Source organism: Furipterus horrens, unplaced genomic scaffold, assembly GCF_987537825.1.
Source record: "Furipterus horrens unplaced genomic scaffold, mFurHor1.1.pri manual_scaffold_7, whole genome shotgun sequence".
Taxonomy (NCBI): Eukaryota; Metazoa; Chordata; class Mammalia; order Chiroptera; family Furipteridae; genus Furipterus; species Furipterus horrens.
In genome coordinates this window covers 66,571,905-66,716,083 of record NW_028327177.1, presented here as the reverse complement: position 1 = coordinate 66,716,083, position 144,179 = coordinate 66,571,905, and the positions used below count along the sequence as shown (strand labels likewise).

The 144,179-nt window shown below is 39.3% G+C and overlaps 1 protein-coding gene and 2 pseudogenes across 5 annotated transcripts; 2 read left to right on the top strand and 1 right to left on the bottom strand.

Annotated features, from left to right (window-relative positions):
- The first annotated feature begins 18,235 nt into the window (after nucleotides 1–18,235).
- Nucleotides 18,236–23,726, top strand: LOC150004595 (ubiquitin-conjugating enzyme E2 K pseudogene; annotated as a pseudogene).
- Nucleotides 23,727–47,685: 23,959 nt separating this feature from the next.
- LOC150004594 (glucose-6-phosphate isomerase pseudogene) lies at nucleotides 47,686–49,722 on the bottom strand (annotated as a pseudogene).
- A 25,659-nt stretch (nucleotides 49,723–75,381) lies between these two features.
- SNX16 (sorting nexin 16) lies at nucleotides 75,382–114,783 on the top strand. Of its 5 annotated transcripts, XM_090283774.1 has the most exons (9): nucleotides 75,382–75,592; nucleotides 76,013–76,138; nucleotides 77,135–77,590; nucleotides 81,130–81,216; nucleotides 84,225–84,373; nucleotides 92,519–92,588; nucleotides 111,406–111,542; nucleotides 112,066–112,185; nucleotides 112,873–114,783. In XM_090283774.1, the coding sequence occupies exons 3-9, from the start codon at nucleotides 77,234–77,236 to the stop codon at nucleotides 112,967–112,969; spliced, it is 1,017 nt and encodes a 338-aa protein (XP_090139900.1). In that variant the 5' UTR covers nucleotides 75,382–75,592; nucleotides 76,013–76,138; nucleotides 77,135–77,233; the 3' UTR covers nucleotides 112,970–114,783. The 5 variants fall into 5 exon arrangements, with proteins under 5 accessions (XP_090139900.1, XP_090139903.1, XP_090139902.1 ...); XM_090283777.1 differs by lacking the exon at nucleotides 76,013–76,138; XM_090283776.1 differs by lacking the exon at nucleotides 76,013–76,138 and having other exon boundaries at nucleotides 77,083–77,590.
- The last annotated feature ends 29,396 nt before the right edge of the window (nucleotides 114,784–144,179 follow it).

The following is a 144,179-nucleotide window of genomic DNA, read 5'->3' as shown; positions in this document are numbered from 1 at the left end:
CTCCTTCCCCGGAGCTCTCTGCTGGTCTGGAGCTCTGCAGCAGCCTTTCCCTGTGGGCCCTTCTCCCCACCCTAAAACCGTCTCCCCTCCAGAACCTCCGCCTCCGCTCTCTTCCCTACTTACACACCCTGCACGTCCTATTTCTCTCTTAGCCCCAAACCTGCCTTTTGTTCTGTGGGATTCTAGCGCGACTAAAGAGCAAACACTGATTTCAAGAACACAGTTCTCCCCCGGTCCGGAGTTCCGCAGCAGCTTTTCTGTGCGGCCCGTCTCTTTGCCCCAAAACTGCTCCTTTGTTCTGTAGGGCCCTAGCGCAAGTGCTGGGCGCGCCCGGGATGCCGAGCTTTCGGTCGGAGGTTGCAGCTGAGGATGTTTCTCTCTAGACTCAGATCACAGTTTCTCCCAGTCCTGGTTGTTCACTGTTCTCTCCCTCCTCTGTCTTTTTCGGCCAAATCCTCTCCCTAACTCCCTACAAGAATTCACTCCCGGCTAGTGAGCTCTCCGGCTTGATACTGCAAATGCACGGAGTCTCAGAATGACTCAGCCTGCAGTTTGTGATAAACCCCTCCACCCCCCTCCACGCTGCTCCCACGATCTCCTCCCCGTTCACGTTATCAGATATTCCCACTCACTCAGTCATTCCTCCCCGAGTTTGTTCCTCCTGGATTTTCTCCTTAACAGGATCGAGCTGAGAACACAGCTCTTACTCCGAGGCCATCTTGGTCTCCCCCCCCATCATCCATTTTAAAGGTGGGATAAATAACATGGGAACAATTTTTAACATAATTCCTGTTGAGTTAGATTTTTCAGCTGTTTTAGACTTAAATAGGCATGCTGATTTCAAAACTGCAGATAGTTTTCTTCTATCACGTCAAGCTTTTTCTGTGCAGCTTATCTTAACGTGACCACCTTACGCTGGATTGAGCCTGGATCGATGGACACACTAGTGCTCTTCTATTGACTAAGAGCAAACCTCCCTCAAGTGGGGAGAGGTAGGGGATGACCTTGGAGACCAGCGACAGGTTAATACTTGTGTAGGCTTTTCAGTGACACATGAGACAGTGTGGTGAGAGGTTGTGTGCCGCTCTATATAGTGAATCGTATTCCGAAGTGTAGTCCCAGTTCTTGTCTGTATACAAGGAGTTAGCAGAATTTATTTTTTATCTACATACGTACTTATTTCTTTTCCTTCAGATCATGTCTGCCTCTTCTATTTCTCATGGTAAGTGCCTAAGCAACCCTGATTCATTTTGTTACATCTGTGGCAGTTTCACCATTCCCAGTCTAAGGACAAACATCAGCGCATTTGTCAGGCAAGCCTATTTTGCATATTTTAAAGTAAAACTTGGTGATCAAGGTAAGTCTTGGGCCCCTCACAAGGTGTGCAAGCAGTGTCTCAAGAGTTTATGGGCATGAATGAAGGGAACACGTGATAAATTGCCATTTGGCATACTTATGGTTTGGCAAGACCCCAGAGATCATTCAAGTGATTGTTACTTTTGTACAGTGAAAATGTCAGGATATAACAAGAAAAATAAATGTAAAATGGAATATCCTAGTCTACCATCAGCTATATGCCCAGTACCTCATTCAGCTGAAACCCCAGTGCCAGTTTTCATTGAACTGCCCTCTTTTGAAAAACAGAAAAATGGTGAAGAACTAAGTGGCAGCAACGATGAAGATTTTGAAATTGAACAAGACTCAATTCATAAGGAATTTGATCAGCATGAGTTGAATGATTTGGCATGAGATTTGGGACTATCCAAAAAGGCTTCAGAACTCCTAGCATCAAGACTGCACAAGAAAAACTTGCTTGTAAAAGGAGCGAAGGTATCCTACTTTCGATCAAGAGATGGTGCATCTCTGTAGTACTTTCGAAGTGACGTGGCTTTGTGTATTGCCATAACATACATGGTTTAATGAAGGAATTGGGAATTCCAATCTATAACGCAACTGAATGGCGACTGTTCACCAGTAGCTCAAAGCGGAGCTTGAAGTGTGTCCTCCTCCACAATGGCAATTTATTTGGTCCAGTGCCAACTGACCACTCAGTTTGTTTTTGTGACAAATATGAAGACATAAAGAGAGTCATTGATCTGTTGGAATATCACAAGCACAGTTGGATCATCTGTGTTGATCTTAAAATGGTCTGCTTCCTTCTTAGTCAGTAACATGGATACACCAAGTATTCCTGTTTTCTATGTATGTGGGACAGCAGAGCTCATGAGAATCATTGGGTGGAGTCAAATTGGCCTCCAAGATCTGACCTCAAACCTGGTGATCCAAACATTCTACATGAGCTACTTGTTGACAGAAAGAACATTATATTCCCACCTCTTCACATACAACTAAGTCTCATAAGCAATTTGTTAAAGCTTTGCCAACTGAAGGAGACTGTTTCAAGTATCTCATTTTGGCATTTCCTAGCCCATCGTTTGAAAAGATAAAATACCTTAATATGTATGTTTGGTAGCAGAACTTTACTACTTGTACACAATTTGATTAAAGTAACAATATAGAGCCTTTATATGAATCAAATAACTCTAAATAAACAGTATATTCAGGTAATTTTTTCTTTATTTTCCTTTGTACATTTTGGGTGATTTGGGGGACAAAGGGAGGGTATCCTGTACCTTAAAAATTTGACATGATAGAGAAAAACAAGGTCATTTTTGGATTCAGATGCCAAAAGTTAGTAAAAAAGAAGTGTGAGATCTAACTCAACGAAAATTGTGTTCCCTAGTGAATTCATATTTTTGAATCAAGTTGCACCCTCTGCACAACACTTACAGCAATAGAAAAATGCTCTGTCCCCATTTTCAAGTTGTCTGGAAGACCATAGCCAATAATGTCAATCTAGAATTGAGCAGGAGTTGGTGTACAAAGTGAAATCTCTATGAGGTACTGTGATAATTAGAGTGCATATGCTTGACTGAACTCTACTCCATGTGTGATCAATATATTAACCAGGTTTCTACTGTTTAAAGTCAAGAGCCAATTACCACACAAAAACAGTCACAATATGTTTATACCAATTTAACCCTTAAAGCTTGTTTTCTGATTTTTTTTATTCTTCTTCCTTTTTTTAAAATAATTAATTAATTAGTTAAATATTTTAACAATAAAAAATAACAATCCCTCCCTCTCAGACTTAAGACCCTTTACAATCTTATAAAGGACAATGGACGAAGGTCTCGAGCTCCTCTAGCTGCTTCAAACTGGACATGGTCGTCGTCCTACCTACCGTTGGGTCAAGAAATCCCTAATAAGAGTGGGTGTGTGGAGGGGAGGGTGACCTTCCCACAAGGGGAAGGATCGTGCAGACTCCAGGTTGGTTGGCTGTCTCTGGACACCGGCATGCTTGGTTTAACAGACGGGCATCCTTGTTGTATTCCGGGGGCAACAGGGTTAAAGGACATCCTTCAATCCGTAACCACTAGATGACAAAAGACAGGTATTAATTTTTCAATGTCCCACATTAGGGAAAAGAAGGGTTTCTTTGGAGGAAGGTATGCCAGGTACACCTCACCTGTCCAAAACCCTTTTGCCCATTATACTTAGTTTGGACTGAGGGAAATATTTTACGTTTCCCCCCTCTCAGGCCTCTGGGCTCTTTCTGTTCAAGCCATTAGGATAGAAAAGAGAAACCAGTTTTAAAGTGAAGCCCACAGACCACCCCGTTCTTCACCAACCCAGCCACTTAGTTCAGCCAAACCATTGAGTCTCAGGAGGCAGCAATGCAGACAGGATTAAGTGAGGCCTATACGTACAGACAATCACTCAGGTAATGAGATCGTAGGCTTATGCCCTATGAAAACAGAAAACACATGTTAATTTATGTAGCATAACGCACAAACAAGTCTCTAAATCTGTAGGACTGTCTTATCGGAAAGACATCCAGTTGCAAGGCCTTTGACATTCTTCTTGCCTGTAAATTAAACATCTTTGATAATGCCACAGACATAGTTTAACCTTCAAATGAAAACAAACTTTAAATGAAAAGAAACTTTAAAGACGGTTAGCTGCACTGCTTTATAGTCTACCACTGGGCATTGTGATCTTCCTTGAATCTTGATTTTTCTCCCTGAGATTACCCTCCTTGTCATTAAAAGGACTGCATTAAGTTCATTTTTAATTTATCCAGTTCATTTGCATAAACACAACCAGAGCAGCAAACGATCACTTATGATCTTTAGTTCTGCTTTGCTGGAACTTACGCAAGGAACATTTAGGGTGACCTTCAGTCTGCCCTTCAGGGTACAGAAGCTGAGCCACATACCTGGCATTCAGCCTTGCCTGTAAACACCTGTCTTTTCCAGGTTCTCCTGGTTTTCCATTGTGCCTTAAGGTCCCTTCTAGCCATCTTTCAGGAAAACAACCTTCGTTCCTTCCCTGGAAAGATTGCTATGGACCGGTCATCCATCCAAGGTACCAGGCCTTTTATCTCGTGGACTTTTATTACCTTTGAAAGTCAGTCCCAGTTGCTCAGGGCTTTTTGGTAACAACCAAAGCCCAAGCATGTCTTCTTTAGGCATGACATTCCAGTCAAAGTCTTAGTCAAAAAAATCGTTATTAACAACTGTTCTTATTAGTTTTATGCAAAGAAACTTAGGTCATTACTTACTTCTTTAGAATGTCAAATTCTGGAGGGATCAGATAGGGAGAAAATATATACAGTGTGAAGGAAAATCCTTGTCCTTCTAATATTCACTGAACTTGCATTTCTATTCTTTATTTTTCTTTTTTCCCCCCACTAAAAAATTTTCTGTTTGTTTGTTTTTCCATTACAGTTGTCTCACTTTTTTCCCCCTCTTGCTTCTCTGCACCCTGTCCCTCCCTTCTCCCACATTCAGTCCCCACCCAGTTGTCCATGTCCATGGGTCATTTATACATGTTCTTTGACTAGACCCTTCCCCTTTTTACCACTTCTCTCCCTCCCATCTCCCCCTTTGTTACTGTTAGTTTATTCCTCGTTTACATACCTCTGGTTCAATTTTGCTCATTTGTTTGTGTTGTTCATTAGTTTCCCATAATAGGTGATAGCATAAGGTATTTTTCTTTCGTTGCCTGGCTTATTTCGCTAAGCATAATTCTCTCTAGTTCCAATCATGTTGTTGCAAATGGTAGAAGTTCCTTTTTTCTTTCAGTACTTATTCATTGTCATTTTCCCCCTTTGTACTCGTGTTCCTCTCTGTCTCTCTCTGTTTCTTCATCTTCTTAAAGCAGACCCTTTAGCATCTCTTGCAATACTGGTTTGGTGAATATGTATTCTTTTAAACTTCTTTTGTCTTGGAAACTCCTTATTTCACCTTCCATTTTGAATGAGAGCCTTGCTGGGTAGAGTATTCTTGGTTGTAGGCCTTTGTTTTTCATTACTTGGAATATATTTTGCCATTCCCTTCTGGCTTGTAGTGTTTCTGCTGAGAAATCTGATGATAGCCTTATTGGAGCTCCCTTCTATGTTATTAGTTGTTTCCCTCTTGCTGCTTTTAGGATTCTCTCTTTGTCTTTGAATCTTGCCATTTTAATTATGATGTGTCTTGAAGTGGGCCTGTTGGGGTTCATCTTCATTGGGACCCTCTGTGCTTCCTGGACTTGCATGATTCTTTCTCTCTTCATGTGAGGGAAGTTTTCTGTCATTAGTTTTTCAAAAAGGTTTTCTATTCCTTGCTTTTCTTCTTCTCCTTCTGGAATTCCTATGATACGGATATTATTACGTTTCATGTTGTCCTGCAGCTGTCTTAGAGCCTCTTCAGTCTTGTTCAGCCTTTTTTCATTTTGTTGCACTGTCTGTGAGTTTTTGTCTACATTGTCCTCCAGCTCGCTGATCCTATCTTCTGCTTCCTCTAGCCTGTTTTTAATTCCTTCTACTGTGTTCTTCAATTCAGAGATCGTATTCTTCATTTCCTCCTGGTTCTTATTGATAGCTTCCATGTCCTTTTTGATGCTGGTATAATTCTCAGTAAGTTCCTTATAGTTCTTCTGGAGTTCACTGTAGTTTTTCTGGAGTTCTTTGTAGTTTCCGCTGAGCTCATTGAGCTTCTCCATAATACATGCTTTCAATTCCATATCTGATAGTTGGCTCCCCTCTATTTCATTTAGCACTCTTTCTGGTGACTCTACGTTTCCTTTTGATGGGGGGTTGTTTCTCTGTCTCCCCATTTTTGTGACTCCTATTGTTTGTTGGTGCTTCTTAGAATGACCTGCACTTCCTGAATCTGCCCCTGGTGGTGTCAGATCCTGTACCAGTCTGGGCCTAGGCAGCCTGTTGGAGACTTTCAGGGATCTACTGCCTTTGTCTGGCTTCTTTAGTTGATAATCTATTCAATCTGTGATTAGCTGTCAGGCTTAAGGACCGTGGGTGTGGCAGCTTAATTCCTATAGGCAGGGCCTTTGCTTCCCCTCAGACTGACGCCACTTGGCTGGGAATGGTCTGCCTGCAGTGTGGGGATGAGTCAGCACTGGGACCCGTCCGGCTGCTTCCCCAGCTCTCCCCTCAAAGCCACCACACCAAACTCTCCCCAAGCATTTCCAGTCCTGTCTTCCCTCTGCTTGTGCCCAAGGTAAGTGGGGGCCAAAATATTTTTATATGTGATCCACTTAAGAGCTCTTTTTCTCCAGCTGTTTCTCTCTGGCTAGCAAGAAATCCTGTGGCTTTTCACTTTTCTCAGCTGGATACTATTTTACTTTCCACTCTGTTGCTGTAGGCTGGGAAGCTCAGCTGGGGGTTTAGACCCTGCCCTTCTCAGGGGGAATTCCCGGCTGCTGAGCTGTTTCTCAGTCCCTTCAACTGCCACCTGTGTGAGCCCAGCCAGCCCTTCCGCGTCTCCGCACTCCCTACCGGTCACGTTGTGATGTAGCAGCCTTCTTTGTCTCTCTGTGGTTAAAAGACTTCTCTCTAGCTGGTGTTCGGTTGGTTATTCCAGATGGTTTCTCCAAAATTACGTTGTAAATCCAGACTAGTTCTGGGAGGAAGTTAGTGTAACTTCCACTTACTCCTCTGCCATCTTGTTTCTCCTTGTTTTCTGATTTTGATGGCTGCCTGGTGAGGAGAGGTTAGGTGAAAAAGGTGAAGGGATTAAGTGCAAATTGTCAGTTATAAAAACAGTCACAGAACACACATGTTAATTTATGCAACATAACCCACAAACCGGTCTCTAAATCTGTAAAACTGTCTTATTGGAAACACATCCAGTTGCAAGGCATTTGACATTCTTCTTGCCTGTAAATTTAGCATCTTTGATGATGCCATAGACCTAGTTTGACTTTCAAAAGAAAACAAACTTTAAATGAAAAGAAACTTTAAAGACGGTTAGATGCACTACTTTATAGTCTACCACTGAGCATTGTGATTTTCCGTGAATAACGATTTTTCTCCTTAAGATTACCCTCCCTGTCATTAAAGGGACTGCATTAAGTCCACTTTTAGTTTATCCTGTTCATTTTCATAAACACAAAAAGAGCAGCAAATGATCACTTATGATATTTAGTTCTGCTTTGCTGGAACTTACACAAGGAACATTTAGGGTGAACTTCAGTCTGCCTTTCAGGGCACAGAAACTGAGCCACATACCTGGCATTCAGCCTTGCCTATAAGCACCTGTCTTTTCCAAGTCCTTCAGATTTTCCATTGTGCCTTAAGGTCCCTTCTAGCCATCTTTCAGGCATAAGCCTATGATCTCATTACCTGAGTGATTGCTTGTACGTATAGGCCTCTCTTAATCCTGTCTGCATCACTGCCTCCTGAGACTCAATGGTTTGGCTGAACTAAGTGGCTGGGTTGGTAAAGAATGGGTTGGTCTGTGGGCTTCACTTTAAAACTGGTTTCTCTTTTCTATCCTAAAGGCTTGGACAGAAAGGGCCCAGAGGTCTGAGAGGAGGGAAACCTAAAATATTTCCTCCGCCCAAATTAAGTATAATGGGCAAAAGGTTTTGGACAGGTAAGACGTGCCTGGCACACCTTCCTCCAAAGAAGCCCTTTTTTTCCCCTAATGTGGGACATTGAAAAATTAATCCCTGCCTTTTGTCATCTAGTGGTTATGGGTTGAATGATGCTTTTTTACCCTGTCGCCAAATCTGTTGCCCCCAGAATACAACAAGGATGCCAGCCTGTTAAACCAAGCACACCCTTGTCCAGGGACAGCCAACTGACCTGGAGTCTGCACGATCCTTCACCATGTGGAAAGGCCACTCTCCTCTCCACACTCCCATTCTTGTTAGGGATTTCTGGACCCAAGGGTAGGTAGGACGACAACCATGTCCAGCTTGAAGCATCTAGAGGAGCACAAGACCTTCGCCCATTGTCCTTTATAAGATTATAAAGGGTCTTAAGTCTGAAAGGGGGGGGATTGTTATCTTTTATTGTTAAAAAAATTAATTTTTTTTAAGGAATAACATAGGAAAGTGTGATGCCAGAGAACTTATATGTACAACCCCTGGACATGGGGCTGGGGGGGGAAGGCGGATTTCTGGGGAAGGCATGGTGTTGGGCAGAGGGGAGCAAAGGGGAAAAAATTGGAACTATTGTAACAATATAATCAATAAAATATACTTAAAAAAAGTCACAGAAATGTAAAGGACAACATAGGATATATAATCAATAATGTTATAACAACTATTTATGGTGTCAGATGAATACAAGATGTATCAGAGTGATCACTTTATAAATTACATAAATGTAAAATCACTATATTGTATACCTGAAACTAATATGTCAACTGTGAATGAAAAATAAATAAGCTTGTCTTCCAAAAACTTTAATCATATAAACATCAGTAAAATGTGCTTCTGAATTCAAAAGCAAATATGAAATAATGTTTCATTATCCATCTCATTTAATTTATACCATCATGTCATGTTTATAAGACCCTAGAGAGCAAAGAATTTTAAATGCACCCATGGGTCTTAAGTCTCTAAAAGACAGGGCTCTCTCTGTCTTGCTCATCTTTGTATTCCCAGCACTAGCATCTGACACAGAAGCATTCTGAACAAATGAATGAGCCTAGTCCAACACTTTTATTTTACAACTGAGGACACTGAGACTCAGAAAGGACATGTATCTTCTCCGTGCCTTCAGCAAGAACAACTAAGAAGTTGCTAAAATGAATCTGTACTCAATATGACTGTTCCCAAAATATGGCTTATAGTAGATGTCTATGGTTTTATAAGCTACAGACACATTTTTAGTATGCTCTAGTAATTTAATTCAAAATTGACAAGTACACTCAATTACATTTTGGTTTTCTTGGCTTATCAGCTGTATTGATTATTTTTGTTTCTGATTAAGAGAGTTGACAATAAATCAAAAGAGAACAAGAAGAAATCTACATAAACAATGTTCTAAGCACAAATATTAGAAATAATTCTTCCTGGGAAACCTTGGAAATCCTTTTTTTTCTTTTTAAATCCTCCCTTGTGAATATGTTTTTATTAATTTTAGTGAGAGAGGAATGAAGAGAAAGAGAGAAACATCAGTCAGTTGCCTCCCATACATGCCCCAACCAGGGATGGAACCCGCAAACTTTTGGTGCATGGGATGATGATGTTTCAACCATCTGAGCCACCCAGCCAGGGCTAGAAGCCCTTTTAGAAGAGATAATTCTGAGCCAGGCTCTAAAAAATATGAAGGAAGTTATTAGATGAAGGAAAGAGAAAAGAAGAAATAAAATGGAAGGGCCAAAAGAGAAACAATTACACAGAGAAGTGAAACAACTAGCAAGAATTAGAACTATCTAATGACTTTGGGTGACTAAAACAGGAGACATGGAGAAGGGGTGTTTTACTAATATAATTCTCAAAAGAGAGGTTGGGATCAGATTATGAAGAACTTTTTGCATTATGATAAGGAGTTTTAAATTTATAGGTAATGGAAAGTAATTTCCAACCAGGAGAGTAATATAATTTGGTTTGTAGATTAGAAAAAGAATCAATTGGAATAATGAAGAGATTGAAGACAGACTGTAACAAGACTACTTAAATGGGTCAAATTTTTTGGTGAGTAGTATCAGAAAGAATGGAATGGAGGCATAGATTCTGGATATCTTTGACTAGCATATTGTAAAGATGATTGATTAACTATGCACCATAGAGGAAAGAGATGAATCAAAATTTCTAGACTGGGCAATTGAATGAATGCTGATAATTTTAACCAAATAGAGAGAAATGCACTAAAAAGACTTGAAGGCCATACTATTTATAAGATACAATGGCAGTTACCTGAAATTTGAAATTTAAAAATTCAACAATTGACATTTAATTTTTACTGACTGGTTAATTCAATCAGCTGTATTTTCTCATCACAAGGAAAAGCTGTGAGAGGCCACAGCAAGGACCTGCTCAATACTGTGCTCCTGGTGACCACATGACAACACATTTGATGAAGACATATTTGAGGCAGAAAAAAGATTGGATATTCTCTGAAGCAGGAAAGAACAATGGGGGAAAAATGGGAGAACTGTAATAAAACAACAATAAAAAAGAAATTTAAAAAAAGATTGGGTATTCTCTTACTATCCTAACTTCTCATGATACAACCATGGGGGTGCTGCTTACTTCCCAGTCTTGATGTCATATTCCACACTGTCACCCTCTCCTTTACTCCCAATCCTAGGGGCAATGGAAAGAATCACCTAACAATTGGATCAGTTTAGAATGTGTGGGAGTTCAAGTTCTCTGAGAAGCAGGTGCAAGATGTGATTAGTCAAGCAAGAGGTCAACTGGAGGAAATGCCCAAGAGAGAATGGGAAGGAAGCCAAAGAAAGGGAAAAAAGAGTTCTCACAGTGTGATGCAGCTCTGACACCTACCTGCCAAGGAGAACTGGCAAGAACAGCCCTCTGACTCCTGTACCATTCCAAGAGAGGTTTGGCAAGGCTAACGGAGGACCTCAAGCTAAGGTCTCCATTGGAGGAGTCTGCCCTTACGACCAGCATAGTGCACAAGCTGAGTTCAGTCACTGACAGGGAGCAGCCCGCAGGTTGCTTCACAGCAACCGCAGATTTGGCTCGAGGCAGCTTGTGTTACCTGGTTCCTTCCTCTCTCCCTTTTCTTGGGTGCCAAACTCCCCTCCAAAGATTACTCTCCTATAGCTCTGGGTCAGGACATAGACCTATCCTATGCTGGGTATTGAGGCCTGCACTTATTTTTGAGGGAGAATATATCTGGTGCATGAAACCAGGATATTTGTAACAGAAAGAATTGAACCTTGTGCGCTGACAAACACCAGGAATGCCTGAGGCTTCTGGGGTAGCTATGATAGATACATAGCTTCCTTTTCTAAGACCGGTATATAAAAACTTTTATCAGGCTATTTTGAAGTTTACAATTATGCAATTAGTTTTTTCTTCCCTGGCTTGAAAGACTTTAAGCCTTAAGCCCAGGATGTTTTTCATTTAGCGGTGACCACAGCTGATGGAGGCTCTTTCTTTGGAGGCAGAGCAAAACACAACCAGGACTAGCCAGACAAAAGGCATAAAGAATGTGGGGCTGTGGGCTTTATCAAAGGTTTGATGGAAAAGTACCATATGATTTCACTCATATGTGGAGTCTAACAAACTGAAGTAACAAGCAAAATAGAGACAGACTCATAGATAAGAGAGCAGGCTGACAGCTCTGGGTGGGAGTGGGTTGGGAGAGTGGAGGGATAGAGCAAAAAAGAAAAAGAATTCATGAACATGGACAACAGTGTGGTGATTGCAGGGACAAGGGGGTAAGTGGAGGTGGAAGAGGGTATAAAGAGGATACATGGTAATGGAAAAAGTAAACTGTTAAAAAACTGTGGAGGAAAAGGTTTGATCTACAGTGACTGGGGCAGGCTTAGGATGAGGAATATGCTGCCTGACCTTGAACCACACAGGTGCAATATCCTTAGCTACAGAAAGCAGTCATTTTCTACACAGACCTTTTGGACAGCAGACATAACATTTGCTTCTACTATGCTGACAGCATTTGGTACAGGCCACACCGGAGTTTTACCTGTGCTACACCACACTACTAATGTTCTAGGTTTAAATTAGCAATGTCAAGACCAGATAAACAGCACAAAGGAGAAATGCTGGAATAAGCTTTGATGATGGGATAGGAAATTGGGGCTCCTCAAATACAATTTTCTGTCTGGAGCTTCCACTATTAAAAACTTCTAAACTTCGAAAAACAGCATCTGTATCTCAAATGCACAATCTAGAAAAAGAAACAGCACACAGAGGTAGACTTTTTTTCCCCATACAGTATATGCAGAATGGAAAAATTAACCTTTCACTGATTTCTTGTTTGAGTTTATGAATTCTGGGCCAACTGGCATCCTGAATGGCATGATAGCTAAATCAAGGATCGTCTAAGAACATTTCCTCCTTCTGAGCCCTTCACACAGAAACCACTGAGCTCACACTGTGGTCTTTGACAAACATTTGGTTAGATGAGGTCCTAGGTTCTGGACTTTGGGAATATCATTTTGTCTGGTATAACTGTTCTAGGAACTGTGGATTGGTTCATTTTGAAATCTGCAGCGTGTGTACCCAAAGCTGAGATAATCTAATGTGCCCTATTTATCTTTGGTCTCATTAGAAGTGAATTAAGCTAATACAACTTCTGAGGCCCAAAAGGATCTATACCCACTGCAAAACCAGACACCCCAGCCTGCAGCTTTTCAGAGAAACCCAGCTTTACCAAACACCAAGAAATTCCTCTGGCTGAGAGTAAGCAGAACATTAAGTTAAAAAGAATGAATGTTGCATAGACTTCTTTGCCTTTTTACAAGGGCAACAGAATTTTTTTTCTTTTACTTTTTATGCACTTTTTTTAGTGTATTTTTTTCCATTACCGTTTATAACCCTTATAGTCTCATCCACCTCCACCTACCTCCTTCCCCCTAGAATCACCATGTCTAAAAGTCCTTTTTCCTTTTTGCTCAAACCAACCCTCTACCTCCTAACCTTCCCCAGAGTTGTAAGAGTTGTCTATGAGTCTGTCTCTATCTTGCTTGTTAGTTCATTTTGTTTATTAGATTCCACATATGAGTGAAACAGTATGGTATTTGTCTTACTCTCACTGGCTAATTTCACATTGCATAATGTCCAGGTCCATCGATGCTATCACAAAGGGGAAATTTTTCTTCTTTTTATGGCCATGTAGTATTCCATTGTGTAAGTGTCCCATATTTGTTTTGGTGGAGATACTGTTAAAACATAAACACACAACCCAGGCAAGAAATCCACACCCTCAAAAATATCCCCGAACCACAATTACACTGAAGGCAGCAAATGAGCCAGTATTAATATAAATGTAAAGAGGTTAAGACTATTATACTATAGGAAAAAGCGATGAGTTGTTTTAACTGAAAGAAAGATGACTTTTGAGAGGGAAGATGGTAGAATAATAATAGTAGCAAGTAGAGTGAAAGCTATGTGAGACAGTAAGTAATATTTATATTGTATGTTGAAAAAAGGAGGGAAGAATGCAGAATGAAGTGAGAAAGTGGAAGTGTATAGTATTAGGTTTATATAGCAGTTATATGTTATATATTTAGTGTGAGAGGGAAGAAAGGCAAAACAGACAAACAAAAAACTTAAAGAAGGAGAATAGGAGGGAGAGAAAGTAGGAAACAGATTAAAGAAAGAGCTTTTCCCCAGTACAACCTTTGGGCGCTGTCTTCTTTTTCTAGATCCGCCCCTGGTCAAAATTCCCTGGGTTTCAAATCTTTTCTGGCTGGCTGGCTGTCTGGCTGTGAGATCTAGCTGGATTCTGAGGCTGCTGTCCCCTCTCTCGTGGGCTCTGCTGTGAGCCGCACTTAGTTGAGTCCCCTCCCCATGGTCTTGCAGCACTTTCCAGCCCTCCTCAGGCTTGTCTAGCAAAGCTGTTCTGCTGGTGAGCCAGTGCGCATAACAATAGTCCCTGCCCAACCTCAGGTCCTGTCTCTGCTGGTCCTCCAAAGAAGTCTGTGTTGCCTCCAAACTAGAGCACTGGCCTGCATCCCTGCCTGGTGGAGCCTTGTTGTACGCCTCCATATTTGTTTTATCCACTCATATATTGATGGACATTCAGACTGCTTTCAAATAGAGGCAATTTTAAGTAACACTGAAATGAACATAGGGGTCCTTATATTCTTTCAAATTAGTGTTTTAAATTTCTTTGGATAAATTCCCAGAAGTAGAATTGCTGAGTCATAAGGCAGATCCATTTTTAATTTTTTGAGAAAGCTCCATACTGCTTTGTACAGTTGACTGCATCAATCTGCATTCCCACCAATAATGCATGGGGGTTCCCTTTTGTCCACATCCTCGCCAAAACTTCTTGTTTGTTGATTTATTGACGATGGCCATTCTGAACAGTGTGAGGTGATACCTCATTGTGGTTTTAATTTGCATTTCTCTAATGATTAGTGATGTTGAGCATCTTTTCATGTCTATTGGCTATGTCTATGTCCTCTTTGGAGAAGTGTCTATTCAGTTCCTTTGCCCATGTTTTAATGGGATTGTTCGAGGGAGGGTGTTGGTGTTGAGTTTCATAAGTTCTCTATAAATTTTGGATATTAACTCCTTATCAGATGTATTGGTGAATATATTCTCCCATTCAGTGGGATGTCTTTTTATTTTGTTAATGGTTTCCTTTGCTGTGCAAAAACTTTTTATTTGATGTAGTCCCACTTGTTTATTTTTTTCCTTTTGTTCCCCTTGACTGAGGAAATATTTCCAAAAAAATATTGCTATGAGCAATGACTGAGATTTTACTGCCTATGTTTTCTTCTAGGATTTTTATGGTTTGGAATCTAACATTTAAGTCTTAAATCCATTTTGAATTTATTCTTATGTGTGGCATAAGAAGGTGGTTTAGTTTCATTTTTTTGCATGTAACTTGTCCAATTTTCTCAACACCATTTGTTAAATAAACTATCTTTAGCCCATTTCGTGTGCTTGCTTCCTCTGTCATAAATTAACTGACTATAAAAGTGTGGTTCATTTCTGGGCTCTAAATTCTGTTCCATTGCTCTATGTGTCTGTTTTTAGGGCAGTATCATGCTGTTTTGATTACTATGGCCCAATAGTATAGTTTGATATTAGATAGTGATTCCTCCAATTTTGTTCTTATTTGCAAGACTGTTGTGGCTATTCAGGGCCTTTTGTGATACCATACAAGTTTTTGAAATATTTTTTCTAGTGAAATACATCATTGATATCTTGATAGGAATTGCGTTAAATCTATAGATTACTTTTCATAGTATCGACATTTAAATCATGTTAATTCTTCCTATCATGAACACGGTCTGGACTTCCATTTATTTATAACTTCTTCAATTTCTCTTCAGTATCTTATAACTTTCTGAGTACAGGTCTTCTACTTCTTTGGTTAGATTTATTTCTAGGTATTATATTCTTTTTGAAGGAATTTAAATGGGATTGTTTTCTTAATTTCCCTTTCTGATAGTTCATTATTGGCATATAAAAATATACCTGATTTCTGGATATTAATTTTGTATCCTGCTACTTTACTGATTCACTTATCAATTCTAATAGTTTGTTGGTGGAATCTTTAGGTTTCTCTATGTAACGTATCATGTCATCTGCAGAGACAGTTTCACTTCTTCCTTTCCAATTTGGATGCCTTTATTTCTTCTTCTATGATTGTTTTGGCTAGGAGTTTCAGTACTATGTTGAATAAGAGTGGTGAAAATGGACATACCTGTGTTATTTCTGATCTTAAGGGGAACACTTGTAGTTTTGGCCCATTGAATATATTGCTGGCAATTGGTGTGTCATATATAGACTTTATTAAGTTTAGGTACGTTCACACTATTCCCACTTTGCTGAGAGATTTTATTATAAATGGGGGCTGGATTTTATCAAACGCTTTTTTTTTTTTTTTTTTTTTGCATCTGTTGATATGATCATGTGGTTTTTATCCTTTGTTTCATTTATGTGCTGTATCGCATTTATTAATTTGTACCAACCTTGTATTCCTATGCTAATTCCCACTTGATCATCGTATATGATCTTTCTGAAGTATTGCTATATTCAGTTTGCTAATTTTGTTGAGGATTTTGGCATCTATGTTCATCAAGTATCAGGGATATTGACCTTTGATTTTTTTTTTTTTTTTGTCTTTATCTGGTTTTGGAGTTAGCATAATACTGGCCTCATAAAATGAGCTGGGAGTCTTTCCTTCTTTTGATTGTTTGAAATAGTTTGAGAAGGAGAGGTGTTAGTTCTTTGTGGGATGTTTGGTAAAATTCAGCTGTGAAGCCATCCAGGTAGGGCTTCTGTTTGCTGGAAGGTTTTTGATTACTACCTCAATTTCACTAAGTGTAATCTGTCCTTTCAATTTCTCTGATTCTTACTGATTTAGTTTTGGAAGATTGTATGTTTCTAGGAATTTATCTCTTTTACCCAGTATATTGGCATATAGTTGTTCGTAATATACTCTTACAATCCTTTGTATTTCTTTGGTGTCAGTTGTTATTTCCCCTCTGTCATTTCTGATTTTATTTATTTGGGTCCTCTCTCTTTTTCTTGATGAGGCTGGTTAACAGTTTGTCAATCTACCTTTTCAAAGAACCAGCTCTTGGATTCATTGAGTTTTTGTATGACTTTTTAGACTCTATTTCACTTATTTCTTAAATCTGTATTAATATTTCCTTCCTTCTATGCACTCTAAGCCTTGCTGTTATTTTTCAATTTCCTTTAAGTGTAAAGTTAGACTGTCTATTTGAGCTTTTCTTGTTTCTTGAGATATCCCTGTAATGCTATGAATTTCCCTCTTAGGACTGCTTTCCCTGTGTCTCACGGATTTTGGGTTGTTTTCTTGTTTTCATTTGTTTCAAGGTATCTTGATTTCTTCCTTGCTCTCATTGTTGACCCATTCATTTTTTAATAACATGTTTTTTAGCTTCCACACCTTTGTGTATTTTTCCATTTTCTTCATGTGATTGATTTCTAGTGTGATAGAATTGTGCTCAGAAAAGATGCTTGATATGATTTCAGTCTTCTTATACTTATTGAGACTTGTTTTTTGTCCTAATATGTAGTCTATCCTAGAAATCATTTCATGTGCACTTGAAAAAATATATATTATGCTGCTTGGGATGAAATGCTCCATAAATATCAATTAAATCCACTTAATCTATTGTGTCATTTAAGGCTGCTGTATCCTTATTGATTTTCTGTCTGGAAGATCTATCCATTGAAGTCAATAGGCTGTTATAATCCCCTACTATGATTGTATTTCTGTCGATCTCTCCCTCTATGTCCACCCAGAATTGCCCTACGTATTTAGGTGGTGCTGTGTTGGATGCATAAGTATTTACTAGGGTTATATCTTCTTTTTGGATTGTTCCCTTTATCGTCATTTAGTGTCCTTTGTCTCTTACTATAGCCTTATTTTTAAAGTCTATCTTGCCAGATATAAGTATTGCTACCATTGCATAGGGAGTAACTCAGCACAGGACTCATGGTGGCTGACCCTTCAGCTTTCTCCCCAGAGCCACCGCTCCAAACTTTACTCTGCCTTCCCTCTGCCAGAGCTTAGGGTGTCTTCAAATGAAATTTTGTGCTAGCCATCTGTCCCTGGCAGACAGAAACCCTGATGTTTTTCACAGACAGATATTATTGTATTTGGGTTCCTTTCTCAGTTCTGGTGTTCTATCCTGGGGAACCCATCTTGGGGTTTAGAACCCACACTTCTCAGGGAGAACCCTCCTGGCTGCTGAAATATTTCTTTGTAATATCAGCTACTAAACATGAGAACCCAGCCGGCCTTCTCATGCCCTCTACCCCCTACCAATCTCATTGTGGTGAAATGGTTTCTTCTGTAAGCTCTTGGTTATAAGGCTTCTCTACATCTAGTATTCAGTTGGCTACTCAGGATAATTTTTCTATAATTTAGTTGTAATTCCAGTTTTAGTCCATCTTGAATATCAGGGCAACAGAATTTGATTTTGGACTTCATTTTTTCATGCTTTTTCTTAAACTTGAACTTATAGCTGGTGATTTTCTTCTTGCTCTTCCAGGTAAATCTTGATGCTCTCTGCCCCAGAGGCTCCTGCCCTCTGACTGCTCCCCAATGGGTCCAAGCACTGGAAAGCCCCCAACAGGACAGCAGGGAAAAAGCTCATGGGTTTAGTCCCTTGATTCCTTTCTTTCAGGTCACCACAACTTGGCTGTATCCCTCTTTATTAAGGTAGAACCTCCCCACAATTTCTTCCTCCAGATTCTGAGGCTCTTTCCCTCCTCATGCGTCTTCGGTCCTAGCATGGTCACAGCTACCCTCTTGATAACCCCAGAATATTGTCCACCTACGGTGATTTTCCTGTACCTGTCTGCACAGGTATGAACAACCCCTTTATTAAACTTTTCTCACTGATCAATCTGAGTGTGCATCTGCATACTGCTGCAACTTGATTTGGGGCTTCTTTTTATTTTTATTTTTTCTTTGGCATTTTACAACAGAAGCTTTGAATACAGGATGAAACTTGAAGGGGGAATTAAGCTGATAATTTTAATTCCTCCCTGGAAATCTGATAATCAGAAGTGGACTGCATTGATGACTTATAATTTGCTGTCTTAAGGACCTCTGGTAGTACCTTTTGAATATGTGCTTGGATACTTTTGGGATGTGAAGTCACATGGAAGTGAACTTCAGCCTTGCATTCAGAGTGGCCTTAGAGAAGTTAATTTAACTGGCTAATGACATTACCTATTTTAGAGCTTTCTGGGTATAAAATCTATACTGCCTGCCAGTGATCCCAGTTGGTACTCAATGTGGCAGTGACTAGTGCTTACACAGCAGCCTTAGAGAAGTAGGAGTGACTCACACTGAGACTGTTGCTCCCGTTTTTCAGTGATTTAGCTATAACTTTGGTTGACCAAAGAGTCAATAATTAAACCCAATGGGTTAAGAGTAAAAAGCCTTAGAAAATTTTAGTGGTGATAGATGTTTACTGCCCACTCCTGATGTTTCCTTTAACCTTGCTAGGAAAACACTCTTGGCTTCTCTTAACCCCTCATTCCCCAAATGACTTACATGATTGGTGAGTCTGGAAGCAGAAACTAAGATGAAAACCCTCACCTCTTCCCTTTCATTCTCTGAGGAAGGCCTAGCTTGTAGTGAGTGGGCAGTCTGCTCAGCTCCAGATACCTGCCCTTTGGTTTATAATGAGTATGCAGTGGGCTGCCTTTATCCAGACAGTTATGACTTGTTGAGAAAATTAGCCTATTTCCAGATTCAATAATAAGCATATTTATATACAAATATAGGCCACACATTTTGACATAGTAGCTTTATGTAGAATAAAAATAATATTTGGACTTCAATCACTTTGTTCCTTGGAGAAAAGAGATCGTTATTTATTTGACCCCTCAACAATCCCCAACAAATACTAATAGTTTCTCAGACCAAATTATTTATTTTGCCAATACAGTTTCCTAGAGTGTAATGCACACTGCATAAAGTATAAAATAATTAATATCATTAACCTACAATTAAAGACCAAGTTGTGGTTTCATTATTTGTTTCACAAGCCAGGTAGAAACTATAATGCCCAACAAAAATAAGAAGCATTAAAATCACTTAGGGAGAAAAAGAGATGGCAGTGGAGTATGTAGCAGTGCTGTCTGCTTCCTCCCATCACGGAAGGACTTGGAGTACAAAAATGGAGTGAAGTGAGTGACTGCAGATTTCAGATACGGCAAATAGGGACAGGAGTGTGGGAGCAGCATGAAAGAGGGCAGAAAGTTCAGCCCATGCTCTCCAAGCGGAGTCCCTGGGCTTCCCAGCCTGGCGCCTCTGCTGCACCGCACCTGAAAGGGGCAGCTGCTGACTGGCTCATTAGCTGGGATCTGCTTGGAAACTTCCCCCTGCCATAGGCACCCTGATGAGCAAAGTCCCAGAGGAAGTCAGCGAGGTTTGGTTGAAACAGCTGGAGGCGTGGGAAGACAGAAAACAGCCCAGACTGTGAGAAACTGTGTGAACTGAGTCTTGGTGGGGACCCCCTGGGGTGGCAACCCTGCGCCCAGGGACATTTGCATCGAGGCTCCACCAAACCAAAACACAGAACCGAGCCACAGAGAGGGGCCCACATGAGAAAGATGTGACAAAACCCCAGACTCAGTGGGGACCCCAGGATGGCAACACTGTACACGCAGGTGTGCAACAAGGCTCTGGGAGGCAGGGATGCAGGCTGGTGCTGCAACTTGAAGGCAACACAGAGACTTTTTTGGAGGACCAGCGGAGACAGGACCTGAGGCTGGGAAGGGACTACGGGCATGTGCACTGGCTTGCCAGCAGAGTAGCATTGCTAGACAAGCCTGAGGTGTGTGGGAGGGTGCCACAGGACCAGTGGAGGGGACTCAACTCAGTACGACTCACAGCAGAGAACTGTGGCAGGCCTACAAGTGAGAGAATAGCAGGCTCAGAATCCAGCTAGATCTCCTCACAGACAGAAGCCAGAAAAGAAGATTTGAAACCCAAGGGGCAGATCCAGAAAAAGAACACAGCACCTAAAGGTTGTACTGGAGAAAAGCTCTTTCTTTAATCTGTTTCCTACCTTCTCTCCCTCCTATTCTCCTTCTTTAAGTTTTTTGTTTGTCTGTTTTGCCTTTCTTCCCTCTCACACTAAATATATAACATATAACTGCTATATAAACCTAATACTATACACTTCCACTTTCTCACTTCATTCTGCATTCTTCCCTCCCTTTTCAACATACAATGTAAATATTACTTACTATCTCACATAGCTTTCACTCTACTTGCTACTATTATTATTCTACCATCTTCCCTCTCAAAAATCAAGCAACTCGTATCTGTTTTTCCTATAGTATAATAGTCTTAACCTCTTTACATCTATATTACTACTGGCTCATTTGCTGCTGATAGTGTAATTGTGGTTGGGGGATATTTTTGAGGGTGTGGGTTTCTTGCCTGGGTTCCGTGTTTATGTTTTAACAGCATCTCTAGCATCTCCTGCACAGAAGAACTCAAGATGTGGTGACAAGAGTGACTCTCAATCAATTATACAGAGTGAAGGTTTCACCAAAGAGTAACTGAAGTAGAACCAGAAAGCTTAAACAAATGGTATAAAGGGTGTCCCAAGAGCATCAAGAGCAGGAGATCAAAGAGACTGAACCGCTGAATCCCCTAGGTCTCCTATACAGAATCTCATAACACAAAGGTATAAAATCAAAGCAGACAAGTCTAAGAAACAAAAACAAACAAGAAGAAGAATTCAACATGGGGAGATACAGAAACAACCCTCCAATGAAAGAAAAAGAGGAATCCCCAGAAAGAGTGCTAGATGAAACAGAGATAAGCAAATTATCAGACATGGAATTCAAAAGAATGGATATCAGGAAGCTCAATGAACTTGGCAAACTCATAAAAAACTACGAACTCCAGGGCAACTACAAAGAACTCCAGGGAACTACAAAGAACTCCAGGGAAGCCACAAGAAACTTACAGAGAATGACATTAGCATAATAAAGGTCATACAAACTATCAATAAGAACCAGGAAGAAATGAACAATACAATTTCTGAACTGAAGAACGCAGTAGAAGCAATCAAAAGCAGGCTAAACAAAGCAGAGGATCGGGTCAGTGAGTTAGAGGACATCGTAGAAAAGAAATTCCCAGACAAGACAACAAAATGAAAAAAGATTGAAAAAGAATGAAGAGGGTTTACAGAACTGCAGGACAACATGAAACAAAAAATTATCCATATCATAGGGATATAAAAAGAAGAACAAGAGAAGCATGGAATAGAAAACCTGATTGAAAATGAAATGACAAAAAATTTTCATAACTTGATGAGAGAAAAAGTCATGCAAGTCCAGGAAGCACAGAGGGTCCCAATGAATATGAACTCGAAAAGGCCCACACCAAGGTACATCATAATTAAAATGGCAACATTCAAAGACAAATAGAGAATCCTAAAGGCAGCAAGAGATAAAGAGCAAATAACACACAAGGGAACTCTGATAAAACTATCAACTGATTTCTCAACAGAAACACTACAAGCAAGAAGGGAATGGCAAAAAATATGTCAAACAATGAAAAACAAAGGCCTGCAACCAAGGCTACTCTATCCAGCAAGACTCTCATTCAAAATGGACGGTGAAATAAGGAGTTTCCCAGACAAAGGAAGACTAAAAGAATAGATCTCCACCAAACCAGCATTGCAAGACAAGCTAAAGGAATTGCTTTAAAAAAAAAAAAAAAAGAAAGAAAAAGAGAGGGAGAGGAACACAGGTACGACGGGAAATGAATAAATATCTGTCAATAATAACCTTAATGTAACTGGATTAAATGCTCCAATAAAAAGACATAGGTAGTGGAATGGATATGAAAACATGACCGGCAGATATGATGTCTTCAAGAGACACACCTCAAAACAAGATTTACACAGGCTGAAAGTGAAGGGATGGAAAAAAGTATTCCAAGCAAATGGTCATGAAAAAAAAAAGCTGGGGTAGCAATACTTATATCAGACAAAACAGATTTCACAGCAACGGCCATAAAAAGAGACAAAGAAGGACATTTCATAATGCTTAAGGGAAAAATCCATCAAGAAGATATAACCCTGGTAAACATATGTGCACCCAACATAGGAGCACTCACATATATAAGATAAATCTTGGAAGACTACAGGAAGGATATTGACAGCAACATACTCATAGTAAGGGGACTTTAACACCCCATTGTCAACAATGGACAGATATTTGAAGCAAAGAAACACCTAGGATATTGAGGCATTAAACAATACTCTATATCAAATGGACTTAGTTGATATATATAGAACTTTTCACACCAAAGAAGCAAAATATACATTCTTTTCAAGTGCAAATGGAACATTTTCAAAGATAGACCACATGGTAGGACACAAAAGAAGCCTCAACAAATTTAAGAAAATTGAAATTATATCAAGCATCTTCTCAGACCACAATGCCTTAAAACTAGAAATCAACCTCAAGGAAAAAACTCAAAGACATTCAGATTTTGGTGGCCAGGCACAGAGGTGATTCCATACTGGAGAGAGCGTGGCGGCTGGGGGGGCAGTGGCAGTGTTCCTGTGCTCGGGTGTGAATCGTCGAGGGAGGAGGCGATGGAGGCAGAGGTGGTGGCGGTGGTCGTATTGGTGGTGGAGGAGGCGGGTACGATGCAGCTGCAGGCGGAATCTTGGCCAACATCGCGGTGCAGCGAATCAAGCAGGAGTTCACGGAGGTGCTGAAGAGCGAGGAGACGAGCAAAAATCAAGTTAAAGTAGATCTTGTAGATGAGAATTTTACAGAATTAAGAGGAGAAATAGAAGGACCTCCAGACTCACCATATGAAGGAGGAAGATACCAACTAGAGATAAAAATACCAGACACATATCCATTTAATCCCCCTAAGGTTCGGTTTATCACTAAGTATGGCATCCTAATATTAGTTCCGTCACAGGGGCTATTTGTTTGTATTGTTGTTGCAAGCACTGTTGGCAGCTGCAGAGCCAGACGACCCACAGGAGGCAGTAGTAGCAAATCAGTACAAGCAAAATCCTGAAATGTTCAAACAGACAGCTCGACTCTGGGCACATGTGTATGCCGGAGCACCAGTTTCTGGTCCAGAACACCAAAAAAAAAAAAAAAAAAAAAAAAAAGAAAATTTATGTGCTATTATGGGCTTTGATAGGAATGCAGTAATAGTGGCCTTGTCTTCAAAATCATGGGATGTAGAGACTGAAACAGAATTGCTTCTGCGTAACTGAGGGAGTGAAAGCACTGCTGATGTGATCAGGCTTGCCCTTCTCAAGGAGCATCGACATCTGTTACTTTTAGGATTTTGCATAAATTCCTTTTAAACTGGCATTCTTGCCTAATGTTGTTATCTAGGCATCATTAGAGACTGGAAAAAAAAAAGTCCCTGCTCTGTAAATAAAGCTAATTAAATGTCTGTGTAATTTTAAAAAGGGGAAATACTTTTTTTCTTACTTAGTAGTGTAAAAATTCTTTGAGCTAAGTGGAACCATGGAAAAAACATGCTACTTTAGTGTTTTACAGTGTACCAAGACTAGCAAGAGTTTGCTTCAGGATTTTGTTGTATAATTAAGATAATATTTTGAGTGTGTCAGGACCATTTAAATTGTTGGTGTTGCATCACAGCTACCTTAACTGTTTTTAACATGGATCCTCTGTGCCTGTGAATTTACTTGCATGCTTGTACTTGACCTCTTAGGATGGGTAGCTGAAAAGACCACCATTTTAAGCATTTGAGAATTCTTAAATACAAGACTTATCCAGAATTGAAGATGGTGACCTATTCAGAGCCTTTTGTCCTAGTCAGCAGTCTGGGACACCATGTTTATTTTTCCCTTCTCACCTGCACAGCTAATACCCTAACAGTGAATTCTTTGGGAAATGTGCCGACAGGCAGTACCCCTTGCTCCATTTTTAGGTCATCCATGTGGAATGTTTTGTCACAGTTCTCTACTCTTAAAAACATTCCTATGTTAAATAATAATGTAGAAATGGAGCTGCCAAGTTTGTTTCTCTTGCAAAACCAGTAAGTACTTGTTGCAGTATTCCCAAGATTTAATGAAAAAACCCAACTTAGTTTTTGAGCTGAATTTGACATCTTTCTATTTTTAAGCTGATGAAATTTTTGAGAACTGGAAAGGATAAAATCAGCTTTTCAGTTTTTTAGCCTTGTTTTGACTTTATAGAGACTGCTTTTTCAAATACATTAAAAGTCACTCTTGCTTGCATTTCCCCCGATTTACACATGAAAGCTGTGTTGGTGTTTTACTGCACATACTTCAGATGCACATAGGAGTAGAAGTGTGTTATAAATCTAGCTTTCTTTATGATGTTTCTGATAATATGAAAATTGAAACTTTACCTTCTCTTCTACATAGTCAGACTTTCTATATGTATAAAAGTTACATTTCATTCTAAGCTCTAAAGTTTTAAAATTATTAGTTTTGCAGCTCAAAGACTAATGTGACCATTTTGTGAAGGTAGAAATGGATTTATGCAGGCAGTTCTATACCTAGAAACACAGTGCTTATTAAATTTTCAGGACCAATGCAAATAATAAAAATGTAATAGAATCGGAATGAGTTAAAGTAAGGTTGTATATTGAATGAAAGTCCTATTATAAAAGGTTTGTTTTCTTCAAGTGTTATTTATCCTAAATTATAATTGTTAAGTGTTTGGAAAATTCTGAACCATAAATCTAGCATAATTTCAATTGACATCTCAATAATCTTAGAAGCAATAAAAGAAACCATTGTTAAAAAAAAAGAACCCAAAGACATTCAAACTCAAAGAGAATAAATAACATGCTATTAAATAATGAATGGGTTAACAATGACATCAAGGAAGAAATCAAAAGTTTCTGGAAACAAACGATAATGAACACACACAACAGCCCAAAACCTATGGGGCATGGCAAAGGCAGTCCTGAGACGGAACTTCATAGCAATACAGGCCTACCGAAAAAGGATAGAAGAATTTCAATTAAAAATCTAACCCTACAGCTACAAGAACTAGAACAACAATAACAAACATAGCCCAGAGTGAGTGGAAGGAAGGAAATCATCAAGATCAGGGCAGAATTAAATGACATAGAGTCTAAATAAACAATTCTTTGAAAAGATACACAAAATCGACAAGCTTTTAGCCAGGCTCTTCAAGAAAAAAAGAGAGGACTCAAATAAACAAAATCAGAAATGAAAGAGGAGAAATCATGACCGATATCATAGAAATATGAAGGATTGTAAGAAATTAATACAAACAACTGTATGGCAAAAAATGTGATAACCTAGATGAAATGGACAAATTTCTAGAAACATACAATCTTCCAAAACTGAATCAAGAAGAAGTAGAAATCCTGAACAGACCGATAACAAGTGAAAGTGAAATTGAAATTGTAATTTAAAAAAACGCCGGCACACAAAAGCCCAGGACCGAATGGCTTCACAGGCAAATTTTACAAAACATTTAGGGAAGAACTAACGCCAACTCTTCTCAAATTATTCCAAAAAATCCAAGAAGAGAGAAGACTCCCAAACTCTTTCTATGAAGCAAGTATTACTCTAGTTCCAAAACCAGGTAAAGAAAGAAAGAAAGAAAACTACAGGCCAATATCACTGATGAACATAGATGCTAAAATCCTCAACAAAACATTGGGAATCCAGAACCAGCAACACATTAGAAAGATCATACACCATGATCAAGTGGGATTCATCCCAGGGAAGCAAGGATGGTTTAATATTCGCAAATCAATAAACGTAATACACAACATAAATAAAATGAAAGACAAAAATCACATCATCATATCAATAGATGCAGAAAAAGCATTTGATAAAGTACAATACCCATTTTATGATGAAAACTCTCAGCAAAACCGGAACAGAGGAAGCATACCTCAACATAATAAAGGCTATATATGAGAAACCTGAAGCCAATATCATACTCAATGGACAAAAACTGAAAGCATTCCCCTTGAGATCAGGAACAAGACAAGGCTGTCCACTCTCTCCACTCCTACTAACCATAGTCCTGGAAGTTGTAGCCACAGCAATCAGACAAGAAAAAGAAATAAAAGGCGTCCAAATTGGAAAAGAGGAAGTAAAATTGTCATTACTTGCAGATGATATGATAGTATACATAGAAAATCCTATAGACTCCACCAAAACACTACTCAACCTAATAAGTGAATTTGGAAAAATAGCAGGGTACAAAGTCAATATTCAGAAATCAAAGACATTTCTGTACACCAACAATAAAATGTCACAGATAGAAATTAGAAAAAAAATTCCATTTACTATAGCAACAAGGAAAATAAAGTACCTGGGAATAACCTTAACCAAAGAGATAAAAGACCTGCACTCAGAAAACCACATAACACTGAATAAAGAAATTAAGGAACATACAAATTAGTGCAAGCATATGTTCAAGGGTGGGAAGAAGCAACATCATTAAAAGGTCCATAGTACCCAAAGCAATTTACAGATTCAATGCAATCCCTATTAAAATACCAGTGACATATTTCACAGACCTAGAACAAATGCTTCAAAAATTTATCGTCGTCGGCAGCCGTCCGTCTCGAGAGACGATGGTGTAGCTTCTTAAGAGTCTATCTGCACCGCCGAGAATGGCTGTGCAGTCCAACTCGGGAGTGACACGGTATCTGTCTCCTCCCGTGTTGAATCGACATCTTACGATGACGCTGGAGTGTCCTCTCCAGTGAAGCTGAAGCTACAGAGCCTGGGCAGGGTGATATGGAGGGTCTGCTGTTGCCCAAGCAGCAGACACCCCTCTCTTCGCAGCTGAAGGGTCCAAGGGAAAGACGGAGTCAATACAGCTTGGCTTCAGGTGCGCCGCAGGAGTTGCCGGTGTTGACTACAACGTCAAACCGCCTTAGGGAACCCGGCTCCGGATTTTCTGTCGGGGTTTACTCCCTTAGCCTTTCCCCTGAAGAGGTATGCCGCAAGGCAGCGGAGGTTTTTTGGAGTCAGAGTTTTCCTTCTCTGATGTGCCCTGACTGGAAGATAGAACCAGCGACACTTAGCTCGCAGGCCGACGCTCAATCCACTGAGCCAAACCAGCCAGGGCTATTATGATTATCTTAACAAGAGAATAGAACCAGACCATATCCTTGAGAATTGGGGTAGGGTTTCCCCAGACAGAAGATTTCCTATTGTCAATCATCATAAAAGACATTAAACCAGAGGGTGGGTGGTGAGAAACATGGGTTAGAGAAAGTCTGTGTTAAAAAAACAACAACTAAATTTATCTGAGTAAATCCAAAGATCTATTGTCTTTATTCAATGATTCATGAATCAAGCAGCAGCCCATCTAGCAAATAAAAAGAAGCTCCAAGGAGCTGTAGAAAATCAAATACCTCTAAAGATGGAAGGAGGTGGGAACAGGAGGCTATTCTAGCAGAGTGGATTCTTCAGACAAGGACACCTTCTTTTGGGAGAAGGCAGGGGTCTATCCAGCAGATTACCTCACCAGGTAATTCCAAACTGACTGAAGGTTACATTTCTGAGAGAGAATGAAACTATAATTAGTTTAGGTACTAAGTCTTCACTTACTAATGGGGGGCTTAGCACAGGTGACTCTAGTTGGGGCCTGTTTTGTTTTTAACACTTGTCTCTTTCTAGGCAGGGACATTTGATACATAAAAATGACTGAGAATCCTTCAGTGGCTCACATGGTGCGGTCTGAGTTGTCCCTGGTCAGAGGAGACAGGCTGAAATCAAGTTAAAGAATAAGCCTAAAAGTGACCATCAGTGTGGGTACAGGTTGGGGGAGTGGTTGTTAGGAATTCTGTGACTTAAAACCCTCTTCTTTGCATTAGTAAATCCTAAGCAATAATTATAGTGGTCTTAGTTGTGTTTTGGATCATTAAGAAAGGACCGGTGCATACATTTTGGAAAGAAATATTAGGTGACAGCAGTTTCTCCTTCCCAAAGCCTAGAGAGGGAGTCAGTGTGGGGATAAGGATGCGCAATGCAGGAGCACCAGGTGGAGTAGCTGTCTCATAAGGATCAGTGGTCAGGAAGGCAGAAGAAGCATGAGAATCACACACACAAAAAAACACTGAACAGAAGAAACTTAGGGTCTTGTGCCTGAAGAGATGAGAAGCGATACTTTGGGAATGGTCAGAAACAGCTAAGATTAATTTGATAAACCTCACTTTCTGACAAGCTGGTGGGAGATTTGCCATAACAACTTGCATTAAAAGTTTGCTTTGGTTTGATAATAACAGACTTGATAACTTAAGGCTCCACTATTCATAGGGTAACCTTCTGTCCCTTTGCCCAGGTCAATCCCCATTTATGCCAGTTGCCCCATGTAATTGTCAAAATTTTTCATTTTTACTTTCAGAAGAGTCGCAGCTTGAATAATAAATAACATGGTCACCCTAATCAAATACTATATTGATGGCAAAGAAAAAGAAACACACTTCAGAAGGATGGACAAGATTAGATCTATAATGTATCTTTAAGGAAGGGAAAACTTAAGTAAAGAGAGAAAAAGGGTAATGATTTGATTTTTGTTTTTTTTTAAAAAAGGAATGATGTAATAAACTCAATGGGGCATACCTGGCATTTTTTGCTGATATATATTTAACGCTTTCCAGGTGTCATACACAATTTCCTGTGATTTTATATATATATGAACACTTTTACTCCTCATAACCTTAAGGAGTAGATACTATATAACTAGTCCTTTTTTTGTGTGAGGCACAGAGAACTTAACTGATTTACCCAAGCTACACAGTGAAGAGGTGGCAGAGGAAGACCTGAACACACAGACTGGCCATCTTACCACACACTTCCCCCCAGAGAACAATGAGCAGATTTAGTTTGGTAAAGTTTTTGATGAGAAAATAGTTATAGACAAAGTTGGCAAGATGTATCGCAGTGCCTGATATACCATTTGCACTTCATTCTTTAAAAAGGATAAAGTAAGTGGGGGGCTTTGAGATACTCACTTGAGGAAGGCATGTTTTCAGAAGATTTATCTTTGAGAAGAGCATACAGAAGGAATCAGAATTAGGTTTACAAGGTTGTTTTATTCATGTTGGTTTATAATCTCAAATTTATTTCATTTATTTTCCTTACTCTGCACACTGGTGACATCTTTAAGAATTGTTTACCACTAAGATTTGTGGATAATCAGATTAATATTTAGAATTCAGAAAAAGAAAGCAACAGGGAGGGGGACACAGACATACGTTGTACATACGAGTTATTTCCTATTGAGGGATATGGATCTAAAATCAAGCCCTGAAGCTGAGTGTGAAAGCCTGTGAGAGGACTGAGTTGAAGATGAAAGGAAACAGAAACAGTAAGGCCATGAAATGAAACCAGTGTTTCGGGAAAGATTGGGCCTGCTGCTCATTGGTAAAGGTGAGCCCAATGGGCATAAATTTTAGTGCAAAACAAGAAAAAATTTTTGAACAGTTATAACTATCCAAGAGTAAACACAGGATATGATTTCTATGAACATTTAATCCCAAATGCCTCTATTTTAAAAGTCCAATCTATTGAATGTTGTTTAAAAAATTAGAAAGAAATGTAACTGACACTATAGGTAAAATGACGATAGACAAATAGATTGGCATAATAGATAGATACTAACTAGATAAAGATATACAGACAGGCAGATAGGAATTATTTCATTGTTTTACCAAATCTCCCAGCTTCCAAAATATGGAATCCAAACCAAGACAAGACTAAGAGTTTAATGGCTCTGCTTGGATAATGATTTTCATGGTCCATGTACCAGTAAATGGGAAAAGGAAAATGACTGAAAGCTTTAGTAATAATTTCTAACATCCAGATTTGGACAATTAGTATTTGTTCTTGAGCTTGAAATTTGTAAGTATTTCACATTATTAAGGATCTAGTGAATATTGAGGTTTGGGGAGACTTTCCCTAAAAGATAAAAAACACATACCTGAAAATATTCCTTCTCTCAGCATGTAAGGAAAATGAATGCATCACGTTTCCTTTATAAGCACCAACATTTGGTGCAACCTAGGTCCAATGACGTGTTTTCTCATTTAATGAGATTGTGTATGTGTCTGTGCGTACAAAATAAAAATGCAAATTATACTCTTAAAATTTTTAATTATATTCATCTCAAATAGTAAATTTAAAAAGGTAATTGCTTACAACTTCTATACAAGTAAAGAAATTAAAATCATAACACCTTATTTACTCTAACATATATACCATATCAGAGAAGGAAAACTCTGATTCCAAAAAACCTCCGCTGCCTTGCGGCATACCTCTTCAGGGGAAAGGCTAAGGGAGTAAACCCCGACAGAAAATCCGGAGCCGGAGTCCCTAAGGCGGTTTGACGTTGTAGTCAACACCGGCAACTCCTGCGGCGCACCTGAAGCCAAGCTGTATTGACTCCGTCTTTCCCTTGGACCCTTCAGCTGCAAAGAGAGGGGGGGTCTGCTGCATGGGCAACAGCAGACCCTCCATATCACCCTGCCCAGGCTCTGTAGCTTCAGCTTCACTGGAGAGGACACTCCAGCATCATCGCAAGATGTCGATTCAACACGGGAGGAGACAGATACCGTGTCACTCCCGAGTCGGACTGCACAGCCATTCTCGGCGGTGCAGATAGACTCTTAAGAGGCTACACCATCGTCTCTCGAGATGGACGGCTGCCGACGACGATATACCATATATATTAGATATGTGTATATATATGATATGTAGAGTTTCACTTCTTTTGCCTAGTTAGTTCATAGGTCATGGTGGCCCCAATGAACATTCCAGCAAAGAATGAGACACCTGTTTTCTAATGCTTATGTATTATTTTGAGGGGAAAAAATATATACAGATGAACAGTAAAAATATTTTCACTTTTAAATCACTTATTTCAGCAGGATGACAACTAAAAGATTTTTTAAAACTTATATTTCTTAAGTTATATAATGAAGTCATTATTTCCAGTAAATAATTCCCCTTTCCAATTGCTTGAAATCACTGTAATAGTAATTTGATTTAGATAGGAAAGAAACAATCATGGTCTCTTTTCAATTAAGAGATACACTTTATTTTTCCAATACCTCCATTCTCTTTATTTCTTCTAAAACTCATTACAAGTCAACTAATTTTATTCAGCCAAAGCAGCTTCTAGAAACACAATCAAGGGTTATAGTATAATTGTGAAGTTTTAATGTTGTTCTTTATCTTTTTCTTGGGAACATTTTATATTAAGAGGTAGAAACTCCAGCTTTTAAAAAATATATTTTCTTAAGGTAGTACATCTGCTATGAAAAGAAAACAGGAAAACTATAACTTTTGTCTAGGATTAGTGCAATATACTACTGTAAAAATATATTTTGTGAGGTGCAAGTCAAGAAACAATGATTGTTATTATATGGTCAAAGACAGTAATTAAAAAAGAGTATTTTAAAATTACATTACCAAGTACGTGGATTTTTTAATATAGTTTATTGATTATAGTATAAGAGTTGTACAAATTTTTCCCCCTTTGCCCTCCTCCACTCAGTATTTCCCTCTCTCCAGCAATCTCCCCATTTAGTTCATGTGCATGGGTCATGCAGATATGTTCTTTGGCTTCTCCATTTTCCTATACTGTTTTTAACATTCTCCTGTCTATTCTCTACCTACCAATTAGTTCTTCTTAATCCCTGCATCTTTTCCCTTATTCTCCCTCCCCCCTTCGCAGCTGATAACCCCCCAAATGATCTCCATATATATGATTCTGTTTCTATTCTGTTTGTTTGCTTAGTTTTTTCGATTCAGTTGTTGATAGTTGTGGGTTTATTGCCATTTTAATGTTCATAGTTTTTATGTTTTTCTTAAATAAGACCCTTTAACATTTTATATAATAATGATTTGGTGATGATGAACTCCTTTAGCTTTACCTCATCTGGGAAGCACTTTATCTACCCTTCCACTCTAAATAATAGCTTTGCTGGATAGAGTAAACTAGGTTATAGGAGGTCTTTGCTTTTCATCACTTTGATTACTTCTTGCCAATCCCTCCTAGCCTGCAAACTTTCTCTTGAGAAATCAGCTGACAATTCTATGGGAACTCCTTTGTAGGTAACTATCTGCTTTCCTTTTGCTGCTTTTAAGACTCTCTTTTTATCTTTAACCTTTGGCATTTTAATCATGATGTGTCTTGGTATGGTCCTCTTTGCATCCATCTTGTTTGGAACCCTCTGTGCTTTCTGGACTTGTATGTCTATTTAGTTCACTAAATTAGGGAATATTTTTCTTTTTCTTTTCAAATAAGTTTTCAATTTCTTGCTCTTCCTCTTCTCCTTCAGGCACCCCTATGATTTGAGTGTTGGTATGTTTGAAGTTGTCCCAGAGGATCCTTAGCCTATCCTCATATTTTTAATTCTTTTTCCTTCTTGCTGTTCTTACTGAATGTTTTTTTCTTCCTTATGTTCCAAATCATCGATTTGATTCTCAGTTCATCCACTCCACTGCTGATTCCCTTAATTTTTTCTTTATTTCATTTAGTGTAACCTTCATTTCTGCCTGGGTCTTTTTTATGTTGTTGAAGTATCCAATGTGTTCCTTGAGAATTCTGACAACCAGTGTTTTTATTTCTGCATCTTATAGATTGCTTATCTACATTTTGTTTAGTTCTTTTTCTGGGGTTCCATTCTGTTCTTTCGATTGGGCCCTATTTCTTTGTCTCCTCATTTTGGCTGCCTCCCTGTGTTTGTTTCTATGTATTAGGTAGAGCTACTTTGACTTCCTGTCTTAGTAGCATGACCTACTGTAGAGAAGCACACTGGTAAGTTGGATGGGGCAGAGCCTTAGGTAATCGCCTGGGCTGGGCAGCCAGTGTGAACCAGGTTAATGGAGTAACTAATATGGTGTTGCCACCCTGTGGCTCTATGTGGGGGAGGGCTGTGAGAGGGGAGAATGTCACTGGCCTCTGGAGTTTGTCCTGGAGGGAGCTGTCCTCTGGCACTCGCTTTGATGACAGAAACATAAATTTCTCCCTATATGCCACTGGTGCCCTTCCAGCTGCTGCCGCACTGCTGAAGCCCAGAGGAAGTGAGTCTGCATAAGTCCTAAGTCAATTGTGGGCCCTCTAAAAGAAGACTCCTGAGAACCCTGCAGTTTCTTCTGCCACCGCAACCTCCTCTGGTTTTTATAGCCAGAAGTTATAGGGACTTATCTTCCTGGGCTCGGTTGTCTGATGGGAGGATAGAATCCCTCACTCTTGAGGTATCCCTCCCAATTTTTATCCACCACATGAAGGTGTGTAACTACCTGTTTCACATCTCCATGCCTCTGCACCTCCACACCTCTCCACATCTCCTTGCCTCTGCACCTGCACACCTCTCCACATCTCCATGCCTCTGCACCTCCACGCCTCTCCACAACTCCATCCCTCCTACCCATCTGGATAAATGCTACTTCTTTAATTCCTTGGTTGTTGGACTTCCATACAGCTCATTTTTCTGTTGATTCTGGGTAATATGTTTTGTAGTCCAGTTGCATTTTTGCTATAGTTGTGCAAGGAAGTGAGCTGTGTTTACCTACGTCTCCATTTTGACCAGAAGTCTAGTACATAAATTTTTAAAATCAGCAAAATCAAAATGCATTCTTCCAAATATATGTTTTTGAAAGTTAAACTATAATCTCAGAAGAAAGGCTTTTCAGTATTTAAGCTGGGCTTTGTAACAAGATGACGAGAGGCCAAAATAAAGCTTATATTTTGAGGTAATATATTAAATAAAAATTTCATGAAAGAAAGGAAAAATAATTTAATTTAGTTCTAAGAATTCAAAAAGCACTTTACACATGTAGCTATCTCATTTACTCTTTTCAATAATCCAGAAAGGTTGGCTGTATTTTATGGATGAAGATACTGAGGCTGAAAAACAACAAGTAAATTACCCAAGATCACACAACTATTGAGTGGCCAAGTGAGAATTTTGAACCAGATGTCGATTTAAAAAAAAAAATTCCTTTATTAACATTAGGATTATTTAATCTACTATACAACAATGTCCCTAGGTTAATCATATCAAAGTCATAATTGAAAAGATGTAGAGAAATATTGGTGGGATTGTATCCACATAACCATTTTATTTTATTTTATATTTTTCTATTTAAATATATATTTTTTATTTTTTTGGATTTTCAATTACAGTTGTCCCATTTTTCCCCCATTTCTCTCCCCCACCCAGACCACCCCTTCTCCCACAATCATATCACTCCCCGTTGTCCATGTCCATGAGTCATTTATACACGTTCCTTGACTAAACCCTTCCTTTACTTATTCCCCTTCTCTCCTTGCCCCCTCCCCCCTATTGACTGCCATTCTGTTCTTTGTTCTATTTAGTTCCTTTGCTTGTGTTGTTCTTTAGTTCCTGTATTAGGTGATATCATATCGTATTTTTCTTTCTGTGCCTGGCTTATTTCACTAAGCATAATTCTCTCTAGTTCCATCCATGTTGTTGCAAATGGCAGGAGTTCCTTCTTTCTTTCTGCTACATAGTATTCCATTGTGTAAATGTACCAGTTTTTTAATCCACTCATCTACAGATGGGCATTTAGGCTGTTTCCAGCACTTAGCTATTGTAAACAGTGATGCTATGAACATAGGGGTGCATAAGTTCTTTTGAATTAGGGTTTTATAATTTTTCGGGTATAGTCCTAGCAGTGGAATTGCTGGTTCAAAAGGGAGTTCCATTTTTAGTTTTTTGAGGTAATTCCATACTGTTTTCCATAGTGGCTGCACCAGTCTGCATTCCCACCAACAGTGCAGTAGGGTTCCCGTTTGTCCACATCTTCGCCAGCACTTGTTGTTTGATGATTTGTTGATGATGGCCATTCTGACTGGTGTAAAATGGTATCTCATCGTAGTTTTTATTTACATTTCCCTGATGGCTAATGATGTTGAGCATTTTTTCATGTGTCTATGGATCTTCTGTATGTCCTCTTCGGAGAAGTGTTTGTTCAGGTCCTTCGCCCATTTTTTAATTGGGTTGTTTGTTTTCTTGATGTTGAGTCGTATAAGCTCTTTATATATTTTGGAGATCAGTCCCCTGTCTGTGATGTCATTGGCAAATATGTTTTCCCATATGGTCGGTTTCCTTTTCATCTTGCTCATGTTTTCTTTTGCTGAGCAGAAATTCTTTAGTTTGATGTAGTCCCATTTGTTTATTTTTTCCTTTATTGCTCTTGCCTTAGGAGATGTATCAGTGAAGATATTGTTACATTGGATATCTGAAATTTCCCTGCCTATGTTTTCCTCCAGGACTTTTATGGTGTCATGACTTACATTAAGTCTTTGATCCATCTTGAGTTATTCTCGTGTGTGGTGTAAGTTGGTGGTCTAGTTTCATTTTTTTTGAACGTCCCTGTCCAGTTCTCCCGGCACTATTTGTTAAAGAGGCTCTTCTCACTCCATTTTATGTTCCTTCCTCCTTTATCAAATATTAGTTGACCATATAGTCCTGGGTTTATTTCTGGGTTCTCTATTCTGTTCCACTGATCTATATGTCTGTTCTTATGCCAGTACCAGACTCCTTTGATCACAGTGGCTTTGTAGTAGTGTTTGATATCTGGTATTGTGATTCCTTCTGCTGTGCTCTTCTGTCTCAAGATTGCTTTTGCTAATTGGGGTCTTTTTTTGTTCCATATGAATTTTTGGAGTATTTGTTCTAGGTCTGTGAAATATGTCATTGGTATTTTAATAGGAATTGCATTGGATCTGTAAATTGCTTTGGGTTAGTATTGCCATTATGATGATGTTGATTCTTCCCATCCAAGAACGTGGTATTTGCTTCCATTTATTTGTATCTTCCTTAATTTCTTTCTTCAATGTTACATAATTCTCAGAGTACACGTGTTTTATCTCTTTGGTTAAGTTTACTCCTAGGTACTTTTATTTTTCTTGTTGCTATAGTAAATGGTATTTTCTTTATTGCCTCTGTCTCTGATATTTTATTGTTGGTGTACAGAAATGCCTTAGATTTCTGTATATTCATTTTGCAGCCAGCTATTTTGCCAAATTCACTTATTACATTGAGTAGTCTTTTAGTGGAGTTTATAGGGTTTTCTGGGTATACTATCATGTCATCTGCATATAATGATAGTTTTACTCCTTCTTTCCCAATTTGGATGCCTTTTACCTCTTTTTCTTGTCTGATTGCTGTGGCTAGGACTTCCAACACTATGTTGAATAGGAGTGGAGAGAGTGGGCAGCCTTGTCTAGTTCCTGATTTCAGGGGAATGCTTTCAGGTTTTGTCCATTGAGTATGATGTTGGCTTCAGGCTTCTCATATACAGCCTTAATTATGTTAAGGTATGTTCCTTCTATTCCCATTTTGCTGAGTGTTTTCATCATAAATGGGTGTTGTACTTTATCAAATACTTTTTCTGTATCTATTGATATGATCATGTGATATTTGTTTTTCATTCTGCTTAGGTGATGTATTATATTTATTGATTTGCAAATATTAAACCATCCTTGCATCCCTGGGATGAACCCCACTTGATCGTGGTGTACTGGTATATTTGATGTGTTGCTGGATCCTGTTTGCCAATATTTTCTTGAGGATTTTAGCATCTGTGTTCATCAGTGATATTGGCCTGTAGTTTTCTTTCTTTGTTGTGTCTTGACCTGGTTTTGGGATTAGGGTAATACTGGCTTCATAGAAAGAGTTTGGGATTTTTCCCTCTTCTTGGATTTTTTGGAATAGTTTGAGGAGGGCGGGAGTTAGTTCTTCCCTAAATGTTTTGTAAAATTCGCCTGTGAAGCCATCCTGTCCAGGGCTTTTGCTGCCAGGAGATTTTTGATTATTGTTTCAATATCCTTCTTTGTTATTGGTCTGTTGAGACTTTCTACTTCTTCTTGATTCAGTTTTGGAAGGTTATATGTTTCTAGAACTTTGTCCATCTCTTCTAGGTTGTCAAATTTCTTGCCATACAGTTGTTTGTAGTAATTTCTTACTATCGTTTGTATTTCTGTGGTATCAGTCGTGATTTCTCCTCTTTCATTTCTGTTTTTGTTTATTTGGGTCTTCTCTCTTTTTTTCTTGATGAGCCTGGCTAGAGGCTTGTCTATTCTGTTTATTTTTTCGAAGAACCAGCTCCTTTTTCTTTGATTTTTTGAATTGTTTATTAGGTCTCTATGTCCATTTAATTCTGCTCTGATCTTGATGATTTCTTTCCTTCTCTTGCCCTAGGCTTTCTTTGTCGTTGTTGTTCTAGTTCTTGTAGCATTGTGGTTAGATTTTTTTATTTGAGATTCTTCTATCCTTTTCAGATATGCCTGTATTGCTATGAACTTCCCTCTCAGGACTGCTTTTGCTGTGTCCCATAGATTTTGGGTTGTTGTGTGTTCATTCTCATTCGTTTTCAGAAATTTTTTGATTTCTTCTTTGATGTCATTGTTAACCCATTCATTATTTAATAGCATGTTATTCATTCTCCATGAGTTTGGTTGTCTTCGATTTTTTTCTCTGAGGTTGATTTTTAGTTTCAAGGCATTGTGGTCTGAAAAGATGCTTGATATGATTTCAATTTTCTTGAATTTGTTGAGGCCTGTTTTGTGTCCTATCATGTGGTCTATCTTTGAAAATGTCCAATGTGCATTTAAAAAGAATGTATATTTAGCTTCTTTGGGGTGGAAAGTTAAGTCCATGTGGTTTAGTGTCTAGTTCAATGCCTGTATATCCTTGGTGTTTCTTTGCTTCGATGATCTGTCTATGGGCGATAATGAAGTGTTAAAGTCCCCTACTATGAGTGTTGTTGTTATTTTTCCTTCTTGTGGTCTTCTAGTATTTTCTTTATATATTTGGGTGCTCCTATGTTGGGTGCATATATGTTTATCAGTGTTATATCTTCTTGATGGATTGTTCCTTTAAGTATTATGAAATGTCCTTCTTTGTCTCTTTTTATTGCCCTTGCTTTGAAATTCGTTTTGTCTGCTATGAGGACTGCTACCTCGGCTTTTTCTTCAGGTCCATTTGCTTGGAATATTTTTTTATATCCCTTTACTTTCAGTCTATGTAAATCTTTTGTTTTGAGGTGTGTTTCTTGTAGACAGCAAATATGTGGGTCCTGTTTTCTTATACATTCCGTTACCTATGTCTTCTAATTGGAGCACTTAATCCATTTACATTTAAGGTTATTATTGACATGTGTTTATTCATTTCCCTTTGTACCACTGTTCCTCTCCTCTTTTTTTTTTCCCCCTTCTTTTTTTCTTAGAACATTCCCTTTAGCATCTCTTGCAATGCTGGTTTGGTGGAGATATATTCTTTTATTCTTCCTTTGTCTGAGAAACTCCTTATTTCACCTTCCATTTTGAATGAGAGCCTTGCTGGGTAGAGTATTCTTGGTTGTAGGCCTTTCTTTTTCATTGCTTGAAATATTTTTGACCATTGCCTTCTGGCTTGTAGTGTTTCTGTTGAGAATTTGGTCAATAGTCTTATCGGAGCTCCCTTGTATGTTATTTGCTGTTTTTCTCTTGCTGCTTTCAGGATTCTCTCTTTTTCTTGAATGTTGCCATTGTAATTATGATGTGCCTTGAAGTGGGTTTTTTGGGATTCCTCTTCATTGGAACTCTCTGTGCCTCCTGTACTTGCATAACTTTTCCTCTCATCAGGTTGGGAAAATTTTCTGTCTCTATTTCTCCTATCAGTTTTTCTATTCCTTGTTCTTCTGATCCCTCTTAAATTCGAATTATTCTGATATTGTTTTTCCTTATGCTATCCTGTAATTCCCTGACATCTTCTTCGTACTTTTTCAGTCTTTTTTCATTTTTCTGTGTTGTGTGGGAATTTTTCTCTACATTATCTTCTAACTCACTAATCTGATCCTCTGCTTCGCTTAGTCTGCTTTTGACTGATTCTGTGTTTTTTAGTTCAGAGATTGAATTCTTCATTTCTTCCTGGTTCTTATTAATAGTTTCTATGTCTTTTTTTATGCTGGTGTAGTTCTGTGTAAGTTCCCTGTAATTTTCTTGGAATTGTTGGTAACTTCCTTGGAGGTTGTCATAGTTGTTTTTAAGGTTTTCGAGTATATTGAGCTTCTTCACCACCACTGTTTTGAATTCCGTGTCTGACATTTGGGCTATGTTTATTTCATCTACCTCTCTTTCTGGGGATTCCTCTTTTCTTTTCATTGAGAGGTTATTTCTGCATCTTACCATGTTGGATTCTTTTTGTTTGTCTGCTTTGACTTCCCACCTTTGTGGTATGAGATTCTTTATAGGAGATCTGGGGGTTTCAGTGGTGCAGTCTCCTTGATCTCCTGAGCCTGGTGTTCTTGGGTTACCCTTTATGTCATTTGTTTATGCTGTCTGGTTATATTTTAGATGCTCTTTGGTAGGATCTTCGTTCTGGCTAGTTGATTGAGAGTCATTCTATCCACTTTGTCTTGAGTTCTTTTGTGGAGATGCTGTTAAAAACATAAACACACAACCGAGGCAGGAGATCCGCATCCTCAAAAATATTCCCCACCCTCTATCCCGCTATTGTCAGCCAACGAGCCAGTATTAATATAAATGTAGAGAGATTAGAGCTTTTATACTATAGGAGGAACAGATAAGAGTTGTTTTTAGGGAAGAAAAATATGGTTTTTTAGAGAGGGGATGATAGATTAATAATAGTTGAGACTATGCAAGACAGTAGGTAATATTTACATTGTATGTTAATAACGATAGAAGAAAAGGAGGGAAGAATGCAGAATATAGTAAGAAAGTGGGATTGTATAGAATTGAATTTATATAGTAGTTATATTCTATTTATTTAGAGTGAAAGGGAGGCTAAACTAGACACACAAACAAATAAATAACAATTAAAGAGAAAGGATGAGAGGGAGAGATTGTATGAAATAGATTAGAGATATAGTTTTTTGTTTTTTTTTTTCTTCTTCTTTCTCCTCCCTCCCTTTAAGGAAGAAAAAAAAGAAATGAATGTTTTTACTCAGTTCAGCCTTTGTGTGTCGGCTTCTTCTTCTACGTCCACAGCTGGTCTATTGAGGTAGGTCAGAGGTACCTGTTCCTTGCAGCAGCAGTGTGCACCTGTGGTGGCCGGCACGGCGCATTCCTTTGGCACCTGTTGGAGCTAGCCGAGGTGCCTTTGTGCACGTGCCTGTGCGCGCGCAAGGGAGCCTGAGAGTTTGCCTCAGGCCTGTCGAGCCACGGGAGTTGGTCTCTCACCTCTTAGGGTGGGGCCCCAGACACCTGGACACAGTGGAAGTGAGAGATTGGCGCTTATTGAAGCCGGCCGAGGTGCTTTTGCACTCCCGCGCCCGTGTGCACACAAGGCGGCCTGAGAGCTAGCCTCAATCCTGCCGAGCCGAGCTCCGGGAGTTGGTCGCTAGCCTCTTAGGGTAGGGCCCCAGACACTTGTGCTCAGTGGAAGTGAGCGTCTGTGAGTCGCAGCCACCCGCCGTTCCAGCACCCACCTGGGCGGGCATGAGCAGAGCCTGAGCAAGTGGTCTGTTCTTCGGCCTGCCACCCACTGGAGCTGGCCGGGGTGTCTGTGCATGGTCTTCTGCATGTCCAGTGGGCCCTCCCTGTGCCCATTGGGGCACTAATCTTATGTCTGTTGGGGCGTGTCTGAGGGGCACCTGGACTCATGGCCCCGCGCACCTGGGCCAGTGAATGAGGGCACTTCCGTATGCACACTCTAGCAACCCAAGGGGAAGGTTGGGGAGTGGACGAGCGCGCCTCTGCGCCTACGCTCCTCAAGAATGTCCTACCACCCCAAAACTTTCCACTCCTCTCTGCAGTCCACAAGATAAAATTATAAAGGAAAATTACGTTCTCACTTGCACAGCAGTACACTGTCTCCCGTCTTTCAGCGCCTATGCCGCCTGGTCGAGTCCTGTCTCTGCCAGCTGGCACAGATACGCTCTCCTCCCGACTCCTCTCTGGGGAAGCCTGTGGTCACCAAAAAGCCTTTGTGTACTTCCATCCTCAGCTCGGGCAGCCACCCAGTCAGGGATCCCGTCTCGTCCCTTTTTCCTCTGCTATCCTCACCAAACAGGTTGTCCCCAGATGGATTTTCTCTAATCCAGCAGTGCCATGGCTCGACTCCTGCCAGTGTCCAGCTGCTCACTGAGATGTTCTGTCTGCAATTAGTCCAAACTACAGATGGGTCTCGGGAGCCTGAAAGTGCAGCCTCCCCTCACACCTCCACCATCTTCCGAGATTCCCACATAACCATTTTAAAGATTTTATTTATTTATTATTAGAGATAGAGGAGGGAGGAAGGAAGAGAGGGAAAGAAACATCAATCGGTTGCCTCTCATACACAGCCAATGTTGCCTCTTACATGTACCCCCACCAAGGAATGACACTGCAACCCAGGCATGTGCCCTGATGGAGAATCAAACCGGTGATACTTCACTTTGTGAGATTATGCTCTACCAACAGAGCTACACTGGTCAGGTCTATATCCACATAGCCATTTTAAACGGTAATCTGCCTGTATGTATCACAATTTTAAACAAAGAAAGCATAACTTTTTTCCCAGTAACTCACTTTCAGGAATCCATCCTATAGAAATTCTTGCTATGCACAGGTATGTCATTGAGATATTATCTATAATTTCAATAACAATGAAAAAGTAGGCTCAAACTAATGTCCATGTATAGGGAATCATTTCAATATAATAAATGTATTTTATTTAGTGATGCAAGATTGATAAATCCACATGTACTAACATAAAAGATCTCTAAGATATATTTTTAAGAGTAAAAGCAAAATAGAACATTACAAATAACATCATCTTAGTTATGAGTTATGTTAAAATTACAGATATAGATGGATGAATGGTAAGTAGTAGGTAGGTAGGTAGAGAGATAAGATGAATTGATATTTTGAGAAAGAGATCTTCAAAACATCCAATGCTATATTTATTTTGATACTGTTACTATGATTTATCTTAACCTACAAAACCAGACCACGCCACACGTCAAAGACCAAGAATGAAATATCTCAATGTCTTCCTCAAAGTCTATCAGAGGTTTAGGACTGAACCCACCACTTCCACATTCACCATGAAGCACACCTGACATTTACTGTTTTAGAGCACTTTCACTTGAATTACTTAACCTGATCCTCAAAATACCTGTAATCTGAGTATTCCAGAGCAGTTCAACAATAACTAAGTTATACTACTGTTAATTTCTTCTTGTATAAACTCATATTTATTCATTTGACAGACATTTACTGAGGGATTACTATAAGTCAGCTTCTCAGAATAGGTGTTGTCAAGGTAGAAAGGTGAATTGAATTAGACAAAAATCCTACCCTCAATAAAACAAGCGGAGTGTATGTACTGGGAGAGGTGGTGAGTTATATGTGCACAAATAACATAATTTAAGATAAAAAAAGAATAGGTTACAGAAAGGTTAAAAAGAAAAAGAGGTATGAACTATTGTCTCAGTGACCTGCAAATCTTGAAACCTGGGGCTTTCTAGAAGATTTGAAACTCTGAATGTAAGTTGTTCATGTAACTTTCTTTGCTTATTCACAATGGTTTTTTAAAGATCTTACTGATCCTATAACACTCTACTATGCAAGATGATCAAGGGTCAAGCACAAAACATCAGAGTCAAGTAAAATAAATCTGATCATCTGTTGGGGTTGCTCCACTTACTAGCTGTTGAGTTATTTTACATCTCTGAACCTCTGTGTAGTCAACTGTACTTTCCGAAATCATGTCATTCATTCATATTCATTCTCTCCTCTCTCTCTCTCTTCTCGTCTTTCTCCTCCCTCCCCACCCTACACTCCTGCCTCCCTCCCCCACTCACCTTTGTAATCCATCCATGATGCCCTTAGGAAACACAAACCAGCCCATGTGGAAATGTCACACAGAGGGCTTCAGCATCCATCATAACAACCACTAGACTAGTAAGCAGAAGAGCTTTCAGAGGATGGAAGACACAACCTTCAAGTCTTCTAGCTGAGGCTCAACATTATGGAGGAGAGACAAGCCATCTCTACCTGAATTTTTGATCCATAAATAAATAAATGGAAAAAAAGAATAACAACAGAATTTGGAGGGCTGTTTCGAAGATTAAATGGAACAATATAAAGCATTTAGTACAATGCCAGGTACCCTGCAGATACTAAATAGAAATTACTATACTATGTTAGTCCCTCTAAGACTGTCCTCTGCTCCATCACACATTACCCTTCCCCCTTTCTTCACCCCCCTGGTGGAACAGTCAAACCCCATTCTGAAACTGCACCCTAGAAGATATTCTGAACTAACTAAGCTATTAGTATGAGGAGATATGTGGCTTTTAGCAAGCAGTTTGTACATCCCTAATCCTTTCCAGTGAACTTCAACCTTGAAGGCAGGAATTAACAGAGATGAAAAGAGTAGATGGACTAGACAAGAGTGGACAAAGTAGACAAAAGCTCCTGTGTGATGAACTTGCTTTCTAATTTTTTGTGTTTTCACTTAGGGCAGTATGTACTTGTATAATACCACACACAAATTCACTACTGGAAACAAGCACTTGTGTGATCAGAACTCTGCTGGTTGGTATTTAGAGCATCAGCTTAAACATTTCATTTTTCTTTTCATTCATTCATTCATTGAACAGACCTTTACTTGTAACCTGTACATGTCAGGTGCTGGGTATGTACTAATAATAACTGAATTATATATTTTATACAAAAATCTCTACCCTTGAAGATTTACACTAAAATAGAACACATGAACGTCTTTTTTGTTTCTTGAGTTGTTTCTTCTTCCAAAAAATCCTTAACATTCTGCTTACATTTAAAAAATGTGTTTTAGTTAAAGTAGTCAAAATTTAAAACAATTATGTTATATATTAATGTATCTTCACTTTACATTGATATTCTTCCCTAATAACTTTTATTATCATCTCTTATCCTCAATCTCAGTAACAGTACACATGTCAACCAACACTGTACTTCAGGTCTATCCATGTTGCTGTATCCTCAGTCAATAAAAAAAGCTAAATAATCATGGTATTGCCACATGGGTACAAATATTACAGTGCACAGACTGCTGTTCATATAAACTTAATAAATACTTTCTAAACAAAGCAATTAAAATGTGATTCTGGTAAAGACAGATTTAGTGCAAATGAAAAGAATCAGGTAAGCTTTCCTCAAGTTCCTAGCCAGCTGCCTGAGGGAGTCATGTGGCTCTTTAGGACCAAATCCTCAGAAATCTTGAATAAGCAAGTCTCCTTCCCATTCTCCTAGCTCATACTGCCTGAGAAAGCACTGAAAACTCCTTACTGCTCAGGAAAGTTACTCTGTATTAGAGCCCAAGAGCTACATATACACCCTCCCTGAGGGCCTAGCAAGATGAACTCCATTTTGTCATATATCACTACTTACTCAAGTCTTCACCAAAGTTAACCCACTATGCTATCTTTATCTCATAATCAAACTGCTTTTTACATCTTCTAATCTGAACCAATTTATATCCGTTCTCCTTCCACCTAATCCCCAGATTTGCATGCCTGGTTCCCTCTCATTGCTCCAGTCTCATAACAACTTTCATCTTCTCAAAGGTTTTCTCAGACTATGCTATTAAGTAGGTCTTATCCTGTGCTCTGTTATAGCACCATTCATTGTATTCACAGCACTGTCTCAAGTTGTGGCTATAATTCAGCATTCTGTTTACTTGTTTATTACACATCTTTCCAAATTAAGACAGTAAGTTCCATATTAATCAGGGATAATATTAATGTCACTCACAACTCTATACCCAATGCCTAGATCAGGTTCCAGCATGTGGTATGCAGACAATTAATATATGCTGGATGAAATGAAAACACTAAATAAATAAACAGCTACCAAGGATTTATTGTTATGTAAGCAGACGTAAGCTCTGTTGCATTTCTACCACCACTGCCTTCATGCAGGTCAACATTATCTCTTAACTGGTGGCTGGAAAAAACTTTTAACTGGTCTTTCAGCATCTTCTGCTTCACTACCTCTTTTCTTTCTGAATCTGCTTTTTGCAGAGTAGCAAAAATGATTATAAAAAGTACATTGAAAAAAATAAGTAATTTAAGACTTCTGTTCCCAAGAAGAAAAAGTAGATCTACTTTCCCGTATTTCTCCCATTAAATACAACTAAAAACCTTGGACCCTGTATATAAAACAAACAGAAGATGACTCTAAAAAGTGGAGAGAATGTTAACTAGCTAGGGACACAGAGACCCACAGAACCACTAAGTGGTGAGAGTCCTATCTTCTTTTCACCTCATGTATCCCAGATTTGAAGTTGAAGAACTAGCAACCCAGAGATGCCAAGAAACACAGCAAAAGGATCCCAATCAAAATCAATACATCTTTGGAGGTTTGAGAGGGAGAAATATATGTGAAAATGGAAAGAGAAGAACAGCTGGAGCTAGAGGGATTTATGAGTAAGGAAAAGCATGTCCCATATTTTCCCTTTCTCTGCCTCCAACCCAACTGAACTCATGGTCCTCTAGATTCCAGATCTCCCTGCCCAACTTCCACACCAATACTCACCCCATAACCACCTATATGACCACCACCACCACCAGGAATGAAGGATATAGGAAGTGGCAGGAGAACAGAAGGGCAGAGAGTAAGATGCTGAGTTAACTTGTTAGCTTTCAGCAAATGTTTAAAGCACCTGGGGAGAAGGGAAGGAGAAAGGGAGCTCTCCAATGGTGTAGACTTTATGAGGACTCAATAAGACTTGCAAATTTGAGGAAGGCAAGATGGAGGCAGAGTAGGAAGATCTGTCTCACACTGCTTCCCAGAACCAAACTGGAAATAAAAATAAAAAACGGAACAGCCACCTGAAATAAACAACTAAAAACTACCTGAAGAGTAAAGTCTTAACCAAGGATGGGCAGAAAACAGCTTTGAGACTGGTAGCAATGGGAGAGACGCAAAAGGGGCTGACACCGCTCCTATGGGTGGCAGGTCAAGCTTACAGCATGGCTGTGGGAGCTACCCCTTGAGAGGAGTGAAATCTAGACCCCACACTGGACTCCCAAGCACAGAGCACCAGTGCTGGAATCAGCCACCCAAGTAGCATCCAGCAGTGAAAGGTTGTGTGGTTTTCTTGGCCAGGGAGAGGCAGAGCCCACTGGACACAAAGCCACTTGTTTTTTCTTTTCTTTTCTTAGGGCTAAAGCATAGGTTTCTCATTAGCAGCCACTCACCTTGGGCTCAGGTAAGTGATGACAACGAGGACTGGAGTCACCTGAGAAGAGCTGGGAGTGGAGGGCCTTGGGGAGACATGGGGAAATGGCTGCTGGGTTCCCTGTACCAGGACATACCTCGATACCACAGCAGTCATTATTCTTGAGAAGAGCAAGCCCCTTCCAGGGGAAAATCAATTACCCCACACAGTGGGAAACCACTTGCCCCACCCTCTGGCAACCTGCTCACCTCACCTTGCATTTTTTTTTTTTTTAATCTTAACCCCTGCTGAAGAGACAGCAACATAGGGAGGCAGACTCAGGGTATCAGAAACTGGCTTCAGGAAAGAGACAATCCATACACTTTACTGGGAACCAGACTGGTACTTCCCTGTCACAGGAGAGCCATAGCCTGGTTTCCAGCAGACCCAAAGTCTGGGCTCTGGAGGCCCCACCCACTTTCCTACTAGGGGCTTTACCCTGCTGAGTTCAGAAATACAATCCAGGACAGACTCAGGTATATGGCATGGGGACAGGGGAACACACCCACCATCTTCCCTGAATTCTGAATGGCACCTCCCATGGGACATCTAGGGGTCCCAACCACTTGATTCTACCAGAAGCCCTCTCAGAAACATCAGGTCAGCACCTAGACTAAGAATGACAGTTGCTAGAAGGCAGAAGCAGGTAGAGGTGGATCCCTAGGTGTCTTCAGTCATATGTTGAAGCACCCCTGGGCCCTGTGCTGATAAAAGCCAGCTTTTCACTATTGTGAGGCCCACTCCAGGTACAGGTACACCTCTAGGAGACAGCACAAACTGTGGTTCGCTTGCATCTTTGAATAGGCTGCCAAGAGCTAGACATGAACATCTGAGATTGCCTAACACTAGCTTCAGAAAACATCAAAGCTGTATCCAAAGGAGCACACAGCAGGCAAGCACTAAACTCAGTCGAGACAAATTTCACTCATTCTTTTTCATTTTTTTTTATTTTTCCATTTGCATAGCATTTTTATTTTTTTCTTCAAAATTTTTTTTATTCTCTATTATTTATTTTCTTCTTTCTTTCTTTCTTTTTTTTTTTTATTTATTTTTTTATCCTGCTTGACGAAGTTGATCAGCTCACTGGTGGAAGAATGAGAGGTCACTGGGCTGTTGCCATCAAGCTCAGGCTCAATTTTCTTAGCAACCTGCTTTCCTAACTCCAATTGCCATTGGTCAGAACTGTTGATGTCCCAGCTGATGCCCTGAACAAAGATCTTGTGCTCATATATGCAATCAAGGTTCCAAGAATGAATGGCGTGAGCTTAGTGAACACAATAGAGTTGGTTGGATGACTTCCTTCAGAAACTTGTGCAGCAACAGCTTCTCCAAGTCCTCTGGACTCTTTCCTGTACCCTGAAGCTCCTTCCAAGCCTCCTCTGTCATCTTCCTCTTCATCGGGGCCTCATTTGGGGACAGCAAGTTGACCAGGAGAATCTTGCAATGCAGACTCTTCCTTATTGGGTGTTGAGTCTGGACTGGGATGAAGAAGTCACATATCATCTTGGTGCTTCGGTGGATGAGCTGGTAGAAGGCATGCTGGCCACTGATCCCTGGGTACCCCCACACAATGGGGCCTGTCTGATGGTCCACAAAGGTGTCAGACTTGGTGATGTATATCCTATTGGACTCCATGTCACCCTTCTGGAAGTAGGCAGCAAAGGAGTGCAGGTACTGGTCATATGGCAGTGTGGCAGACATCTCACACCCAAAGAAGTTGATGTACCAGATACCCAGCAAAGCCAGCAGTACAGGAGCATTCTTTTTCAGAGGCGTCATGCAGAAGTGCTGGTCCATCCAATGGGCCCCCAAGAACAGCTGCTTGAAGTTGTCAAATCCCATGTACAGGGCAATGGACAGTCCAATGGCTGACCATATCAAGTAGCATCCTCCTACCAAATCTAAGAACTCAAACATGTTTTGAAGGTCAATTCCAAACTCCTTCACTTTGGTCATGTTGGAAGACAGGACAACAAAGTGCTTCACAACAGCATAAGGATCCTTGGCCAACTGGAGAAGCCAATCCATCGCCATCTCTGTATTTGTGATGGTCTCCTGGGTGGTAAAAGTCTTGGACGCGATGATGAACAGGAAGGACTCAGGGTTCAAGGTGGCTAGATTTTTGGCAATGTGGGTCTCATCAACGTTGGACACAAACCAGACCCAGAGGTCTCCTGAAGAGTGGCTTAAGGACTTCAGTCACCATGAGGGGTCCCAGGTCAGAGCCACCAATGTCAATGTTGACGACATCTGTGATTGGCTTGCATGAGTACCCCTTCCAGTCACCACTCCGGACATGCTGACATAAAAACTTCATCTTCTCCAGCACCCTGTTGACCTCTGGCATCACATCCTTGCCATCCAACAGAATGGATGTGTTTGATTGGTTCCACAAGGCCACGTGCAGCACTGCCCTGATTCTCGGTAAAGTTGATCTTATTGCCATTGAACATGTGTTCCTGGGCAGCCTCCACACCCTGGACTTGGCTAGGTCCACCAGCATCTGTATCACACTTTCTGTCACAAGGTTCTTGGAGTAATCCACCAGAATACACCCATGGCTGGTGTTGAGTGTCAAGCTGAAGTGACTGAAGTGTTCCTTGTCCACTTCAAAAAGGCAGCACAGTTCGATTCCCAGTCAGGGCATATAACTAGGTTGCACGTCAGGTCCCCAGTTGGGAACGCAAGTGAGAGGCAACCACACAGTGATATTTCTCTCCCTCTCTTTCTCCTTTCCCAGATCTCTAAAAATAAATAAACAAATTAATTAATTAATTATTAAAAAAAAAAAGGCGGCACAAGTTGAGGTCAGAGCCATGCTCACAGTAGCATTCCTGCAGCTTCTGGAACCGCAGATTCTTGGTGAGTGCAACCATGGCAAAAGGAGCTGGGTGCACGGGCTGGAACATGGATGGAGGCACAAGAAGGGTGGGCAATGCACAGCCTATTATTTATTTCATATCACTTATTTACACTTCCCTTTCCTACTCCATTTGTTCCCTCTTCTTTCCTTTTCTTATTATTTTATTCTTTCCCTTTCTTTCTTTCTTTCTTTTTTTTTTGGCAAGTTCCTCTTTCAGTTCCTGACTCTTACTGCTTTTATTCCTTCTCTCCTCTCATAATCATTATTCTTTCATTGGTCTTCTTATATTCTTTTTTGTTTTTACTTTTATTATTCTGTTTCTCCTTTCACTTTATTTTTTTTCTTTTATCATTGATTTTGCTGTTCTTGTTGAGGATCTTTGTTTTGCTTATTTTGGTTCTGTTTTTTGGGTTGTTTTGTTTTGTTGTGCCAGCACTTATACAACAGCATACAAGATATGGAAGTGGGTGAGCCTCACATTCAGCCAGCTGGAAGACAGGCTGCACCAACGAGCAGGACAAAAACAATCAAGAACCAAATACAACAGTAGAGCCCACACAGCCCACACAAGAGACATTCCTAGAGCATCCAGCTCAGGAGATCAAGAAGATTACACCACTGAGTCCCATAGGAATCATACCACATGAGGACATCCCATGAAGACAAGGAGTCAAGGCAGATCTACCTAATACATAGAAACAAAGAAAAAAAAAAAAAACAGCTAAAATGGGGAGTCAAAGAAACAACTGCAAATGATAAAAAAGGAGGAATCCCCAGAAAAAGAGCTAAATGAAATTGAAACAAGCAATTTATCAGACATAGAGTTCAAAGTAATGATTTATAAGGATGCCCAAGGATATTAATGGGAATTACATAAGCATGAAAAAAAAAAAAAACAACACAGAAACTATGAATGAGAACCAGCTGGAAATGAAGAATGAAATATCTAAAATAAAGAATATGCTAGAAGGAATTAAAAGCAGGCTAGATGCAGCAGAGGGCCAAATCAACAATTTGGAAGACAATTTACAAAAAAATTCCTAAACAGAGCAACAAAAGGAAAAAAAGACGTAAAAAGAACAAGAATAGTTTCGGACAATATGAAACATAACAATATCTGCATGATAGGGATATCAGAAGGACAAGAAAGTAAACAAGGGATAGAAAACCTATTTGAAGAAATAATGACACAAAACTTCCCTAAACTGGTGAAGGAAAAAAGTCACAAAAGTACAAGAAGCACAGAAAGTCCCAATTAAAATGAACCAAAGAGACTCACACCAAGACAGATCATAATTAAAATGAAAAAATTTAAAGACAAAAAGAGAATCTGAAAGGTAGCAAGAGAGCAACAATCAGTTACCTACTAGGGAGTTCAAATAAGACTGTCAGTGGGTTTCTCAACAGAAACACTTCAGGATAGAAGGTACTGGCATGAAGTAATCAAAGTAATGAAAAGCAATGACCTGCAACCAAGATTACTCTATCCAGCAAGGCCATCATTTAAAATTGAAGACAAAATAAAGAGCTTCCAAGACAAAAAAAAAAAAAAAAAAAAAAAAAAAGCTCATGGAGTTTATTAACACCACACCAACATTGCAAGAGATGTTAAAGATGATGAATGGATCATCAGTGAGACCAAAGCATAAATCAAAAAGTACCTGGTAACAAATAAAAATGAACACACAACAAACAAAAACCTATGGGACACAGCACAAGTAGTTCTGAGAGGGACATCCACATGGCCTACATAAATAAGATAGAAAAATATCAAATAAACAATCCAATCGTACATCTAAAAGAACTAGAAAAACAAAAAACAAAGATTAGAGTGAGTGGAAGGAAGGAAATAATCAAGATCAGAGAAGAAATAAATGACATAAGAACTAAAAAAAAAAAAAAAAATAAATAAAAAAAATTCCAAAGTTCAATGATTCCAGGATTTGGTTCTTTGAATAGATAAACAAAACTGAAGAATCTAAACAGACTCATCACAAAAAAAAGAGAGAGAACCTAAATTAATAAAATCAGAAGTTAGAGAAGTAACAACTGATACCACAGAATTACAAATGAGTGTAAGAAAATACTGTGAACTATATGCCAAGAAATTAGACAATCTGAATAAAATGGGCAAATTTCTAAAATATAGAATCTTCCAAAACTGAATTGGGAAGAAGCAGAAAACCTGAACAGACCAATAACAGTTAATGAAATTGAAGAAATAATTAAAAACCTCCCAGAAATCAAGTCCTGGACCAGATGGCTACACAGGCACACGTTACCAATCATTCAAAGAAGATCTAACACCTATCCTTTTCAAAATATTCCAAAAAAATCCAACAAGAGGAAATATTTCCAAACTCTCTTCATGAATCCAGTATTATCCTAATTCCAAACCCAGATAAAGATACAACGAAGAAAGAAAATTACAGGCCAATACCTCTGGTGAACATAGATGCTAAAACACTCAATAAAATATAAGCAAACCCTCAACAAAATATAAGCAAACCCTCAACAAAATATAAGCAAACTGGATCCAGCAATACATTAAAAGAGCATAAACCATGCTTAAGGGGGATTTATTCCAGGGATGCAATGATGGTACAATATTTGCAAACCAATAAATGTGATACATTACATGAACAAAATGAGAGACAAAAATCACATGATCATATCAACAGAAAAAGTGTTTGATAAAATCCAATACCCATTTATGATAAAAGCCCCGAGCAAAGTGGTAATAGAGGGAGCATACTCAACATAATAAAGGCCATATATGAAAAACCTACAGCCAACATCATACCCAATGGGCAAAAATTAAAGTGTTTCTCTTAAGATCAGAAACAAGGCAGGGATGTCTGCTTTTCACCACTCTTATTCAACATAGTACTGGAATTCCTGGGCACAGTGATCAGACAAAAAGAAGAAGAAGAAGAAGAAACGGGCATCCAAATTGGAAAGGAGGAAGTAAAACTGTCATTATTGACAGAGGACATGATAGGCTTCACCAAAAACCTATTCTATCTAATAAATGAACATGGCAGAGTAGCAGAGTAGCAAGATACAAAATTAATGCTCAGAATGAACTATCAGAAATAGAAACTAAGAAAATAATTCCATTTCCTATTGCAACAAAAAAATTAAGTGCCTAGGAATAAATTTTTAAAATGAGATAAAAGACCTGTACTCAGAAAACTATAGGACACTGATAAAAGACACTGAGGAAGATACAAATAAATGAAAGCATATACCATGTGTATGGCTAAGAAGACAACATCATTTAAATGTCCATACTACCTAAAGCAATCTATAGTCAATGAAATTCCTATTAATACCAATGAAATATTTCACAGATCTAGAACAAAAACCAAAAAAGCTTATATGAAACAAACAAAAAAACCTAAATAGCCTCAGCAATCTTGAGAAAGAAGAAGAAAGTTGGAGGGACCACAATACCTGATATTAAACTATACTATAAGGCCATTGTAATCCAAACAGTCTGGTACTGGCATAAGAACAGACACATAGATCAATGGAACAAATAGAGGGCCCAGAAATAAATCCACACCTCTGTGGTCAATTAATATTTGACAAAGGAGACAAGAGAATACAATGGAGTAAAGAGAGTCTCTTCAATAAATGGTGCTGAGAGAATTAGACTAGCACTTGCAGAAAAGTAATAAAGCTAGACCACCAAGTTACACCATATAACAGAATAAACTCGAAATGAATAAAAGATTTAAATATGTCATGATAGCATAAAAGTCTTAGAGGAAAACATACGCAGAAAAATTTCAGATATCTTGCATAGCAATATTTTTGCTGATATATCTCCTAGAGCAAGGGAAACAAATAAAAAAATAAATAAGACTACATCAGCTCTGGCTGTTGTGGCTCAGTGGATTGAGCGTCGGCCTGCGAGCCAAGTGTCACTGGTTCGATTCCCAGTCAGGGCACATGACTAGGTTGCACATCAGGTCCCCAGTTGGGGGCACGAGTGAGAGGCAACCACACAGTGATGTTTCTTTCCCTCTCTTTCTGCTTTCCCTCTCTCTAAAAATAAAATAAATAAACAAATAAATAAATTATTTAAAAAAAAAGACTACATCAAGTTAAAAAGCTTCTGCGCAGCTAAAGAAACCATCATCAAAATGAAAAGAGAACCGACTGTATGGGAGAACTTATTTGTCAATGATACATTGGACAAGAGTTTAATCTCCAAAATATTTAAGAACTCATGACTCAACACCAGGAAGACAAACAATCAATTAAAAAATGGGCAAAGGACCTGAACAGACACTTCTCCAAGGAGAACATACAGAAGGACCACAGACATGAAAAGATGCTCAACATCACTAGTCATCAGAGGGAGGAAAATTAAAACCACAGTGAGATTTCACCTAACATTTGCCAGATTGTCTACCATCAATGAATCAACAAAAAACAAATATTGGCAAGGATGTGGAAAAAAGGAAACCCTAGTGCACTGTTGGTGAGAATGCAGACTGGTGCAGCCACTATGGAAAACAGTATAGCGTTTCCTAAAAAAAATAAAAATGGAAATGCTTTTTGACCCAGTGATTCCACTGCTGGGAATATATCCTAAGAATCCTGAAACACTAGTTCAAGAGAATATATGCTTCCCTATGTTCACAGCAGTGTTATTTACAATAGCCAAGATCTGGAAACAGCTTAAGTGCCCATCAGTAGATGAGTGGATAAAAAGCTGTGGTACATTTACACAATGGACTACTATCAGCATTAAAAAAGTAGGAATTCTTACCTTTTGAGACAGCATGGATGAACTGCAAACTATTATGCTAAGTGAAATAAGCCAGTCAATGAAAAACAAATACCACATGATCTCACTCGTAAGTGAAATCTAATGAACAAAATAAACTAATGAGCAAAATAGAATCAAGGCATGAAACAGACTAACTGCTGTCAGAGGGGAGAAGTGAGGTGGGACTGGTTGATAGAAAGCGAAGGGATTAGTTAGAGAAAATATAAGCCTGACCCATGGACACGGACAATGGTGTGGAGATTGACTGTGGGAATTGGGGGCAGGCTGGGAGGCAGGGAGCAAAGCAGGAAAAATTGGAACAACTGTAATAGCATAAACAATAAAATATTTAAAAGAATAAAAGACTTGCAAATTTACTACCACATTCAACTAGATGGAAAGATTTTATGAAAGACATGAAAATGTGGAGGTCTTTTGGGAGAATTCAGTGAATTGCAACCTGTAAGAAAGAAATTTAAGAGAAATTGTAAAGGGCCTGGCCAGTGTGGCTCTGTTGGTTGGTGTTGCGTTGGTTGTGGTTTCGGACGCTGAAATAAATCCGGCAGGCAGGATGATTGGCCAGTAACGAACGGAGGGCTGTGGCTCGCTCAGACCATCAGCGGAGAGCGGGAAGCCTCATCCTCTTTTTATTAGGGTTTCAAAAGTTACTAAAAATAGAATAGGGTGTGACATTCCAGCCAACAACAGGAGAATTTTACAAGTGAAAGAATTCTTACAGTAGCATTAATATGTAAAATACGGCCAGGGTAACTCCCGTTTTATTTAGCACCTGTCAAGGAAGTAAGGAAGATCCACTAATCCTCAAGGCCAGCTCCATATCAAGACTTCATTAACAAGGAAGCAGATGGAGTACACAACAGAACCTGTTTTACCCAGGATTCCATGACTCAGTGGCCTCGACAGCCTAAAGCCGAAGGCGGAGACGAGAGTTGCTCATCGTCTCCTGAGTCACGGGATGCCACCTGGGTGGTGGGGCATGAGAATGCCCCTACCCAGAGATCTGTCTTCCTGCAACAGGTTGGAGCATCATCCCATAAACTTAAGGGTTGCAGATTCGATCCCCAGTCAGAGCACATGCCTAGTTTCAGATTTGATCCCCCAGGTCAGGGCACATACGGGAGGCAACCAACCAATATTCCTTCTCTCTCTCCCCCCCAACTCCTCTCTCTCTAAAAAAAAAATTTAAAAAATCCTTGGGGAAGGATTAAAAAAGGGGAAAGGGATTGCAAAGGGGTCAGTGTAATAATTGAACCAAAAAGAAAATTTAGTATTCTTGATTACTAATACATGATTACAACTAATGTTATATAGATTAAAATATATAAAATTTAAGCAGTATTAAGATACAAAATATATAATGAAATTTAAGCAATATTAAATATGCAATGAATTGTAATTATAATTAAATATTAAGTCTAATTGAATATACCTTTTACGTTTCATTTTTAAGGTCCAAATTAGTGTTGAAAGTGGGTATACTAAGAGACAAGTAGAACCTTGAAATGAGCATTTTAATTATAAATTCATGGCTGTATGCAATATCTTTTGCATATTTTATTCTAGACTTCTTGAATTCTTAAAAAATAAATTTGGATAATACTTGCTAGTGTTATTATCAAACTATTTTCTCAGAAACCATATTAAGTGACATATACAATATTAATGTACCCTGGCTGGTTTGGCTCAGTGGATTGAGCGTCGGCCTGTGAGCTAAGTGTCGCTGGTTCGATCTTCCAGTCAGGGCACATCAGAGAAGGAAAACTCTGATTCAAAAAAACCTCCGCTGCCTTGCGGCATACCTCTTCAGGGGAAAGGCTAAGGGAGTAAACCCCGACAGAAAATCCGGAGCCGGAGTCCCTAAGGCGGTTTGACGTTGTAGTCAACACCGGCAACTCCTGCGGCGCACCTGAAGCCAAGCTGTATTGACTCCGTCTTTCCCTTGGATCCTTCAGCTGCGAAGAGAGGGGGGGGTCTGCTGCATGGGCAACAGCTGGCCCTCCATATCACCCTGCCCAGGCTTTGTAGCTTCACTGGAGAGGACACTCCAGCGTCATCGCAAGATGTCGACTCAACATGGGAGGAGACAGATACCGGTTATAAGCTCATCCGATTGGCGAAGGAAACGAGCGCCAGGGGTCTCCTCTGACGGTGGGAGAGGTCATCGCACCTCACTGGACAGCTACCGCCCGCCTCAAGCTGGGCAGCCCCAGCCAATTAGGTGCCGTCTCGCCATGGCTCGCCTGCCCCACTGGGTGCGTGGGGATCAGAGAGGCGTCTCTCGAAAAGTGGGCCACAAAACACTTGCATCAGGCAATTCCAAGCAAAAAACAAGAAAGAAGCCTCCAGCTCTTCGCCTCACTAGCTGGAACATCAGGACCATGTGTCCCGGACTTACTGCAGACCTTCCGTGGATCAATGATGCCAGGAAAACCGCCGTCATCGACAGGGAACTGGCACGACTAAACATTGACATTGCGGCTCTACAGGAGACCCGGTTGGCCAACAACGGAACTATCAGAGAAACCAACTACACCTTCTACTGGCAAGGGAAGTCTCCGGACCAACCAAGACAGCACGGTGTTGGGTTCGCTGTGAAGAACACGCTTGTTAACTCCATAGAGCCACCCACAGGAGGCACAGAGAGATTACTTACCCTCCGATTGTCAACAACTTTCGGCCCAGTCAGCATTCTTAGCGCGTACGCCCCAACTCTCTGCGCCACCACCGAAGAGAAAGAACAGTTCTACCATGCACTGGACGAAGCGTTATCCAAGATCCCCAGAAGTAACGTTCTTTATCTCCTTGGAGACTTCAACGCAAGAGTAGGAGCCGACCACATGGCCTGGCCCACCTGCCTCGGAAACTTTGGGAGAGGAAAGATCAATGAGAATGGTCAGCGACTGCTTGAGCTTTCGTGTCACCACGGCCTGTGCGTGACAAACACATTCTTCAAGTGCAAAGAGATCCACCAGGTGTCATGGAGGCACCCCCGCTCCCGCCACTGGCACCAGCTTGACCTCGTCATCACCAGAAGAACGGATATTGGCAGCACCCTCCTCACCCGCAGCTACCACAGTGCAGACTGTGACACGGACCATGCCCTCGTGGTAAGCAAGGTGCGCATAACGTCGAAGAGGTTGCACCACTCCAAGATGAAGGGTCGCCCACGCATCAACACCAGTTGTGCCAGCAACCCAGTTAAGACCCAGCAATTCATCAACAGGATGGAAGATGCACTCGGCGAGGGAATGGCGGCAGATGACATTATCGAATCCAATTGGTCACGTCTCCGCGACGCCATATACAACTCCGCCATTATTGCTTACGGGAAGAAAGAGCGGAAGAACGCTGACTGGTACGAGGCTCACTGGGAAGAAATGGAACCCGTGATTGAGGCTAAGAGGAAGGCCCTACTGGCTTACAAGGCCACGCCCACTCCCAGTACACTTCAAGCTCTACGGGCTGCCAGGAACAAAGTCCAGAAGACCGCCCGCCACTGTGCCAACACCTATTGGCTAAACCTGTGCAGAAGCATCCAGGAAGCTGCCGATATAGGCAACGCATGAGGAATGTATGAGGGTATCAAGAAGGCAACAGGCCCAATCCCCACCAAGATCGCCCCCCTTAAGTCCAAGACAGGTGAGGTCATCACTGACCAGGAACAGCAAATGCGGCGGTGGACCGAGCACTACCTCGAGCTGTACGCGATGAGGAACACCGTAACAGACACTGGTCTTAACGCCATCCCAGACCTACCAGTCATGGAGGAGCTAGACACCCCACCTACTGCGGCAGAGCTCGGCAAAGCCATCGACCGCCTCGCTTGCAGGAAAGCACCAGGAAGCGACGGAATCCCTCCAGAAATCCTAAAGAGCGGGAAACCAGTCCTGCTACAGCCGCTCCACCATCTACTCTGTCTCTGCTGGAAGGAGGGTTACATCCCCCAGGATATGAGAGACGCCAACATTATCACCATGTACAAGAACAAAGGAGACCGCAGCGACTGCAACAACTACCGGGGCATCTCTCTCCTCAGCGTCGTCGGCAAAGTATTCGCCCGGGTCGCTCTTGCCCGCCTGCAGACCCTTGCTTCCCGCGTCTATCCAGAGTCCTAGTGTGGCTTCAGAGCTGGCCGATCAACAGTGGACATGATCTTCTCCCTACGCCAGCTGCAGGAGAAGTGTCACGAGCAGCATAAACCACTCTACCTCGCCTTTATCGACCTCACGAAGGCCTTTGATCTGGTCAGTCGAAGCGGACTCTTCAGCTTGCTACGGAAGATTGGCTGTCCACCACATCTGCTTGCTGTGGTCATGTCCTTTCACGACAACATGCACAGCACGGTGTCCTACAACGGCGCAACCTCTGAGGCCTTCCCAGTCAGCAGCGGAGTAAAGCAGGGCTGCGTCCTCGCGCCTACGCTGTTGGGAATCTTCTTCTCCATGCTCCTCCAATACGCCTTTAAGGACTGCAGCGAGGGTGTCTTCATTCACACCAGATCCGATGGCAAGCTCTACAACCTGGCCCGTCTATGAGCCAAGAACAAAGTCAAAGAGGTGCTCATCCGTGAGATGCTCTTCGCCGACGACGCAGCTTTGACATCACACTCCGAAGAGGGACTCCAGCAGCTAGTCACTTGCCTTTCCCACGCATGCAAGGAGTTCGGACTAGCCATCAGCCTGATGAAGACAAATGTTATGGCTCAAGGCACGGGGACTCCCCCATGCATCACCATCGAGGGGTACACCCTGGAGGTTGTCAACGACTTCACTTACCTCGGGTCCACCATCTCGAGCTCTCTGTCAGTCGACTTGGAGGTCAACCGGAGAATCGCCAGGGCAGCCACAGTTATGGCCAGACTGAACCGGCGAGCGTGGAACAATTCCAGCCTCACTGAGAAAACCAGACTGCGCATCTACCAAGCCTGCGTACTCAGCACTCTCCTCTATGGCAGCGAGACGTGGACCACCTACGCAAGGCACGAAAGGAAACTCAACAGCTTCCACATGAGGTGCCTGCGACGCGTCCTGCATGTCGCCTGGCAGGATAAGGTCCCCAACACCGAGGTGCTGAAGCGAGCCAACATGAGCAGTTTGCATGCAGTTCTTAGTGAGAGACGTCTCAGGTGGCTCGGCCATGTCAAAAGAATGGATGCAGGCCGTATTCCCAAAGACCTCCTCTACGGCAAGCTAGCAGAAGGCCAGAGGATGACAGGGCGCCCAAAACTGCGGTTCAAAGACATCTGCAAAAAGGACATGACACAATGCTCCATCAATCTCAACACATGGGAAGTTCAAGCAGACGACCGCCTAGCCCGGAGGCTCGCGGTCAGGCAATGTACGTCACGCGCAGAGGCTGCGCGCAACGAGGAGGCGGTCCAGAAAAGATCGAGGCGGAAGCAGCGTCAACAGCAGCAACAACAGCCATCTGCCTTCACCTGTAACAAGTGCGGCAGGGATTGTCACTCCCGAGTCGGACTGCACAGCCATTCTCGGTGGTGCAGATAGACTCTCAAGAAGCTACGCCATCGTCTCTCGAGACGGACGGCTGCCGACGACGACAATATTAATGTCTTTTATTTTGCTATTCCATAGATTTCTTGTAGATCTGCTTTAATTTTTTTTTCTTTAAAAATATATACCTGTGGTGGATTGAGCATCGGCCTACAAACCAAGTGCCGCTGGTTCGATTCCCAGTCAGGGCACATAACTAGGTTGCACATCAGGTCCCCAGTTGGGGGCGCGAGTGAAAGGTAACCACATAGTGATGTTTCTCTCCCTCTCTTTCTCTTTTCCCCTCTCTCTAAAAATAAATAAATAAATAATCAAACAAATTAATTAATTTAAATATATATATACTTGTGAAATACTAAATTTTGCCACAAGTTATCTCTTCCTAGACTCTAAAGTAACTATTATATAATCAGCTTTGAAAAAATAAATTTCCATTGAGAATAATAATCTCTGGCATGTTCTTTTAAAGCAAAAGTAAATACTACTAAATAAAGCCAGTTTGGAGAAAGGAGAAAAAAGTAGAAGCACAATATAATATATCTCACTTGCACAGTAGTATATCTCCCATTCAATGTCAGATGCAGATGGACAATAAAATCATTTGAAATCACTCATTTAAGGAGCATCTTTACTAGCATTTGAAGGAAACCTGAAAAGTAAAGCATGCATTCATTCAACAAATATATATTGGCTCAGACTGTATTCCAGACACTGCAGTAGATAACCACAGCAGAGTGGTTAAGAGCACAAATGCTGGTGCCAGATTGTCTAGGCTGCAATAGTTGTCCACTCCTTCCTATCTGTGTCATCTTGGCTAAAATACTTAATTTATTGTGCCTAAATTTCCTCTTATGGGAAGTGGACATAATACAAAACTGTCACGAGGATCAAATAACTCAATATAGCCCTGACTGGTGTGGCTCAGTTGGCTGGGCGTTGACCCACAAAGCAAAAGTCAGGGCTCATGCCTGGGTTGTGGGTTCTGTCCCTGGTGGGGATGGAAGTGCAGGAGGCAGCCAATCAATGTCTCTCCCTCACATCACCATTTCTCTCCCTCTCTTCTCTCTCCTTTCCCTTCTCTCTAAAAATAATAAATAAATAAATACATACATACATACATAAATGTTTTTAAAAATATAAGTAAAACTTATAGGCGAGTACTTGCTATTTTAAGTGCTTGATAAGTGTTTGCTATTATTATGAGGCACTGTAGTGGATATAAATCACAACAGCAAACTTCTTGCCACTTCTTTAATCAAAAGGTGGAATCTAACTGTTTTTCTTTGGGTGTGTGCTTACCTTCATGGCACATCCCCAACAAATAGAATGCAGTGACTTCCAAGGCTAGTTTCCAAAAAAAAAAAAAAAAATTCATGGTCCTCTCTTTCTTAAGATGCTCACCCTTGGAACCCAGTCACCGTCGTCGTCGTCGTCGGCAGCCGTCCGTCTCGAGAGACGATGGTGTAGCTTCTTAAGAGTCTATCTGCACCGCCGAGAATGGTTGTGCAGTCCGACTCGGGAGTGACACGGTATCTGTCTCCTCCCGTGTTGAATCGACATCTTGCGATGAAGCTGGAGTGTCCTCTCCAGTGGAGCTGAAGCTACAGAGCCTGGGCAGGGTTATATGGAGGGTCTGCTGTTGCCCATGCAGCAGACCCCCCCTCTCTTCGCAGCTGAAGGATCCAAGGGAAAGACGGAGTCAATACAGCTTGGCTTCAGGTGCGCCGCAGGAGTTGCCGGTGTTGACTACAACGTCAAACCGCCTTAGGGACTCCGGCTCCGGATTTTCTGTCGGGGTTTACTCCCTTAGCCTTTCCCCTGAAGAGGTATGCCGCAAGGCAGCGGAGGTTTTTTGGAATCAGAGTTTTCCTTCTCTGATGTGCCCTGACTGGAAGATCGAACCAGCAACACTTAGCTCGCAGGCCGACGCTCAATCCACTGAGCCAAACCAGCCAGGGGGAGCCCCAGTCACCATGTTGTGAGAAAACAAGGAACAGGACACAAGGAAAGGCCATGTGGACGAATTCTGGCCAACAGTCCCAACTAAGGTTCTAGGCAACAGTGAGCACGTCATTCAGACATGCATATGAATGAGACACAGGCAATTCCAGTCCTCACCTTCATGCCATCCAGGCATCACTGAGTAGAGAGAACAGTACAGAGCTGTCTCTCCAAAGCCCTGCTCACATGAGCAAAATGAACAGTATTGCTTTAAGTCACTAAGTTTCGTCATGGTTATTCATTCATCGATAGACAAGAACACAGACTGTAACTCATAAAAAACACCCAGGTTCTTCCTTCCAAGAGTAAATTCAGCGTAATAGACAGGAACAGTATGATATACTTGGGAAAATCATGGACTCTGGAGACAGTCACTTCAGAATCTCAATGCTCTCTGTTTACTGCCAAACACCCCCGTGAAGGCCGCTTCTGTATTTGGAAAGTTGAGATAATACTTATCCTCTAAAGGCTAAGGACTGTTCCAAACCTAGCACATCATGACCCTTCCTTGAGTCTTGCCTCTCTCCTATTTATTCTGGACACCAGTCAGAGTAATCTGTCTGAAATGAAAATCTGATCCTGGGTTCTCTTCTCTCTCTTCCCATTGCCCATTCCCAATAGTAAATTTCTAAACTCCTCAACCTTGATTTCAAGACCTGGTCTTCCTTCACCTCTTCTGCTTCATCCCAGACTCTGTACTTTGTGGTATTTGCTCTGTGAACTTTTCCCATTTCTTTTCTTACACTTCCTTCTGAAATCCAAAGTGTTCCCAGGGCCCCATGTAGAGTCCAGTCTCTACATGGTACTCCAGGCAAGAAATGTGAGCCTTGTGCCTGAAAACTTGAAGGGCAGAGTTGACCTTAACTATGAGGGTCTCAAAGAGGTGACAAAGAATCACATAGAATTTTACAGAAAGCATTCCCTTTACATATCTCTCCTTCCCCTGAAGGATTTCCATTATGAGCAGCTAGCAAGCACCTGTTCTTTCTGCATCCGGTTCTCTTACAGTCAGGTAGCTCCACCCTTCACTCTACCTTGTCCCTACCATGCACCATTGCTGGTTCCCAGGCTTCCACTCCAGCCCAACAGCCAAGGTAGCCATTCTAGAATGGTGTAGGACAGCCGGAGAACCCAGCAGGTTCAGACTCCTGGACTCCTCCCATCTCCTCAGAAGGGAAGGTATACATGAAATTTTCTGAGGAAAGCAGTCCCTGCTCCCTCTCAGTTGCTTTCCTTATTTAAAACAAAAATCAGCTCATTACTAGAAGACCTAACTGTTAGATTTGTGGCCAGAAGAAGGAAGGAGTCAGGTAGACCAGTTCAAAGCCTTTATTGAAGGATGTTCAAGCAGGCAGGCTGAGTCCGAGGGGGCTGCAGCACCAAGCAGGAACAGAGCAGAGGAGGTGGCAGTTAAGGGGTGGGGGAGTTGGTGGGACTTTCCAAAGTCCCGATGGAACTAATGATAGGGAAGTAGGCTCTGGGGACAGGGAAGGTGCTAAAATTTTGTCAGCAGAAAAAGATATCTTTGTTAAACAGGATAACCACAAGGAATAGATAGTTGTTGGCATCAGCAGTTACTGGGGGCAGCAGATTTATTGGCGGCTTGCTGAAATTAGACCTGAATTCCCAGAACCCAGGTCTTATGCCTAAGACTAACAAGCAAGAATGATCTCTCCACCTTAAAGACAGGGTGTATGGAAAATTGCATATATTCATATATTCATGTTTTGCCCCTAATACACTTGACTCTCTTGTGCTGTTTTTCACCTCCAGACCTTAAAAAATACTGTGTTGCTCAGAACACCTCCCCTCTCCCTATTTTCAATCCCCATTCCTTCAACTGCCTAACTTTTAATCATCCTTCAGGTCTGAACTTAGATGTCATTTTCTCCAGGAAGTCATCACTGGCATTCCACCCTGCAGCCTGGGTTGGCACACCTCCTCTGCTTGAACACCCACTAAGTCACCCAGTTACAGGGCTTACTCTGCTGTATTGTAATTTTCTATTTGCTCTGTCTCCTTCCAACTCTCTGTAAATGCCATGAGAGCAATAACTAATTCTATTTTGATTACCACTCTGTCTCTTGGTTCATTCTATGGCAAATGTAAGTGCTCCATAAATATCTGTTTTTCGTGAAAAGAATAAATGATGAAACATGTAAAGTGACTAGCAGATAACCTGACACTTAACGCACAACTCCAAGGAAAATACCTCCCTCTTCTTTATGCTGATCAGGTACCCTGTTGAGAGATCCATCCTAACATCTAGGACATGTTCATTCTCATTGATTTAAATGCCGATCTCTACTTAACTGGTGACTAGAGTTGGTAAGCATGAAGTATTTAGTTTAAATGGCCAGCACTTGGAGTTATGCTTCACATACACAAGGTACTCAACAAATGTGGGATGACTAAGTGAATGGGGAGACAAATATGTAAACAATTTTAATACAGTGTGACAAAGGTTAAAATCTATACAATGGATAAACACAGGCATAGAGGAAGAAATGCCAACTAAGCATGGGAAAGTTATGAAAAATCACATGAAGTATTTAAAGTGTGAGTTTTATGAACAGTATCTTTCAAAGGGTAGAGAAGAAAGGAGGCATTTCTTCAGCCAAAATGGAGGCTTAGACTGACATGCTCTGTCTCCCTCTACAACTAGAAAGGACTACAACTACCTCAAAACAAAAAGATAACCAGAAATTCCAGAAAATAAAACTACATGGAAGCCCAACGTATGAAGTTATAAACCAGCGGTGCTCGTCTGGATGGGTAGGAGGGGCGAAATCGGAATCAGGAGGGAAAGGTTGGGCTGTGCTGTCAGTGGTAGCAGCAGGGATAGTGGCAGGACTGCGAGAAACGCCAGGGGAGCACTCCCGCCTGCAGTCGAGACCCGGCAGCTCGCGATTCCAAAGCTGGGGAAGGCAGACCCCCATTGCCTTGGACGGCGGTCCCAGTCTCTCAGCAAAGAGTAATGGCAGGAATCCATCTTGGACCCCCGCCCCCACATAAAGCGCCACAGTGTGGTGAAAAAGGTCGCCAATCACCACCCGTCACTGGGTAGTGATGAGTGCACAGGGTGCCGCCCCCTACAGCCTGCCCAGGAAACAAAGGTAAACAGAAAAGTGACATGATTGAAATCCCAGTGATACAGCTCACCAGGCAGTAGATGAGGGAACTAACCGATGAGCAAATAAGAAATCTTTCTGAGGCTCAGTTCAGAGCTATAGTCATAAGGTGGCTTACAGAATTAACAAAAGATTTGGAACAAGACAGGGAAAGAATGAAAGCTAGTCACGCTGAAACGAATGAAAACACATACAAGACAAGTGGTGAGAAAATGAAAACCAGAGATCAAATTAACGAATCGAAACATAGGGAAGGAATAAACAGTAAACCAGTGCAGAAAGAGGAAACAAAAAGGAACACGAGGAGAGGCTCAGAAACCTCTGGGACAGCTATAAGAGAGTGAATATCTGAATTATAGGGTTGTCAGGTGAAGAAGAAGAACTAGAAATAGAAAAATTATGTGAAAAAATAATGAAGCAGAACTTCCCGAACTTGGGGAAGGAAATAGGCTTACAGGTCCAGGAAGCACAGAGAGTTCCAGAAAAACTGGACCCAAGGAGAACCACTCCAAGACGCATTATAACCAAATTGTCAAAAGTTAAAGATAAAGAGAGAATCTTAAAAGCAGCAAGAGAGAAGAAAAAAATTATATACAAAGGGGTCCCAATTAGACTATCAGCTGATTTCTCAAAGGAGACCCTGCGGGCAAGAAGGGACTGGCAAGAAATATTCAAAGTAATGAAAATCAAAAACCTACAGCCAGGAATACTCTATCCAGTGAAACTGTCATTCAGAATAGAAGGGCAGAGAAAGTGCTTCCAGGGCAAAGTAAAACTAAAGGAGTTCATTAGATCCAAACCACTGTTATATGAGATGTTAAAGGGACTGGTTCAGAAAAGGGAGGATCAAAACTATGAACATTAAAATGAAAACTGCATGACAACAACCAACAACAGAAGCTAGGGAATCGAAACAAAGGCAAACTAAGTAGGCAACGAGAGTGGAAAAAGAACTATAGGTATGGGGAACATATTGGGGGGAGGTCAGCAGGGAGGAGGATGGGGAAAAGGGAGGGAGTTGGTACAGGAATTAAGATGCATAGTAGGAGGGAATGGAGTAGACAGGAAGAGGTTGAGAAGAACTATATGAACAACCAATGGACATGGACTAAAAGGTGGGGACAAGTGGATGGAGGGGACCACTGGGTAGAGGGGAGAAGAGGGAAAAGAAATTGGGACAACTGTAACAGTATAATCAATAAAAAATATTTAAAAAAAAAGAAGAAAGGAGGCATTTCTTATTTAGGAATGATGAGGTTAGGGTGACAGGCAACAGGCCAGATCATAAGGGTCCTTAGGTGCTGGCTGCTGAGCTAAAGTGTTTTCCATTTTTTCTCTCATAAGTGACTGAGCAAGAATAAAAGATTTAGAGCAAGTTATTATAATACATGTAGATTTGTGTTGCAGAATGCTACTCTAGTAGCAGAAGTGGAAAATGAACGTCCAGTGGTAAGGAGACTGATCTGGTGCTAACTGTACCTGTGCAAGGCAGTATATGTGGACACCCAAAGGAAGGTGTTTTTAGTGATGGGAAAGAAAAATTTTGAAACATATTATAAAACAATTGACAGAGACTCCTTCTGACAGGGCATAAGTAATGCAGAAGAGAAACTCTGGGACAATTAAAAGTTTTCTGCTTTGGGTGATCTGGTAGGTAGGAATACCATCACCAACCAAACTAGAGAGGGGAAATGATGCCTTTAAAGTGCTGTTGGGATGTTCAAATAGAAATATTCAACCAGCTATTGGATATAAGCCTAAGTGGTCTGCTACTTTCTTTTGTTCCATGGAATGCATCTCTTCACTTCTAGGGAAGGGAAAACTGGGGTTGGGAGTCAACTTGACCATTTCTCCAGATGGACTGCTCTCCAGAGGCAGATGCTCATCATCACTAAGCAGCCACAGTGAAGCCAGTGCCATTCCCTATGGGTCGCTGGAGAGGGAACTACATTTCCTCATTCTGTTCTAGAAACCACCTAACCTGACTTTCTTCAGATGAAGACAGATCTCAATGGAAGTATAAGCTGATCCTCTAGACAAAGTATTCTTCAAAACCTCTCCAACCTTTCTCTAAAAGCTGTCCACTTTTATCTGTTCATTGAGACAGCATCCAAGTTCTTCTCCCTGCTACCTAGGATTTGTATATATCCCCATCATTGATCACCTCTCACCATGTCATTAACTCCTTATAGATAACATTTGATTGTTCTTCAGCACCCATGTTCCATTTTCCCTTCCTAACAGCATCCAAATTCATATTGAGCTATATACCCCACCCCCATGCAACCCATGTACTTTGGGTCAAGCTGATTCAAAATCTCCTACCTCAGGGGCAGACCTTGGCTGACTTGAGCCAGCAAACATGTTGCATTCCCCTGGCCATAGTCACTGGAGGATTGTTGGGCATGTGACTTACACAGTCCAATCAGGATGAATCTCAGGACTCTTGCTTATAATACTGACACAGAAATTGTTTTTCCCACAGAAATAAATAAGGAAACATATATAACTGATTAGTCCTGGAGGTTGTTCTATATCATCCACCTAATTAGCATAGTACCACAGAAAAGGAAGAGAACCATTAATATATCAGGTCACTCGAACCTAAAACTTGTCCTCCTGTTACCAAACCCAACCATTGGGGGAGTGGGGGGGCTACCATTAGCCACCTACTAGGCAAAACTCCGAAGACAGAATCCAGTGGAAAGGAAAGGGATCTTTTACTTAACAATTTCCAAAGTCTGTTTCCTCTAAGACACCCAAAGAAAAGTCACCCTGTCACCCTCTGCCAGATCAGTTTAAGGTTGCGCCAGGAACCTCTTTTCCCACCAAAAGTATCGTAAATGTTAGTGGCTTAGCTGGTCTCCAGTCAGTGCCTAGTTTCAGGCATCTTTTGGAGTCTGTGCATCCAGGACTTCTACTCGCACTGTCCTCTTCCTACAGCCACTCACAGGCCCATGCTGGTGACACTGGCAGGCCCGTGCTGGAGACAGGTGTAAGGCCTGCTGCCATTGACAGGTCTGAGCCTTCTCCCCTCCCCTTATAGTCCCTAATGATTCAGGGCCAGGACCTTAAGCCCTCAGCAACTGGGAAGGAGGGGAGATTAAAAAGAGGAAGCGGTGTTTCCATGCGCTATTAAATAATCTTTCCCAGAGTCCCTTACACAGCCCAGCATCCCTGGCCCTGGTTGCCAGGGCAAGACACACATGTGCAGCTCAACCCCTTGCCCATTTCTGGGGGGCAGAGTCCCCCATTACACTCCTTCTGGATTTTCAGATAACTGTGCCAATGCATATTCTTATTAATGTTTCAGCAAATCTGAGCCATATTTTCTATTATTTTTACCCCCAACCCAGACTAACTAACTCAGAATCTGGTATTAAAATGTGGAATGAGCTGAATGAGAGAAGCGTGGTGCAGGGGACATCCCAGGCTGAGGAGCTGGCCATCATGATAATGAGGTGGAGAAACCATTGGTTAAACTGTTAGCTGCTGTAATGAGAAAGAAATAGCCTCTCTTCACAAACACTGCATTCACCAAAAGGACATGCCTTCCTCTCTCTCTTCAGGCCTTTTTGCTGTTACTTGGGTGATGTTGGTGATTGTCCAATTTCTGACCTCAATAAGAATTTTAGAAAAGACTGCTGCCTCAAATTACGTGTGCACCGTACCCTTAGCATACAGAATACTTAGCAACTTGTATCTTCTGCTTTGGGACTCAGCTACCATAGGTGATAAATCTCATTTATTATCTAGTTGTACATCTTTATCTCTATGTAAATCCATACCTATACACAGCCATACTTATACTTCTTTCTATACCCATATTCATGCTTTGTCTATATCTCTACACAAATATATATATATCTCTGTCTATATATGTCTATGTCTGTGTATAAGTCTACACATCCAGCCACATACATAACATTATGTTGTTGTGACATTAGGGTTGTTATGGCAATTAAATGAGTTAATGTATGTAGATACTCAACGAAAATTTGTTGAATGAATTAATGAAAAGTACTTGCAATGTTTTAAGTTCTCATAAAGGCTAGACATTATTATTTGTATTTACTGTAGTAAAGGTAGTAACAACAGACAACTCCAACTGAAGCTTGTTTATCAATACGTAAGTCATCTCAGATAATTTCAAGTCTAGATGTAGAGCAGACTCTAGGCCTAGTTATATCATCAAGATGCTTTACCCCTCTTCCTTCTACCATCCTTATGCAGGATGCATCTCAAAGTGATTCCCTTGCAGTTGCAAAGTGACTGCCAAAGACAATCAGGATTCTGAGCCTCCTTGTCATGCCCAATTGAGGAGAAGAGAATATTTCCCACAAGCCAAGGTCTTTCTACTGACCTTCACTTCAGTTGCCTATGTGGAAAGCAATCAAAAGGGACTCTGTCCAATTTAAGAACAAAAATATGTTTAAAGATCTTAACTAGCTCACAGAACCTCTGGGAAGCTTGGGGATACTGCAGTCAGGAACAAGGCCTTAAAAACAAACCATAAAACCAGTCTTATGAGATACAACTACACTGGGCATTAGAGTCTATACCTGGGACCACCAACATGGCAGGCACAGTGAAGGATTTACATGGGTAGCAACGCTTGGGCATGTATCTAGACCCTGATGGCAGGGAGGCTGACAAAGCAAATATATGGCAATCTGGAATCTTATAGTGGGAAGTGAGTGTGCTCTGACCTCTCACCAAGACTCATAGGGCAGGAATTCCTGACACACAGAAAGAGGTTCAGAAAGTTGGCAACTAATAAGGTCCACAGCAGAGCCATCTGGAGAGTTTATGCCAACTCAGCCACCCACACAGCATGGTGCTCCAGGGTTAAAAGAGGACTGGTGAACTCAGCAATACAGTAGTCCCTCTCTATATTGCGGTTCACTAATCGTGGCCTCACTGTATTGCGGGATTTTAAAAAATATGATATTTATTCATCACAGATTTTTCACTATATCGCGGGATTTTGTGGTATTGTATACGTATGTTGTTAAAGTTATGTAAGTTTAAGAGTGTAGAATATGTTTAAGAACATAAGTAGTGTTTACAAAAGTGTGGAAAAGGTTAATAAAGCAGTGGGAAAGGGTAATAAGGGACTGGGAACAGTTTGTAAGTTGTGGGAAGGGGTTATAAAGCCTTAATATATATATAAATACTAAAATAAATGTAAGGTTCCTACTTCACAGATTTTCACCTATCGCCGGGGGCGGGGGCGGGGTGTCTAGAATGTAATACCCACAATAAGTGAGGGAATACTGTACATCAGAATTCAAGCAAAAGTGAAATCAAGCCCTCCATTTCCATGGGCAGCAGGCTGCAATACTGTGGATCTTCAGCTCAGCTCAATAGAGGGAGGTGGCACCCTTGAAAATTTCTAGCTTGTATCCCTGGTGTGAGAATTTGACTCAAGAAACAGTGAATATCTAATCTTTGTGAGTGGAAAGGCTGGCGGTGGAGCTGGCAAGACAGCACGATTAGCCAGCGGCAAAAGCAGTGACCACAATTCACCCAGCAACAGTGACAGGGAGCAATAACTAGAACAAAATCCCTGGGGCAGAGATGACCCTTGGGGACTCTAAGAATTATAGGAAAAGGAAAATCTACAAGAAACTAGAACTCCTTAATATAAAATGCAAGCTTAAAATGAGCAAGATTTAGGTATTAATGTTAAAATCCAAAGTCCCAGAGACATGGATCCCACATGTGATTAGAGAAACAGTGTAGCATCTGATTTCCTGGAATTGGAGCTCTCAGAAGAAGGAAAAGGGACTGCTTTGCTAACTAGTTTCCTTTTTCCTCCTACAGAACATGTGAAGTTGCTGTCCTGGAATGCTCTGCCCCCTGGTTTTTGCAAAGCTGTTTTCTTCTAGACATTTGAACCTCAGTACTCAGGACATTCTCAGAGAGATCTGATCTGGTGCCCCAAAGTATGACTGTTGCACTCCCCCAGCCATTCTGATCTCATTACTCATGTACAGTCTTCAAAGAATATGAATCTCACTCAATTCTTAAAATTTATGCTTAGGTTCATTATCTGTCCCTGCATAAATTTTCACCATGTGAATGTCATGAGAAGGGTGGGTTTGCATATGTTTTTGGTGATTAATTCCTGTAGGTTTAGAACAGTAACTGGCACATCCGGTAGGCACTCAACAAATATTTGTTGAATGAGTATGAAGGTCTGGTTTCTCACAAATGGAGGCTATTTGATAGCACATAAGTTAATCTTACCTCTCGTTACTAAGCAGTCTACACCATTTCTGCCTGAATATACTTCTTCCTAACTGTACCCCTTACTTCTCCTCCAGAGACATACTTCACCTGATTAACTCCTTCCCAATCCTTCCAGTCATATAGTTTTTTCAACAAGGAAGGTGAAAGAAGTAAGACATCAGAACCAATACCAGAGAGCAAACCAGAATAATAGAGAAGCTGAGGATGAAACAGGCACAGGATAACATCAGTTTACCAAGACAAATTACTTTAGGAGCCAAACTAGGATGCATAAATTATATTAAAGCTAGTTAATGGTCAGATAGAAAGAAAAAGAAATGAAATCATTTGGGCTAGCTACATAGTGTTAAAAGAGGGTAAGGAACCCAGGATTTCCTGAACTAAGACTAAAGACTTCATTTTCAACCTATGTTCTGCCACAAGGCTCTTTGAGGGCCCAGGCTCTACCACTGCAGTGACAGAGAACGTATGGTGTAGAAATATGACCATGTCCTACACAGACAGAACTGGGCTTGAGCCCCAACCTTGCTGACCAAGATAACCTCTCAGAAAATAACTTTCCATAAGGGAAGGACAACCTAACCAGCCTCTCAGAGACTCAACTGTAAAGTATGAATTATAATTATAGCACTTGTCTCATGGGATTATTGTTAGAATTTTAAAAATGCACATAAAATCAGTAGTGCTGTTTTTTGCTTATAGTTAACTACCAATCATTCATTAAACAAATATCTACATACATATTATTAAGCACTGTCTATCTTTTTAAAGTAGTTGAACTACTTACTTGACTTAACAGATAATAGTAAAAGCTATTGTTCATATTTCCAGGCACTGTACTAAGGACTTAACAAGCATGATTAGTATTTCACAATAACCCAATGAGACAGGATTATTATTGTTGCATATTATAGATGAAAAGAAGTCAAAAGTAATCCAAACAAAAGACCAAAAGTAACGCAGATGATTTCAGTCTTCCCTGAGAGCTATCAAGCTCACCTAGATGAGTAGGAATCCTAGTTTTGATGGAATGAAGACTTGTTACACCTTCCAAGGCTGTATTTTTTTCCTTGAAAAAAATTTTTGGAAGGATCTCTTACAAAATGTAAATATTGAAACTTGGCACTTGAACCTCAGAAAACAGAATCTCTTCTCCATGTTTACACCAGGTATTGGAGCATATTGGAAACTTAATTAAGACAAGACTTAAATGCACAATAGTACCAGATTCATTGGTCTGTTTAATTTCAGGAGTTTAGCTTTTTTTCTCTTTTGCTTGCTTGCATTTTATTTTTTCTCTGCCTAATGCCTTTTATTGATCTTACCATTTGCTAACCAGGCTGTGATATTTGTTCTATTACCTACTTCACGTTTCAAATGATATACTCACAAAACATTAGGTCTGAAGTGGACCTTAGAAATCATCTATCTAGTCCAGTGGTTTACACATCACTCTGAGTAAATGAAAGAATCCTTTCTCTTTAACTACTTTATTTATTTCATAGAATGAGCTTCCACTTAATATTTCTTTGAAACCAAATTCCACAGAGAATGTATGTGTGTTCATATTAAACCACAAAGCTGATTCAATTAAAAAAAAAACTTTAATCACCCATTTCCATTCATTTATTCACTCATTTTAGCCCCACCATATACCAGAGGTTCTGCCAGCCAGTGGAAAAGGAAAAAAAGACACTGTCTCTGCCTCAAGAAGCACATGGTCTAGTGAGGAAGGCAGACACACAGGGATAAGCAAGGCCACAGCAGAAGACTGCAGAGGGGACTGTGAGGACTTGGTGGAGGGGATTCAGACAAGCTTTTGGAGAGAAGGTCACCTAGAGTTGAGCCTCAGAAATGTGAAGGGAGAAGTAGGAGAATTCCAGGCAAAAGCAACAACAAATGTTAGCCAGAGAAAAAAATGAAGGGCTCAGAATGGGAAAGAATTGATATGGCTGGACTTTGAAATTCATTGCATGTGACAGGTAATAAATAGCTGGTTAATTGACTAATTAATTAAGCTGGAGGAAATAGGCCATAAAAGTAGATAAAAGTTTATGAAGGGACACATATGCCTACTCAAAGAATCTGGATTTTATTCTCTAAACTAGGAGTTGAAATGCAAATATCTATGCAAATCTTATCAGAAATTGAAGTAAGTAGAGGGCCAGGTGTAAAACAAATAGTAATTATGGGACTATACATGAAGCACCTGCCTTGTCCAAGTGCCATAAAAAGTACTGTCGGTACATGATGTCTAATAGGCGATCCTGGCCCTCAGGCTGCACGCATACATAGTACTCACGATATACTGTGATGCTTGTCTCCACTCATGAACCAAATACAATATGATCACAGAGGAGGGCTCACTTACTTCCATGAGACTATATTTGAGATAGACTTCAGGAAAAAGTAGGAGCTCATCTCTCTATTCCCAGTTATACTTGGAACACCTTTCAATCTAATCAGGTTGGTCTCCTCATGGTCCCACAACACCCCACACTTTCCTATGTCCTCTCTCAAGTCTTTGACTTTGTCCAGTCTACACTGACTTCCGTCTTTATTTATCCAATTCCTACCAATCCTTAAAGGTCAAATGCAGGCCCTCCTCATGTATGAAATCCATGAGCACTTCCCAGGTATCAAATGTTAATTGTGAATGTACCAGAGGCAAGATACTACTGAAAGGCTGAGCTACATTTAGGACACAACAGTGCAGAAGTGCTCAGGAAAGGCTGTCTTGTTTGGTGTGATGAGAAGCTTACTAGTTTGGGAGTCAAGAATGCATTGGCCTTGTGATTATAAGCAGATCTTCTAGCCTGTTTTCTTTGGCAGTCTTAGCTCTAAAAGGGAGCTTAGCCTCAAGATTATTATAGTCTGTTTGAGTTCTAAGATTATTAGTGTGATTCTGTGGAGAAATTTGATCTCTTTGTTATATTTCAAGTAAGATTTTTACACGTGCTTTTCAAAATGTTCCTTAGGTAATATGATGAGTGAAAAATCACTAATTGAAGTAGCCTTATTGAAGAGTGTCTTCTCTATACCATTATAAAAGCCTTATAACTTCTACCCCAGATTTAGGAATTGCAGAGGTTCATTGCAATGAAGTTGGCTTTCCTATTGCTCTGTCTACTTTGATCACCTCCTTCGACTATCAAAGTCTTCCTCATCACAGGTATGTTTGCTACCCCTACAACCCAGTCCACCAGCGATGTATATGTTCAAAAGCTCATTTTTCTTTTCCTTTCTCTCTACACCCTTATTCACTTAAGAGAACTCAGGGACACAACTGCCATCTCAGTGCCAAGTTTGCCAAGTCTATCCTGAAAACTGCCTCATGTTTTAGTCAACTGTTTCCACAGAATTCTCTTTTCATGTCTCATTCACACTGGAAGAACAGTATTATCAACCCAAAACCTTCATCATGTCTCAAGCCTGATTATCTTCCTATGTTCATTATGAAATACATAACTATAATTTTTTTCCAGGCTTCAGAATATTACAAAGCCTTGAAAATCATGAGATGAAATTTATATCAAGTTGCACACTTCCAATGACAACAGACATGCAGAGTGATCTGAATTTTGGCATTTGATTATCAAAGAACGATTTTCCCAAAAACCTTACAGTTTTTCATATGTGCCCATCTAACAAGCCTAACGTTGTATCATTTGCTCCCGACTGTAAAACAAACAAGCAAATACAAAAAACTTTCAATTCTCTGCCCATGAAAACTTGTGAATTGTGTAGGACAAATAGGCTGCAGTGCAGTGTTATCTCTTCCCACTCTTAAAATCGACTGTCAACCCTTATAGCGCTGCTAACTGTGGAAAACAATTTATAATCTATTAGAATTAGCCCAAGTTGATAAGCACTGCAAGTCCCATGACGCAAAGCAGGAGCCCTGACCCCTATTGGCCTTAGTTCCTCCTGGGAATTGTCGCCTTCTTATCACCTGTCGGAAAAACTAGGTACCGTAGCCTGAGTTTCTCAAAACTTATACAGATGAACCTGAGGCAAAGAAAGAATTCTTACCACAAAACTAGGTGCAAGCCAGTTGCCAGTGAGCCCTGGCCCAACTCCTGCAAAAGCCTCCCGGGGCACCGCCCTCGTGTGACGTCACTTCCAGGAGCGCGGCTCGCCCCGCCCAGCCTCTCACCCCAGTCCGGGGGAGCCAGGGTCCGCCGCCGGGCAGACGCAGGCCAAGGGGAGGAGGTGCTGCTGACAGAGCGGCGGGACACGTGAGGACGCTCGGCGGTGTGGGCGGAAGCGGAGAGCTGCGGGGGAGAGGGTAGGATTTAACCTTCACGAGAAGCGTGCTGGAACCGGACGGCGGAGTGGGCTGAGGTAGGGACAGGGCAGCGGACGCTGGCCCGGGCGCTCGTGCGGTGACACCTGCGCCCCGCGGCTGGCTGACTGCAGGCGGACTCGCGCCGCACAGTTCCCGGGCCACTGCAAGCCACTGCTGACACTACGCAGGGCACCAGGCGGCGGGGGCGCGACTGTCGTAGGGCCACAGGGACCCCGGGAGCGCGGCCCTACCGCTCCCCGGAGCCAAGCTCTGCGGCCTGCTTGGCCAGCGACGGGACACTAGTGTGGGCGGGCTGCGTCTGGTGTCCTCTCTTTCCTCTCGCCGCCCACTTCTGTCGCCCAGCGTGTTCCCCCGGCTCGGCCCCGCACCTGCCCGAGAATTTCCGGGGTTGGTCTGGGCGCCGGGGGGGAAACGCAGACGCTGCCGCTGAGCCACCGTTTCCGTACGTTGGGTAGCGCCCCTTTGCGGTCGTTCGGAGGTGCGTCCTCACCCATCCTGGCGGCTGCAGGTAGCAGCAAGGCGGAGCACCAGGCGGTCCGACTGGCCTTGGGGAGGCTGAGACTTCAGACGTCCATTTACTGGTTGGTTTTTGTTTGTTTGTTTGCTTGTTTGTTTGTTTTGGGGGGGCCTTAAGATGGAACCGGAGAGCGCTGGTGAATCAAGTGTCATGAGTCTTTTCGGATGGGGAAAGCTGCCCAGAACCACGTGCTGTGGTAAAACTCTTTATTTCAACATCTTTGCAAAGTTCGAGCTGCTCATTTCCTACTTTTCTCACCGGTGCAGTTGCGTAGGTGTAGTTTGATAAGCAGACCCGTTGTAGTCATGTCACTGATCTGTAAGTTGCTATCATTTCTCAGTTTATTACATAACAACTTAGTCGTAACCCGTTTTTTCTTTGTATTATTATAAAATTATTCTGAGGTAAGATAAATAAGCCTTGTTGACACAAGAAGTTATTGAGTATGACTTGTAGAGTTGTGAGGTACCCTAAGCTTATGGCATAGCAGAATCACTGATTATCTGGAAACCGTGAAGAATATTTAAACGTGTAATCATTTCATCTTGTTGGAGATAAGTTTAATGTTCATTGGAGTTTGAGTAATTTAAGTTGGACAACTTGTCGTTTTTGTTTTTTGTGTGTTTTTTTTTTTCAAATGCAGTTGATATTTGTAGCATCTAAGCTTCTGGTTCACTGTTAAAGTTTCACTAATTAAATCAAAAGGTGATGTGAATAATTTTCCTGCCGTCCCCTCCTTCCTCTCTGTGCTGTATATAACATATATAATACTGTCAGGACTATAAACAGAAAGTAGAACATCAGGAAGGTTGGAATGAACATTACAAGAAACCAATCACAGAAATAGAGTGGGGGGGGTAGTTCTGCTCTTTTTACCTTGCAAATGAGAGTCCTTAGAGATGATATTTTGCAATTAAAGAAAGGTTTGTGGCATGTTTTCATTCCAGATAAAGTAATAGAGTGTCACAAAATTAAAAGAAATGATATGAATATTATGTTTTCTTTTAGGTAATGGTGCCGATTAAAGACCAGTCTTTCCATGTGTTCTTCTCATTTTTAGATAGCATTTCCCAAGAGGAAAATAATGGATTGCACATCAGTTGTTCTCTAAGTGTTTGGACACAGCAGTGTGCAGGACTTTTGCAAAACCCCAAAGAAGATGGCAACCCCGTACGTCCCAGTTCCTATGCCCATAGGTAACTCTTCTTCCAGCTTTACAACCAACAGAAACCAGAGAAGTTCCTCTTTTGGGAGTATCTCAACAAACTCAAACTCTTCCAAAGGCCACTTAGAAGACTCAAATATAGGAAACTTAAAACAGACAAGTGTATCTGATCAAATGGATAGCAGTCCCCTCATTAGGACTAAATTTACAAATGCAGATTCTTCCATTGAGTATTCTACTAGACCAAGACAAAGTGAAGAACAAAATCCGGAAACAGTGAATTTGGAAGATAGGCCTTCTACACCTACTATTTTGGGTTATGAAGTGATGGAAGAAAGGGCTAAATTTACTGTGAGTATTGACTTTTGCTGCACACCAGTAGAAAATGAAAGACTGACTCACCTGTATTCTATACCTGTATTAAATTGATTAATGTTAGCATGTACTTGTAATTTCTTCAAGATAGAATTCAAGTGTTTTTTACACTCTAAATTGTGTCATTGTAGTAAACGTTTCTTTTACTTGAATGAGTTGTCACAAACCAGACATATTTATGAAACTAGCACACACATCAAGAAACTACATAACTAGCATCCATAACCACCACGGTGTTCTCCTTTAGTCAGTACCTGCTTTCCTGATAACCTACATTAATTTTGCTTATCTTTTTATTCTACATAAGTGGAATCATGGAGTATGGTCTCTTTTCTTCAGCATTGACCTTGCATGTAATTGTAGGTAGCTCATTTTTATTACCGATACTATTTCTTTATGTGAATATTTACCCATTTTCCTGTTGATAAACACTTGGATAATTTCCAGTTTGGGGCTCTTACAAACAATACCATTATGACTTTGTCACTTAGTAAACACATGGACACATTTCTGTTGATACTTGCCTAGGAATAAAATTGCTGAATCATATACCCAGCTTTAGAAGATACAGTCAATGTACCACAGTGATTGTACTAATTTTATATTCTTGTAAGCAGTATATGAGAGTTCCACTTACTCCATACCTTCCCAACATATTGTATTTTCCCATCTTTTTCATTTTGGCTCTCCTGGTGGGTAGAGTAATACTGCATCATGGTCTTAATTTGCATTTCTTAATAACTAAATAAATTGAAGACATTTTTGGCTATTTGGCTATTCTCTTTTGTGAAGAGTCTGTTCAAGATCTTTGTTCATTTTCCTCTGAGCAAGCATTTTCCACTTTAATTTGTAGTTTATACATTTTGGGAATAAGTCTTCTTTCAGAACATGTATCATGACTATCATCTTTCATTCTGTGGTTTGCATTTTCACTCCCTTAATGATGCATTTGATAGATAAAGATTCTTAATAGTCCAATTTGTTAACTTTTTCTTATACGGTCAGCACTTTTTAACATCTGCCTACTCCCACTAAAAAAAAATGTTCTGTTTTCTTCTAAAAGCTTCTTTGTTGTTCCTTTCATATTTAGATTTGTTAACCATCAGGAATTAATTTTTCTTCCATACTGTAGGGTAAGGATCAAGGCACATTTTCACACAAGTGTTTAGGTTTTTATTGAGAAGACCACTCTTTTCTCCTCTGCATTTGCACTGTTGCCTATGATATAAATCAGATGACCATAAATATATGGATCTGTTTCTGGGTTCCATTTTTCCCTCCTACACCAATTCCACAGTCTTAATCATTAAAACTTTTTGATAGGTGTTGATATCTGGCAGCCTACAAACTCTAGCTTTGTTCTTCAGGATTGCCTTGGCTGCTCTTGACCCTTTGCATTGGGATTATACTGAATGCAGACTAATCGGGGGAGAACTGACATCTTTACAAAACTGAGTTTGAATCTGTGAACTTAGCTTGTTTACTTAACTCATGTGCTTTTTAAATGATGCTATGTAGTTTTCAGGGCATAGGTCTTACATCCTTTGGTTAGATTTATGTCTAGATATGAATGTTGTTTGATGTTCTTGATACCTTTTTCTCTTTCTATTTGTTCTTTTCTAGTTTATATATATATATCAGGCTTGTATTTTATGTATCCAGCAACTTTGCTAAATTCACTTATCATTTGAAATAGTTCTTTTGTATTTTTTTGAGGTAAAGTTTATATGTTTATGCCACTTCATCCTGCAGATTTACAACAGTATGGAAAGACCTCCAAGAGAAAAATTATTGAGAAAATTTATGAAGAGAGTCTTTACTATTAAATTATCTTAAGTGATGTTGTGTTAAGAAATCTGCATGAACCTGACTTCTTTTTAGAGTGATTTTCAAAATTATAAAACACTGGTGGTACATTTCCTTGCATTGACCTACCTTCCTTATGAAGGAATGCGTGTTCATCGAGGTGGCGTGTGTGAAAATGCAAGCGCGTAGGCAAATTTAAGGCAGTGGTATATAAAATCTTTGTAGACATCATAGAGGAAGAGACAACATATATGAGATCAGTTGTGTTTATTCATTAATTTAACACAGTTGAATACCTGTTATGTGCCAGATACTATTACCTTTAATCTCCCTTATATAAGATTATCTTAGATCAGGAATTTCTGGACATTTTGGAGGGTATCTAAATGATCTTCTTCCTCACTTTTATATGTTACGTGGATTCATGCTTAACTCTTGATGATTCTCCCCCTTAAAAGCTGAGGAAGTCTATACAGAAAAAAAATCAAATCAAATGGTAAGGATGGCCTACAGTCTCTTTACAGTCAAACACATCTCCATTTGGACTAGTCACATTTCAGGTATTCAGTAGCCACATGTGGCTGGCCTGCAGCTCTAGAGCTGCAACTGAAAGTTATTGCGTAGCCAACTTCAAGAAAACAAGTTGCTCTCCAAGAGTTTCACTCATTCAGCAAATATTGTTAAGTACTTCATAAGTGCTGTGTATTTAGTTCAGCCCAAAATGCAGTGCCAGAAACTACCAGATTTGCTTTGCAATTCTGTTATAAATAGTACTTCCTCTTAATACTAAAATTATACTTATGAAAAATAAAATCTAGTTTTTTTTCTAATTATAAGCTTTTAAAAATATTGACATGCTTCAAGCAAGATTTTTTTTTATCCAATAGCCTAGATAATTGTGCATAATTATAGAAATGTAAACTTTTATCTAATGTGGGTATTTTTTAGCTTCTATTTCAGCCTTGAAGATTAAAACATCAAATTTATTTCAGAACTTCACTTTGTAGTATTGAGTTTGAAAATTAAATTGATTGTGGCTATTTTTCATAGCTCTTTCAAGCATGAGTGATTTTTTTTTTTAATTTTTGGTTTTTCAATTACAGTTGTCCGATTTTTCCCTTTGCTCCCCCCTACTCAGCCCACCTCTTCTCCTACAATCATATCCCTCCCCGTTGTCCATGTCCATGAGTCATTTATATACGTTCCTTGATTAAACCCTTCCCTTATGTATCCCTCTTCTCTCCCTCCCCCCTCCCCCCTATTGACTGTTACTCTGTTCCTTGTTCTATTTAGTTCATTTGTTTATGTTGTTCTTTAGTTTCCTGTATTAGGTGATATCATATGGTATTTTTCTTTCTTTGCCTGGCTTATTTCACTAAGCATAATTCTCTCTAGTTCCATCCATGTTGTCGCCTATCAATTTTAAAATATGTGGCATAAAATATATTTTGGAAGCTGATGAGTTCATTTATTGTTTGAGAGCACCTAAAAAGAGCATTTTGGCTCAAATTTGTCACAGTCTTGTTTCTTAAGAAAAAAATCTTGCTTTTAGTGCCTACATCAATTATTTGTACATCTCATGGTCTGAATGATCTCTGATACTTTTTACATAATAGTTATGCTCTAGATTGTCAAGTAGAAGTTTTTTAAATATTTGATTTGAATTTTTAAATATCTTTACATATATTTTTAACCCTCCCCCCTTGCAGGTCTATAAAATTCTAGTAAAGAAAACCCCTGAAGAAAGCTGGGTAGTATTCAGAAGATACACTGACTTCTCTAGGCTTAATGATAAAGTAAGTACTTTAATAAATCTAAAACTGACTTTCCAGTTTTGAATTATTATCTGTTCCTGACAGTTCTGCTGTTATATTTGTGTTTTTTCTGCTTTGTTAATTATTTGAGTGAAGTCAAATATTTGCTAGTTCCTAAGAAAATTCGGTTTCATTTCACTTTAGTAGTTTGAAATCCCATCTCTATATATAACTTTCTTTTTTGAAAACAAAGGAAATGTGAAAACTTCAAAATTATTGACACAAATATAATTAAAACACACCTGTTTATTACCTAGTGTGATTTGGGTAGGCTAAGCTGGGTTTGCTGCTTAGGGTCAAACATAGTCAATATTAAGCTGTTGGCTCCACTGGGCTCTTATCTGGAAGACCTGGGAAAGAATCAGCTTCCAGGCTCATTCATGTTGTTGGCAGAGTTCACTTTCTCATGGTTGTAATTCCGAGGTCCCTGTGTCCTTGCTGGTTATCAACCACAGGTTCTTAGCTCATGGAGCCTGCTCTCCAGTCCTTATACAGGGCTTTTCCATCTTCAAAGCCAGCAACAGCAAGTCCAGTTCTTGAGCTTGGAATTTCTTGACTTTCTTTTCTGCCACCAGCCACAAGGAAGCTCTACTTTAAAATGCTCCTGTGATAAAATTAGGCTCACACAGATAATCTCCCTATCTTAAGGTCAGCCAGTAGTAACCCTAATTACATCTGCAAAATGCCTTTTACTATGAAAGGTAAGGAAATTACAGAGGCAATACCAGGGGCAGAAGTCACAGGGTCATCTTTTTAGGAGGCTCGTTTATAGAAACATCAAATGCCTATTATGATCTCATTTTTTCAGGAAATATAGTGATGTTTTAATGTAATAAAATATGAAAACTAGCATTTTTTAAAGTTATTTTAAGCTAATGTATAGTTTCCAAACTGTACTTTGTTAAAAAAAAAAAGAAGTTATTGATTACCCATAATCTATAATATGAAGTACCCATAACATGAACATTTTGTAAAGAGTTAATTGTATTTCGATGGGTAACTTCTAACTATGTATGTGGACATATGGGACATTTAAATTTTAATGCTCAAAATTAATAAAAAGACTTTTATTTCCTTTTCATGTCTCTCATTATTTTGACTGCAAGCACATTAAATAACAAAACTCCAGGGCCCACAATTTCTAGTTACATCGTGAAGTCAAGTCAGAGTTTTTAGTTTTCCAAATTGCTTTCTAGTTGTTGTCCTGTTTATCTTCACATATGTATAGAAATATAAACAAAACATTCTATTTTATATTTTTACTTAATATTTTACCCTGTGACTTTTTCCCTTTTGTCAGTCTTTTTTCTTACCATGTGATAGTCTTACATTTAAGAACAGAAATGTGAATGTACATGGTTTTATTTCATTCACCCACTTATAGAACATAGACTACTGACTGCTTATAGTGTAGCAGGCACCATGCTAGACAGGGATGCAACTATGAGTAAGGCAGAATCATCACTGTGTAGTAAAATGGTTTTCAATCTCAGCTGATCTTTGGACTTACCTGGAAGTCCAAAAATTACACCCAGGCCACATTCCAACTAATTAAATCAAAATCTATCAGCGGTAGGACATAGTCAGTAATATCTTTTCAAATTCCTTGATTGATTTCAATGTGCAACCAAGATTTGGAATCACTGGTCTAGTAGGAGAGTCCAGATAATATGAACGTTATTTACATTGTGATAAATGCCATTTAGAAATAAATTAATGACTTGAGAATTTGTGGTAGATTGCCTTTTCTAAAAGTGTTTACAGCAATATTTTCAGTCCCATGTGCTCTTCCGGAATCTTGCCACTGACCATTAAGAAGTTAAATCTATTTCCCTTCCCCCTTGAACCTAGGTGAGCTTGGAACAGTCAACCAGAAAAGGACAGAGGAAGTAATGCTGCCCAAATAGGCTAGGTCATACAAAATACACAGCTTCATCCTGACTTTCTCTCTTGGATGCTCCCCCTTGAAATAGCCTCTGTGCTGTGAGAAAGTGCAAGACACTCCATGTTAAGATTATGGCTGACACCCAGCTAAGAGCTCAGCCAAGAGCCAGCATCATTCTCTACACATAGATAAGAGTGAACTTCAGATGATTCCAGCTCCCACCTTCAAATCTTCCAGTTGAGTTCCTGACTCATTGTGGAACAGAGATAAACCATCATCACTATGCCCACAGGGTCCACAGCCTAATAAATGGTTGTTTATGTCGATGAGTTTTGTGGTAACTTATTACACAGAGTCACTTGAACAGTGTGTAAAGGCAAATTAACTCAGCAGGTTGGGAAAGTCTCTCCATAAGAAAGTAAAATTTAAGCCAAACATGCAAAGCGGATTATAATCCAAAATGTAAAAGCTAAAACTATAAAAGTCCAGAAGAAAAAATAGAATATCCTTGCAACCGTAGAGTACACAAAGATTTCTTAGATAGAATCTAAAAAAGCATAACCCATAGAAGACAAAAATGGATGAAAATAGATAATATGCTCTGCTGAGGCTGTTAAAAGGCCACAGTCTGGGAGAAAGTATTTGTCATATGTATATCTGACAAAAGACTTATATCTGGAATGTAGAGAATTCTTACAACTTAAAAACACAAATAACCCAATTTTCTTCTAAAAAATGAGGGGTCAGAATATTTGAATAGATAATTCAGCAAAGAAGATATGCAGATCCAAATAAGCACATGAGAAGATACTTAATATCATTAATCAACAGAGACATGCAAATTAAAACCACAGTAAAACACTACTACACACCTACTAGAATGGCTAACATTAGAAAGACAAATAATGCAAGTGTTAGCAAGGAGACAGAGCAACTAACTCCTATGTATACACAGCTGGAAGAAGTAAATTAAGGCATAAGAAGCTTAGATGGATTTAATTATTTATTTTAAGCTTATTTCATGAACATTATACCCAGTCAACAGGATAGATTTTGTGGAATATAAAGGAGTTGAACAACGTATATTCTTTTTTTTCTTTTTTAGTTAAAAGAAATGTTTCCAGGCTTTCGATTAGCACTTCCACCAAAACGCTGGTTTAAAGATAATTACAATGCCGACTTTTTAGAAGACAGACAACTAGGATTACAAGCATTTCTTCAAAATTTAGTAGCTCACAAGGATATTGCTCACTGGTATGTAACAAATTGAAATAGATTATAAATGCATTTCAACAACTAGTTGAAACCAAAGAATAAATCTAGGACAGTAGTTATTGAAGGTGAACAAAAACTATAAAACAAGTATAATTATTTGTTCTCTAACAAATACTGCATGGAATTTTCTTGCTTTTTTTCATTAAAGACTTTATTTGGTGTTTGCTTTATATTAACACTTTTAAAAAGTCAGCAAACTTAAAAATTTAGTAAACCATATTAAAACCACTCAGCTGTTAACTTGATTTTAGGTTTTAGTATTTTAGCAATCATTTATACAAAGTGGCCCTCACATTAGATTTTTGGTTAATATGACACTATATAATTTTGAAAGTAATATTTTTTACATTTTTTTCAAAGTAATGCAAAAATATGAAAATTATGAAGTTGTGTTAATTTATATAGAAGGTAAAGTTAAAATACCAGAAATCATTAAAAAGGCAAAGGATCTCTGTGGCATTTTTGCTTATGAATATATTTATAAGAAAATTGCTTTATAATTTAATATAAGCTGAATATCTAATTTTGGAACTTACATTATCAGATAAATTAAAACTATATTTTGAAAAAAAGCATTTGCAAGGCAGCAATAGCATAATAGATACCTGAGTCTGTAATTGTCTTTAGCAGTTTTTTACATAAGGATGGAAAACAAGAAAACCATCGTGTCTCACTTTTATCAACCCTTTTTTCTCAGTGTTTTTTTGTATATCGCCTGTGCTAACACATGCTTTGCATATACATCTTGGTTCTTTTTTTTTTTTCCTCACTATGTCTTTTTTCTTTTTGTGTGTGTGTGTGTGTGTTTTATTGATTATGCTGTTACAGTTGTCCCAGTTTCTTTTCCCTTTGCTCCCCTCCACCCAGCAACCCCCCTCCCTCCCGCAGTCCCTACTCTCATAGTCCATGTCCATGGGTTGTGCATATAAGCTCTTCTTAACATCCCCCTGTCCATTCTGCACATTCCTACTGTGTTTCTTTATTTCTGCACCATTTTCCTCCCTCTCCCCTTTGCCCCCTCCCAGCTAACTTCCCCCCCATACTCTCCATACCTATGATTCTGTTCCCACTCTGGTTGTCTGCTTAGTTTGCCTTTGTTTCCTTTCCCTAGTTTCTGTTGATAGTTGTGATACTGTTTTCATTTTAAAGTTCATAGTTTTGATCATCTTTTTCTTAAATAAGTCCCCTTAACATTTTATATAATAATGGCTTGGTAATGATGAACTCCTTCAGCTTTACCATGTCTCGGAAGCACTTACCCTGCCCTACCATTCTGAATGATAGCTTTGCTGGATAGAGTGATCTTGGTTGTAGGTCCTTGCTTTTCATCACTTTGAATATTTCTTGCCAGTCCCTTCTTGCCTGGAAAGTTTCTTTTGAGAACTCAGCTGACAGTCTTATAGGTACTCCTTTGTAGGTAATTCTCCCCTTTGTTCTTGCTGCTTTTAAGATCCTCTCTTTATCCTTAACCTTTGGCATTTTGATTATGATGTGTCTTGGTGTGGTCCTCTCTGGGTCTAGTTTGTTCGGGACTCTCTGTGCTTCCTGGATTCGTATATCCATTTCCTTCCCCAAATTAGGGAAGTTTCCCCTCATTATTTTTTCACATAATTTTCAATTTCTTGCTGTCCCTCTTCACCTTCTGGCAACACTATGATTCGGATGTTGGTGCATTTAAAGCTATCCCAGAAGTTTCTAAGCCTCTCCTCATTTTTTTCAATTCTCATTTTCTCCTTGTGTACTGGTTGACTGTTTATTTCTCCCTTATGTTCTAATTTGTTGATTTGAACCCTGGTTTCCTTTTCTTCACCACTTGTTTTGTGTGAACTTTCCTTCATTTCACCCAAGATAGCCTTCATTCTTTCCCCATCCTGTTTAATCTTTTCTGTCACGTCCCTGAGCATCTTTATCACCAGTGCCTTAAACTGTGCATCTGTTAGATTAGCTATCTCTTCATGTGTTAGGTTCCTGATCTGCTCGTTGCTTAGTTGTGTCACTGGGACCTTGATCTGCTTCCCCTTCTGGGCCATACTTTTCTCTCTCCTCATCTTGACAGCTTTCTGTGTTTGCCTCTGTGATTTGGGTAGGGCTGTGGCACCTTTTACAGTAGAGTGGGTGGAACCTTAGGTATTCATTAGTGCTGGTGACCTGTTTCACTGAATATTGGCGCTGTATGTAGGGGAGGGGTCTGAGAGGGAACAATGCCAGTTGCCACCACTTTTCCAGGCATGTCTCCCGTTTCCCGTACTAAGCATACTGCTTCCTTTTTGAGACTGGTAGCTTCTTCTCCCACCCCAACCCCCACTGGCTTTCCCAGTCAGAAGCAATGTGGCTCTATTTTTCCTGGTGCTGGAACAGCAAGCTACTCGGTCTGGTCTGGGGCTGGGTTCGCTTCTCAGATTGAAGCTGTATGACTGTGTTTTTCACCACGGCTACAGTCTTTGTCCTGCTAGCTGCGCCGCCAGCTGCGCCCACCAGCCACATGCCTGCCAAGCATCACCCCTACAGCCACAGCTCCACTCCTATTTCTCTCCATCCTGGTTCTGCCCCTCCTACCTTTCTGGATGATTATTTCTTCTTTATTTCTTTGCTGACTTTCCCTATAGTTTTGATTTTCTGGATTTTCTGTGTTTTTTCTAGTTTTGAAGTGATTGTAAATTCTTTCTTAGTTGTGAGGCGACGCAGCATGTGTATATATGCCTCCATCTTGGCTGGAAGTCCTGCATCTTGGTTCTTAATGTGTACTGCCTACACTTGATGGCTACTTGAGACTTCTGCCTACCGTTCTCATTTTTCTCTATGAAAGGCACTGTGAGCTAGACCTCTTCTCTCAGTTCCAAATTCTTGTATCCAGTTGCCTTCTTGACATCTTCTGGTATCTCAAAGTGACCTTAAATCTAAAACAGACTTAAAAGTTTATTCTCTAGACTTCCCAAAAAAATTCAACAGCGTTATCTACCCAGAACCCCTTATTCCTTCCTTTACATTTTAAATTTCACTCAAATCCATCTGCTTTTCTCCATTCCTACCATCAACACCCTAGTCTAAGCAGTTATCTCACCTTGATTATTCCAGCAGCTTTCCCACTGGTCTTCCTCATCCATTCTGATATCTGTAGCCCATTGGAGACATAGTGATCTTTTTTTTCCTTGTTTATTCTATTACAGTTGTGCTAATTTTTCTCCCTTTGCCCTCCTCCATCCTGCCCTGTCCCCCACTCACGCAGTCCACCTCCACCTCATTGTCCAAGTCCATGGGTCATTCATGCAATGTTCTTTGACTACTCCCTTCCCCTTATTTCTACCCTTCCCCCACCCCCTTTCCTCTGGCAGCTCTCAGTCTATTCCGTTTCCATGTCTCTGGTTCTGTTTTGTTCATCAGTTTATTTTGTTCATTAGATTTCTCTTATAAGTGACATCATACAGTATTTGTCTTTCACCAACTGACTTATTTCACTTAGCATAATAGTCTTCAGTTCCATCCATGCTGTTGAAAAGGGTAGGAATTCCTTCTTTCTTTTTTTCTTTCTGCTGCATAGTATTCCATTGTATAGATGAACCACAGTTTTTTAATCCATTGGTCTACTGATGGGCACTTAGGCTGTTTCCAACACTTGACTATTATAAATAGCACTGCTATAAACATCAGGGTACGTAAGTTCTTTTGAATTGGTGCTTTGGGATTCTTAGGGTGTGCTGGGCACAGTAATCTTTAGAAATGCAGTTTAAGTCATTCTGTACCTTGTCTACCTGCCTGTCTTTCTGACTTCATGTTTTGTTGTCATCCTCTGTACATCCACTATATTGGTCTTTTTATCAATATTTCCCAAAGTCACCTTGCTGTATTGTCCCTGACGGCCTGCAAATATCCTGTTCCCTGGAGAGGCAATATTTCACACTACTATCCATCCAGCCCTGGCCTAGAAAACTCCCATATTTCCTTCTGGTTTCAATAAAAATTTCAACACCAGGATCTTGACTTTGATCCCTCTGGAGGAGGCTAGATGGATTTTAAGCTGAGTTGGAAATAAAACATTGGTTTTTGAAGTATTGTTCTGGATTAGAAGGAATAAGCCTGAACATCCGGACACAAATGAACTAAGAATAAGTGGGAGAGAGATAATCAAGGTCTAAACTAGGACCCCACAGGAAGCCAAACATGTCCTCTACACCCACAAGCCAGCTCCTGTACCATGACCCTCACTTTCACCAGTCTTGATCCCCAATGCCTTCTCCTCAGGGTGGTATTTAATGTCTTTTATATTTTTTTTCTTTTTTCTTTTAACTGGTGGAGAAAAATAAAGAGAAATATTAAGTGATACAACATTTCTATCTGAAATCCCTCAATAATATTTTCATGCAATGACCCTTTGTGCCTAATTTTGTTTTAACAGAATTGGTATCTAGTATTTTTAGTATAATTTTTTACCTAATTCTTAATTGACCACTTCATGAATTGTCAGCATTAGTTTTAGGGTTTTTTTTTTTTTTTTTCTTTTTTTAATTGTAACATTTAAGATAAAGAACACATTTAGCTGTTAAATTACTGGCCTTTTAAAAAATTGTGACGTAAACTGACATATACTTATGAAAGAAAAATAGGAAAGTAAAGCAGTAAATAGAAAGTGAAGGTTCACTGGATGAAGCAGTTTTGTAAGATTTTGAAAATACAGTAAACTCGTAACGAAAACTTTTTCAAAAGGATCAAAAGAAGAGTTTAAGTTATAGGGCACATTTGCTGTGATAATAAAAACAATGCTAAGGGATGCCAGCTGTGTGTCCTTTTCTTCAGACGAGGTAAGTCGTCAACAAGTGATCCTAATTTTATAGTAGAATTTTCCCAAACACTAAAACAGTACTCTAGGTAACATGTAAAGAGAATAAAAAGATGTAGAGCCTTAATTCCAGACTGTTGAGTGTTCCCTTAGTCAGGTACTTTCCTCTTCTATCCTGGTGTTTTACTTATCTTCATTATCCTGATCAAATGGAAGCAAAGTATAAAAGATTGAATACAGAAGAGAGATTAGGGGCTGTTTTGAACCTATCAGTAAACAAGTTTTAAGAAAAAGAGTAAGACTTTTTTAATGACTTCTATTTAAGATATAGACTGTTTAATAATATAGACTCTTTAGTATATTTGATTTGAGTTCACTTTATTTATGTCATACATTGATAATATATAGGAAATTATTGAGCAGAATCATGACACACATAGGCAGTCAAATATTTATCAAATCTAAAAAAGGTTCTCTAGTCAGTTATTCTCAAGCAGGGATAAGGGCTTCCTTTTCTAGGGAGTAAGAAAAGGTGTCAGAATTTTTGAGAAAGCAATTGTCTTCTCAAACACTATCCCAGAAATTCTTGTGTGGCCCTCTCCTTGGATGGGCATAGAGCTGGAGAGTATTGACTTTCCTCTTCCAGTTGAGTCCTTTTGAAACAGAAGAAATAGTGAACCACTGAAAAAATGTTTTGCAAATCAAAGTTGTAAAACCAGTTTTACATTTCATTTTTAATGATATAGATTAAAGAAGCAGGGCATAGAATATAATCTCAGAACTAGATTGAAAAGAATTTAGGGAAGCCATTGGATTTCATCTGAATAGAACTCTAGTGAGCCATAGATCATGAGGATTTTTAAAGAAGGAGAATAAAAGAAAAACCTCTCCAAAGAAAATATTCCTACAGCTAAGTACATTGACAATGTCACTGTTGATCTTGGGCTGAATTTCTACTATAAACCAAAGGCGTAAAAAGAGATATATGAATTCCCTTACCCACTTTTTTTTTCTTAGGCATGCCAATAATTAGAGTAATTTGTGAACGTAAAAATTTTACTAAAGAATGAGGGCATCTGTGTATAAACCCATAAGAAAATAATGTCTCACGGTGGGTTGTCATACACTGAAAGTATTTTTTAAAACAACCTTCTCTTCTTAGGACTTCCCTTTTAGTCTTAACCATTATCTCAGAGTTTCATCCAAACTTTTGACTTCTCAATCTCAAGATAATTTAGTTCCTGTAGCTCACTTTTGCCTAGTAGATGGTTTTCCATTATAAATAGTGGTAGGTGGGAAGTATATCTATAAACAACAGCAACAAAAAAAACATATGGTAGTCTTCTTCTCTGTGCTGTTAAACCAACTACAGTATTCTAGAAGTCTTGATTAAAGAGGGAAAAAGGTTGAATGGGGTGAGAGTGAAGCAACTGGCAAGGGGAGAGAATCCAAATAAACCAAAATATAAGAGAAAAAAATATAAGAGAAAAGCATGTTTACACAGAGAAGAAATTTAAGAGCTTCCTCTACCATGTTCACTGTGTGATCTTGAGTGAATCATGTTACCTCTCTGAACTTTGGTATCGTTTGTAAAATGATGAAATATCTACATGATGGTTGTAAAAAATAAAATAGGATATGTTGCCCTATGTGTACAACATACTTTGAAAATGTGAGGTGATGGAGATATGTTAATTAGCCTGATTGCAGTTCATGTTTCACAGTATATGCATATATCAAATCAAGTTGTACATTTTAAATGGGTATAATTTGTAATTGTCAATTATACCTTAAGAAATTGGAAAAAAAACTTGGCTTCATGAACGCAGAGATCCTGTAAGGCTTTAAGTGCTGAGTTAATTTTGTGACACAAAAAGAAAAAGAAGGAAAGAAAATGTTAGTGTATTATTATTGCTTCTTGGTGACATGAGGTTAGAGGAAATATAACATTGTTGACGTATTTTAGGATTGTCATGTGAAAAAAGATATATTTATTTTGAATGGTCCCAAAAAGCGGAACTAAGACTCATGAATCGAAGCTGCCAGGAGATAAGTCCCAGCTCAGTGAAGGAAATAATTTTCTAATTTTCAGTTGTTCAAACATAGGATGGAATATTCCCTATTTTTAGAACTGTTTAGGTATTCTCTTAGCCAAACATTTTAAAGAGATAAAAAAGCATGCTATGGATGGTTCCACTTGACCACATTTAAGATCCCTTCCATCTCTATAATTCCCTGACTGTGAATACTCAAGTTTTTTCTGTTTCCTTGAATGTGTCCTTTGTTACCTATATTGTCAAAAATGTATAGACCAGAAATTTTCTCCTTTTGGGGATGTTCTGGATTGCGCCTTAACACCACTTATCTATATTAATTCTGGATTGTTTTCTTAAAACCACTGCTCTATATTAATTCATACTGTTTGTGGGGGAAAGATCACTAAAAATTCCGTTTTTCTCTTTATGACCATGCCCCATCATCATCAACCTATCTGCCCCAATCTGAACCCTATGTCCCATTCCCTTTTCAGCATAGGTTGACATCTCCTTTACATAGTACATTAAGAAATTATATTTCTGTCGTTTTACACCTTAAAAAATTAAAAACCCACATTTATGTTTTAACATGCACATAGAGTTGTCTCCGTCCAAATTGTTTTTACAGAGTGGAGTATTTTTATTAAAAGGGAGTTTAATTTTCTACATTCCTAACCTATTTTAGATAATTGCAAAGTATAAGCATAACAATACTATATTTCATTATTTCAAAATTTATGGTAATTCAGAAATTGGATGGCTAGAATTTTTCTCTTGAACTTCCTAGAGAAAAAAACTAAACTAATGTAATAATAATTTTTTTAAAAGATTGCAAGAAAAATATTTAACTTTTTTCAGAGTAAGTACTCTTTAATTACTTTAGATGCATCCCCCAAAGAAGAAACAAATGAAGTATAAGTTAGAAATAGTATTTCTTCATAACAAAATAGACATTTTTAGACTAGTTCAAACTAACACTTCTTTGAAGGAGATAAAGTATCTATTCACCATTTAGATTGGTCTCTGTACCATTATTCTAAATCATGTTTGATGTCCTGTAGTTTTTAAGTAACATAAATTCTCCATCTCTATTCATGTTCATAAGATCTTAGAAAAGTTTAAAATCTTTGTATCTTCTATATATTTTATGGTATTTGGTTGCTTGTATGACTCCACATAAACCAACTTGCTTGTTTTGGTGTATCAGCAGCCAACTGGCTTAAAAGACTGTATAGCTTCAAACTAACTTTTGCTTTTTGCAATCTTTTGTAAACTCATTTGTACCTCAGCTAATTTTTTTTTTCCTTTAAAAAGCCTGGCAGTGAGAGAATTTCTTTGTCTGGATGATCCACCAGGTCCATTTGATAGCCTAGAAGAAAGCAGGGTGAGTGCTGTATTATATATCACCTGAAGAGAGGAACAAATAATTCAGTACAATAACTACATTGTTCCTTAAACAGAATAGCAAACAGCAAAATATTATAATTTCAAACCATGGTAGTTTTGCACAGAAAGCTTTAAATGTTTGAGTCAGAGGTTGTTTTCAATGAAATACATATACTTAGTTTAGTGAAAAAATAAAAATTCATATATGTCTTGTAGTCAGCGAAGCTCTAAAATTAAATCCTGCATTTTATTCTCTTTATTTTCACTGTTTCAAAAAAAAGAAAAAATCTTTGTGAATTTATTTTACTACATTTAAAAGTACTGTTTTTATGTTCAAGTTTTCTTCCATCTAAATATCAAAGTCAGGAACCTACAGTTAAAATTTTCAGAGGTAGAGGTTACTGTCTTGTTATCAGTTCAGCTCAGGCTTGATGCTGCTCAGATTACACTAATTGACGTGTTAACGTGGCCTATTTCTTGAAGCAATTGGCAAGACTATCAAAACAGATTTGGTAATAACAGATTTGCTGGGACTTTTTTTTGTAAGTTTTTTCCCAAAGTGTTTAATGGTGTGTAAATGGAACAGATTTAATTAGTAGGTTTGTACTGTTTTCAATTAAAGTGAGTCATTTCTTTGTATTAGAGTGAATACCATAGCTTTTTAAAAACAGCTTTATCGAAGTAAAATCTTTATCCATAAAATTTGCTATTTGCTATTCTATTGTAAATGTACAGTTTAATAATTTTAGTAAATTTATAGAGCTGTGCCATGATCCAGTTTTAGAAATTCCCATCACCTCAGAAAAAATTCCTACAAGTCAATTTGTAGTTAATCTATACTCCGAGCTCCTAACTGCTGGTCTGCTTTCACTCTGCAAAGTTGCCTTTTCTGGATATTTCATATAAATACAATCACAATATACGTATGTGCCTATATATAAGTATATGTACAGTATTTATAACTATATGGTCTTTGTATATATAAAAACATAGAAATTTTGTCTAGTTTCTTTCACTTAGCATAATGTTTTTGAGGGTCATTCATGGTATAGCCTCTATCAATATGTTAGTAATTTTTGTTACTGAATGGTTTTTCATTGTATACATTTACTACATTTCGTTTGGGATTGTTTTCAGTTTTGTGCTATTATTAATAATGCTGTTATAAACAGTCTTGTAGAGGGCTTTGTGTGGACCTGTCTTCATTTACCTGTTTTCATTTCCCTTGAGTTGATCCCTGGGAATGGAATATTTGATTATATGGCAAATCATGTTTAATTTTTTTAAGAAACTTAGAAACTGTTTTCTAAAATGGCTATATCATTTTACAGTCCCACCAATAGCGTATGAAAGTTCCAGTTTCCTCACAAATATATTTTTTTCTTTTTTTCTAGGCTTTAAAAATTAGGGTGATTTTACATTTAAATTTACATCCTAGCTCCTCTCTAAAGATTGCTAAAGCTGATATCATTGAGTCTCACTTCACATATGCTACAAGTGTCCCAATATGAGCTAAGTCTGCCCTTTTCAACAAAGCAAGCATTCTCCAGTCCCCACCACTTCCTATTGTCCTACATTTATCCTACTCCAAGTATATGCAGAAAGTAGTAGGACATATACTTGTTCTACTCCAAGTATATGCAGATTGAGGAGTGAGGCCAGGTCATGCTCTGGATGACCTAGAGCACCAACTAGAGCATTGATACAATAATATAATATTATCTAGCTTTTGAATTTTACCCATTGTTGTGGGTATGTGGTATTATTTCATTATAGTTTTAATTTGCCTTTCCCTAGTGACTTTTATGTTGATCAGTTTTTCGTGGACTTTTTTAGCCATTCAGGTTTTTGATAAATTGTCTAGTTAAGTCTTTTGCCCATTTTTAAAATTTGGGGTGTTTCTCTCATTGAGTTGTAAGAGTTCTTTATTTTGTATACAAGTCCTTTATCAGATATGATTTATTAATATTTTCTCCCAGTCTGTATGTATCTTTGCATCTTCTTATTGGTCTTTTGAAGTGCTAATGTTTTTAATTTCAGTAAAGTTCATTATATCACTTTCTGGCTTATGCTTTTGGTGTTGCATTATAAGAACTCTTTGCCTAATCCAGAGTCACAAAGATTTTTTTTCCTACTGTTATATTAGAAGTTTTATAGTTTAAGCTGCTACATTTAGGTCTCTGACCCATCCCAAGCTAATTTCTTTGTAAGGTATAAGGTAAGAGTCTCAAGTTCCTATAGATATATAATTATGTCACTACCCTTTATTGATTTTTGCTGACATCTTTATCAAAGGAAGGGTTTGTTTCTGGACTTTTATTTTCTTCATTGATCTAGTTACCATCCCCATATCAACACCACACAGTCCTATTCTCTATCGTTCACTCATGGCTACTGTTTAAGTGGTACATCTTTTTTAATCCTTTGCTTTCATTTGTATCTTTCAATCTAAAGTCTGTCTATTGTACATAGCATATAGTTGGATGTTGGCCTTTTATTCAGTCTGACATATCTACCTCTTACATCTGCCATTTTGCTATTTGTTTTTTATCTCTCTCATCTGTTTGAGTCTACTTTCTACTTAACTGCCTAACATTGTGTGAAATAAATAAGTATGCCATTTTGATTCCTCTATAGAAATTTATTACTTTTTCTTAGTTATTTTTTAGTGGTTGCTTGAGGTATTACAGTGTGCATCTTAACAAAATCTACTTCAGAATAAAACTTAATTACAATGAATTATACACTTGGTTCCAATATATCCTCTTTTTCTTTCCCCTGTGTTGCTATTATTATATACTTTATATCTATAGGCTATAAATATAACTACAGTGTAATAATTATATCTTTCTGTGATCTTTTGTCTTTTAAAGAACTTAATAGAGGAACGAGAAAAATATTTTATACACTCTTCTACATGTACAGTATTCCCTTATTTATCATGGGTATTACATTCTAGAACCCCCTGCGATAGGTGAAAATCCATGAAGTAGGAAACTTACATTTATTTTAGTATTTATATATATTTTAAGGCTTTATAAACCCTGCCCACACACTTACAAACCATTCCCAGTCCTTTATTAACTGTTCCCACTCCCTTATTAACCTTTTCCTCACTTTTATAAACACTACTTATGTTCTTAAACATATTCTACACTCTTAAACTGACATAACTTTAACAACATACCTATACAGTACCGCAAAATCCTGCGATATAGCAAAATGTCCATGTTAAATAAATAATATAATATTTTTAAAAATCCCACAATACAGTGAGACCGTGATAAGTGAACCACGATATAGAGAGGAACTACTGTATTCATATATTTACTGATTTCTTCCTGTGGATTGATGTTATCGTCTAGTCTCACATTCTTGCAGCTTCAGAGCCTTAATAGAGTATCTTATAAGCCAAGTCCGCTGACAACAAATACTCAGTCTTTCCTTTTTTTTAACATATATTTTATTGATTATATTGTTAAGATAGTTCCAATTTTCTCCCCTTTGCTCCCCTCTGCCAAACACCCTAGGTCCCCCAGCAATCCAACACCACCCGCCCCAGTTCATGCCCATGGGTCGTATATATAAGTACTTTGGCTTCACCCTTTTCTATATTATTATTTTTAATTAATTAATTAATTAATTTTTATAACAATAAAAAATAATCTCTCCCTCTCAGACTTAAGACCCTTTGTAATCTTATAAAGTACAGTGGGCGAAGGTCTTGTGCTCCTCTAGCTGCTTCAAGCTGGACATGGTTGTTGTCCTACCTACCCTTGGGTCCAGAAATTCCTAATAAGAGTAGGGGTGTGAAGGGAGGGTGGCCTTCCCACATGGGAAAGGATCTTGCAGATTCCAGGTCAGTTGGCTGTCCCCAGACAACGGCATGCTTGGCTTAACAGGCTGGCATCCTTGTTGTATTCTGGGGGCAATAGATTTGGCGACAGAGTTAAAAGGCATCATTCAATCCATAACCACTAGGTGACAAAAGGAAGGTATTAATTTTTCATTGTCCCACATTAGGGGAAAAAAGGGGCTTCTTTGGAGGAAGGTGTGCCAGGCATGTCTCACCTGTCCAAAACCCTTTTGCCCATTATACTTAATTTGGGCTGAGGAAATATTTTAGGTTTCCCCCCTCTCAGATCTCTGGGCCCTTGTCCAAGCCTTTAGGATAGAAAAGAGAAATCAATTATAAGACGAGGCCCACAGACCACCCCATGCTTCACCAACCCAGCCACTTAGTTCAGCCAAACCGCTGAGTCTCAGGGGGCAGTGAGGCAGACAGGATTAAGTGAGGCCTATACGTACAGACAACCACTCAGGTAATGAGATCATAGGCTTACGCCCTTTGAAAAAGAAAACACATGTTAATTTATGAAGCATAACCCACGAACAACTCTCTAAATCTGTAAGACTGTCTTATTGGAAAGACATCCAGTTGCAAGGCATTTCACATTTTTCTTGCCTGTAAATTAAGCATCTTTGATGAAGCCACAGAACTAGTTTAACTTTCAAATGAAAACAAACTTTAAATGAAAATAAACTTTGAAGACAGTTAGCTGCACGACTTTATAGTCTGCTACTGAGCATTGTGATTTTCCTTGAATCACGATTTTTCTCCTTCAGATTACCCTCTTTGTCATTAAAAGGACTGCATAAACACAACAAGAACAGCAAATGATCACTTATGATCTTTAAGTCTGCTTTGCTGAAACTTACCCAAGGAACACTTAGGGTGACCTTCATTCTGCCCTTCAGGGCACAGAAGCTGAGCCACATACCTGCCATTTGGCTTTGTCTGTAAACACTGTCTTTTCCAAGCCCTTCAGGTTTTCCATTGTGCGTTAAGATCCCTTCTGGTCATCTTTCAGGAAAGCAACCTTCGTTCCTTCCCTGGAGAGATTGCCATGGACCACACAACAAGCCAAGGTACCATGGCTTTTTTCTCATGGGCTTTTATTACCTTTGAGAATCCTAGTTCCTCAGGGCTTGTTGGTACCAACCAGAGCCCAGGCATGCCTCCTTCAGGCATGACATTCCCGTCAACATGGCCAACAAAATTTCTATTAACAACTGGTCTTATTAGTTTTATGCAAAGAACCTTATGTCATTACTTACTTCTTCAGAATGCCAAATTCTGGAGGGATCAGGTAGGGAGAAAAATATATAATGTGAAGGAAAATCCTTGTCCTTCTCGTTGTCGGCAGCCGTCCGTCTCGAGAGACGATGGTGTAGCTTCTTAAGAGTCTATCTGCACCGCCGAGAATGGTTGTGCAGTCCGACTCGGGAGTGACACGGTATCTGTCTCCTCCCGTGTTGAATCGACATCTTGCGATGACGCTGGAGTGTCCTCTCCAGTGGAGCTGAAGCTACAGAGCCTGGGCAGGCTGATATGGAGGGTCTGCCATTGCCCATGCAGCAGACCCCCCCTCTCTTCGCAGCTGAAGGATCCAAGGGAAAGACGGAGTCAATACAGCTTGGCTTCAGGTGTGCCGCAGGAGTTGCCGGTGTTGACTACAACGTCAAACCGCCTTAGGGACTCCGGCTCCGGATTTTCTGTCGGGGTTTACTCCCTTAGCCTTTCCCCTGAAGAGGTATGCCGCAAGGCAGCGGAGGTTTTTTGGAATCAGAGTTTTCCTTCTCTGATGTGTCCTTCTAATATTCACTAAAATTGCATTTCCATTCTTTGTATTTTCTTTTTTCCCCCATTAAAAATGTTTGTTTGTTTTTTTATTACAGTTATCCCACTTTTTCCCCTATTGCTTCCCCACACCATGTCCATTCCTTCTCTGACAGTCAGTCCCCACCCAGTTGTCCATGTCCATGGGTCATTTATACATGTTATTTGACTATACCCTTCCCCTTCTTACCCCCTTCTCTCTCCCCACCTACCCCCTTGTCACTGTTTGTCTACTACTTGTTTACATACCTCTGGTTCAGCTTTGTTCTTTTGTTAGTGTTGTTCATTAGTCTCTTATAATAGATGATAGCTTAAGGTATTTTTCTTTTATAGCCTGGCTTATTTCGCAAAGCATAATTTCTCTAGTTCTTCCATGTTGTTGCAAATGGTAGAAGTTTCTTCTTTCTTTCTGCTGATAGTATTCCATTGTGTAAATGTACCACTGTTTTTGATCCACTCATCTACAGATGGGCATTTAGGTTGTTTCCAGCACTTAGCTATTGTAAACAGGGCTGCTATGAACATAGGGGTGCATGAGTTCTTTTGAATTGGTGTTTCAGGATTCTTTGGATATAATCCTAGCAATGGAATTGCTGGTTCAAAAGGCAGTCCCATTTTTAGTTTTTTGAGGAAATTCCACACTGTTTTCCATAGTGGCTGCACCAGTCTGCTTTCCCACCGGCAGTGCAGTAAGATTCCCTTTTCTCTGCATCCTCGCCAGCACAAGTTGTTGATTTGTTGATGATGGCCATTCTGACTGGTGTGAGGTAGTGTCTCATGGTTTTTCTTTGCATCTCTCTGATGGCTAGTGATGTTGAGCATTTTTTCATATTTCTATGGACCCTCTATGTCCTCTTTGGAGAAGTGTTTGTTCAGGTCCTTTGCCCATTTTTTAATTGGGCTGTCTGTCTTCTTGGTGTTGAGTTGTATAAGTTCTTTATATATTTTGGATATCAGTCCCTTGTCTAAGGTATCATTGGCAAATACGTTTTCCCATATTGTTGGTTTCCTTTTCATCTTACTGATGTTTTCTTTTGCTGAGAAGAAAATCTTTAGTTTGATGTAGTGCCATTTGTTTATTCTTTCTTTTATTTCCCTTGCCTTAGGAGATATATCAGTGAAAAGGTTACTATGTGGGATATCTGAAATTTTCCTTCCTATGTTTTCCCCTAGGACTTTTATGGTGTCATGGCTTACATTTAAGCCTTTGATCCATCTTCAGTTTATTCTGGTGTATGGTGTAAGAAGGTGGTCTAGTTTCATTTTTTTGCAGGTCCCTGTCCAGTTCTCCCAGTACCATTTGTTGTAGAGGCTCTTTTCACTGCATTTTATGTTCCTTCCCTTTTTGTCAAATATTAGTTGACCATATAGACCTGGGTTTATTTCTTGACTCTCTATTCTGTTCCATTGATCTATATGTCTGTCCTTATGCCAGTACCAGACTGTTTTGATTACGTGGCCTTGTAGTATAGTTTGATGTCAGGTATTGTGATTCCTCCTACTGTGTTCCTCTTCCTCTTAATTGCTGAGGCTATTCAGGCTCTTTTTTGGTTCCATATAAATTTTTGAAGTATTTTTTCTAGGTCTGTGTAATATGTTGTTGGTATTTTAATAGGGATTGCATTGAATCTATGAATTGCTTTGGGTGGTATGGACATTTTAATGATGTTGATTCTTCCCATCCATGAACATGATATATGCTTCCATTTATTTGTATTTTCCTTAATTTCTTTCTTCAGTGTTATGTAGTTTTCTGAGTACAGGTCTTTTACCTCCTTGGTTAAGTTTATTCCTAGGTACCTTATTTTTCTTGTTGCTATGGTAAATGGGATTTTTCTTCTAGTTTCTATCTCTGATATTTTTTTGTTGATGTACAGAAACACCTTTGATTTCTGAATATTGACTTTGTACCCTGCTGTTTTGCCAAGTTCACTTATTAGATCGGGTAGTTTTTTTGTGGAGTCTATAGGGTTTTCTATGTACACTATCATGTCATCTGGAAATAATGACAGTATTACATCTTCTTTTCCAATTTAGATGCCTTTTATTTCTCTTTCTTGTCTGATTGCTGTGGCTAGAACTTACAAGACTATGTTGAATAGGAATGGAGAGAGTAGACATCCTTGTCTTGTTCCTGACCTCAGGAGGAATGCTTTCAGCTTTTGCCCATTGAGTATGATGTTGGCTTCAGGTTTCTCATAATATGGCCTTTATTATGTTGAGGTATGCTCCTTCTATTCCCATTTTGCTGAGAGTTTTCATCATAAATGGGTGTTGTACTTTATCAAATGCTTTTTCAGCATCTATTGATATGATCATGTGATTTTTGTCTTTCATTTTGTTTATCTGATATATTACAAGTATTGATTTACGAATGTTAAGCCATCCTTGCTTTCTTGGGATGAATACCACTTGATCATGGTGTATGAGCTTTCTAATGTGTTGCTGGATCTGGATCGCCAATGTTTTATTAAGGATTTTAGCATCTATGTTCATCAGCAATATTGACCTGTACTTTTCTTTCTATGTTGTGTCTTTATCTAGTTTTGGAATTAGAGCAAAACTTGCTTCATAGAAAGAGTTTGGGAGTCTTCCTACTTCTTGGATTTTTTGGAATAATTTGAGAAGAGTTGGCATTCTTGATGAGCCTGGTTAAAGGCTTGTCGATTTCTTTTATCTTTTCAAATAACCAGCTCCTACTTTTGTTGATCTTTTGAATTGTTTGTTTAGTCTCCATGTCATTTAATTCTGCTCTGATCTTGATGATTTACTTCTTTCTACTCACTCTGGGGTTTGTTTATTGTTTTTCCTCTAGTTTTTGTAGCTGTAGAGTTAGATTTTTTATTAGAGATTCTTCTATCCTTTTTAGGTAGGCCTGTATTGCTATGAACTTTCCTCTCAGGACTGCTTTCGCTGTATCCCATAGGTTTTGGGTTGTTGTCTGTTCATTATCATTAGTTTCCAGAAACTTTTTGAATTTTCTTTAATGTCGTTGTTAACCCATTCATTATTTAATAGCATGTTATTCATTCTCCATGAGTTTTAATGTTTTTTGAGTTTTTTCCTTGAGGTTGATTTTCAATTTTAAGCCATAGTGATCTGAGACAATGCTTGATATAATTTCAATTTTCATGAATTTGTTGAGGCTTGTTTTGTGTCCTACCATGTGGTCTATCTTTGAAAATGTTCCATGTGCATTTGAGAAATATGTATATTTTGCTTCTTTGGGGTGTAAACTTCTATATATATCGACTAAGTCCATTTGATCTAAAGTGTTGTTCAGTGCCGCAATATCTTTAGTGTTTCTTTGCTTTGAAGATCTGTCCATTGTTGACAATGGGGTGTTAAAGTCCCCTACGATGAGTGTGTTGCTGTCTATATCTTTCTTGGAGTCTTTCAAAATTTTCCTTACATATTTGGGTGCTCCTATGTTGGGTGCATATATGTTTACAGGGGTTATATCTTCTTTATGATTTTTCCCTTAAGTATTATGAAATGCCCTTCTTTGTCTCTTTTTATGGCCTTTACTGTGAAATCTGTTTTGTCTGATATAAGTATGGCTACCCCAGCTTTTTTTTCATGTCCATTTGCTTGAAATACTTTTTTCTATCGTTTCACTTTCAGTCTGTGTATATCTTTTGTTCTAAGGTGGGTCTCTTATAGACAGCATATATGTGGGTCATTCTTTCTGATCCATTCAGCTACTCTGTGTATTTTGATTGCAGCATTTAATCCATTTACATTTAAGGTTATTATCGATAGGTACTTATTCATTATCTTTTCCCCCCTTTGTACTTGTATTTCTCTCTGTCTCTCTGTTTCTTCATCTTCTTAAAGCACACCCTTTTTAGCATCTCTTTGAATGCTGGTTTGGTGGAGATGTATTCTTTTAGCCTTCTTTTGTCTTGGAAACTCCTTATTTCACCTTCCATTTTGAAGGAGAGCCTTGCTGGGTAGAGCATTTTTGGTTGTAGGCCTTTGTTTTTCATTGCTAGGAATATGTTTTACCATCCCCTTCTGGCTTGTAGTGTTTCTGCTGAGAAATATGATGATCGCCTTATTGGAGCTCCCTTGTATGTTATTAGTTGTTTCTCTCTTACTGCTTTTAGGATTCTCTCTTTGTCTTTTAATGTTACCATTTTAATTATGGTGTGTCTTGAAGTGGGCCTTTTTGGGTTCATCTTCATTGGGACCCTCTTTGCTTCCTGGACTTGTGTGACTCTTTCTCTCATCAAGTTTGGGAATTTTTCTGTCATTAGTTTTTCAAACAGGTTTTCTATCCCTTGCTCCTCTTCTTCTCCTTCTGGAATTCCTATGATACAAATATTATTACGTTTCATGTTGTCCTGCAACTCTCTTAAAACCTCTTCATTCTTTTTAAGGCTTTTTTCATTTTGTTGCACTGCCTGGAAATTTTTTTCTACGTTGTCCTCCAGCTTCTGATCTGATCTTCTACTTCCTCTAGCCTGCTTTTAATTCCTTCTACTGTGTTCTTCAATTCAGAAATCGTATTCTTCATTTCCTCCTGGCTCTTATTGATAGCTTCTATGTTCTTTTTCATGCTGGTGTAATTCTCAGTAAGTTCCTTGGAGTTTCTCTGGAGTTCCTTCGAGTTTCCCTGGAGTTCTTTGTAGTTTTCTTTGAGCTCGCTGATCTCATTGAGCTGTTCCCTATAATCCATCTTTTGAATTCCATATCTGATAGTTTGCTTCCCTCTATTTCATTTAGCACTCTCTCTGGGGATTCTACCTTTCCTTTTGATGGGGGTTTGTTTCTTTGTCTCCCCATTTTTGTGACTCCTGTTGTTTGTTTGTGCTTCTTAGAATGATCTGCACTTCCTGGATCTGCCCCTGGTGGTGTCAGATCGTGTACCAGTCTGGGCCTAGGCAGCCTGTTGGAGACTTCCAGGGATCTACTGCCTTTGTCTATCTTCTTTAGTTGTTAATCTATTCAATCTGTGATTAGCCATCAGGCTTAAGGACCGTGGGTATGGCCGCTTAATTCCTGTAGGCAGGGCTTTGCTTCCCCTCAGGCTGACGCCACTTGGAGCGGAATGGTCTGTTTGCTGTACTGGGGCTGAGTCAGCACTGGGACCTGGTCGGCTTCTCCCCCAGTTCTCTCCTCAAAGCCACTGACCCAAATTCTCCCCAAGCATCTCTAATCCTCTCTGCCTTCCCTCTGCTTGAGCCCAGGGTAAGTGGATGCCAAAATATTTTCATATGTGATCCAATCAAGAGCTGTTTTTCTCCAGCTGTTTCTCTCCGGCTAGCAAGAAACCCTATGGCTTTTCGCTTTTCACAGCTGGATACTATTTTACTTTCCGCTCTGTTGCCGTAGGCTGGGAAGCGCAGCTGGGGTTTTAGGCCCTGCCCTTCTCAGGGGAAATTCCCTCCCAGCTGCAGAGCTGTTTCTGAGTCCCTTTAGCTGCCACCTGTTTGAGCCCAGCCAGCCCTTTTGCGTCTCCACACTTCCTGCCGGTCACGCTGTGATGAAGTGGCCTTTTCTGTCTCTCCATGGTTATAAGACTTCTCTCCAGCTAGTATTAAGTTGCTTATTCCAGATGATTTCTCCACAATTAAGTTGTAAGTCCAGACTGGCCCAGGAGGAGTTAGTATAGCTTCCAATTACTCCTCCGCCATCTTGAATCTCTCCCTCAGTCTTTCTTTCTGAGAATGTCCTTTTCTTTTATTATCCTCACCTGAGGACATTTTTTCATTGTTTTTAGAGGGAGAGGGAGGGAGAGATAAACATTGAAGTGAGAGAGAAACATCAGTTGGTTACCTCTCGTAGGCTCTCTGACTGAGGATCAAACCCACAACCTAAGTATGTGCCCTGACCAGGAATCAAACCCACAACCTTTCAGTGCACAGGACAATGCTCTAACCAACTAAGCCATACAGGCCAGGGTTGAGAATGTTCATTATTTTAAGTATGTTTTATTGATTATGCTATTACGTTTGTCCCAATTTTTCCCTCTTTGCCCCTCTCCACCTAGTACCCCCCCTTCCCTTCAGCAATCCCACCTTTTAGTTCATGTCCATGGGTCTCGCATGTAAGTTCTTTGGATTCTCCATTTCCTATGCTATCCTTAACTTCCCCCTATCAGTTATGCTTCTTAATCTCTGCACCATTTTCCTCTTTCTCTCCCTTCTGTCTCCCAGCTGATAACCCTCCAAATGATCTCCATATCTATGATTCTGTTCCTGTTCTGCTTGTTTGCTTAGTTTTCTTTTTTAATTCAGTTGTTGATAATTGTGAATTTGTTGTCTTGTTATTGTTTGTGGTTATGATCTTTGTCTTTTTCTTAAATAAGTCCCTTTAACATTTCATGTAATAAGGGCTTGGTGATGATGATCTCCTTTAGCTTTACCTTGTCTGGGAACCACTTTATCTGCCCTTCCATCTGATGATAGCTTTGCTGGATAGTGTAGTCAAGGTTGTAGGTCTTTGCTTTTCATCACTTTGAATACTTCTTGCCAGTCCCTTCAGCCTACAGTATTTCTCTTGGAAATCAAATGACAGTCTTATAGGAACTCCTTTGTATGTAACTCTCTTCTTTTCTCTTTCTGCTTTTAAGATTCTCTCTTTATCTTTAACCTTTGGAATTTTAATCATGATGTGTCTTAGTGTCGTCCTCTTTGGGTCCAACTTGTTTGGGACTCTCTGTGCTTCCTGTGTCTCTTTCACTTGGTAAAATAGGGAAATTTTCTTCTATTATTTTTTCAAATAAGTTTTCAATATCTTGCTCTTCCTCTTCTCCTTCTGGCATCCCTATGATTTAGGTGTTGGTACATGTGGAGATCTACCAGAGGCTTCTTCCACTATCCTCATTTCCTCTGAATTCATGTTTTTTCTCGCTGTTCTGGTTGAATGCTTGTTTCTTCCTTATGTTCTAAACTGTTGATATGAATCCCAGCTTCCTTCCCTTCACTGTTGGTTCCCTGTATATTTTTCTTTATTTCATTTTGTATAACCTTCATTTCTTCCTTATTTATTTATTTATTTATTGCTGTATTCTGTGTTCTCTGAGCATTTTTATCACTGTTTCACTTAGTTCTTTTTCCAGAGTTTTGTTCTCTTCTTTCATTTGTACTATATTTCTTTGTCTCTTCAGTTTAGCAGCCTCGCTGTGTTTGTTTCTATGTATTATGTAGAGCTGCTTTACTCCCTTAGTAGTGTAGCCTGAGTAGAAGAGGCACCTGTGAATTGTGTGGGGCAGAGCCTTAGGTAATTACCAGGGCAAGGAAACTTGCTTGAGAGGTTTGTGGCTGTGTGGAAAGGGCTCAGAGAAGGGACAGTGTCGCCATCTAGCTTCTGGCGGTTTTCCCAGTGCTTGCCCTGTTTCCAGTCTCTTCATCCTCTTCCTGTGTGCAACTGGTGCCCTTCCAGCCTCTGCCCTCATGGTGAATCCCAGAGTGGGTGGGTTTGCATATATTCTAAGACTGTGCTGGCTCTTTAAGCAGCAAAAATCCAGCAGTTTCTTGTGCTTCCCCAACCCCCCAACTGGTTTTTACAGCCAGGGGTTTATGTTCCTGTGGTCTGGCCTGGGGCTGGGATCGCTTGCTCCCAAGGTATCCCTCCTGTCCTTTCTGCAACCACTTTCCTTGCCCCACTGCCTCTCCGCTGTCTCTGCAACTCTGCCCCTCCTTCCCATCTGGATGAATGTGTCTTCTTTAAATCCTTGGTTGTTGGACTTCCATACAGCTTGATTTTCTGAGGGTTCTGGGTATGACTAGTTTTGAAATCGGTTGTAATTCTGTGGTTGTGCGAGGAGGCGAAGTGTGACTGCCTATGCCTCCATCCTGAGAATGTTCATTTTTAAGGCATAGTTTAGTTTTCCAGTGAAAAGTCAACCTTTAATTATGTTATTGTTCCCATGTGCATGGTGAGATTTTTAGCCCTTGCTACTTTCCAGATTGTTTCTTTTTTTGACTTTCAACAGTTTGATTATAATGTACAGAGGTATACATTAATCTTCAGAGTGACCTTCTGTAGTAGTTGCTTTATTATCCGCTTTTGCAAAGTGGAAACTGAGTACCAGAAAGGTCAGTGCACAGAGTTGGGCTGTCTGAAGAGGCCTAGGCTCCTTACAGGGCATCTGTAGCCTCCAGTTTTGGAGCCTTCATGGTAGTTAAACTGTGCTGCATAAGGGTCCTGTATTGTGCTCTTCAAAATAATCCTGCACTATCTCTGGGTCCCTGCAGTGACTCTGGGATAGGGCCAAAGGGATGCTGGAAGGCACATGCCCACCTTATGGCCCATGGCCAATAACTGCCATTGACTGTCAATTCCACATCTTCGTAGAAGAAGAGCTTAAGCAATGAGCTCAGAAAAGAAAACCAGGTGTTACCATTGAGAAATAGGAAGCACAAAACCATCAACTGATAATGGGACATAACTTTAGCTGTGTTTGGGGTCATATACGTGCATCATTCTCCTTAAAGAAAGGGAAAGTGTAGAGACCTTAGATTTTCTCAAGTGATTTTTTTAAAAGAAAAATGTTATGTAAATAAAAAAAAGTAGCAGTAATGAACATACTACAATAGTATCATGTGTCATTAACAATGAGACTAAGGTTTTTAAAGTAAATGAATACATATGTTGTCTGTCTGGAAAAAGTACAGCCATTGTTGTTTTTGTTGTTGTTCTTATATATATATATTTTTAACAAGGTTACTTTATTTTATTTTTATTTTATTTTATTTATCTGTGTTTAGAGAGAGGGGAAAGGAGAAAGAGAGGGAGAGAAACATCAATGTGTGGTGTCTCTCACGTACCCCCAACTGGGGACCTGGCGTGCAACCTAGTCATGTGCCCTGACTGCGAATCGAACCAGCGACACTTGGTTCGCAGGCCGAGCCACTGAGCCACAGCAACCAGGCATTGTTAATATAATAAGAATGGTTTATATGACATTATATAACCTGGCAGCCAAGGAGAGTGGGCTGGAATGCACATGTGTGGACACTGATGACTTCACTGTACTAGTCAGTGGGAGTGATGGATGCCATTGAGTGAGCATATTACTGTGTGGTCATTGCATTCAAAATGGCTGAGTGAGTAGAGCAATGAATCTGCATCAAATTTTGCATTAAGCCTGAACATCCCTCCATGGAAACTATTCGGATGATTCAGAAGGCCACAGCTGTGAGCAACTGGTGATTGGTAGTTTCATCATGACAATGTATCTGCTCATGCATCACGTCTCATTCAGAGTTTTTTGGTGAAATATCAAGTCACCCAGGTGACTCAGCCCTGCTGCAGCCAAGATCTGGTGTCCTGTGCTTCTGGGTTTTCCCAAAACTAAAATAACCTTTGAAAGAAAAGAGATTTCAGACCATTGATGAGATTCAGGAAAATACGACAGGGCTGCTGATGGCTATTGGAAGAACTGTGTGAGGCCCCAAGGTGCCTACTTTGAAGGGGACTGAGGTGTCATTGTTATGTACAGTGTTTCTTGTATGTTGTATCTTCTCAATAAATACAGTAGTCCTTCTGTATATCGCAGTTCACTTATCATGGCCTCACTATATCGTGGGATTTTAAAAAATAACATTTAATTATCGCAGATTTTTCACTATATCATGGAATTTTGCGGTGCAGTATACATATGTTGTTAAAGTTATGTAGGTTTAAGAGTGTAGAATAAATGTAAGGTTCCTATTTCACAGGGGTGTCTAAAACATAATACCCGTGATCAGTGAGGGAATACTGTATCTCTTTATTTTTCATAGTACGCAGCTGGATACTTTCTGGACAGACCTCATAAATCTTTGTGTTTATCATACTTTGGATCATTGAGCTTCTTAGATTTGGCAGATTAATGCTCAACATCAGACCTGGGAATATGTTGGCCATTATTTGTTCAAATAATTTTTCAGGCCTTTTTTTTTTTTTTTACTTTTGCCAGGATTTCTATTACCTGTATGTTTGTATACTTTATATGGTACAACATGTTTCTTCAGTGCTATTTATTTTCCTTCGGTCATTTTTGTCTCTGTTCTTCAAGTTGGACAGTTTCTATATTGATCTGTCTTCGAGCTCATCCATTCATTTTTCTGACATCTCAGTCTGCTCTTGAGCCCCTTTCATTAATTTTTCATTTTAATTGTATTTTTCAAATCCAGAATTTCTCTTTTCATTTCTTTTTTGTCATTCTGTTTTTTTCTCTTTGAGGTTCTCTATGTGGTTGTTTTTTTAAATTATTATTATTCGTGTTTATTCTATTACAATTGGCCCAATTGCCACCCACCCCTTTGCCCTCCTCACCCCTCCCACCCCTCATTCCAACACCTTTATCTATGTCCATGCATCATTCATGCCAGTTCTTTGACTATTTCATTCCCCTTCTTTCCACCATCTCCCTCTCCCCTATCCCCTCCGGCAGCTGTCAGTCTGTTCCGTATTTCTGTGTCTCTGGTTCTGTTTAGTTCATTAGTTTATTTTGTTAATTGGATTTTTTTTATAAGTGAGATCATATGGTATTTGTCTTTCACTGCCTGGCTTATGTCACTTAGCAAAATAGTCTCCAGTTCCGCCATGCTGTCTCAAAAGATAGGAATTCCTTATTTTCTGTTGCATTTTGTATGTGTACCACAGTTTTTTAATCCATTAATCTACTGATAGGCACTTAGGCTGTTTCCAACAATTAGCTATTGTAAATAGAACTGCTATGAACATAAGAGTGCATAGGTTCTTTGGAATTGGTGTTTGGGGAGTCTTCAGGTATATTCCCAGCAGTGGAATGGCTGGGTCAAAAGGCTATTCCACTTTTAGTTTTTTGAGGATACTCCATTATGTTTTCCATAGTGGCTGCACCAGCCTGCATTCCCATCAACAGTGTTCTAGGGGTCCCTTTTCACCACATCCTCACCAGCACCTGTTGTTTGTTGATTTATTAATAGCCTTTTGGCAGGTGCGAGATGATATCTCATTGTGGTTTTAATTTTCATCTCTCTGATGTCTAGTGGTGGTGGAAATTTTTTCATATATTTATGGGCCATCTGTATGTCCTCCTTGGAGAAGTCTCTATTCAGGTGGTTTGCCCATTTTTTAATTGGATTGTGTTAAGTCATATGAGCTCTTTATATATTTTGAAGATTAAACCCTTGTCCGATGTATCTATTGTTGGCACGTATGTTCTCCTATACAGTCGGTTCTCTTTATTTCTCTTTATTTTGATAATGGTTTATTTAGCTCTGCAGAAGCTTTTTTCATTTGGTGCATTCCCATTTGTTATTTTTTCATTTGCCTTGCCCTAGGAAATATGTTGGCAAAAATATTGCCACGTGGGATATCTGAAATATTACTGTCTGTGTTTTCTGTTAGGACTTTGGTGGTATCACGACTTATATTTAAGTCTTCTATCCATTTTGAGTTTATTCTGGTGTATGGTGTAAGTTGATGGTCTAGTCCAATTTTTTTTGCATGTACCAGTCCAGTTCTCTCAACACCATTTGTTGAAGAACCTGTTTTTTTACTCCATTGTATATCTGTGCCTCCTTTGTCAAATATTAGTTGACCATAGCGACATGGGTTTATTTCTGGGCTCTCTATTCTGTTCCACTGGTATATATGTATGTTCTTATGCCAGTACCAGACTGTTTTGATTACAGTGGCCTTGTAAGATAGTTCGATATCAGGTATTGTGGTCCCTCCAACTATGTTCTTTATCAAGATTGCTGAGGATACTTGGGGTTTTCTTTGATTTCATATAAATTTTTGAAGTATTTGTTCTAGATCTGTGAAATATGCCATTGGTATTTTAATAAGAATTGCATTGAATCTATAGATTGCTTTGGGTAGTATGGACATTTTAATGATGTTAATTCTTCCAGTCCATGAACATGGTGTATGCTTCCATTTATTTTTATCTTCCTCAATTTGCTTCTTCAGTGTTCTATAGTTTTCCAAGTACAGGTCTTTTATCTCCTTGGTTAAATTTATTTCTAGGTATTTTTCTTTTTCCTGTTGCTATAGTGAGTAGGATTGTTTCCTTAGTTTCTCTTTCTGAAAGTTCATTGTTAGTGTACAGAAATTCCATCGATTTCTGAATATTGACTTTGTATCCCGCTCTTCTGTCAAGTTCACTTATTAAGTCGAGTAGTTTTTTGTTGGAGACTATAGGGTTTCTATGTACACTATTATGTTGTCTGCAAATAATGACAGTTTTACTCCCTCCATTCCAATAGGGTGCCTCCAGGACTATATTAAGTAAGAGTAATGAATGTGGACACTCCTGTATTATTCCCGTTCTTAAGAAAAAAAAAACTTTTAAGTTTTATCCATTGATTTTAATGTGAGACACTCTATTTGCTGAGTCCATACTTTGTTAATTATTATACTATGGCATTATAATCTTTGTATCTGGTAATATAAGGATTCCCTTCCTTGTTCTTCCTTGAGTTGGCTATATGCCCTTCCATATGGATTATATAAATAACATCTGAGTTTTATGGAAAATCCTTTTGGCATTTTTGAGGCAATTAGAATACACTTATTGATTAATTTTGAAGAGCACTGTCTTTACGGTCATGAATCTTTATGAGATTTTTGCTTACTTAGCTCTTTATTTAAAGTCCTTTAGTAAAGGTTTAAATTTTTTCCTTAACTTTATAAGGAAAGCTTCAGAATTTATTATCGTAATTGATATTTTTATTATATTCTAATTTATTACTCTTGTATTTTTGTATATTTATTATGTCACAGCCTTAGTGAAATCTTTCATTAGTTGATATATTCTTTTGGATTTACTATTTACTATTTCTGTTTACTATAACTGAGCTAATACAAATGAAATCAGTAGCCTCAGCTTTTTTTAATGTGTAATCATTTCAGACTGAGTAGAGATAGACTAAGTAGAATATAAATTCATATAGTGGTTGTTAGTAATTTTTCATTCTACTCTTGAGGGATATATCACATATTTACCTCAGACACTCTGGTGGTGGGTGGCGACAAATTGCTAAGACAACAGAGACCGGAAAATGTACAGAATAAATAGTTAAGGTTGCAAACGTATTGCCTTGATTGTCCATGTTCCTTGACTCCTCTGTAATGATGGTGAGAAAGATACTGTGTACATAATTAATTTTATTCTTTTTCTGCATAAGACTTTTGTCTGTTTGTTTTTAAGGCTTTTTGTGAAACTTTAGAGGAGACAAACTACCGTTTTCAGAAAGAATTACTTGAAAAACAAAAAGAGGTTGAGTCACTGAAGAAACTGCTTGGTGAGAAGCAACTTCATATAGACATGCTAGAGAACAGGATCAGGTGTGTTGTTATACCTGCATTTCTAGTCTAAGTCATCTCTCAGTACTCTGGGATAGATGCACTTTGTATTTAATACAAAGTTCTAATTTTAAAAGTCATAGACTCTTTGCATCCTTCCTTGTAGATTAAAAAGTTGTTTTTCAATTATTAATTTAGGAGGCTGAACATTCGAAGGATGGGAAGGTCCAGAATAATAAGCCTCTAGCTGTTCAATAGGATGAACATTATTAATTTTAACCTATTTAAATGGCATCTTTGTTTCCAGATATTTATGCCAAATTTTCACATATTGAAGTTTCAGTTTGCCTTCTCATCAGCATGCATTGAATTGATGCTGAAATCATTTTAAATTAATCATTAAAATTAATTTTTTTATTTCTAGTCAGCAGTTTATTAGCCATGTGACTATATTAAGACTTAAAAGCTGAAAACAAGGAAAACTACATATATTCACAGCAAACATACATAATTTTTTTCAAGAAGATATTTAATAGGAAAATAACTTGTTGTAATTTACTTGTAGAGCATTGTGTTTAGAGCCTGAGGAGTCACTGCTCTCGTCAGGTACAGAAGGTGGACAGATCCTAAAGGCGGACTCCCCTGCTCTTCAGGTCGATCAAGAAGTCTTCTATGAAGAATCCAGGTAAATAATATTTAGTTTATTATAGTCTGATCATCTGAATAATTGGTGGGAAATTGTTATAATACTTGATAGAGTATCCTTTACACACTCACTTATTGTTGCATAATGAATCTGCTGAGCACACAGAAAAAGACTGTAAGTATTCTAGGCTGTCCTAACACTTAGTCTCTTTGGCAGCTCGGCTCTAAGTTGTTTTTATAAAGATACTTAATTTGAAGCTGTGTTTGAATTAACTGGGCGCTGTGTCAGTTAATTAGTTTTGTAAATCTTGTCAAATTAATCTCCCATAATCTCACTCTTTTTCCATTCAAAATGTGGAACACTATAATAGCTACTACCCTGTCTATGTGATAGCAATGATGAAAATAGTGTTTTTAAAAGCCTATAGAATTTTTATTGTACATAAATCCAAGCTAATTATTAACACTTTAGTGGTAGTTGTTAAGCTATAATTATGACAAGCAATTTAATGTTTGTAAGGGTAATCACAAACTAGATTTTTATTGATAAATGATTGTTGGGAGAGCTGATAGAATTAAAAATATGTCTCCAGAAGTTCTCTGGTAGTAACAAGTGAAAAATATTATATGTCTTCTTTAAATATTTAAATATTCTTTACATAAAATATTTTTAAAGGTATTAGCATGCATCCAGTCTTGACAGTGATGTGTTTCTCTTTCTTTGCAGAGCTGATGACAAGCCATGCTTAAGTTTTGGTGAACCTGAAAATTCTGCATCAGAGGTAGAAGTAGCAGAAGTGGCATACAACGCTGAAGAAGACTAATCTGTCATAGCCGTTTCTTCCCTTTCCATATCTCAGCAGCTTTAGAATCGAGCATTTACAGAAAACAGCAAGAATGCCCTTATATAAAGTTTACATAAAGAAAAGTTTTTTAAGTTATGGGGATAAGAAATATATTCACTGATGCTTTAAGTTGTCTTTTATTCAACGTTTGGATTTAATACACTGTAAAAATTTTAGAGTTCTGTTATCAAGACCCACGTTCTTAAGTACTGTGCATAAATTATTTTGTTTTTTTGCCAGTATATTGCTCCAAATGAATGTGTGTTTATATTACCAGTTATATTAATCAAATGAAAATTAATTGCATGTTGCTTGCTGTTTGGTTGAGATATACTTCTTTGTATCTCTGACATGATTTCATTGGTAAAGAATTGAGTTTTAAATATTGAAATGTTTACCATCTCTTAATAAAAACTGCTTATTTAGAATGTTACTGCTGTTGAAAAGTAGAAAACTTTCTAGTACCAAAGGAAAATTATTTGAAATAGCTGTAATAATAAGCTAAAGTGCTAAAATAGCCTTGATTTGAAAAGGTAATTTGTTATTACCAAAATACAGTAAGTGTCCCGGTTTATTGTTTTACTTTTTTCCTCATAATCTTTATATAAATTTCTGCCTGTAGAATCCGTGAGTTTGCCTCTTTCAGAACACTACCTCTTTTTGCTAATCAAGGCATACTTTTTTGAAAATACATTATGGATTCTAAGCAAATAAGGAGTTATTTTTAAAAAAGAAAAAGAAAAAGCCATATATGATATATACTACAAAGTTCCTAACTATGTTGACTCCTGGCATTGCATGTCTTTATGTGTAAATATGTTACTATATTCTATTCTTGGCAATTTTCTTTTTAATATATTTAGCCAAATGATGCACTTTATGGTAATTAAACTGTTTTGTGCCAAGTCAAATTGGTGAATTTCTTTAATGAGTAGAGTTAGGGCCTTCAGTACTTCACTTTTTACACAAGCCTCCTGGGGTCTGAGTCAGCTTTATGAAAAAGTGTTCATTTCTGCTTTGTGTACAGTTGTCAAAAGTGCCTTGTTTCATTTGTATACTATGAAGTTATTCATGTTCTGTTTCTACTGTTTTGCATATTGCTGTTAATAAGCATCATAATCATGCTAGCATTTTGAGATCCCAGTTGGTATATTGAACTCCACATACTTTCTAAAAACCGAGGGAAACTTGCTGGGGAAATAGCTGCATTTCTTTCTTCACTATCTAAGAGTGGTCAGTATCTTGATGAATGTATTAAGATGTCATTATTTAAAATTCTATGCACATAGATTAATAGATCCAGTGGCTATTTTTAACATTTGATCTAAAAAGGAGACTGCTTTTTACCAAAGTACCAAAAACTTTTAAAGTCTATGTCAAAATGCCCCGGGTATGCTCTGTCTCAGAATATTTTCCACAAAGTGTACCAGAAACATGTTCACTAGCCTGGGAGACAGAAAGAACAAAACACACTGGTCTACCTGTATCTTTCAAAATATTATTTTAGGTTTGAAAAGAACAATCATTTAAGTTAATATAATTTTTAATCTAATAAAGCATGATTATCTATGCTAAATTCCAGATATTATAACACTACATGTCTGTTTTAAAGTAAACCATACACTTTCAAAATCTGGTCTTTCATAAGATTGTGTTAAAGTTTGGGGTGGGTGGAGAAAAACTCTTGTTGATTAGGTAAGCCACTATTTACATTTAGAATTTACTTTTTTACTTTTATAATGCATTTTATTCCCAATATTATCTTCGTTTAATAAATTTTTTTTTCAATACAACAGTAGCTGTGTTCTTCAAATATTGAATACCATCCCTTTCCAGTTTCTGCATTCTTTTCTCCATCCCTACGATTATTGTAAATTCAGTTGTAGTTAACTACTGCATTTCCCAGATGTAGAATGAGTTTTTAAGTTTACACTTTATGGTCAGTCATTGTGAAAAGGTGCAATGCACTTCAAATAAAACCAATATTAATTTTTAAAATTGAGCATAGCTGAAACAAAACTCTTACGGGTAATCTTTTAACCTTTGAAAAATCAAGTTTACAAATAGATAGTAAACCATAAAATGTAGCATTTTAAACTGTTATCTGTCTGCCATATTAGCTATTGAAAGCACATTTATTTAGAAAACAATGTTTCTCAGATAAATCATCTATGTAGTCTACTTCAACTGACTATGATATTATAGGGAACAGTGGCCTTAGGTCTAAGAATAATTTGGTTTTGAAATGAATTTTATAACTTAGTTTTTGGATTGTATTAAAACAATTTTGTATTCCCAACTAGGGAACAGAAGTAATCTAAATCTTATCCTCTGGGAGATTTTCACATCTGATCCACATTTTGACTCTTCATAGAATTACCTATTTTGCATTGCACTTTTTTCTGTGTTGTCAGCTTCTAGTAGCAGAAACAATCCTCAATGCTTGTATTTGCAATACGTGTGTTTCTAAAGCTGATAGCTGTATCACATGGGAAAAAGTTCTCTCAGGTCTCAGCTCTGGTAAAACTGTGCTTCTCCTGAACCATTGACTCTTTTTCTTTTAAATATGAAAGACACTGTTACTATCTCTTCTCCTTGTTGTGTTTTTTGCGCAGTTCAGAGTCCAGTTGTAATCACCTGTAGCCTGCTATATGGAACTGCATGAGTTACAGATTTGTGTAGTAAACATGATTTTATTTTTCTCCCTTATTTTCTCTTACTCCAATTTTCCACCCTATTTAAGTTCTATTATAACATATATATTTTTGTTCTGAAAAAGCCCCAGATTTGAGTATTTTAGACTGGATGAGGTAAGAACTTGTTATAACCTGTACTAACACACCTAACTGCACCACTAAGTGATGCCAATAATCACACAAAGCTAGATTATTCTTTTCTTTAAAATATGCCTTTAAGTGAGATCAACCTGTGTAATGCAGATTTAGAAATGCTGGCTAGTGGGAAGCTCTGGGTAGGTTCTTGACCAGAGCACAGTATAGAGAAACTCAGATGATGGTTTTAACCATCACCTCAAATTAGAACAGACCCCACATTGTCCCCACACAAAACAAACAATGCAAAAGAGTACAGCTAATGTATTTTCAGTAGATAAAAGGTAGGGCTTTGTTGTTACAGATACAGGTGAGGATAGGTATAACTTTCAATACCCTCATGTAGTGGTTGCAGCCTAGCTGACTATAATCAAAGAGGAATTAGTATTAGATGGTGGCTCAAGTCCTTTGCTAAAGCAAAATGCAAGCCCACCTCAGGGGGACCAAGGGCAAACTGGAGGACCCTCTAGAATTAGCTCACCTGTTTGTCTGGGTTTCCAGATCCTGCTCATCAAACACCATACAAGAACTGAACCAAAGATGTTTTCATTGCCTTCAAAATCAGAATTGGATAAACTAAGTGTAGTTGACCCTTGAACAATGTGGGGTTTAGAGGTGCCAAACCCAAGCAGTCAAAAATCCATATATACCTCTTGAGTCTGTAGCCAGCCCTTCACATCTGTGGATTCAAACAACAAAAAATCAAAAGTGTTTTCGCCCTCCCACTGGCAGATTCACAAGGTTGAGCAGAAAATACTGTTTTTGATCCATGGTTGGTTGAATCTGCAAATGCAAAACATGGGTAGCAAGGGCCCACTATCGACATGCTGTGAGCCTCCCCCTCTTGTCCTGATTTTGGGTATCGCCCAGTAGTGCTGTGGAAGCCACCTGGCAAACAGGTGTGACAAGTGAGAGAAGAATGAGAATCACAGAGATGGCAAGCCTCATAATTGCAGTGTTTTATTAGCTGTGCCAACACAAAAGCTATCTCCAATTTGGATTGTAGATTATAAGCTGAGTAGGGGAGGTATTTCCAAAAAAAAGGGCTTTTCTTCCTTTGGTGATAATGTGTATTTTGTTAGCAAAGAAAAAATTAAAGGAAAAATTTATTGTTCTTGAAACTAAAAGGGGAGATAAAGATCTATTAGGCATACCAGGGGCTACTTTCCTCTGCGGGACTTTTTTCGTTTTTTGTTTTTTGTTTTGGTAAACCAGATATGAAAGACAAAACAATCCATTTGTTTTACATATATGTGTTAGTCTGCTTGGCCTGCTATAACAAAATGCCACAGACTGGGTTGCTCAAACAATGAACATTTACTTTCTCACAGGTCTGGAGGTTGGAAGTGCAAAATCAAGGTGCTAGAAGGGCTTTTCCTTTCAGTACAGACACCTCTGGTTTGTTGCACAGCCTTTCCCCAGTGCATGTGGGCAGAGCAAGCTCATAAGGACATCAGTCCTCTTGGATCAGGGCCCCATCCTTATGACCTCATTTACCCTTAATTATTTCCTTAGAGGGCCTGTTTCCAAATACTTTGGGAGTTCGGGGATTCTACATATGAATTTGGGGGAACATGAACATTCAGTCTATAACAGGAGAGCTGTCACATCAGTAAATGTTTAAAAAGATGTTTCTCAGTTTGAAAGATTAAATAGCCTATTCATTCATGTCATTCAACAAACATTGGACATACACTGTGTGTTCTGGGTTATAAAAGTTATTGAGAAGCACGTGATCCCTTCAAGGAGTTCAGGGCAGTATGGCTTTTATACAGGCTGGTCAATGCACAGTGCAGCATTGTGCAAAATGTAAGTCATTCATGATGAATTACAGAGACAAAAGGGCTACAAAGCAGGCAAAGATTGGCAAGAAGTGGAAGTCTAGTGCTTTAACTGCTTCTTAAAAGTGGACTAGATGGGTGAGTGACAAGTGTTATTGTCTGGTTTTTTTCCCCTCACCTAGTGCATCAATTACAGCTCCAAAATGCATGACATTCACCTTACTGTAACTTAATGCGCACATGTGTAGATTCGTTTGCCAATGTTCTGATAGAGGTTCAAGGCCTTTCTTTGCTGCCATTTCACTAATGAGAGGTCCTGTGTGTCCCTTACTAAGCCGAAGCCCTAATGAATTTTATGATTACTAGTTTCGGTTTCTGTAGGGTAAAGACATGAGACATTTATGAAGGAATCTGTGACAGCAGCTTTTCGAGTTTTGTTTTTTTTTCAATTCTGCACTGCTATCTGGCTTCTTACCAAGTCTTTCCAAATCATCTGACCTAGAAATGATCACTTGTTCTCATATTTCATTGTTTCATATTGCTACCACTAAATTTATTTAAGAATTAATTTTAATACAGCTGGCATATACAAGCTCAGAAATATACCGGGTGCTGGGTAACCATACAGCTTTCTTGGAGGTGGGGCATGGGGAGACAGGAGTGTGCAGGTCGTGTAAGCAGGACTGACCAGACAGGAGCATTCAGGTGTCATGGGTATCAGTGAGTGCATTGTACAAAGAAGATAAAAAACTGTGGCAGGTCAGTTGTGTATTCAGAGGTTAGGGGGCTAGATGACAACTTTCTTTATACATTGAATTGATCCAGTTATCTTCACCGCCATCACCACCATCTGGTCCAAATCACAAAAATCTCTCTAGTGAGATACTGTAATAGTTCATTGACTGATATCCCTGTTCCCACCTTGCCCCACTTTGTTCATCTCCCATAATAGCCGTGGTGTTCTTTTTGAAACGTCAAAATTATATTTCTTCTCTACTTAAAAACTTTCAATCATTTCCCATAGTGTTTAATATTACAAAGTTCAGACTTCATTCCATGGCCCCCCACCATGATTTCATGCTGCCAGCTGCCCTCCGTGGTGCCAGCCCACACAGCCACATTTCAGTTCCAAAAGCCCATTAAGGTTTTCTGCCTTCTACCCCTGCCATAGTCCCTGTCTATTTACTAATTTTCTCTAATTCTTGGAAGCTCAGAACATTCTAGGCTCACTTGCCTCTTAATCCAATTCCATTTGAGAATATAAATATATATTTATATTCTCAAATATACTTACTCTCAAGTAAATTGAACAAACCTAAGTCTGAGTTTGGGCTTTGCTTCTGTAGTCACGTAGCCTCTCTGCCTTGGTGCTCATTTCAAATAGGGTTAGTAATAGTGCTCACACATGTGGTTCATTGACAGGAGTACATGAGAAAAGACATGTGAGGTGCTCAGCAGAGGACTCAGCATCTCCCGTAACCTGGAAATAGCCCCAGAGCCACAGGTCAGCATGGGTGTGTGGGTGCATACTGAGGCCATGTGTGACTGTACACATGCAAAAATGTGTGTGCCAGTCAGTGTCCACCACACCCTGTTCTAAAAAGATAACATGAGACTCAAGAAGAAAGAGCTATCTGCAATACTGAACTATCCATATTCTTACTTTTTGTAGTCTTAGTGATGGTGGAATCTGTTTGAATATTTTCATGGAAATACATTTTTAGTGCACCCAAGTTGACCATAATTTGGAACTCAGCTTTTCAACCGCATCCACCACTCACTTCTCTTGTTATTTACTAGCCATACTAACCTTTTTTAGTTTATTGAATGTCCTAGATACTTTTGTACTTCAAAGCTACATTTTCCTTGCATTTTCTGTCAACAGAAGAACAAAGCCAAACATAATTCGGGAAATCTCAACTTCCTGCTTCTGCAATATTTCCAGTAAGTCTTGTTTCATTAGTGATGCTTGCAAACTTCTTATAAACACAAAGTGAAAAAGAAACTTCCAGTGTAAATGCATGAAATGAATAGGCACCTAATTTATTTATTTTATTTTATTTTATTGTTTATGCTATTACAGTTGTCCCACTTTTTCCCTCTTTGCCCCCCTCCACCCAGCCACCCCCAACTCCCATAGTCAATCTCCACACCATTGCCATGTCCATGGGTCCTTCATAAACATTCTTTGACTAATCCCTTCACCTTTCAATGAGTCCCCACTTAACAGCTGTCAGTCTTTTCTGTGATTCTGTGCCTGTGATTCTATTTTGCTCATTAGTTTATTTTGTCCATTATATTCCTCTTGTAAGTGAGATGATATGCTACTTGACTTTCACTGACTGGTTATTTCACTTAGCATAATAGTCTCCCATTCCATCCATGCTGTCGCAAAGGTAGGGATTCTTTCTGCCGCATAGCATTCCATTACGTAAATGTACCCCAGTTTTTTTATCCACTCATCTACTGATGGGCACTTAGGCTGTTTCCAACAATTGGCTATTGTAAATAGTGCTACTATGAGCATGGGGCTGCATAAATTCTTCTGAATTGGTGTTTCAGGATTCTTCAGGTATATTCCCAGCAGTGGAATTGCTGAATCAAAAGGCAGTTCCATTTTCAGTTTTTTGAAGATATTCCATATTGTTTTCCACAGTGGCTACACCAGCCTGCATTCCCACCAACAGTGCACTATGGTTCCTTTTTCTCCACATCCTCCCCAGCACTTGTTGTTTGTTGACTTATTAATGATTGCCATTTTGGCAGGTGTGAGGTGATATCTCATTGTAGTTTTAATTTTCATCTCTATGATACCTAGTGATATTAAGCATCTTTTCATATATCTATGGACCATCTGTATGTCTTCCTTGGAGAATTGTCAATTCAGGTTCTTTGTCCATTCTTTAATTGGATTGTTTGTCTTCCTGGTGTTGAATTATATGAGTTCTTTATATATTTTGGAGATTACACATTTATCCAATGTATCATTGGCAAATATGTTCTCCCATACAGTCAGTTCTTTTTTTATTTTTGATCACAGTTTCTTTGCAGAAGCTTTTTAATTTGATGTAGTCCCATTTGTTTACTTTTCCTTTTATTTTCCTTGCCCTAGGAGATACATAGGCAAAAATATTGACTTCCAGCCAAGATGGAGGCATAGACCGACACACTCTATCTCCCTCTACAACTAAGAAGGACTACAGCTAATGCAAAACTAAAAATAATAAGTTCCTAAAAATAAAGCTACATGGAAGTCCAACATATGAAGTCATAAACAAGTGGTGCGCGCCCGGACGGCTAGGAAGTGCGAGCCCGCAGCTGAGAAAGATCAAACTGTGCTGGAGGCGGCAGCTGAACGGCAGAACCTGGTGAGCAGACACCTGTGTTTGGGGGGAGGAGAGAGGCGCCTGGGGGCCGGCCCCAGCAGCACCAAATCCTTCGGCTTGCGATTCCAACACCAGAGAGGGCAGACCCCATTGGGAGGCGGCCCTGTTCGCCAGTGGACAGTGACAGCAGGAACCCATCTTGGACCCCCGCCCCCATGCAAAGCTCCACAGGGTGGTGAGAAAGGTCGCCAGGTTGTGATGAGCACACGGGGCTCCGCCCAATGCAGCGTAGGAGGTGTGACAGCGCCCCGGCCAAGAGGGAAAGATAAACAAAACTGTCAGAATGGCAGAATTAATGATTGAAATACCAATCACAGAGCTAACAAAAAAAACAAATAAAAGCCTTGACCAATGAACAAATAGTGAATCTTTCCGAGCTCAGTTCAGAGCTATAGTTACAAGGCAGCTTACAGACCTAACAGCAGGGCTGAATCAAGCCAGGGAAGGAATGAAGGCTAGCCCTGCTGAAATGAACAAAAATACATACAAGACAAGTGATGAGGAAGGGAAAGCCATGGATCAAATCAACAAATTGGAACATAGGGAGGGAACAAACAGTCAACCAGTGCAGAAAGAGGAAACGAAGAGCGAGGAATATGACGAGAGGCTCAGAAACCTCTGGGACAGCTATAAGAGAATGAACATTCGGGTTATCGGATTGCCAGAGGGTGAAGAAGAAGAATTGGAAATTGAAAAATTATGTGAAAAAATAATGAAGCAGAACTTCCCTAACTTGGGGAAGGAGGTGAACTTACAGGTCCAAGAAGCACAGAGAGTTCTGGATAGGCTGGGCCCAGGGAGGACGACACCAAGACATTATAATCAAAATGCCAAAAATTAAAGATAAAGAGAGAATCTTAAAAGCAACAAGAGAGAAGAGAAGAATCATGTACAAAGGGGTCCCAATTAGACTATCAGCGGTAAGACTGAAGGAGTTTATTAGGTCCAAGCCACTGTTATATGGGATGTTAAAGGACTTGTTTAGAAGAAAAGAACTATATGCAGGACCAATGGGCATGGACTAAGGGGGGAGACAACTGGAGGGAGGGGGGAGCAGAAGGGAAGGAAATTGGGACAACTGTAACAGCATAATCAATAATAAAAAATTTTTTAAAAATATTGCAATGCAAGATATCTCAAATGTTTATCCTCTTGGATTTTTATGATACTACAACTTATATTTAAGTCTTTTATCCATTTTGAGTTTATTCTGGTTGTCATGTCAGGGTGACCGTAGCCAGGATCCTTGTCTCCACACACATGTATTTTCATTTGCCTAGGTCACCCTTATGTAAGAGAATTCTTTCTGTGTAAGCATTACATATCTCAGACAGGCCGGGTGCCACCTTTGTTAACTTCATGTATATATACAGGCCTTTGCTGTTCAACCAGTGCAGATGATATTGGCTTCCTATGTCCTTGTGCACTGCTGCAGGATGAGAGTGAAGGCAAATGATCCCTTGGGCCCAGTTCTCGATCACTGCCCCGAGAATTTTAAAGCAGATTCTGTTGTTCCTGTCATTGCCCGCAGGAGCAAGTTTCAGCTGGTATGCATTTCCTCTCCAACCCTCCACTGTCATTTTTTTGGTCTCGCCAAATGAAAAGTAAATCTGGCTAGAGTTGAACTCCTGTGCTGCTACACTGGTATATAGTGTAAGAGTGTCGTTTAGTTTCTTTTTTTTTTTTTGCAAGTACCAGACCAATTCTCCCAACAGCATTTATTAAAAAGACTATCTTTACTCCATTTTACTCTTGCCTACTTTGTCAAATATTAATTGACAACAAAGACCTGGTTTTATGCCTGGGTTCTCTATTCTGTTTCATTGATCTTATGCCAGTACCAGACTGTTTTGATTACAGTGGCCTTATAGTATAGTTCGATATCCAGTATTATGACTGCTTCTAGTTTGTTCTTATTTCTCAAGATTGCCAAGGCTACTCAGGGTCTTTTTGGTTCCATATAAATTTTTGAAATATTTGTCCTAGATCTGTGAAATATGTCATTGGTATCTTAATAGGAATTGCATTGAATCTATACATTGCTATGGTTAGTCTGGACATTTTAATTCTTCCTATCGGAGGACGCTGGAAAGACGACGGAGAAGTGAGGGGAAGCTGCGCTTTCTGGCTCCCGAGACCCATCTGTAGTTTGGACTAACTGCAGACAGAACATCTCAGTGAGCAGCTGGACACTGGCAGGAGTCGAGCCTTGGCACTGCTGGATTAGAGAAAAACCATCTGGGAGCAACCTATATAGTGAGGATAGCAGAGGAAAGAGGGACGAGACGGGATCCCTGACTGGGTGGCTGCCCGAGCTGTGGCTGGAAGTGCACAAAGGCTTTTTGGCAACCACAGGCTTCCCCAGAGAGGAGTCGGGAGGAGAGTGGATCTCTGCCCGCTGGCAGATATAGGACTCGATCAGGTGGCATTGGCGCTGAAAGACAAGAAACAGTGTACTGCTGTGCATGTGATAACGTAATTTTACTTTATATTTTTCTCTTGTGAACTGCAGAGAGGGGAGGAAAGTTTGGGGGTGACAGGACATTCTGGAAGAGCGCAAGCGCAGAAGTGCACTCGCCCACTCCCCAACCCTCCCCTTGGCTCACGCGGGCGTGCATAGGGAAGTGCCCTCATTCACTGGCCCAGGTGCGCAGGGCCGCTTGTCCAGGTGCCCCTCGGACACACCCAGACATAAAATCAGTGCACCAACGGGCGTAGGGAGGGCCCGCTGGACACGCAGAAGACCATGCACAGACACCCCTGGCCAGCTCCAGTGGGCGCCAGGCCAGAGTGCAGACCACTTGCTCAGGCTCTGCTCGTGCCCGCCAAGGTGGATGCGGGAATGGCGGGTGGCAGCAGTGTGTAATGGCAGGCATCTGCAGCGCGGGAACATCAGGCAGCAGCAACTCACAGATGCTCACTTCCACTGTGCACAGGTGTCCGAGGCCCTGCCCTAAGAGGTGAGAGACCAACTCCTGGAGCGCTGCTCAGCAGGCCTGAGGCTAGCGCTCAGGCTGCCTTGCGGGCACGCACCTCGGCCGGCTCCAACAGACACCAAAGGAACGTGCCGCGCAGGCCACCACGGGTGCACACCGCTGCTGCAAGGAACAGGACCCTCTGGCCCGCCTCATTAGACGCAGAAAAAGAAGATGACATACAAAGGCTTAACTGAGTAAAAACATTTCTTTTATATACTTTTTAAATTTCTATTTCTATTTTAGTTTTTTATTTGTATTTTATTTTACTTTAATTTTTTAAAATTTCTTATTTTTAATTCTAAATTCAATTTTAATTTTTACTGTTTTTTAAAATTTTTTCCCTTAAAAAGCTATATCTCTAATTTGTTTCATACAGTCTCTCTTTTTCATCCCTCCTCTTTAATTCTTGCTTATTTGTTTGTGTATCTAGTTTAGCCACCCTTTCACTCTAAATAAACAGAATATAACTATGTAAATCGAATACTATACAATCCCACTTTCTTACTATATTCTGCATTCTTCCCTCCTTTTCTTCTATCGTTATTAACATACAATGTAAATATTACCTACTGTCTTGCATAGTCTCAACTATTATTAATCTATCATCCCCTCTCTCAAAAATCATATTTTCCCTCCCTAAAAACAACTCTTATCTATTCTCCCTATAGTATGAAAGCTCTAATCTCTCTATATTTATATTAATATGGGCTCATTGGCTGACGATAGTGGGATAAAGGGTGGGGGATATTTTTGAGGGTGTGGGTCTCCTGCCTGGGCTGTGTGTTTATGTTTTTAACAGCATCTCAACAAAAGAACTCAAGACAAAGTGGATAGAGTGACTCTCAATCAACTAGCCAGAAGGAAGATCCTATCAAAGAGCATCTGAAATACAACCAGACAGCATAGACAAATGACATAAGGGTACCCCAAGAACATCAGGCCCAGGAGAGCAAAGAGACGGCACCACTGAAATCCCCAGATCTCCTATAAAGAATCTCATACCACAAAGGTGGGGAGTCAAAGCAGACAAATCCAAAAAACAAAAACAAACAAGAAGAAACCAACATGGTAAGACACAGAAACAACCTCTCAATGAAAAGAAAAGAGGAATCCCCAGAAATAGAGATAGATGGAACAGACATAGCCCAAATGTCAGACACAGAATTCAAAACAGTGGTGGTGAAGAAGCTCAATATACTCGAAAACCTCAAAAACAACTATGACAACCTCCAAGGAAGTTACCAATAGCTCCAAGAAAATTATAGGGAACTTTCAGAGAACTACACCAGCATAAAAAAAGACATAGAAACTATTAACAAGAACCAGGAAGAAATGAAGAATTCAATCTCTGAACCAAAAAACACAGTAGAATCAGTCAAAAGCAGACTAAACAAAGCAGAGGATCAGATTAGTGAGCTAGAAGATAATGTAGAGAAAAATTCCCACACAATACAACAAAATGAAAAAAGATTGAAAATGTACGAAGAAGATGTAAGGCAATTACAGGATAGCATAAGGAAAAACAACACCAGAGACACTGGAATTAAAGAGGGAGAAGAGGAACAAGGAATAGAAACACTGATAGGAGAAATAATGACAGAAAATTTTCCCAACCCGATGAGAGAAAAAGCTGTGTAAGTTCAGGAAGCACAGAGAGTTCCAATGAAGAGGAACCCCCAAAAACCCACTCCAAGACACATTATAATTGAAATGGCAACATTCCAAGACAAAGAGAGAATCCGAAAAGCAGCAACAGAAAAACAGCAAATAACATACAAGGGAGCTCTGATAAGACCATTGACCGATTTCTCAACAGAAACCCTACAGGCCAGAAGGGAATGGTCAAAAATATTTCAAGCAATGAAAAACAAAGGCCTACAGCCAAGAATACTCTACCCAGCAAGGCTCTCATTCAAAATGGAAGGTGAAATAAGGAGTTTCCCAGACAAAGGAAGACTAAAGAATACATCTCCACCAAACCAGCATTGCAAGAGGTGCTAAAGGGAATGTTCTAAGAAAAAAGAAGAAAAAAAAAGGAGAGGAACAGAGGTACAAAGGGAAATGAATAAACACATGTCAATAATAACCTTAAATGTAAATGGATTAAATGCTCCCATTAAAAGACATAGGGTAACGGAATGGATAAGAAAACAGGACCCACATATTTGCTGTCTACAAGAAACAAACCTCAAAACAAAAGATTTACATAGACTGAAAGTAAAGGGATATAAAAAAATATTCCAAGGAAACGGACCTGAAAAAAAGGCCGGGGTAACAGTCCTCATATTAGACAAAATGGATTTCAAAGCAAGGGCAATAAAAAAAGAAGGACATTTCACAATACTTAAAGGAACAATCCATCAGAAGATATAACACTGATAAACATATATGCACCCGACATAGGAGCACCCAAATACATAAAGAAAATACCTGAAGACCACAAGAAGGATATTAACAACAACATACTCTTAGTAGGGGACTTTAACACTCCATCATCAACAATAGACAGATCTCCGAGCAAAGAAACACCAAGGATATACAGGCATTGAACAACACACTAAACCACATGGATCTAACTGATATATATAGAAATTTCCACCCTAAAGGAGCAAAATATGCATTCTTTTCAAATGCACATCGGACATTTTCAAAGATAGACCACATGATAGGACACAAAACAAGCCACAAAAAATTCAAGAAAATTGAAATCACATCAAGCATCTTTTCAGACCACAATGCCTTAAAACTAAAAATTGACTTCAGAGAAAAAAATCAAAGACACCCAAACACATGGAGAATGAATAACATGCTATTAAATAATGAATGGGTTAACAATGACATCAAAGAAGAAATCAAGAAATTTCTAGAAACAAATGATAATGAACACACAACAGCCCAAAACCTATGGGACACAGCAAAGGCAGTCCTAAGAGGGAAGTTCATAGCAATACAGGCATATCTGAAAAGGATAGAAGAATCTCAAATAAAAAACCTAACCATAAAGCTACAAGAACTAGAACAACAACAACAAACAAAGCCTAGGGCAAGAGGAAGGAAGGAAATCATCAAGATCAGAGCAGAATTAAATGACATAGAGACTAAACAAACAATTCAAAAGACAGACAAAACTAGGAGCTGGTTCTTCGAAAAAATAAACAAAATTGACAAGCCTCTAGCCAGGCTCATCAAGAAAAAAAGAGAGAAGACCCAAATAAACAAAAACAGAAATGAAAGAGGAGAAATCACGACTGATACCACAGAAATACAAACGATAGTAAGAAATTGCTACAAACAACAGTATGGCAAGAAATTTGACAACCTAGAAGAGATGGACAAAGTTTTAGAAACATAACCTTCCAAAACTGAATCAAGAAGAAGTAGAAAGTCTCAACAGACCAATAACAAAGAAGGATATTGAAACAGTAATCAAAAATCTCCCTGCACACAAAAGCCCTGGACCGGATGGCTTCACAGGCGAATTTTACAAAAACATTTAGGGAAGAACTAACTCCTACCCTCCTTAAACTATTCCAAAAAAATCCAAGAAGAGGGGAAAATCCCAAACTCTTTCTATGAAGCCAGTATTACCCTAATCTCAAAACCAGGTCAAGACACAAGAAAGAAAGAAAATTACAGGCCAATATCACTGATGAACATAGATGCTAAAATCCTCAATAAAATATTGGCAAACAGGATCCAGCAACACATCAAATACACCAGTACACCACGATCAAGTGTGGTTCATCCCAGGGATGCAAGGATGGTTTAATATTCACAAATCAATAAATATAATACATCACCTAAGCAGAATGAAAAACAAATATCACATGATCATATCAGTAGATGCTGAAAAAACATTTGATAAAGTACAACACCCATTTATGATGAAAACACTCAGCAAAATGGGAATAGAAGGAACATACCTTAACATAATTAAGGCTATATACGAGAAGCCTGAAGCCAACATCATACTCAATGGGCAAAAACTGAAAGCATTCCCCCTGAAATCAGGAACTAGACAAGGCTGTCCACTCTCAACACTCCTATTCAACATAGTGTTGGAAGTCCTAGCCACAGCAATCAGACAAGAAAAAGAAATAAAAGGCATCTAAATCAGGAAAGAAGAAGTAAAACTATCATTATATGTAAATGACATGATAGTATACCTAGAAAACCCTATAAACTCCACTGAAAGACTACTCGATATAATAAGTGAATTTGGCAAAATAGGGTACAAAATAAATATACAGAAATCTAAGGCATTTTTGTACACCAACAATAAAATATCAGAGACAGAGACAAAAAAGAAAATACCATTTACTATAGCAACAAGAAAAATAAAGTACCTAGGAATAAACTTAACCAAAGAGGTAAAATACCTGTACTCTGAAAATTACATAACATTGAAGAAAGAAATTAAGGAAGATGCAAATAAATGGAAACAAATAACATGTTCTTGGATGGAAAGAATCAACATCATCAAACTGGCCATACTACCCAAAGCAATTTACAAATTCAAAGCAATCTCTATTAAAATACCAATGACATATTTCATAGACTTAGAACCAATACTCCAAAAATTCATATGGAACCAAAAAAGATCCCGAATAGCAAAAGCAATCTTGAGACAGAAGAACACAGTAGGAGGAATCACAATACCAGATATCAAACACTACTACAAAGCCACTGTGATCAAAGGAGTCTGGTACTGGCATAAGAACAGACATATAGATCAGTGGAACAGAATAGAGAACCCAGAAATAAACCCAGGACTATATGGTCAACTAATATTTGATAAAGGAGGAAGGAACATAAAATCGAGTGAGAAAAGCCTCTTTAACAAATGGTGCTGGGAGAACTGGTCAGGGACGTACAAAAAAATGAAACTAGACCACCAACTTACACCACACACGAGAATAAACTCAAGATGGATCAAAGACACCATAAAAGTCCTAGAGGAAAACATAGGCAGGAAAATTTCAGATATACCACATAACAATATCTTCATGGATACATCTCCTAAGGCAAGAGAAATAAAGGAAAAAACAAACAAATGGGACTACATCAAACTAAAGAGTTTCTTCTCAGCAAAAGAAAACATCAGCAAGATGAAAAGGAAACCAACCATATGGGAAAACATATTTGCCAATGACATCACAGACAGGGACTGATCTCCAAAATATATAAAGAGCTTATATGACTCAACATCAAGAAAACAAACAACCCAATTAAAAAATGGGCAAAGGACGTGAACAAACACTTCTCCGAAGAGAACATACAGAAGGTCCATAGACACATGAAAAAATGCTCAATATCATTAGCCATCAGAGAGATGCAAATAAAAACCACAATGAGATACCACTTTATACCAGTCAGAATGGCCATCATCAACAAATCAACAAACAACACGTGCTGGCGAGGATGTGGAGAAACGGGAACCTTACTACACTGTTGGTGGGAATGCAGACTGGTGCAGCCACTATGGAAAGCAGTATGGAATTACCTCAAAAAACTAAAAATGGAACTGCCTTTTAAACCAGCATTTCCACTGCTAGGATTATACCCGAAAAATCCTAAAACCCTAATTCAAAAGAATTTATGCACCCCTATGTTCATAGCATCACTGTTTACAATAGCTAAGTGCTGGAAACAGCATAAGTTCCCATCTGTAGATGAGTGGATCAAAAAACTGTGGTACATTTACACAATGGAATACTATGTAGCAGAGAGAAAGAAGGAACTCCTGCCATTTGCAACAACATGGATGTAACTAGAGAGAATTATGCTTAATTAAATAAACCAGGCAAAGAAAGAAAAATACCATATGATATCACCTAATACAGGAAACTAAAGAACAACATAAACAAACGAACTAAATAGGACAAGGAGCAGAATAGCAGTCAATAAGGGGGAGGGGGGAAGGAGAGAAGGGGGATAAGTAAGGGAAGGGTTTAGTCAAGGAACATATATAAATGACTCATGGACATGGACAACGGGGAGCGATATGATTGTGGGAGAAGGGGTGGTCTGGGTGGGGGAGAGAAATGGGGGGAAAATGGGACAACTGTAATTGAAAAACCAAAAAATAAAAGAAAAAACATTAAAAATAAAAGAAAAAAAAATAAAAATAAAATAAAGTTAATTTTTCCAATCCATGAATGTGGTATATGCTTCCAATTATTTATGTCTTCCTCAATTTTTTTATTTTACTATAGTTATCCAAGTACAGGTCCTTTACCTTCTTGTTTAAATTTATTCCTAGGTACTTTTTGTTGTTGCTGTTGCAATAGTAAATGGTGTTTTTTTCCTCAGTTTCTCTTTTTGATAGTTCATTAATGGTGTATAAAAATGCCATCAATCTCTGACTATTGACTTTGTATCCTGCTACTTTGTCAAATTCATTTATTAAATAGAGTAGTTTTTTGGTGGGACCTATAGGATTTTCTATGTACAATATCAAGTTGTCTGCAAATAATAATAGCTTTCATTCCTGTTTTCCAATTTGGTTCCCTTTTATTTTCTCTTGTTGGATCACTGTAGCTAGGTCTTCCAGTACTATGTTTAATAAGGGTGGTGAAAGTGGACACCCCTATCTTGTTCCTTAAAGGAAATGCTTTTAGTTTTTGCCCACCAAAAATGTTGGCAGTGGGTTTTTTGTATATTTGCTTTATTATGTTGAGGTATACTCTCCCTCTATTCCCATTTTCATGAGTATTTTTATCATAAATGAGTGCTGGATTTCATCGAATGCTTTTTCTGCATCTATTGATATAATCATGTGATTTTTGGCTTTCACTTTGTTTATGTGATGTATCGCGTTTATTGACTTGCAAGTATTATACCATCCTTGTATCCCTGGAATAAATCCCATTTGGTCATTTGTATGATCCTTTTAATGTACTGCTAGACCCAGTTTGCTAATACTTTGTTGAGGATTTTAGAATCTATATTTGCCAATGCCTGTAATTTGTGTCTTTACCTGGCCGGTCACAGCCCGTCTTCCATCAGCAGGGCCCCTGTCCATCCGAGCAGAGGAACGCCACTTGGTGCAGGGGTCATGGTTTTATTTATGTAAATGTAATCATACTTCCCTAAAGTCCTGCAACCTGCTGTTTTAAATAATGATTATGAACAGCATTCATTTTTATTATTATGAACTCTTTCCATACCTATACATATAGATCTATCCCTGGCTGGTTTGGCTCAGTGGATTGAGCGTCGGCCTGCGAGCTAAGTGTCGCTGGTTCGATCTTCCAGTCAGGGCACATCAGAGAAGGAAAACTCTGACTCCAAAAAACCTCCGCTGCCTTGCGGCATACCTCTTCAGGGGAAAGGCTAAGGGAGTAAACCCCGACAGAAAATCCGGAGCCGGAGTCCCTAAGGTGGTTTGATGTTGTAGTCAACACCAGCAACTCCTGCGGCGCACCTGAAGCCAAGCTGTATTGACTCCGTCTTTCCCTTGGACCCTTCAGCTGTGAAGAGAGGGGGGGTCTGCTGCATGGGCAACAGCAGACCCTCCATATCACCCTGCCCAGGCTCTGTAGCTTCAGCTTCACTGGAGAGGACACTCCAGCGTCATCGCAAGATGTCGATTCAACATGGGAGGAGACAGATACCGTGTCACTCCCGAGTCGGACTGCACAGCCATTCTCGGAGGTGCAGATAGACTCTTAAGAAGCTACACCATCGTCTCTCGAGACAGACGGCTGCCGATACGATACCTGGTTTTGGAATTAGGATAATACTGGCCTTGTAAAAAAAAGTTTGGAAGTCTTCCATCTTTTTGAGTTTTTTGGAATACTTTAAGAAGGATAGGTGTTAGTTCTTCTTTGAATGTTTGGTAGAATTCTCTTGTGAAGCCATCTGGTCAGGGCTTCTGTGTACCAGGGTTCTTTATTATTATTATTATTATTATTATTACTGCTTTAATTTCACTAATTGTTATCAGTCTATTTAGGTTTCCTGCTTCTTACTGCTTCAGTCTTGGAAGATTGCATGTTTCTAGAAATTTATCCATTTTGCTCAGGTTTTCTGATTTCTTGGCATATGGTTGTTCATAGTAATTTCTTACAATCCTTTGTATTTCTGTGGCATGTTGTTACTTCTCTTCCATTTCTGATTATATTTATTTGGGTACCTCTCTCTCTCTCTCTGTCTGTTTGTTTGTTTTGTTTTTTTTGATGAGTCTGGTTAAAGGCTTGTCAATTTTATCTTCTCAAAGAACAAGCTCCTGTATTCATAAGTCTTTTGAATATTTTTTAGTCTCTATGTCTGTTATTTCTGCTCTGGTCTTGATGATTTCCTTCCTTCTACTCACTCTGGGCTTTATTTGTTGTTGTTCCTCTAGTTCTTGTAGATGTAGGGTCAGGTTGTTTTGTTTTGTTTTGAGATTTTTCTATCTCCTTTAGATAGGCCTGCATTGCCATGAACTTCCTTCTCAAGACTGCCTTCGCTGTGTCTCATAGGTTTGAGGCTATTGTGTGTTCATTTTCATTTGTTTCCAGGTACTTTTTGATTTCTTCCTTTATCTCATTGTTAACCCATTCACTACTTAACAACATGGTATTTAGCCTACGTGTATTTGAATGTTTTCGAGTTTTTTCTTGAGAAAGAGGTTCAAGCCATTGTGATCTGAGAAAATACTTGATATGACTTCAATTTTCTTGAAATTTTTAAGGCTAATTTTATGTCTTACCATGTGGTCTATTTTTGAGAATGTTCCGTGTGTATCTGCTTCTTTGGGATGAAATGTTCTGTAAATATTAATTAAATCAATTTGCTCTAGTGTATCATATAATACTGCTCTATTCTTGTTGATTTTTTTGTCTGAAAAATCTGTCCATTGTTGACAGGGAGGTGTTAAAATCCCCTACAATGACAATTGCTATAGATCTCTTTCCTAAAGTCCCTCAAGATTTTCTTTATATATTTAGGTGCTGCTCCTATACTGAATGCATATATGTTTACTAGAGTTATATCCTCTTCTTGGACTGACCCCTTAACTATTATTATGGAATGACCTTTTCTGTCTCTTGTTATAGTCTTTGTTTTACAGTCTATTTTGTCTGATAGGAGTATTGCTACCTAGCTTTCCTTTCACCTCTATTTGCATGGAACACTTTTTTTCCATCCCTTCACTTTCAGCCTGTGGTAATCTTTTGTTCTCAGGCCAAGTCTATTGTAGGCAGCATTCATGCATATTGTTTTATTATCCATTCATCTACCCTGTATCTTTTGATTGGAACATTTAATCTGTTTACATTAAAGTTATTATTATTACTTATTCATTGCCTTTTTTCCCTTTATACCTCTGTTTCTTTCTCTCTCTATTTCTTCTTCTTAAATCAGTCCCTTTAGAGTCTCTTTGCAATGCTGGTTTAATGGAAATGTACTCCTTTAGACTTTGGGGTGTGGGGCAGTGGGCCTGGGAAGCTCTTTATTTCACCCTCCATTTTAAGTGAGAGCCATGCTGGATAGAGTAGTCTTGATCGTTGGTCCTCATTTTTCACCACATTGAATATTTTATGCCAGTCCCTTCTGACCTGTATTGTATTTGTTGAGAAATCAGCTAAGAGTCTTATCAGAGCTCCTTTACAGATAACTAATTGTTTTTCTCTTGCTGTCTTTAAGATTCTCTCTTTGTCTTTAACCTTTGCCATTTTAATTGTGATGTGGGTTTGTGTAGGCTTCTTTGGGTTCATCTTGATTGCAGCTCTCTGTGCTTCAAATAGTCATGTTATTTAAAGGCACAAATAAATAGGGAAATTAAGGAAGTTGACCTATCTGTGGTCAGATATAAAATCACCTTAAACTTATTCTTGGAAATATTTTTTTAACTCAATATCACCTTTCAAATATGTCAAAGGAATAATATTGATTTATTGTGCTGTCAAGGCATAAAATTGATATGGAAGTCACTTCCTAAATTTATTTTCACTGTGACTAAAACATACAGTGTGCCTCGTTCCTTAGCTAGATCCTTGCTCAATTACAGAGAGAGTTTTAAACTTAGAAATGTTCAAAAGCAAACATTATTTGAGTAACTTTGTTCCATTCTTTTTTCACAAGCTTCTGCTGAAGTAGAAGGAGATACACTCTACAGAAGTTGCATTTTGAGATTTGGAAATAAGAATTTCTTTAAATTCAATATACACATACACACTGCAATTCCTGCCCATGCCTGTGAAGTTTCTGGAAAAACAAAGCAACAAAAATACAGATTATGCTGGCCTTGGATTCTGTCTACAGAAAGAGTTTAGAAGTCTGAGGCATCACTTTCAATGACCCAACACTTTGTCATCTGTATCCATCAGGCATTCAATCTGCAAACATTGGTCATCTACTCAGTGGTAGGGCATGTGTTTGACAGGTGCTGCAATGAACAAGGCCCTTGGGGACTTCCGGCCAAGATGGAGGCTTAGACGGACACGCTAGGTCTCCCTCTACAACTATAGAGGAATACAACTACTTCAAAACAAAGGATAACTAGAAATTCCAGAAAATAAAACTACACGGAAGTCCAACATATGAAGTTATAAACCAGCGGTGCCATTTGGGCAGGTAAGAGTTAAAGAGGGCAGTGCTGTTTGTGGTCGCACTGGAGCGGCAGGCGGCGAGGAATCCCGGCTGCGCAAGCCCCTGGCGGTGCGCGACCCCGGTGAGGACTCCCGGCTGCGCAAGCCCCTGGCGGTGCGCGACCCCGGCGAGGAATCCCGGTGGCCAAGCCCCTGGCGGTGCGCGACTCCGGCGCTGGGGAGAGCGGCCGCCGCTTCGCCTTGAACAGTGAGGCCCAGGGGGGCGGGAGGACGGATCCCGGTCTCCTAGCTGAATAACTGTGTGAATCCATCTTGGACCCCCGCCCCCAAAGAAAGCACCACAGGGCTGCGAAATAGGTCGCGGACAGGCAGGCGCCGGTCGCTAATTTGTGACGCGTACACAGGCACTGCCCCCGACAGCCAGCCCAAGAAAACAAAACGCATCTGTCAAAATGAGGCAGACAACTATAGAAATACCGGTAACACAACTCACCAGGCAGCAGATAGAGAACCTGACAGATGAACAGATAAGAAACCTGTCAGAGGCTCAGTTCTGGGCCATTGTTATCAGGTGGCTTACAGAATTCACAAAAGAGCAGGAAAAAGATAAGAAAGAAGCGAAAAACTTTCATAACGAAAGGAACAAAACCGCATACGAGACAGAAGGAAAGGAAATAAAATCCAGAGTTCATTTCAACAAACTGGAATATGGAGAAGGAACAAGCAGTCAACCAATGCAGCGAGAGGAAATGGGAAGCAACAATGAAAGGATCAGAAACCTCTGGGACAGCTATAAAAGGCCCAACATAAGAATCATTGGTTTGCCAGAGAATGAGGAAGATGAACTAGAACTTGAAAAATTGAGTGAAAATATAATAAAGGAGAACTTCCCAGACTTGGGGAAGGGAATAGACCTGCAGGTCCAGGAAGCAAGGAGAGTTCCCAAGAGACTGGACCCAGGGAGAACCACTCCAAGACACACTATAATCAAAATGTCAAAAATTAAAGATAAAGAGAGAATCTTAAAAGCAGCAAGAGAGAAGAAAAGAATTATGTACAAAGGGGTCCCAATTAGACTATCAGCTGACTTCTCAAGGGAAACCCTACAGGCAAGAAGAGACTGGCAAGAAATATTCAAAGTAATGAAAATCCAAAACCTACAACCACGAATACTCTATCCAGCGAAATTGTCATTCAGAATAGAAGGACAGAGAAAGTGTTTCCAGGACAAAATAAAACTGAAAGAGTTCATTAGATCCAAACCACTGTTATATGAGATGTTAAAGGGACTGGTTTAAAAAAAAACAGAAGCTAGGGAGATGAAACAAAGGCAAACTAAATAGGCAACGAGAGTGGAAGAGGAACTGTGGGTACGGGAAGCATATTGGGGGGAGGTCAACAGGGAGGGGGAATGGGGAAAGGGAGGGAGATGATATAGGAATTGAGGATCAAGGTAGGAGGGAATGGAATAGACGAAGAGAGGTTGGGAGGAACTGTATGCACAACTAATGGACATAATCTAAAAGGGGGGGACAACTGGAGGGAGGGGGGCCACCGGGTGGAGGGGAGCAGAGGGAAGGGAAATTGGCACAAATATAATAATTTAATCAATAAAACACATTAAATCTGAAAAAAAAAAAAAATGAACAAGGCCCTTCATGACCGAGTCCTAAACTGCAAACAGGCTGTGCCCCAGCTCTGGGTGTGGTATTCCCACTGGAGTAAATTAGATCCAAAGTATCGTGTACATTCCTCTAGACAAGCAATTTTCAATGGTGTGCTCCAAGAATTTTTAAAACATGCAATAGCTGAATTTAGTACAGGTCACTGACCTCTTTTCTGTTAGATTGTCAAATTTAAAAAAGACAACAGCCAATACGACAATAGCCATCTTGTATAAATAAATCAAAATTACACTTTTTTGTGTCAGACTGGCAAAAAATAATATTTTTTGGGGGGGTGAAGTGCAAAATATTAGTAATTAGTTTATGTGTGCCATGAGATGAGAAAGACTGAAAACCACTGCTCTAGTGGAGTTCTTACAACATGGGGTTATACTCATTTTCTATAAGTGCATCCACCACATGGACTCTCAGCAGCCCTGCACTGCTTAGGTCATAGTGTTGGCCATACACACTACAGGCTCAACAGATGTTTGTTGCTTACAAGAGGCCAAGCAATATTGTTGGGTCCTATACATGCCTTGAAAAGTAGTTACAGAATTCCAAGTAGTCCAAGGACAGCCACCTGTACTCAGGGAAGGCAGGGCCAACCAAGTGTCACTGCAACCCCGGTATTTTCACAGACAGCCTCACTTTATTGGTCCACAAGATGCACCAGAGTGACATAAAGCAAAAGCAAGGACTCTAAAACGATTAACTTTCAGGCTCCATTAAATCATGTGGTCTAGTTTATAAAGAATCATTTTCTATTTTTAAATTTCAATTAATAATATGTAAACTTTTGGCAAATTTTAGGGGCACATAGACTTGCATTTACGGTTAGCTTAGAGCGCTCCCTAGTGCCAGTGATGAGTCTTAGCACTTGATGACATACTTTGCTCGGAAAAACCACCAGGGGAATATCAGGAACGCTACAAACTGAAAATCCCAAGGTCAGAGAAAACAGGCTGCTGTTTTACGGCTTGTCATACATAAAGGAGATATATCCCAAAGAGGTTTGTCTTGAGTGATTATCTCACCTAAGAAGGTGTCCTAACTGAATCAGGGTAGCTCTCAAATAGCCTAAATAGGTGTGTATTTCATTTACTGTATTTTGGTAAATTTTTCCCTTTATCTTTGTAAGGTATGAACATGAAATTGACCCATGCCTGACCCATGTTTATATCTGAAATGCTAAATGTCATTATCAACTATTTTTGAGTTGTAATAAACTTTTCAATGTATTTGCTTCTATTATTTTTAGCTATGTTTCACTAGGACGCCAATACAGAGAGCACTGAAATGTAACTGTTTCTAAAAGGTATGAGTAATTTACCAGAACTGCACCCTATATTATCCTTTTCATATTCTCATGTCCCCTGTGTTCCTCTACAGAAAGTTTTCTTATTCTTTAACTGCATTTTTTTTTGTTTGTTTGTTGCAGCTAGCTTCCTAAAAGTGGTAGGCTTAATAATTTTATGGCACCTAATTTTGAAAAAATTAAAATGCTTCCCCTTTACTCCATATCTTCCTTTCAAGGGGAACTTTGATATTCTGAGAGAAGTGACTTTGTCAAATAATTTAGGAAAGCTTCTACCTGACTGGATGGAGCTGGGACATTTGTCCATATTGTCAAAACATGTCACAGAAGCTAGAAAACCTGTATTTTCTACTGTTTATCCTACTCCTCTTCCTCAGTTGTAATTTCCACTAAATAGACATCAGCCACATTCTTCTCTCTACAGCTGCAGTCTGATGATTCCAAATATTGTTAGATTTAATCCTTCTGTTGACCTTATAAAGATATTTTTAAATACTTATTTCATAAATGAAGAAAATGAGGGTCAACAGTTAAACAAGTATCTAAGATGTTTGTGGTTGAAATATTGGGTTTGGCCAACCCAATATTTCCTTCAAGAAAGGACTTACTCTGTCATCTGCTTGGAGTGTGGCCTGTAGCAGTCCTCACTCAAGATAACACTCTCTTTTCAGGATGACCACATTCCATGATTGGTCTCCAAGGTGGTGTCTCCTCTCAGAAGTCACCTCAGTGTCACATGGGGTTGGCTAAACTCAACTTCCTTTAATCAGTATTTCTTTCTTCCCTTTCTTTCCTTGGGGGTTGATGCCCAAAGCACTTCTTAATGAGTGACTTTCCATAACAGTCAGCTTCCCAGGGAACCTGGCAGGTGACAGTCACACAACTAGAAAATAACAAATGATGCTTGGATCAGAGAGTCTAAGTCAGCAGCTGTGGCCTTGACCCTCTAGACTGCACCACCTTCTATGATGAACAAGCCTTGCTTATCTTTGTATTTGCAGTACTAAGCAAAGTATTAGTCAGTTCACTTTTTAATCTTTTTTTTTTTTAATTTTATTTGGTGGTCATGGTCATTCACTTACCATTTTCACCCTGAAGAACCTTACAATCTAGTCTGTTGCCTGAAGAGTTAGGCAAATTATATTCTAAAGTTCATGATTTTAGGGTCAAGTCTATAAATGGTACTTTAAACTTTCAGTACACAGACATACTATGATTTTAGGACTTTATTTCATTTATAAATACTTTTGAAAAATTAAAATTTTAGCAACTACAGTTTACTCCTAAAGCACAAACTTGACCTAAGTCTTACATTATTTTACTAAATATCATAAAAAACATCATTAAAAAACAAAATGTTTTAGGAGAAGGAGGGAGAAGGAGCTCACAAGAGTATAATGATCTTGGGAGTAAAGAGAGTGTTCATGTCATAAGGTCAGCTTCCCTGCGCTTTAAAATCTGCACTGGATGACCAAGCCTTTCAACTACCTGAGGCCTTGGGCTATGGCAGGGTGCTCTAGTCCTGCCAACAAACATCTACAGGGAGTAAAAATCTTAATAAAAAGAGCTCAGTTTTTAAACCTTAGCTCTAAAATATTGTCTTGAACTCTTCTATCTTGACTAAGAACTAAGCTTCAAAAGACCTAACTTTTCAAATAGGGATTGAGGGGAACATTCTTTATCATAGGTGAACTGTTATTGATTTAATTTTTTTAGTTTACGTTTACTTTCTTTCTCTGCAAAAAGGAGAAATGTTCTTTGAAAAAAAGAAAAAGAAAAGAAAAACTGCGTTGAGTAAGTAAATAAAATTGTAAAACCTTATCAATCTGGCCCAGTTTCCCAGGTGCTCATTCCACAGTTTTAGGCTTATGGAATTTTGCATTGTCCAAATTAAAATACCCTAAATGAAATACCAGCAGAGAATGGAAGTCTAATTCCACATTTGAAGTGCTCACCCTTTCCACAATGTGGCTCTCTGCTGCCCTCTAACTTCCAGTTGACTGGTGCTTGGGATAGAGGTCATGGATAGAAATATACCATTTTTTATTAAACTTTAATCCCCACACTAGCTCAGAGCTCAGAGTATTATATTAGTAAATATTGATTGACTAAATGAATAAATTCATATGTGAACTATAAGTAATTCTCAATAAAGTGATAGTTGAAGCTATAACTTAAAATGAGATCTATGAAGAATATAGAAGGAAGAGATAATAAATAGCTAAATTATGGAAAATGTGGAAAAGAGTCACTTTGTGAGGCAGGATGAAGACTGAGTCATCAAAAAAGAAAGAAAAGCAAGAGTTAGGATTATGGAAAATGAAAATATAGGAATATTATGGAGAACAATGAGTAGCAGACTTTCAAACAGTGCATGATACATATTATATTAATATAGAGAGTTTAGGACAGGGTCAAGATGGAGCCATAGGTAGATATGTTTCTCGTCCTCCCACAAACAAAAGAATTACAACTACCTCAAAACAAAACAAAACCAGAACTGCCAGAAAACTGAACTGTATTGAAGTTTGACAACCAAAGATTTAAAGAAGAAATATTCATCCAGATAGGTGAGAGAAGCAGAGACAGGAAGCCAGGGTGGAGAGGACATGGAATGGCGGAGGCAAGGTGGTAGTGGTAAGGCAGCAGCTGCAGCCAGTAGAACAAGCAGTCCCACATTTGTGTGTGGTGGATAAAATCCAGGAGGGACACATGGGGAGTGATCCCAGCCCCAGGCTAGACTGTGCAGCTCAGAGTTCCAGCACCAGGAAAATAAAGCCTCATAGCTTCTGGCTGTGAACACTAGTGGAGGTTGGGGCAGCAGAAGAAACCGACTGTCTCTCAGGAGAGTCCATTTAGAGGGCCCCCATGGTCCTAGAACCCACCCACTCTGGGAACCATCACCAGAGCAACAGCTTGAAGGGCACCAGTCACATACTGGAAGCAGATGAAATGACTGGAAAAGGGGCAAGGGCAGAGCAAGCAGCACTGTTCCCACTCTGACCCCACCCCCATATACAGAGCCACAAAGTGGTGAAATGGTCACCCTGCACTGATGAATACATATGGCTCTGCTCCTTACAACGTAACACGTGCAGCAGCTCTACCTAACACACAGAAGCAAACAGGGAAGCTGTCAAATTGAGGAGACAAAGAAGTATGGCCCAAATGAAAGAACAGATCACAACTCCAAAAAAAGAGCTAAGCAAAAAGAAGATATCCAACCTATCAGACACAGAGGTCAAGACACTGGTGATAATGATGCTCAGAGAAATGATTGAGTACAGCAAATATATAAGGGAAGAAAATGAAGGTTACACTAAGTGAAATAAAGAAAAATCCACACAGAACCAATAGTGAAGGGAAGGAAGCCAGGATTCAGATCAATGATTTGGAACATAAGGAAGAAATAAACAGTCAACCAGTACAGAATAAACAAGAATTCAAAAAAATGAGGAGAGAATAAGAAGACTCTGTGACATCCCCCAAAGTGCCAACATCCGAATCATAGGGATGCCAGAAAGAGAAGAGGAAGAGCAAGAAGTTGAAAACTTATTTAAAAATATAATGAAAGAAAGCTTCCTTAATCTGGTGAAGGAAATAAACATACAAGTTCAGGAAGCACAGAGAGTCCCAAGCAAGTTGGATGCAAAGAGGACCACACCAAGATACATCATAATTAAAATGCCAAAGACTAAAGATAAAGAGAGAATCTTAAAAGCAGCGAGAGAGAAGAAGAGAGTTACCTACAAAGGAGTCCCCATAAGACTATCAGCTGATTTCTCAAAAGGAACTGAAGGCAATAAGGGGCTGGCAAGAAGTATCCAAAGTGATAAAAAGCAAGCACCTACAACTTAGATTACTCTATCCAGCAAAGCTATCATTTAGAATGGAAGGGAAGATAAAATGCTTCCAGACAAGGTAGAGTTAAGGAGTTCATCGTCACCAAGCCAGTATTATATGAAATGTTAAAGGGACTTATTTAAGAAAAAGAGGATCAAAACTATGAACAGTAAAATGACAACAAACTCACAGCTATCAACAACTGAATCTAAAAAACAAAAACAAACTAAGCAAACAACTAGAACAGGAACAGATTCATAAATATGGAGATCATGGAGAGGGTTATTAGCAGGGAGGGGAAAGAGGGGGAATGGGTGAAAAGCTACAGGGATTAAGCAGCATAATTGGTAGGTACAAAATAGACAGGGGGATGTTAAGAATAGTAAAGGAAATGGAGAAGTCAAAGGAATTATATGCACAACTCATGGACATGAACTAAGGGGAGAGATTGCTGGGGGGAAGAGGTGTATTGGGCAGAAGTGGGCAAAGGGGAAAAAGAGAATTAGGACAACTGTAATAGCCTAATCAATAAAATGTACTTTAAAAAATAAAGCCAGTGGACAGGTCTTTCTTAAAAAAAAGTATATATAATTTGTACAAAACATATGTAATATACATACACACATTTATTTTTAATTATCTTTATTTTTTGTCCTCACCCGAGGACATTTTTCATTGCTTTTAGAGAGAGAGGAAGGGAGTGAGAGAGTAACATTGATGTGAGAGAGAAATATCAATCAGCTGACTGTCCCCCATGCCCCACCCTGTATGTTCCCAACCAGAGATCGAACCCACAACCTAGGTATGTGCCCTGATTGGGAATCAAATCCACAACCATTTGGTGTATGGGACAATGCTCCAACCGACTGAGTCACACTGGCCAGGGCTATGTACACACATTTTATATATTTATAGGTACATTACATTTGCAAAAACAACACATGCATGTCATTCTTTCAGAGAAGTGGGTTTTGGCTGCTGAAAGGGACTATGTAATCCTCCTGATATCCTAAATAATAGTGTATATATAGCCTTCAATAGTCTGTGAATACTACAAATTTTCAGGAGAATCATTCATAATCAGAGGTATTGCCTACTTACTCAGTGTCTGGACATCTCCTTCTAAAGAACAACTTTACTGCTTTGCCCTATCTGTACTCCCTTAATGTATACTAAGTCATTTTCTTCTGAAAAATAGCCCAAATGTCTTGTATATAGTGCAATAAAACTTTCAGTAAGCCAAGAAACAAATGATGCAAAGTAAATTTGAAGTCAAAAGAGGATTTTTAACTCTTCTAAGAAATGCTTTCTCCAACAGAAACATTAATATGTCTTAAATTAAGAGGACAGAGGAAAGGAAGTGAGACGATGAAACTTAAATTGACCAACATTTCATCAATCTATTCCCTAGGACCATAATCTAGTGGTACCAAGATATCCTTATTAGTTTTAGCTTCTCTGGGTTTTTCCTTTTTTCCCCCTCTTTCTTTTATAATAGTTTGGATCGCTAACTTTAACATATTATTTTATTTGTGCATGACACTTAGAATTGTATTGTACAAGCTATTTGCTACTTTAATTCCTACTAAGTAAATCAGTGCTCAGGCTCCATGTTTGCCAAGAATGAGAAAATATGCAGTTCAGATTTAATTATTCTCAGATGTGGAGTGGATATCAATTGTCTGAGGTAGTGTTTTCAGATTTGAGGTGGCCAACATCCACTGCCTCACCCCCTTTGGGTAGAGCACCTGGATTAAGCTTTAGCAAACCTCCCTCCCTGCTTCTCATTCAGGAGTGTCCTGATGGCTGACTTCAGAGGTAGTTCCATGAGCCAAGCTTGGCCAATCAAATATTCTGGATCTGGAATTTGACTCTTGAGCAGAATAGCAGCTTGCTCACTTTTCCCAGCAGCTGGGAAGACGGGTACTCAGAAGGTAGAGTCCCACAGATCTGGCTGCTGTGCGCTCCAGAGCCTTTCTCTGGTCTCTGACCTTCTTCATTTTTGCATTTTAAGCATTTCCAAATCACTTCTAAGAAATCCAAATTTGTCTCTTAAGTTATCTTGAATGTGTATCTTACAGCAAAAAAAAAAAGGATAAAACCTAATTGACATATTGGAAAACATTTAAAAATACAAAACACAACAGAATAGCTATTCAGTATTGTCCATACGAATGTCCGCCCCTGAGGTATCATGCAATGTTTTTTTAATACCTCTTCAATCTAAGAATGATTTGCTTTCTATACCTTTTCCCTCTTGTGTTTCATTTTCTTTACTGTCAGAATAGGTGCAACATTATGGTTTTATTTCAAAGCATTTTTCTTTTCAAAATAAGATGTCAGTGTTTGAAAAATTTATTTTTAACAAGTTGTCATTGTAGCACTTTAAATTATCTGTGCATACATTGATAATTGACCTTCTTGCCCAAGATCAACCAACAGAAATATAATGTGAGCCATATATGCAATTTAAAATTTCCAAGCAGCCACATTCCAAAAAGGTAAAAAGAAACAGGTGAAATAAATTTTAATAATACATTTTATTTAACCCAGTACATCGAAAGTAATATTTCCACATGAAATCAATATAAAAGTACTAATGAGATATTCTACAATCTTTTTGTACTGTTTTTGAAATTAAAAGATTTGAGTGTCAATGTTTTGTTTTATTTTTATTTTATTTTACTTTAAAGATTTTATTTATTTTTAAAGAAAGGGGAAGGGGGGGAGAGAAACTTCAATACAAGAAAGAAACATCTATCTGTTGCCTTTCCCACTCCCCCACCGGGGACTGAACTTGCAACCCAGGCATGTGCCCTGACTGTGATTGAACCAGCGATCTTTAGCTTCACA

What these genes read in the sequence shown, in the direction of transcription:
- SNX16 (XM_090283777.1), top strand. Translation starts at nt 77,234, where the DNA reads ATGGCAACCCCGTACGTCCCAGTTCCTATGCCCATAGGTAACTCTTCT. An exon ending in AAGAAAGGGCTAAATTTACT is followed by an intron (nt 77,591 to 81,129) that starts GTGAGTATTGAC and finishes CCCCCCTTGCAG; the next exon opens with GTCTATAAAATTCTAGTAAA. An exon ending in CACAAGGATATTGCTCACTG is followed by an intron (nt 84,374 to 92,518) that starts GTATGTAACAAA and finishes TCCTTTAAAAAG; the next exon opens with CCTGGCAGTGAGAGAATTTC.